The sequence below is a fragment of the Ranitomeya imitator genome, chromosome 3 (assembly GCF_032444005.1).
Source record: "Ranitomeya imitator isolate aRanImi1 chromosome 3, aRanImi1.pri, whole genome shotgun sequence".
Taxonomy (NCBI): domain Eukaryota; kingdom Metazoa; phylum Chordata; class Amphibia; order Anura; family Dendrobatidae; genus Ranitomeya; species Ranitomeya imitator.
The window spans coordinates 268,390,357-268,498,397 of NC_091284.1; the positions used below are offsets into that span (position 1 = coordinate 268,390,357).

Sequence of the window (108,041 nt, forward strand, 5' to 3'; positions counted from 1 at the left end):
CTTTACACCACCATCATTTAAAAAAAAAAGTTTGTTAGTAAGTTAGAAATTTATTAAAAACTAGCTGAAGAGCCCGGCATTGCCTTGGCATAGTAAATATCTGTGGTTAGTTATAGCACCTCACTTCTCTTATTTTCCCATCACGCCTCTCATTCCCCCCCCCCCCCCACATCTCTCATTTTCTCCCTGACACCTCTCATTTTCCCCCTCACTCCTCTTCTTTTCCCCCTCACTCCTCTCATTCTCCCCTAACACTTGTCATTTCGACCTCACATCTGTCATTTTCCGATCACTCCACTATTTTCCCTCACTCCTCTCCTTTTGCACTCACACCTTTTCATTTTCACCTCACACCTCTCATTTTTCCCCTCAGTATATACATGTTTGTCATCTCCCTTATATATAGTATACACCTGTATGTCATCTCCTGTATATAGTATATACCTTGTAGCGTGGCTAAAGGTTGTATAGTCGACGGGAGGTATGTATCACAGAGAAGGCTTGTCGCTGTGATGTAACCCGGAGTGTTTCTTTAATACACATAAAGCAATAAGGAATTGTTTTGTATATTTGGGTTCGGGTTACGGGTAGCTATGAGAGATGGGAGGGTCTGGCTACCCATATACCTCACCCCTGGGTAAGGGGGATAACCATGCCTATCTATGTTTGGTTCAGGACCTGTGGTGATGTCACAACCACATGTCTAATCATGTGATGGGTTCCTGGGTGTGGTTACACCTATGTAAAGAGGTGTGTGTGGCACGTGGTGTGAGAGTGTTTGGAAGTCTGTCAGGGTGGACAAACTTCCATGTGTCCTGGCTGGACACTGCAGAGTGGCCTGTGTGTTGGACGGTTCCACGTGGGGACAGGCGTCCTGAACAACACACAGAGACCATCTTTAGGCTGGAGAGCCTACGTGCTGGACATGGCACAGCCTGAATGCTTACAGGTCTGAGAGAGATCGGAGCTCTACTATGGACACTAAGGACTTTTCCGTCTGATGTAAGACTGTTTACCTGTTGTTCCCGTTGCTATGTGGTTTATGGAGCAATAAACCTACATAAACGCTGAATAGAATGTGCCTTGTTATGAATTCTGTGGCCAAGCTCCCTCCTGTGGTCGTGAGTGGTACTTCGGCTGGTTCTGTCTATGAGCTTCCTTTGGTGGATGAGAGTGGTACTGCGGCTTCTGAGTTTCCTTCCTCAGGTGATGAGGTTAAGTCGTTAGGTGCTGCTCTATTTAACTCCACCTAGTGCTTTGATCCTGGCCTCCAGTCAATGTTCTAGTATTGGTCTTGCTTTCTCCTGGATCGTTCCTGTGGCCTGCCTATCCTGCATAAGCTAAGTTTTGCTTGTGGTATTTTTGTTTGCTATTTTTTCTGTCCAGCTTGCTATATTGGTTTTTCTTGCTTGCTGGAAGCTCTGGTACGCAGAGGGAGCACCTCCGTACCGTTAGTCGGTGCGGAGGGTCTTTTTGCCCCCTCTGCGTGGTTGTTTGTAGGGTTTTGTGTTGACCGCAAAGCAATCTTTCCTATCTTCGGTCTGTTCAGTAAGTTGGGCCTCACTTTGCTAAATCTATTTCATCTCTGCGTTTGTATTTTCATCTCAACTCACAGTCATTATATGTGGGGGGCTGCCTTTTCCTTTGGGGTGTTTCTCTGAGGCAAGCTAGGCTTATTTTTCTTTCTTAGGGCTAGCTAGTTTCTCAGGCTGTGCTCGAGGCGCATAGGACTGGTCAGGAGCGCTCCACGGCTACCTCTAGTGTGGTTGGATAGGATTAGGGATTGCGGTCAGCAGAGTTCCCACGTCTCAGAGCTCGTCCTATGTTTTTGGTAATTGTCAGGTCACTTTGTGTGCTCTGAACTTCAAGGTCCATTGTGGTTCTGAATTACCTGTTCATAACAGTACTGGAGGCCCAAAGTACTAATGCTTCTCAATAGAGGGAAAAGAGAAGTTCTGAGACCATTTTTTTTTTCTTTGCACTGTGTTCTGTCTTTCTTTTCCCCTTTACATCAGGGTGGTTCAGAACACAGGTGTGGACATGGACATTCAGGGTCTGTCCTCTTTGATGGATAATCTCACTATAAGTTTACAGAACATTCAAGATTTAGTGGTTCAGAATCCTATGTTAGAACCTAAAATTCCTATTCCTGAGTTATTTTCTGGAGATAGAGCTAAGTTTTTGAATTTTAAAAATAATTGTAAACTATTTCTGGCTTTGAAACCCCGCTCCTCTGGTGACCCAGTTCAACAAGTTAAGATCATTATTTCTTTATTACGTGGCGACCCTCAAGACTGGGCATTTTCCCTTGCGCCAGGAGATCCTGCATTATGTGATGCGTTTTTTCTGGCGCTCGGATTGCTGTACGATTAACCTAATTCAGTGGATCAGGCAGAGAAAAATTTGCTGGCTCTGTGTCAGGGTCAGGATGAGATAGAGATTTATTGTCAGAAGTTTAGAAAGTGGTCCGTGCTCACTCTATGGAATGAATGTGCGCTGGCAGCTATTTTCAGAAAGGGTCTCTCTGAAGCCCTTAAGGATGTCATGGTGGGATTTCCTATGCCTGCTGGTCTGAATGAGTCTATGTCTTTGGCCATTCAGATCGGTCGACGCTTGCGTGAGCGTAAATCTGTGCACCATTTGGCGGTATTATCTGAGCATAAACCTGAGCCTATGCAGTGCGATAGGACTTTGACCAGAGCTGAAAGGCAAGAACACAGACGTCAGAATGGGCTGTGTTTCTACTGTGCACTAAGCGGTTCGCTAGGTCTGCCACCATTGGTACGGTACAGTCGAAATTTCTTTTGTCCGTTACTTTGATCTGCTCTTTGTCTTCCTATTCTGTCATGGCATTTGTGGATTCAGGCGCTGCCCTGAATTTAATGGACTTGGAGTATGCTAGGCGCTGTGGGTTTGTCTTGGAGCCCTTGCAGTGTCCTATTCCATTGAGAGGAATTGATGCTACGCCTTTGGCCAAGAATAAGCCTCAGTATTGGACCCAGCTGACCATGTGCATGGCTCCTGCGCATCAGGAGGATATTCGCTTTCTGGTGTTGCATAATCTGCATGATATGGTCGTGTTGGGGTTGCCATGGCTACAAGTCCATAACCCAGTATTAGATTGCAAATCAATGTCTGTGTCCAGCTGGGGTTGTCAGGGGGTACATGGTGATGTTCCATTTCTGTCTATCTCATCATCCACCCCTTCTGAGGTCCCAGAGTTCTTGTCTGATTACCGGGATGTATTCGATGAGCCCAAGTCCAATGCCCTACCTCCGCATAGGGATTGTGATTGTGCTATGGATTTGATTCCTGGTAGTAAGTTTCCTAAGGGTCGACTGTTTAATGTATCTGTACCTGAGCACGCCGCTATGCGGAGTTACGTGAAGGAGTCCTTGGAGAAGGGTCATATTCGCCCGTCATCGTCGCCATTGGGAGCGGGGCTCTTTTTTGTGGCCAAGAAGGATGGTTTGCTGAGACCTTGTATTGATTACCGCCTTCTAAATAAAATTACGGTCAAATTTCAGTACCCCTTGCCGCTGCTGTCTGATTTGTTTGCTCGGATTAAGGGGGCTAGTTGGTTCACCAAGATAGATCTTCGTGGTGCATATAATCTTGTGCGTATTAAACGGGGCGATGAATGGAAAACAGCATTTAATACGCCCGAAGGCCATTTTGAGTACCTGGTTATGCCATTCGGGCTTTCTAATGCTCCATCAGTGTTTCAGTCCTTTATGCATGACATCTTCCGAGAGTACCTGGATAAATTCCTGATTGTATACTTGGATGATATTTTGGTCTTCTCGGATGATTGGGAGTCTCATGTGAAGCAGGTCAGAATGGTGTTCCAGGTCCTGCGTGCGAATTCTTTGTTTGTGAAGGGGTCAAAGTGTCTCTTTGGTGTTCAGAAGGTTTCATTTTTGGGGTTCATTTTTTCTCCTTCTACTATCGAGATGGACCCTGTTAAAGTTCAGGCCATTTATGATTGGACTCAGCCAACATCTCTGAAGAGTCTGCAGAAGTTCCTGGGCTTTGCTAATTTTTATCGTCACTTCATCAATAATTTTTCTAGTATTGCTAAACCGTTGACTGATTTAACCAAGAAGGGTGCTGATGTGGTCAATTGGTCTTCTGCTGCTGTGGAAGCTTTTCAGGAGTTGAAGCGTCGTTTTTCTTCTGCCCCTGTGTTGTGCCAACCAGATGTTTCACTTCCGTTCCAGGTCGAGGTTGATGCTTCTGAAATTGGAGCAGGGGCTGTTTTGTCGCAGAGAAGTTCTGATTGCTCGGTGATGAAACCATGCGCCTTCTTTTCCAGGAAATTTTCGCCTGCTGAGCGAAATTATGATGTTGGCAATCGAGAGTTGCTAGCCATGAAGTGGGCATTCGAGGAGTGGCGTCATTGGCTTGAAGGAGCTAAGCATCGCGTGGTGGTCTTGACTGATCACAAGAACTTGACTTATCTCGAGTCTGCCAAACGGTTGAATCCTAGACAGGCTCGTTGGTCGCTGTTTTTCTCCCGTTTTGACTTTTTGGTTTCGTACCTTCCGGGCTCTAAAAATGTGAAGGCGGATGCCCTGTCTAGGAGTTTTGTGCCCGATTCTCCAGGTTTGCCTGAGCCGGTGGGTATTCTCAAAGAGGGGGTAATTTTGTCTGCCATCTCCCCTGATTTGCGACGGGTGCTGCAAAAATTTTGGTGGCCGTCTCTGTCGCGGGATGTGCGTTCTTTTGTGCAGTCCTGTGGGATTTGTGCTCGGGCTAAGCCCTGCTGTTCTCGTGCCAGTGGGTTGCTTTTGCCCTTGCCGGTCCCAAAGAGGCCTTGGACACATATCTCTATGGATTTTATTTCGGATCTCCCCGTCTCTCAAAGAATGTCGGTCATTTGGGTGGTTTGTGATCGCTTCTCTAAGATGGTCCATTTGGTGCCCTTGTCTAAATTGCCTTCCTCCTCTGATTTGGTGCCATTGTTTTTCCAGCATGTGGTTCGTTTACATGGCATTCCAGAGAACATCGTTTCTGACAGAGGTTCACAGTTTGTTTCGAGGTTTTGGCGAGCCTTTTGTGCTAGGATGGGCATTGATTTGTCTTTTTCCTCGGCTTTCCATCCTCAGACTAATGGCCAGACTGAACGAACCAATCAGACCTTGGAAACATATCTGAAATGTTTTGTTTCTGCTGATCAGGATGATTGGGTGTCCTTTTTGCCTTTGGCTGAGTTCGCCCTTAATAATCGGGCCAGCTCGGCTACTTTGGTTTCGCCGTTTTTCTGCAATTCTGGATTCCACCCTCGTTTCTCTTCAGGGCAGGTTGAGTCTTCGGACTGTCCTGGTGTGGATACTGTGGTGGATAGGTTGCAGCAGATTTGGACTCATGTAGTGGACAATTTGACTTTGTCCCAGGAGAAGGCTCAACGTTTCGCTAACCGCAGGCGCTGTGTGGGTCCCCGACTTCGTGTTGGGGATTTGGTTTGGTTGTCATCTCGTTATATTCCTATGAAGGTTTCCTCTCCTAAGTTTAAGCCTTGTTTCATTGGTCCGTATAAGATTTCTGAGCTTCTTAATCCTGTGTCTTTTCGTTTGACTCTTCCAGCTTCTTTTTCCATTCATAACGTGTTCCATAGGTCATTGTTGCGGAGATACGTGGCACCTGTGGTTCCATCTGTTGATCCTCCTGCTCCGGTTTTGGTTGAAGGGGAGTTGGAGTATATAGTGGAGAAGATTTTGGATTCTCGTGTTTCGAGACGGAAACTCCAGTATCTGGTTAAGTGGAAAGGTTATGGTCAGGAAGATAATTCCTGGGTCTTTGCCTCTGATGTCCATGCTGCCGATCTGGTTCATGCCTTTCATGTGGCTCATCCTGGTCGGCCTGGGGGCTCTGGTGAGGGTTCGGTGACCGCTCCTCAAGGGGGGGTACTGTTGTGAATTCTGTGGCCAAGCTCCCTCCTGTGGTCGTGAGTGGTACTTCGGCTGGTTCTGTCTATGAGCTTCCTTTGGTGGATGAGAGTGGTACTGCGGCTTCTGAGTTTCCTTCCTCAGGTGATGAGGTTAAGTCGTTAGGTGCTGCTCTATTTAACTCCACCTAGTGCTTTGATCCTGGCCTCCAGTCAATGTTCTAGTATTGGTCTTGCTTTCTCCTGGATCGTTCCTGTGGCCTGCCTATCCTGCATAAGCTAAGTTTTGCTTGTGGTATTTTTGTTTGCTATTTTTTCTGTCCAGCTTGCTATATTGGCTTTTCTTGCTTGCTGGAAGCTCTGGGACGCAGAGGGAGCACCTCCGTACCGTTAGTCGGTGCGGAGGGTCTTTTTGCCCCCTCTGCGTGGTTGTTTGTAGGGTTTTGTGTTGACCGCAAAGCAATCTTTCCTATCTTCGGTCTGTTCAGTAAGTTGGGCCTCACTTTGCTAAATCTATTTCATCTCTGCGTTTGTATTTTCATCTCAACTCACAGTCATTATATGTAGGGGGCTGCCTTTTCCTTTGGGGTATTTCTCTGAGGCAAGCTAGGCTTATTTTTCTTTCTTAGGGCTAGCTAGTTTCTCAGGCTGTGCTCGAGGCGCATAGGACTGGTCAGGAGCGCTCCACGGCTACCTCTAGTGTGGTTGGATAGGATTAGGGATTGTGGTCAGCAGAGTTCCCACGTCTCAGAGCTCGTCCTATGTTTTTGGTAATTGTCAGGTCACTTTGTGTGCTCTGAACTTCAAGGCCCATTGTGGTTCTGAATTACCTGTTCATAACAGTGCCTCCTGTTTCCTCCTATGCATCTGAGCGAGTACAACCCCTACAACCTGTATGTCATCTTCCCTGTAAATAGTATATACCTGCTGTATGTCATCTCCTCCTGTATATTGCATATAACTATGTATCATCTCCTCCTGCATATAGTATATACCTGTATGTCATCTCTTCTGTATATACTATATACCTGTATGTCATATCCTGTATATAGTATATACCTGTATGTCATCTCCCCTGTATATAGTATATACCTGCTGTATGTCATCTTCTCCTCTATAAACCTATGTGTCATCTCATCTTTTATATAGTATATACCTGTGTGTAATCTGCTCCTGTATATAGTATATACCTGTGTGTCATCTTCTCCTGTATATAGTATATACAGTGGGGCAAAAAAGTATTTAGTCAGTCAGCAATAGTGCAAGTTCCACCACTTAAAAAGATGAGAGGCGTCTGTAATTTACATCATAGGTAGACCTCAACTATGGGAGCCAAACTGAGAAAAAAAATCCAGAAAATCACATTGTCTGTTTTTTTTATCATTTTATTTGCATATTATGGTGGAAAACAAGTATTTGGTCAGAAACAAACAATCAAGATTTCTGGCTCTCACAGACCTGTAACTTCTTCTTTAAGAGTCTCCTCTTTCCTCCACTCATTACCTGTAGTAATGGCACCTGTTTAAACTTGTTATCAGTATAAAAAGACACCTGTGCACACCCTCAAACAGTCTGACTCCAAACTCCACTATGGTGAAGAACACAGAGCTGTCAAAGGACACCAGAAACAAAATTGTAGCCCTGCACCAGGCTGGGAAGACTGAATCTGCAATAGCCAACCAGCTTGGAGTGAAAAAATCAACAGTGGGAGCAATAATTAGAAAATGGAAGACATACAAGACCACTGATAATCTCCCTCGATCTGGGGCTCCACGCAAAATCCCACCCCGTGGGGTCAGAATGATCACAAGAACGGTGAGCAAAAATCCCAGAACCACGCGGGGGGACCTAGTGAATGAACTGCAGAGAGCTGGGACCAATGTAACAAGGCCTACCATAAGTAACACACTACGCCACCATGGACTCAGATCCCGCAGTGCCAGACGTGTCCCACTGCTTAAGCCAGTACATGTCCGGGCCTGTCTGAAGTTTGCTAGAGAGCATTTGGATAATCCAGAGGAGGTTTGGGAGAATGTCCTATGGTCTGATGAAACCAAACTGGAACTGTTTGGTAGAAACACAACTTGTCGTGTTTGGAGGAAAAAGAATACTGAGCTGCATCCATCAAACACCATACCTACTGTAAAGCATGGTGGTGGAAACATCATGCTTTGGGGCTGTTTCTCTGCAAAGGGGCCAGGACGACTGATCCGGGTACATGAAAGAATGAATGGGGCCATGTATCGTGAGATTTTGAGTGCAAACCTCCTTCCATCAGCAAGGGCATTGAAGATGAAACGTGGCTGGGTCTTTCAACATGACAATGATCCAAAGCACACCGCATGGGCAACGAAGGAGTGGCTTCGTAAGAAGCATTTCAAGGTCCTGGAGTGGCCTAGCCAGTCTCCAGATCTCAACACTATAGAAAACCTTTGAAGGGAGTTGAAAGTCCGTTTTGCCAAGCGAAAAGCCAAAAACATCACTGCTCTAGAGGAGATCTGCATGGAGGAATGGGCCAACATACCAACAACAGTGTGTGGCAACCTTGTGAAGACTTACAGAAAACGTTTGACCTCTGTCATTGCCAACAAAGGATATATTACAAAGTATTGAGATGAAATTTTGTTTCTGACCAAATACTTATTTTCCACCATAATATGCAAATAAAATGATAAAAAAACAGACAATGTGATTTTCTGGATTTTTTTTTCCTCAGTTTGGCTCCCATAGTTGAGGTCTACCTATGATGTAAATTACAGACGCCTCTCATCTTTTTAAGTGGTGGAACTTGCACTATTGCTGACTGACTAAATACTTTTTTGCCCCACTGTACCTGTGTGTCATCTGCTCCTGTATATAGTATACTAGATGGTGACCCGATTCTAACGCATCGGGTATTCTAGAATATGCATGTCCACGTAGTATATTGCCCAGCCATGTAGTATATTGCCCAGCCATGTAGTATATTGCCCTGCCACGTAGTATGTTGCCCAGCCACGTAGTATATTGCCCAGCGACATAGTATATTGCCCAGCCACGTAGTATATTGCCCAATGACTTAGTATATTGCCCAGCCACGTAGTATATTGCCCAGCTACATAGTATATTGTACAGCCACGTAGTGTTGTGAATTCTGTGGCTGAATTCACTCCTGTGGTCACAAGTGGTACTGCAGCTTCTGGGCTTCCTCCCTCAGGTGTTCTGGTGAGCTCGTTGGCTGCCTTGTTATTTAACTCCACCTGATTCTGTCTTCCTTGCTCCTTGTCAATGTTCCAGTGTTGGATCTGAGCTTCTGGATCTTTCCTGTGGCCTGCTGCTCTGCTTAGATAAGTGCTTCTTTGCTTTTGTTGCTGTTTTTTCTGTCCAGCTTGTCTATTCGTTTTTGCTGGAAGCTCTGAGACGCAAAGGGGGTACCGCCGTGCCGTTAGTTCGGCACGGTGGGTCTTTTTGCCCCCTTTGCGTGGTTTTTTGCTTTAGGGTTTTTTGTAGACTGCAAAGTTCTCTTTGCTATCCTCGCTCTATCTAGAATATCGGGCCTCACTTTGCTGAATCTATTTCATCCCTACGTTTTGTCTTTTCATCTTGCTAACAGTCATTATATGTGGGGGGCTGCCTTTTCCTTTGGGGTATTTCTCTGAGGCAAGTCAGGCTTGTATTTCTATCTTCAGGCTAGTCAGTTCCTCAGGCTGTGCCGAGTTGCATAGGTAGTGTCAGGCGCAATCCACAGCTGCCTTTAGTTGTGTTTAGGATAGGTTCAGGTATTGCGGTCTACAGAGATTCCACGTCTCAGAGCTCGTTCTATTGTTTTTGGGTTATTGTCAGATCACTGTATGTGCTCTGATTACTGCACACTGTGTTACTGGATTGCCTTCATAACACGTAGTATATTGCCCAGCCATGTAGTACATTGCCCAGCCACGTAGTATATTGCCAAGCGACATAGTATATTGCCCAGCCACGTAGTATATTGCCCAGTGACGTAGTATAGAGCACAGAGCCACGTAGTATATTGCCCAGCCACATAGTATATTGCCGAGTGACGTAGTATATTGCCCAGTGACGTAGTATACAGCACAGAGCCACGTAGTATATTGCACAGTGATGTAGTATATTGCACAGCGATGTAGTATATTGCCCAGCTACATAGTATATTGCCCAGTCACGTAGTATATTGCCCAGCCACGTAGTATATTGCCCAGCCACGTAGTATATTGCCCAGCCACGTATGTCACAGGTTAAAAAATAAACATACTCACCTTCGGATCCGAGGGCCCCTTGTAGCGCGCGGCTGCCGCCATCTTCCGTTCCCAGGATGCACTGCGAAATTACCCAGATGACTTAGCGGTCTCGCGAGGCCGCTAAGTCTTCTGGGTAATTTCGCAATGCATTGCCGGGAACAGAAGATGGCGGCCGGCTCTGCGGACAACGGAGGGTGAGTATAGCAGGTTTTTTGTTTTTTTATTATTTTTAACATTACATTTTTTACTATTGATGCCGCATAGGCAGCATCAATAATAAAAAGTTGGGGACACACAGGGTTAAAAGCGGCGGTAACGGAGTGCGTTACCCGCGGCATAATGCGGTCCGTTACCGCCGGCATTAATCTTGTGTTAGCGGTGGCTGGAGGGGAGTATGCGGGCGCCGGGCAGTGACTGCGGGGAGTAAGGAGCGGCCATTTTCTTCCGGACTGTGCCCGTCGCTGATTGGTCGTGGCTGTTTTGCCGCGACCAATCAGCGACTTGGATTTCCTTGACAGACAGAGGCCGCGACCAATGAATATCCGTGACAGAAAGAAGGAAAGACAGAAAGACGGAAGTGACCCTTAGACAATTATATAGTAGATATTTGTGTGTCATCTCCTCCTGTTTATAGTATATACTTGTGTCATCTCCCCTTTATATAGCATATACCTGTGTCATCTCCTCCTGTATATAGTATATACCTGTGTGTCATCTCCTCCTGTATATAGTATATATCTGTGAGTCATCTCCTCCTGTATATAGTATATATCTGTGAGTCATCTCCTCCTGTATATAGTATGTACCTGTGTGTCATCTCCCCTGTATATAGTATATATGTGTCATCTCCTCCTGTATATAGTATATACCTGTGTGTCATCTCCTCCTGTATATAGTATATACCTGTGTGTCATCTCCCCTGTATATAGTATATATGTGTGTGTCATCTCCTCCTGTATATAGTATATACCCGTGTGTCATCTCCTCCTGTATATAATATATACCTGTGCGTCATCTCCTCCTGTATATAGTATATACCTGTGTGTCATCTCCCCTGTATATAGTATATACCTGTGTGTCATCTCCCCTGTATATAGTATATACCTGTGTGCCATCTCCCCTGTGTATAGCATGTACCTGTATGTCATCTCCCCTGTATATAGTATATACCTGTGTGTCATCTCTCCTGTATATAGTATATATCTCTGTGTCATCTCCCCTGTATATAGTATATATCTGTATGTCATCTCCTCCTGTATTAGACCGCGTTCACACGTTATTTGGTCAGAATTTTTACCTCAGTATTTGTAAGCTAAATTGGCAGCCTGATAAATCCCCAGCCAACAGGAAGCCCTCCCCCTGGCAGTATATATTAGCTCACACATACACATAATAGACAGGTCATGTGACTGACAGCTGCCGTATTTCCTATATGGTACATTTGTTGCTCTTGTAGTTTGTCTGCTTATTAATCAGATTTTTATTTTTGAAGGATAATACCAGACTTGTGTGTGTTTTAGGGTGAGTTTCATGTGTCAAGTTGTGTGTGTTGAGTTGCATGTGGCGACATGCATGTAGCGACTTTTGTGAGATGAGTTTTGTGTGGTGACATGCGTGTAGCAACTTTTTGTGTCGAGTTAGTGTAGCAAGTTGTGTGCAGCAAGTTTTGCGCATGGCGAGTTTTGCGCGTGGTGAGTTTTATGTATGGTGCGTTTTGAGTATGTGCAAGTTTTATGTGAGGCAACCTTTGCATGTGTTGCAACTTTTGTGCATGTGGCAATTTTTCCGCGTGTGCAAGTTTTGCGTGTGGCGAGTTTTCCATGAGGTGAGTTTTGCACGTGTGGCGAGTTTTGCGTGAGCCTAGTTTTGCATGTGGCGAGTTTTGCGCACGGCGAGATTTGAGCGGCGACTTTTGTGTTTCGACTTTTATGTAGCGAGGTTGGTGTATGTGTGGTGAAATGTGTGCTGAGGGTGGTATATGTGTTCACGCACATGGTAGTGTGTGGCGCATTTTGTGTGTGTGTTCATATCCCCGTGTGTGGGGAGTATCCCATGTCGGGGCCCCACCTTATCAACTGTACGGTATATACTCTTTGGCGTCATCGCTCTCATTCTCTAAGTCCCCCTTGTTCACATCTGGCAGCTGTCAATTTGCCTCCAACACTTTTCCTTTCACTTTTCCCCATTATGTAGATAAGGGCAAAATAGTTTGGTGAATTGGCACGCGCGGGGTTAAAATTTCACCACACAACATAGCCTCTCGGGGTCCAGACGTGTGACTGTGCAAAATTTTCGCCGGACATACACACATACACACACACACATTCAGCTTTATACATTAGAATTTCTCATTTTTCCAACAAAACTTACAAAACTTTTTTTAGGGACCACATCATGTTTGAAGTGACTTTAAGGGACCTACATGACAGAAAATACACAAAAGTTATAACATTTTAAAAGCTTCCACCCCTCAAAATCACATTCAATAAGTTTATTAACCCTTTAGGTGCTTCACATGAATTAAAGCTATATGGAAGGGAAAAAAATGAATATTTTAATTTTTCCCACAACAAAATGGATGAATGGCTAGTAGGATGATTATTAGAGATGAGCGAGTACTAAAATGCTCAGATGATTGTTACTCGAACCAAGCAATTCCTATTTATAATTGCTTGCATACAGTATAATGCAACCCATAATCCTCCATACAGTATAATGCGGCCCGTAGTCCATACAGTATAATGCACCCTATAGTCCATATTTTAATGCATTCTATAGTCATCTGTATAGTATAATGCACCCCATAGTCCATAGAATATAATGCACCCAATAGTCCATATAGTATAATGCACCAAATAGTCCATACAGTATAATGCATTCCATACTCTTTTGCATAGTATAATGTACCCCATAGTCCATACAGTATAACACACCCCATCCATACAGTATGATGCATCCCATATTCCATACAGTATAATGTACCCCATAGTCCTCTGTATAGTATAAAGCACTCCATAGTACTCTGTACAGTATTCTAGCCACCACAATGTTCTAAAAAAAAAAACCTTTCCACTTTTCCCCACTGCTCCGGTCTCTGTAGTGCCTGCTCTGAATCTCAGCCTAGCGGGCTCCATGTAGTGAAGTCATCGAGTTGATGAAGAATGATGGGGAGGAAGGGTCAGCTGATGCTCCCTCCTTCATCGTTTTCAACTGTAGCGGCATTTAGAATGCGAATACAGTTAAAGTTGTGATGACTAGTGGGGGGGCCCCAGTGTTGGGTCTGGAAACGGGTTCTCGCCTCGGCTCACGGGCCCCATAGCGGCAGTGCAGGGAGATTGCGTCTCCCTGCTCTGATGGAGATTTTAAAGGGAACCTGTCACCTCCCCTTCCCCCCCAGGCGTTTTTAACAAAAAGAGTTCTGGATGCTGTAATTGCCGAAATAATCAGTTTTGCAATTTGTCCTAAATACTTTTTCTTCAGTCAAGGAGGCAGGCCCTTCCCCCCTGCTGCAGACGCCACACAGCCGTCACTCAAATTGGCGCCGGGCGCTGCCTCCTCACTGCTGTTTTGAAATGAGCCGGTGCCAGCGCTCTTTTCTCCTGCCTTGGGCAGGCGCAGTGAGCGCTGCCCGTCTGTCCTCATATGCAGTCCAGCTGACTGCGCCTTTGCGGACGCCCTGCCTGTGAATCCCAGCCCCGTAGTATGAATAAATAAGAAGACCCTGCGGGAATGGGATTCACAGGCAGGGCGTCCACACAGGCGCAGTCAGCTGGACTGCATATGAGGACACACGGGCAGCGCTCACTGCGCCTGCCCAAGGCAGGAGAAAAGAGCGCAGGCGCCGGCTCACTTCAGAACAGCGGTGAGGAGGCGGCGCCCGGCGCCAAGATTTGAGTGACGGCTGTGTGGCGTCTGCAGCAGGGGGGAAAGGCCTGCCTCCTTGACTGAAGAAAAGGTATTTAAGACAAATTACAAAACTGATTATTTTGGCAGTTACAGCACCCAGAACTAAAAGAGCCACCTTGTCAGAATGCAGCATTACTGCTGCACAAGGTGGCTCTTTTAGTTAAAAACGCCTGGGGGGATGACAGGTTCCCTTTAACTGTGTTCACGCACTGCCCACGCCGATACAGTTGAGCTGCCATCACACTAGCAGTATTTGGTCAGTATTTTACATCAGTATTTGTAAGCCAAAACCAGGAGTGGAACAAATAGAGGAAAAGTATAACAGAAACATAAGCACCACTTCTGCATTTATCACCCACTCCTGGTTTTGGCTTACAAATACTGATGTAAAATACTGACCAAATACTGCTAGTGTGACGGCAGCCTTAAAAGTAGCTTAGCTCTGGGTTGGCCTCTCAGAGCGCGAGGCCTGAGGTGTCTGCACCCTCCGTCCCCCTGCTAGCTACGCTACTGTAACATGGACTTACAAGCACACACACAAAAAGACATGTCATATAGTGAAGCTACATAAAGATGAGAAAATTCTGGCTGCTATGACTGAATGAATTAACAAAAAATAAATCTCAACTAGAGATGAGCAGGATGCGCAGATGACATAGTGCCAGCCCTGGGTGACCAAAAGCCGCGCCAAGGATGCCATCCAGCCGACAGGTAGCACTGATCTAGACGCTGGACCGGAGTCCCATGTATTGATCAACTCATCTCTAGTTCCAACTGTCCTGGATACAGCGGACAGTCTTGGATTTGGGTCTACGCCCTACAGTCTCAAGCATTTGCTGAATTTCTCTCTGCCAGGTAAAACATAACGGTAAATGGGTGTGGATTACGGTGTGGCCAGGCGCCTGACCAAAATTTGCCAAGGCACACTCATTTGTCCCTCTTTCTGTTCTTCAAAATTTGGGAAGTACAATATATATACCATGTGACTTAGTTCTGTAGCCAAGGTCAGGGTCATATCAGTTCATTATCTGTATCATCTCATAACAGTAAATCCAAGGTGGCAAACATGAAAACCCCAATATAAAACCTTTTATTAAAAAAAATCCCACAAAGTTGAGGATGAAAATATATGATAAGAGTCCAACAGAAGAAAATAGAAGCAGACAGTAGGTGCATATAGACAATCATATACAACAAGGCCCCCAAAGGGAAAGGTAAAAAGAGAGAAGACATAACAGGGGGTGCACTTTCTTCTTTACATATGTAATATTCTACCTCCCCCTCTTCCTTCTGATTCCCTCTTTCTTTCCATTCCAGTCTTTGGGGTCTTGACCAGACAAAAGTATTCCTTATAGGGTTACCTGGATACATTCAGGGAGCTAAACCCATATGCTGGGAGCTAATTATTCCCATATGCGGGCGCCATTATACAGCATGAGAGCTAATGCGGGGGTCATTATACGGCTTGAGAAGTAATGCGGGGGCCATTAAACAGCTTGAGAACTAATGCGAGTGTCATACAGCATGAGAGCTAATGTGGGGGCCATTATACAATGTGGGAGCTAATGTTGGGGCCATTGTACGGCATGGGAGCTAATGCGGGGCCATTATTGATAGCTATTGCCAGGGCCATTATACAGCATAGGTGCTACTGCGAGGGCCATTATACAGCATGAGAGCTATTGAGGAGGCCATTATACAGTTTGAATGCTCCTGTGGAGACCATCATACAGTGTAGGAGCCTATATATAATGTGGGAGCCTTTATACAGTGTGGCAACTACTGTGGGTACCATTAAAGCATGTGTGGGCACAAAGGAAACACAAAATAGGCATTATTACTATGTAAGGTGATCATTACTATGTGAGTCAGTAAGAGGAAACATTGTTATACCACACATCAGGTGCAGTAATAGGGATCATATGGCAGCAGTGGCTAAGCAATGGGGTATCCACAGGATGAGGAAAAAGTGCAGGTTGGGGATAGATGGGGACGGTGCTGGAAATGTGAGAAGTCAGATGTGTCTTTGTTGTAATCTCTCCAGCCGAATCCTGGCTCGAGAAGTTGTCATGTCGGTCTGGGCCAGAAGGAAAAGACGGGAAAAGTGAACGACTCCACCAGAAAGAACGTCAGCTGTAAGTCACTATCAATAACTATACTGTAATTACTTGTATGTTCTGCAAGACTGGTACCTACCACTTATATGGTCACCATATGGCGGTAATATCAGAGGTGGTCTTTGTGGAGGTTTTTTCAGTTATAGAAGTCATCTGCTGAGGTTCCCCTATACACATGATTAAAGCGTGCCACTGTAGTTGTAATCTTGGCTTAGGGGCCGACTCAGTTTCGTCCCCAGAGCTGAACCTCTAGCTATTCCTCTGTGATTGGCCATATCTGGATGACACAAAAAACATGCACCAAGCGTAATGAACATCAGCACACACATCACCAAGGCAACGAGCCAACACATCATGTTACCCAATAAGGGCCAGACAGTGCATGGATGAAGTGCGTCTACGCTGAACCTAATAGACAAGGGCACAATTAACATGATTGTGGCCAAATAGTTCAGAAAATCTAGCCACACAGATATAACTTTTTACAATGACTAATGCTAAAGCCAGTTAGTGAAACTATACATATAACCATAGCTCCCAACCGTCCCTCATACTGCGGGACTGTCCCGATTTTGAGGCTGTGCCCCGGAGTCCCCCACGGGACTCTGCATCTCCAGCAGAAGTAGCCGACACGACCCCTTGTATTAGGCTATCTTCTTCTGCTGCGGTGGTTCAGAGAGGACATTCTGAGGTACTTGTGTGTGTTTGTGCCAGTGTGTGTGTGTGTCAGTGTGTGTGTTACACACATACATGCAGCTGGCCCTGCTCTGCTGTGCTTACAGTACAAGGCATTATAACCAGAAGTGGCAGCAGTTAGAGCAATCCAGTGCAGCCTGTAAGTCATAGGCACAGTATATATATATATTATGAAGCAGTGACCCCTGTTACAGCTAGGGGGCGCTGTTTGTGCTCCCCAGGTTGTGCATGCAGATGGATGAAGTCCATAGGTGTGCATGTGAGTCATGAATTTCCGATATGGGTTTTCCATGTGGCTGAAAACCACAGGTTTGTGTTAAAAGCCCTGCAGTAAGAGGTATGGGTGTGTCAGGTGTGTAAGGTGCAACCTCCGTGTCAGTCTGGTGTGTGCTGGTGTGCAGAGCAGAGGCCTGCAGAGCGCTGGCTGAGTGCATGGAGGCACAGGCCAGCGGAGCCAGCACCCAGGGCAGCTGAATAGCCTGGCACTCGCAGCGTATACAGTGATGCAAGTCGTCCATGCTACTGGTCTCGGATGTGGACAGTCCTGTGCCCGGAAGTGGAAGTCCTGTGCTCGAAGGAATCGGATGTGGACAGTCCTGTGCCCGGAGGTGGATGTCCTGTGCCCAAAGGAGTCGGATGTGGACAGTCCTGTACTGGAGATGGATGTCCTGTGCCCGAAAGAGGACTAGCATGTGTAACGATTGCAAACAGATGGATATGGTGCCCGGCTGCTATCCGGACGATATACTGGGCTGTGTACGGCTGTGTGAGTAAAAAGACTGTGATACAGCAATGCAGGACACCCACGAGAACTAGTCAGAGGAAGGCTGGCATCTATAGTGTCTGCAACATATGAGTCTGTGTGTATGGAGACTGTAATATGGCATGCGGTCGCCCAGGGAAACTGGACAAGGGAAGTCTGGCCTGTTTAGGGAATGCAAATCTAAAGCCATATGATATGCTATGAACTGGTGTGAACTGAACACTGATAATATACACTGAAGTTATATGCATTTGTTTGAATTGTACATTAATGCTGTAAGGAAACACATTAAAGAGACCTTTGTGTTGGAACTTTGTGGGTCACTGCCTCTTCACTGCTCTTATACTTACTATATATGGATCCTTTATATACTACAGTAGTTATGGAGTGGAGACAGTGGTGTTGTCTGAGTACATGCAGAGTTCGCAGAGCTGAGCTACATTGCAATGTGCAGGATCTGCGAGGCAGCAGTGTGGACAGCGACAGGTGGTGAAATCTTTACCTGCATTGTAAGCAAAGCTGCTGGGACACATCTACAGCCCCGACTGTACACTGGCGTCATTATGTGGGGCCATTATACTGTACGCAGCATCATGTGGGGCCTTTATACAGTATGGAGCATCATGTGTGTCCATTATACAGTATAAAGCACTGTGTCGCCATTATACAGTATTGAACATCCTGTGTGGCCATTATACAGTATGGAGCATCATGTGTGGCCATTATACTGTACGCAGCATCATGTGTGGCCATTATGCAGTATGGAGCATTGTGTGGCCATTATACAGTATGGAGCACTGTGTGTGGCCATTATATAGTATTGAGCATCATGTGAGGCCATTATACAGTATTGAGCATCATGTGGGGCCATCATACAGTATTGAGCATCATGTGTGACCATTATACAGTATGGAGCATCATGTGGGGTCATTATCCAGTATGGAGCATCATGTGCGGTCATTATACAGTATGGAGCATTGTGTGGAGCCATTATACAGTATTGAGCAACATGTGTGGCCATTATACAGTATGGAGCACTGTGTGGCCATTATACAGTATTGAGCATTATGTGTGGCCATTATATAGTATTGAGCATCATGTGAGGCCATTATACAGTATTGAGCATCATGTGGGGCCATCATACAGTATTGAGCATCATGTGTGACCATTATACAGTATGGAGCATCATGTGGGGTCATTATCCAGTATGGAGCATCATGTGGGGCCAATATACAGTATGGAGCATCATGTGTGGCCATTATACAGTATACAGCATCATGTGAGACCATTATACAGTATGGAGCATTGTGTGTGGCCATTATACAGTATGGAGCATCATGTGGGGCCATTATACAGTATGGAGCATCATGTGGGGCCATTATACAGTATTGAGCATCATGTGTGGCCATTATACAGTATTGAGCATCATGTGAGGCCATTACACAGAATTGAGCATCATGTGGGGCCATTATACAGTATGGAGCATCATGTGGGGCCATTATACAGTATGGAGCATCATGTGGGGCCATTATATAGTATGGAGCATCATGTGAGGCTATTATACTGTATTGAGCATCATGTGGGGCCATTCTATAGTATGGAGCATCATGTGGGGCCATTATACAGTAAGAAGCATCATGTGAGGCCATTATACAGTATGGAGCATTGTGTGTGGCCATTATACAGTGTGGAGCATCATGTGGGGCCATTATACAGTATGGAGCATCAGGTGTGGCCATTATACAGCATGGAGTATCATGTGAGGCCATTATACAGTATGGAGCATTGTGTGCAGCCATTATACAGTATTGAACATCATGTGAGGCCATTATACAGTATGGAGCCTCATGTGGGGCCATTATACAGTATGGAGCCTCATGTGGGGCCATTATACGGTATGCACTATGCAGCCTCATATGTGGCCATTATACAGTATGAAGCATTGTGTGGCCATTATACAGTATGGAGCATTGTGTGTGGCCGTTATACAGTATGAAGCATCATGTGCGGTCATTATACAGTATGGAGCATTGTGTGGAGCCATTATACAGTATGGAGCATCATGTGGGCCATTATTCAGTATGGAGCATTGTGTGTGGCCATTATACAGTATTGAGCATCATGTGAGGCCATTATACAGTATGGAGCCTCATGTGGGGCCATTATACAATATGGAGCACTGTATGGCCATTTTTTTCTGTTTATAATTATTGTTTATGAAAGTGTGATCAGCAGTGCTAACTGGATGTGGTTGGGGCATGGCTATGGGTGTGACTAGTTGTGAAATGGCTGTCAGGGTTGTGGCCTAAAATTCGCCACTGCGCGCTATGCACGCCACTACCTAAAGGCCCCTTCACATTAAGCGACGCTGCAGCGATACCGACGATTCGGATCGCTGCAGCGTCGCTGTTTGGTCGCTGGAGAGCTGTCACACAGACCGCTCTCCAGCGACCAACGATGCCCGTAACCAGGGTAAACATCGGGTAACTAAGCGCAGGGCCGCGCTTAGTAACCCGATGTTTACCCTGGTTACCATGCTAAAAGTAAAAAAAAAACAAACACTAGATACTTACCTACCGCTGTCTGTCCTCCAGCGCTGCGCTCTGCTTCTCTGCTCTCCTCCTGTACTGTCTGTGAGCCGGAAAGCAGAGCGGTGACGTCACCGCTCTGCTTTCCGGCTCACAGCCAGTGCAGGAGGAGAGCAGAGCACAGCGCTGGAGGACAGACGGCTGTAGGTAAGTATGTAGTGTTTGTTTTTTTTTTACTTTTAGCATGGTAACCAGGGTAAACATCGGGTTACTAAGCGCGGCCCTGCGCTTAGTTACCCGATGTTTACCCTGGTTACCAGTGAAGACATCGCTGGATCGGTGTCACACACGCCGATCCAGCGATGTCTCCAGGGAGTCCAGCGACGAAATAAAGTTCTGGACTTTGTTCAGCGACCAACGATCTCCCAGCAGGGGCCTGATCGTTGGTCGCTGTCACACAGAACGATTTCATTAACGATATCGTTGCTACGTCACAAATAGCAACGATATCGTTAACAATATCGTTATGTGTGAAGGTACCTTTAGTCCCTCTTTGCCTTCTTCAAAAATTGGGCGGTATGTATAACTGTAGGATAAACCATACCTGCCTGCTTAGGCTACGTTCACATTTGCGTTCTGCCGGGCGCAGCCGCGGCGACACATGCGCCCCTATATTTAACATGGGGGCGCATGGACATGCGTTTGCATGCGTTTTGCGATGCATGCTTCTTTTTTGCTGCAAGCGTTAGGGCGCAGAGGACGCAGCAAGATGCATTTTTTTTGCGTCCAAAATTCGGCAAAAAAGGAAGCAAAACTATGCGTTTTAGTGTGTTTTTGTTTGCTGTGTGCGTTGCGTCGCCGACGCAACATCGCACAACGCAAATGTGAACGTAGCATTTGCCGATGCTGCCCTGGTACAGGTGAGAATACTATTTTCCATACGGTTTCCATATAGAATAGAGATGACACCAGTTTGGACACAGTATAGTCGATTTGCCCATAAACATGTATAAAAATAATATATCAGTAACCCATGGAATGGCAGCGAGTCCTCACACATCGCCCCAGGTAAGTGGCAATCACACTGGGCACGGAGCAATTCTCTATAGTCAGCCGTTCTCCGCCTCCTTCGCGCTCTCAGCGCATTCTGTTTCCCGCCACACAGCAGCGTTACGTCACTGCTCAGGCCCCGCCCTTAGGCCTCTAGAACCACTGCGCTCAGGCACATGCGCGGGTTTTCATTGTGTGTCGTCATACCTCAAGCACGAGCTTTTGGGAGCGAGCGGAGGAAAATGGCGGCGGCCACAGGAGAGGAAAGCTGAGGTGAGAGCACAGAAAATGACTGTTGTTTCATTGCCCTCGGCTCGCACAGTAGCTGGGTGCTGTGGACACCTTGTCTTCTGGTCACATCAATGTTCCAGGCGCTTGTGCTGGGGCAAGGATAGAGCTGAGGTGCTGAATAATAATGTGCAGTAATCTCCACTGTGGCTGCACAATAGGGTAGGCGTGTGTGCAGGCCAGGGGTTACATGTTAGGTGCAGGCCTGTGTACAGTTACATGGGGCTGCCACCACACAGTGGGTGACATCCCTTGTAGTGAGTGTTATCAGGGCATTGGCATACTGTACCACGGGGATGCCACAGTACGACTGCTGGAATGGCTATCCTCCAGGGTGCCCCCCAATCCGACCAACAAATGCTGGCAAGTGGGAATTCTGCAGAGACTGGTTTATAGGAGTTGTCACAAATGATTAAAGTAGATAATGTGCATTTAACTTGTTGTTAAAAAAAATGCTCTGTTCTCTAGAACAAAGATTTTTAACTTTGTTTACTGCCCGTTGCCAATGTTCCAGGGTTACCATCTGCTCTGAGGCGCTGTAGGTTGCTGGATCGGGCAAGCTTTAGTGCCCATCTACAGTCCTCCGATGCTGCGGAGATCACGCTGCCTCTGTTGGCAACACTACTCTGGACCTCCGGAGGCAGGGGAGCAGTGCACTCCTGTAGGCAGCACTTGGGACAAATCCAAGCGAGGTCCATATGGACCTATCATGGCTTCCACTTTAAGTGGAAGTCCTGATGCTGTAAATTGAACCTTACTTTGTTCCCTTTGATTAATTTGAGGTGTGATATTACTAAGGGGATAAATTAAAAAATTTTCTCTGCTCTTGTCAGTGCTCCATAAAACTTGTCCCCTCCATATACACTAATAAAAAAATAAAACGATGAGGATACCCAGACAGACTGTATAATTAAAGGAAGTCTTGTCAGCACAGGAGGCCTGTTCTAACCCCAAGTACAGGCACACTATGCATCCTGGTGGGACCAAACCGTCTATTGCACCTTCACACTTGCTTGGTTTCCATCTATCTCCAAGACTGAACTGTCAAAGCATGGAGGGTAGAGGTAGAAAACCAGCAGGTGGGAAGGTATTTAAATGATTAGCCCCTCCATATAGCACAGAGTGCCTGTAATTTGTTGTGTAATTTGTTGAACAGTCATTCTGTGCTGACAATGTCTCTTTACCGTTGCTTTCACACATCAATTTTTTTTTTACGTCAGTCATAATCTGGCAAATTTTTTAAAAAGCGGATCTGTCGCAAATTGTGAAAAACTGATGCAACGGATCTGTTTTTTCACCGGATCAGAGTATGTGGATCTCCCGGTGACCCCAGAATGGAAAATACTTGATTTATGTAAGGAAAAAAAAAATGGAATCCGTCTCCAGATTACATCATTTGACCTCACATTTCATCTGTTTTTCGCTGGATCCGTCTTTTTTGGCGGACAGAAAAAACGTTCTTATGTCCGTGTTTTTTTTTTGTTTTTGTTTTTTTTTTCAGCTGCTGGAAAATGAATTTTAGACTGATGCGGCAAAAAACAGATGAAACGTGAGGCCATCCGGCGCTAATGCAAGTCTACGAGAAAAAAAAAAACAGCTCTGACGGTAACTTTTGCCAGATCTGTTTTTTTAAAATTTGCCTGACCGTCCCTGACGGCAAAAAACTGATGTGTGAAAGCGACCTAATAGGACTCTGTCAGCACAGAATCACTGTTCAAACCAAATACAGATGCTCGTGCTCCATGGCCGGGCCAATCATTTACATACACTTTCCCATCTGCTTGTTTTCCCTTTATCGCCTCCTTTCTCTGGCTCTATAAAGCCAGAGCTGTCAATCAGCTGTCAAGTGTGTTTAAATGACTGGCCCCAATGTGAAGCACTAAGCAGCAGTACTTAGTTGGAACAGTTAGGCTGCGGGTCCACGTTCAGGATGGCCGGCGGTATCGTCAGAGCGGCAAACCCGCTCTGCGGTAAGCCCTGCCCCCTTTCTGGGACGCGATGATGCCGGATGTGTTCATAGCACACATCCGGGATCATCGCTCCCCACCATAGGGCCCTGTGCTATATTATTATTATTATTTATTTATATAGCACCATTGATTCCATGGTGCTGTACATGAGAAGGGGTTACATACAAGTTACAAATATCACATACAGTAAACAAACTAACAGTGACGGACTGATACAGAGGGGCGAGGACCCTGCCCTTGCGGGCTTACATTCTACAGGATTATGGGGAAGGAGACAGTAGGTTGAGGGTTGCAGGAGCTCCGGTGTTGGTGAGGCGGTAGCTTCGATAGTGATGAGGCAGCAGCGGTGTCAGTGCAGGCTGTAGGCTTTCCTGAACAGATGAGTTTTCAGGTTCCGTCTGAAGGATCCGACTGTGGTTGATAGTCGGACGTGTTGGGGCAGAGAGTTCCAGAGGATGGGGGCTATATACGGACATGCTGCGATCTGAAAAGACGTGCAGCATATCCGGAGTCGCAGGGCCGCCGCGTGCGTGTTGCCACGCATGGTGGAGATGGGATTTCATTAAATCCCCTCCAATATGCTGTAACATCTGGACGCTGCGTCCCTATGCAGCGTCAAACACGCAGCGTTTACTGCACGTGGACACATACCCTTATTCTGTGTGGACAGTCCCTTCATGACCGCATCTTGGTATACAATGGTGTGTAAGTGTTTACCCACTTCCTGATTTCCTATTCTTTTGCATGTTTGTCACACTTACATGTTTCAGATCACTAAACCAATTAAAATATTATACAAGGATAACACAAAATGCAGATTTAAAATGAAGGCCTTTATTAAATGGAAAGGAAATCCTAATCTACAGGGCCCTGTGTGAAGGTGATAGCCCTCTTAAAACATAAATTTACTGGTTTGTCACATCTTTGGGAAGCCGAGTTCAAATACCCATTCCACACGTAGGCCTGATTACTTCCACACCTTTTCTCAATCAAGAAATCACTTAATAGGACCTGCCTGACAAAATGAAGTGGACCAGAAGTACTTAAAATCTAGACATGGTGCTGTAATCCAAAGACCTTCTGGAGCAAGTGAGAAACAAAGTAATTGAAATCAGAGTCTGGAAAAAGTTATAAAGCTATTTCTAAAGCTTTGGGGTTCCACCAAATCACAGTTGGAGCTATTATTAAACAAATGGCGAAAACATGGAACAGTGATGAACCATTTGACTAAAATTACACAAAGAGCACAGCGACTATTCATCATGTGGGGGTTGCCTGGATGCTAGGGAATCCCCATATGTACTTATGCTGGCTAACAGATATAAATCATTCAGCTGCTGCAAGAAAAACTAAATCTCCGAGTACTAAAAAATACTCGGAGGACCCCCGAGCGTGCTTGAGAAATCTCGAGTAACATATTCGCTCATCACTATTCATGACCTCAAGCTGAAGTGCAATTGGGTTATGCAGCAGGACAAAGATCCAAAACGCACCAGCAAATCCATCTCTGAACAGCTTAAAGGTACCTTTACACATAACGACTTCGTTAACGATATCGTTGCAACGATCCCGCTAACGATCTCGTTATGTGTGACAGCGACCAACGATCACGCCCCTGCTGGGAGATCGTTGGTCGTGGGGAATGATCAGGACCTTTTTTTGGTCGCTGATCACCCGCTGTCATTGCTGGATCGGCGTGTGACGCCGATCCAGCGATGTGTTCACTTGTAACCAGGGTAAATATCTATCCTGGCTACCATTGTAAAAATAAAAAAACACTACATACTCACATTCTGATGTCTGTCACGTCCCCTGCCGGCGTCCACAGGGTTAAAACTGCTTTCGGCAGGAGCGCTGCTAATGCACGCGCTCCGGCTGTCAGCTTCCCTGCACTGACTGTCAGCGCCGGCCATAAAGCAGAGCACAGCGGTGGCGTCACCGCTGTGCTCTGCTTTACGGCCGGCGCTGACAGTCAGTGCAGGGAAGCTGACAGCGGGGGACGTGACAGACATCAAAATATAAGTATGTAGTGTGTTTTTTTTTTTTTTTTTTTTTACTTTTACAATGGTAACCAGGGTAAATATCGGGTTACTAAGCGCGGCCCTGTACCCTGGTTACCTGTGAACACATTTCTGGATCAGTGTCACACATGCCGATCCAGCGATGACAGCGGGTGATCAGTGACCAAAAAAAGGTCCTGATCATTCCCCACGACCAACGATCTCCCAGCAGGCGCCTGATAGTTAGTCGCTGTCACACATAACGATTTTGTTAACAAAGCGTGACGTTGCAACGATATCGTTAATTAAATCGTTATGTGTGAAGGTACCTTTTAATCTGATTGAGATGCTGTGGCATGACCTTAAAAAGGCGGTTCCTGGTCAGAAACCCTCCAGCATGGTAGAATTACAACAGTTCTTCAAAGATGAGTGGGCAAAAATTCCTCCTAAGCATAGTAAAAAGATTAATTGCCAGTTATCGCAAACGCTTGATTGCAGTTGTTTCTGCTAAAAGTGGCCAAACCAGTTAAGTTTAGGGGACAATCACTTTTTCACACAGGGCCCTGTAAATTTGGATTTCCTCTTCCCTTAATAATAAATATCTTCATTAAAAAACTGCATTTTGATACTTGTGTTATCCTTTGTCTAATATTTAAATTTGTTTGCTCTAAAACATTAAGTGTGACAACCATGCAAAAGAATAGGAAATCGGAAAGGGATAAACACTTTTTCACACCATTGTACAGGGCCCCATCACCATTCTGGTATATATGGCCCACCATTATGCTTGACACATTAACCTCTTCACGACATGCGCCATACTAGTACGGCACATGTCGTGTCTCCCCCTTTGATGTGGGCTCCGGCACTGAGCCCACATCTTTCCGGCACATGTCAGCTGTTTTGAACAGCTGACATGCCTGGAACAGCCGCTGATGTAATCGTGATCCACCCACTGCAATTAACTCGTTAAATGCCACTGTCAAACTCTGACAGCGGCATTTATCATGTGCTTTCAGCAATCGTTTGAAATCCGCCCATCGGTGACCCCCGTCACGTGATCGTGGCTCACTAATGGGTTGCCATGAAAACCAGAGTTCTCCTGCAGGCCTCTATGGTTGTCAGTACTGGATTGCTGAGTACCGCCTGGTTGTCGGCACTCATAGCAAGCTAGTACTGTATATACTCAAGTATAAGCTGATATTTTCAGCCCACTTTTTTGGGCTGAAAGTAACACTCTCGGCTTATACTCGAGTCATACCCACGGGTCGGCAGGGGAGGGGGAGCGGAGCCGTGTAATAATACTCACCTGCTCCTGGCGTGGTCCCGGCACGATTCAATATGGATATTCAAAAACACTTAACCTACTGATGTCTCAATTAATTTTACTTTTATTGGTATCTATTTTTATTTTTGAAATTTACTAGTAGCTGCTGCATTTTCCACCCTAGGCTTATACTCGAGTCATTAAGTTCTCCCAGTTTTTTTGTGGCAAAATTAGGGGGGTAGGCTTATACTCGAGTATATATGGTAATTCTGCGACATACAGGCGATCTGATCATCGCCTGTATGTAGCAGAGCCGATCGGGTTATGATAGCTTCTAGTCTCCCATGGAGACTGCTGAAGCATGGCAAGAGTAGAAAAAAATAAGTAAATATTTTTTAAAAGTTTAAATCGCCCCATTCAAAATAAAACCATTTAAAAAAAAATCAAACATACACATTTGGTATCACCGCGTTTAGAATTGCCCGATATAAAAAAAAAAAAAAAAAATTGGCCCAATAGCAAAATGACGTAACAGAGAAAGTCAAAATGCCAGAATTACTTTTTTTTTTTTTTTGTCGCCGCGACATTGCCTTAAAATCTGATAACGGGTTGTCAAGAGATCAGATCTACACCAAAATGGTATCATGACAAAAGTTAGCTCTCACCCAACCCGAGATCACAAAAAAATGGAGATGCTACGGGTCTCAGAAAATTACAATTTTTTTTTTTTTAAAAGAAATGTTGGATTTTTTTCATACATATATGCTAGCCACCTTAGGGAGAGACCCAAGTTGGGCTAAATGTAGCGGGACGAAAGAGACCGAAAAGCCCTCTACTTAAAGGAAATACATAGTGGATGCTTTCCTGAAACGGAAAGTACTTGCAAGCAGCATAATACAAAGAATAGCAGGTTTACCCAGAATCCTTTGCAGTAGGCGGAGCTATGCAAATCACCTCTTTCCACCCCAGTCTAATCCACAGCGCTTGGAACCGCCAAGCGTATTTAGAAACTAATCCGCAGCATTGCACGCTTGGCGGTTCCAAGCGCTGTGGATTAGACTGGGGTGGAAAGAGATGATTTGCATAGCTCCGCCTACTGCAAAGGATTCTGGGTAAACCTGCTATTCTTTGTATTATGCTGCTTGCAAGTACTTTCCGTTTCAGGAAAGCCTCCACTATGGATTTTTTTCACCACTTAAATAAAAAAAAAAAAAGAACCTATACATGTTTGGTGTTTATGAACTCGTAATGACCTGGAGAATCATAATCGCTGGTCAGTTTTAGTATTTGTTCAATTTAAAAAATAAATAAATAAAAAAATGGATTTGAACTTTTTTTGCAATTTCACCGCCCTTGGATTTTGTTTTCCTGATTTTGAGTACACGATATGGTAAATCCAATGGGGTCGTTTAAAAGTACAACTTGTTCTGCAAAAAACAAGCCCTAACATAACCTTATTGACAGAAAAATAAAAAAAATGTATGGCTCTGGGAAGAAGGGGAGGGAATAAACAAGAGCTGCGGCTTGATGGAGTTGAAAAAAAATAAATAAATAAAAAATACATACATGCATACATAGATTTTTCTGTATTTTCATGACTATGAAAGCTGTAAATTCACACTGAAGGCAACAAAACTATGAATTAACACATGTGGAATTATATACTTAACAAAAAAGTGTGAAACAACTGAAAATATGTCTTATATTCTAGGTTCTTCAAAGTAGCCACCTTTTGCTTTGATGACTGCTTTGCACACTCTTGGCATTCTCTTGGCATTCTCTTGATGAGCTTCAAGAGGTAGTCACCGGGAATGGTCTTCCAACAATCTTGAAGGAGTTCCCAGAGATGCTTAGCACTTGTTGGCCTTTTTTACTTCACTCTGCGGTCCAGCTCACCCCAAACCATCTCGATTGGGTTCAGGTCTGGTGACTGTGGAGGCAGGTTCTGGCGTAGCACCCCATCACTCTCCTTCTTGGTCAAATAGCCCTTACACAGCCTGGAGGTGTGTTTGGGGTCTTTGTCCTGTTGAAAAATAAATGATGGTCCAACTAAACGCAAACCGGATGGAATAGCATGTCTCTGCAAGATGCTGTGGTAGCCAAGCTGGTTCAGTATGCCTTCAACTTTGAATAAATCCCCAACAGTGTCACCAGCAAAGTACCCCCACACCATCACACCACCTCCTCCATGCTTCACGGTGGGAACCAGGCATGTAGAGTCCATCCGTTCACCTTTTCTGCGTCGCACAAAGACACGGTGGTTGGAACCAAAGATCTCAAATTTGGACTCATTAGACCAGTGGAAATCTGTGCTTTGGGCTGATGTACATTCCTTGTATTCTTTAGCCCAAACAAGTCTCTTCTGCTTGTTGCCTGTCCTTGGCAGTGGTTTCCTAGCAGCTATTTTAACATGAAGGCCTGCTGCACAAAGTCTCCTCTCAAGACCGGAGTCACACTACAGCGAGATACGGCCGAGTCTCGCAGGTTAAAAACAAGCTCTGGCATCGGCACTCCGGAGCGGAGCGTGCGGCTCCAAGTATTGCTTTGTGGCCACACGCTCCACTCTGGAGTGCTGGTGCCAGAGCTTGGTTTTAGCCTGCGAGACTTGGCTGTATCTCGCTGGGTGTGATTCCGGCCTAACAGTTGTTGTAGAGATGTGTCTGCTGCTAGAACTCTGTGTGGCATTGACCTGGTCTCTAATCTAAGCTGCTATTAGCCTGCAATTTCTGAGGCTAGTGGCTCGGATAAACTTATCCTCAGAAGCAAAGGTGACACTTGGTCTTATATCCTGGGGCGGTCCTCATGTGAGCCAGTTTCTTTATAGCACTTGATGGTTTTTGTCACTGCACTTGGGGACACTTTCAAAGCTTTCCTAATTTTTTGGACTGACTGACCTTCATCTCTTAACCCCTTACCAGCATCGGACGTACTATACCGTCCGATGCCGGCTCCCCTGCTTTGATGCAGGGCTCCGCGGTGAGCCCGCACCAAAGCCGGGACATGTCAGCTGTTTTGAACAGCTGACATGTGCCCGTAATAGGCGCGGGCAGAATCGCGATCTGCCCGCACCTATTAACTAGTTAAATGCCGCTGTCAAACGCAGACAGCGGCATTTAACTACCGCTTCCGGCCGGACGGCCGGAAATGACGTCATCGCCGACCCCCGTCACATGATCGGGGGTCGGCGATGCTTGTGAATGGTAACCATAGTTACTGATTGCCCGTCGCTGTGAGCGCCATCCTGTGGTCGGCGCTCACAGCACACGTGCAATTCTGCTACATAGCAGCGATCAGCAGATCGCTGCTATGTAGCAGAGCCGATCGTGCTATGCCTGCTTCTAGCCTCTCATGGAGGCTATTGAAGCATGGCAAAAGTTAAAAAAAAAAGTTTAAAAAAATGTGAAAAAAAATAAAAAAAACATAAAAGTTTAAATCACCCCCCTTTCGCCCCAATCAAAATAAATCGATAAAAAAAAAATCAAATCTACGCATATTTGGTATCGCCGCGCTCAGAATCGCCTGATCTATCAATTAAAAAAAAGTATTAACCTGATCGCTAAACAGCATAGCGGGAAAAAAATTCGAAACGCCAGAATTACGTTTTTTTGGTCGCCGCGACATTGCATTAAAATGCAATAACGGGCGATCAAAAGAACGTATCTGCACCGAAATGCTATCATTAAAAACGTCATCTCGGCACGCAAAAAATAAACCCTCAACCGACCCCAGATGATGAAAAATGGAGACGCTACGAGTATCGGAAAATGGCGCTTTTTTTTTTTTTTTTTTTTTTTTTTTTTTTTTTTAGCAAAGTTTGGAATTTTTTTCACCACTTAGATAAAAAATAACCTAGTCATGTTAGGTGTCTATGAACTCGTACTGACCTGGAGAATCATAATGGCAGGTCAGTTTTAGCATTTAGTGAACCTAGCAAAAAAGCCAAACAAAAAACCAATGTGGGATTGCACTTTTTTTGCAATTTCACCGCACTTGGAATTTTTTTCCCGTTTTCTAGTACACGACATGCTGAAACCAATGATGTTGTTCAAAAGTACAACTCGTCCCGCAAAATGGCCAAATTGACAGAAAAATAAAAAAGTTATGGCTCTGGGAAGGAGGGGAGCGAAAAACGAACACGGAAAAACGAAAAAACCCCTGGTCATGAAGGGGTTAAAGTAATGATGGCCACTCGTTTTTCTTTACTTGGCTGCTTTTTTCTTGCCATCATACAAATTCTAACATTCTATTCAGTAGGACTATCAGCTGTGTATCCACCAGACTTCTGCACAACACAACTGATGGTCCCAACCCCATTTATGGGGCACACCTGTGAAGTGAAAACCATTTCCGGTGACTACCTCTTGAAGCTCATCAAGAGAATGCCAAGAGTGTGCAAAGCAGTCATCAAAGCAAAAGGTGGCTACTTTGAAGAACCTAGAATATAAGACATATTTTCAGTTGTTTCACACTTTTTTGTTAAGTATATAATTCCCCATGTGTTAATTCATAGTTTTGATGCCTTCAGTGTGAATGTACAATTTTCAGTCATGAAAATACAGAAAAATCTTTAAATGAGGTGTGTCCAAACTTTTGGTCTGTACTGTATATATTTATCCCATACTATAAATCATGTAAGAGAAATACCCGAATCGCTGGCTCTTACTCATCCTGCCTCACAAAGATTAAATAAATAGTGATAAAGTAGTATGTACCAAAAATGGTACAAAAATTGGTTTATGCCACAAAAATAAGCTCACATAAAAATTGGACAATGGAAAAATGTGTTGGGGTATGTTTACACGGTCAAGAATGGCTCAGTATTTGCTCAGGGTTTAACGCAAGTAAAATCTGCACTAAATCTGCTTCTAAGGTACCGTATATACTCTAGTATAAGCCGACCTGAGTATAAGCCAAACCCCCGCCCCAATTTTGCCACAAAAAAGTGGGAAAACTTAATGACTCGAGTATAAGCCTAGGGTGGGAAATGCAGCAGCTACTGGTAAATTTCAAATATAAAAAGATACCAATAAAAGTAAAATTGAGACATCAGTAGGTTAAGTGTTTTTGAATATCCATATTTAATCAGACGCCCCATATAATGCTCCATACAGTTCATGATGGGCCCCATAAGATGCTCCATATTAAAATACGCCTCATATAGTGCTCCATATACAAATGTGCCACATATAATGCTCCATGTAGTTCATTATGGCCCCCATAGATGCTCCATATACAAATATGCCCCATATAATGCTCCATGCAGTTCATTATGGCCTCATAAACGCTCCATATAACAATGTGCCACATATAATGCTGCTGCAATAAAAAAAATGACATACTCTCCTCTCGTCGCTGCTCCTCAGCGTACCGTCTCTGCGCACTGACTGTTCAGGCAGAGGGCGGCGCGCACACTAATACGTCATCGCGCCCTCTGACCTGAACAGTCACTGCAGAAGACGGAGCGGCGCCGACGCTGGAGCAAGGGACAGGTGAATATCAAATACTCGCCTACTCCCAGCGCGGTCCCTGGCAGCTTCTCCCGGCAGCTGGTCTCCGGTGCCTGCAGCTTCCTCTGTTCAGCGGTCACTGGTACCGTTCATTACAGTAATGAATATGCGGCTCCATATTCATTACTTTAATGAACGGTACCACGGGCCCTCTGAACAGAGGAAGAAGGTGCCGGAGACCATGGGACATGCAGGGACCGCGCCTGGAGCAGGTGAGTATGTGACCGTTGTCGCTCCCCCTCACCCAAAGACACCCCCCCCACCCCCCAATCCTGCCTACCATGACTAGAGTATAAGCAGAGTGGGGCACTTTCAGCCCATTTTTTTTGGTTGAAAATCTCGGCTTCTACTCGAGTATGTACGGTAATTGAAAGTTGGCTTCTGGGAAGGAAAACAAGTTATTTCCTGTTTGTAGATATATTGAATATGTTCCCACGGTCTGTAAACGCTGCAGGTTGGACGTTGCGTACATTCACAATGTCCAAACCTGCAGCGTCCAGCTGTTACATCATAGTGCATGGTATTTCAAGAAAACCCATGTCCACTATGCGTGCACCGATGCTGGCGGCTCACCCGCAGAGATGGACATCTGGAGCATCTTTCCAGACCCCAGCATGTCAGTTTAGTGGAGACACTCCGGTGCGTAAATTACCCATGCACTTTCATGCGGTAAAACTGCATTATCTTCCTAGTCACATGCGTATTAAGTGCGGAATGCAGCTTACTACACGTGTACTGATTTACATAACGGTGAATCTTGTGACACAGCCGGACATACATGACACAGGTAGTGGAGGAAAGCACAGAGAGAAGTCCCCTCTTTTTAATTTAAAAAAAAAAAAAAAAAAACCAGCGTGGGGTTTCCCTCTTTTTGTTAACCAGGAAAAAGCAGACAGCTGCAGCCTGGTATTCTCAGGCTGGCGACGCCCATGGATTTTGGCCCTCACCAGCCTAAAAATAGCAGCCTGCAGCTTAGATACAAGGCCTAGCAGACAGTATCACACAGGGTAGGATTAGATATGACTGCTGCACCACCACCCCCTCCCATCCTGTCTCCTCCTAGAACTGCGCTGCTCCTGCGATTATAGGGAGAAAGTGGAGCTCACAGTATACTCTGTGGGCTCAAGAAAAATGGCACCTATCTCCTCCCTCTGCTGTGATCTGGACAGCCCAGGGGGCATGCCCAGATCACAGCAGGGAGCAGCTCAATGCAAGGTATAGGGTCGGCAGGCAACTGCTATCTCCTATGCCCAGGGCAGCCATATTTACAGAGTGTAAGTATCTTACACTCCTGCAAAGCAAAACGGCAGCCCCCAGTTGCTGCAAAAATAATTAATAAAAAAAATATTAACCCCTTCACCCCAAAGCCTGTTTTCACCTAAGTGACAGGGCCAATTTTTACAATTCTGACCACTGTCACTTTATGAGGTCATAACTCTGAAACGCTTCAACGGATCCTGGTGATTCTGACACAGTTTTCTCGTGACATATTGTACTTCATGATAGTGGTAAAACTTCTTCGATATGACTTGCATTTATTTGTGTAAAAAAACAAAAATTTGTTGGAAATTATGAAAATTTAGCAATTTTCAAACTCTTAGTTTTTATGCCCTTAAATTAGAGAGTTACCGTATATACTCGAGTATAAGCCGAGATTTTCAGCCCAAATTTTTGGGCTGAAAGTGCCCCTCTCGGCTTATACTCGAGTCAATGTGGGTGGCAGGGTCGGCGGGTGAGGGGGTGAGGGCGCTGAGGTATACTTACCTAGTCCCAGCGATCCTCGCGCTGTCCCTGCCATCCCACGGCCTTCTGTGCTGCAGCTTCTTCCCCTCTTCAGCGGTCACGTGGGACCGCTCATTAGAGATATGAATAAGCGGCTCCACCTCCCATAGGGGCGGAGCCGCCTATTCATTCCTCTAATCAGCGGTGCCGGTGACCGCTGACAGGAAGAGCTGCGGCACCGAAGACCAGGCAGAGGGACAGCGCGAGGATCGCCAGGTCTAGGTAAGTATAGCATATTCACCTGTCCTCGTTCCAGCCGCCGGGCGCCGCTCCATCTTCCCGGCCGGCGCCTCCATCTTCCCGGCGTCTGCGCTCTGACTGTTCAGGCAGAGGGCGCGATGACGCATACAGTGTGCGCGGCGCCCTCTGCCTGATCAGTCAGAGCAGAGACGCCGGGAAGATGGAGGCGCCGGAACGAGACGCCGGGAGCTGCAATCAAGGGAGGTGAGTATGTGTTTTTTTTTTTTTTTTAATTGCAGCAGCGGCGGCAGAGATTTCTATGGGGCACAATGAACGGTGCAGAGCACCGTATATGGCACAGCAATGGGGCACAGTGAACGGTGCAAAGCACCGTATATGGCACAGCAATGGGGCACAATGAACGGTGCAGAGCACCGTATATGGGCACAGATATGGGGCACAATGAACGGTGCAGAGCACCGTATATGGCACAGCAATGGGGCACAATGAACGGAGCAGAGCACCGTATATGGGCACAGATATGGGGCACAATGAACGGTGCAGAGCACTGTATATGGCACAGCAATGGGGCACAATGAACGGTGCAGAGCACCGTATATGGCACAGCAATGGGGCACAATGAACGGTGTAGAGCACTATATGGCACAGCTATGGGGAAATGATGATCTATTTTTATTTTTGAAATTCACCGGTAAATGCTGCATTTCCACCCTAGGCTTATACTCGAGTCAATAAGTTTTCCCAGTTTTTTGTGGCAAAATTAGGGGGGTCGGCTTATACTCGGGTCGGCTTATACTCGAGTATATACGGTATATCACATAATATAGTTAATAAACAATATTTCCCACATGTCTGCTTTACATCAGCACAATTTTGGAAACATAATTTTTTTTTGTTAGGACGTTATAAGGGTTAAAAGTTGACCAGCGATTTCTCATTTTTGCAACAAAATTTGCAAAACCATTTTTTTACGGACCACCTCACACTTGAAGTGACTTTGAGGGGTCTATATGACAGAAAATGCCCAAAAGTGACACCATTCTAAAAACTGCACCCCTCAAGGTACTCAAAACCACATTCAAAAAGTTTATTAACCCTTCAGGTGCTTCACAGGAATTTTTTGAATGTTTAAAAAAATTGAACATTTAACTTTTTTTTCACAAAATTTTTACTTCAGGTCCAATTTGTTTCATTTTACCAAGGGTAACAGGAGAAATTGGACCACAAAAGTCGTTGTACAATTTGTCCTGAGTACGCCGATACCCCATATGTGGGGGTAAACCACTGTTTGGGCACATGGCAGAGCTCGGAAGGGAAGGAGTGCCATTTGACGTTTCAATGCAAGATTTGCTGGAATTGAGATCGGAGCCCATGTCACGATTGGAGAGCCCCTGATGTGCCTAAACAGTGGAAACCCCCACAAGTGACACCATTTTGGAAAGTAGACCCCCTAAGGAACTAATCTAGATGTGTGGTGAGCACTTTGAACCTCCAAGTGCTTCACAGAAGTTTATAATGTAGAACCGTAAAAAAAAATTTTTAATTAATTTTCACAAAAAATGATCTTTTTGCCCCAAATTTTTTATTTTTCCAAGGGTAAAAGGATAAATTGGACCCCAAAAGTTGTTGTGCAATTTGTCCTGAGTACGTCGATACTTCATATATGGGGATAAACCACTGTTTGAGCGCATGGCAGAGCTCGGAAGGGAAGGAGTGCCATTTGACTTTTCAATGCAAAATTGGCAGGAATTGAGATCGGACGCCATGTCGCATTTGGAGAGCCCCTGACGTGCCTTAACAGTGGAAACCCCCCACAAGTGACCCCATTTAGGAAAGAAGACCCCCTAAGGAACTTATCTAGATGTGTGGTGAGCACTTTTAACCCCCAATTGTTTCACTAAAGTTTAGAATGTAGCATTGTGAAAATTAAAAAATCATTTTTTCTTTCCACAAAATGATGTTTTAGCCCGCAATTTTTTTTTCCCAAGGGTAACAAGGAGAAATTGGACCACAAATGTTATTGTCCAATTTGTCCTGAGTACGGTGATACCCCACATGTGGGGGGGAACCACCGTTTGAGTGCATGGCAGAGCTCGGAAGGGAAGGAGCACCGTTTGAAATGCAGACTTAGATGGAATGGACTGCAGGTGTCATGTTGCATTTGCAGAGCCCCTGATGTACCTAAACAGTAGAAACCCACTACAAGTGACCCCATATTGGAAACTAGACCCCCCAAGGAACTTATCTAGATGTGTTGTGAGAGCTTTGAACCAACAAGTGTTTCACTACAGTTTATAACGCAGAGCCGTGAAAATAAAAAATATTTTTTTTTCCACGAAAATGATATTTTATCCCCTATGTTTTTATTTTCCCAAGGGTAACAGGACAAATTGGACCCCAAAAGTTGTTGTCCAACTTGTCCTGAGAACGCTGATACCCCATATGTTGGGGGGAACCACTGTTTGGGCACACAGGAGAACTCGGAAGGGAAGGAGCACTGTTTTACTTTTTCAAAGCAGAATTGGCTGGAATTGAGATCGGACGCCCCCTGATGTGCCTAAACAGTGGAAACCCCCAATTATAACGGAAACCCTAGCCCTAACCCTAGCTTTAATGGGAAAATGGAAATAAATACATTTTTTTACATTTTATTATTTTTCCCTAACTAAGGGGGTGATGAAGGGGGGTTTGATTTACTTTTATAGCGTTTTTTTGGCGGATTTTTATGATTGGCAGCTGTCACACACTAAAAGACGCTTTTTATTGCAAAAAATAGTTTTTGCATCACCACATTTTGAGAGCTATAATTTATCCATATTTTGGCCCACAGAGTCATATGAGGTCTTGTTTTTTGCGGGACGAGTTGACGTTTTTATTGGTAACATTTTCGGGCAGATGACATTTTTTTGATCGCTTTTTATTCCGATTTTTGGGAGGCGGAATGAACAAAAACCAGCAGTTCCTGAATTTCTTTTAGGGGGGGGCGTTTATACCGTTCCACGTGTGGTAAAATGGATAAAGCAGTATTATTCTTTGGGTTAGTACGATTACAGCGATGCCTCATTTATGTAATTTTTTTATGTTTTGGCGCTTTTACACAATAAAAACTATTTTATATAAAAAAATAATTGTTTTTGCATCGCATTATTCTGAGAGCTATAACTTTTTTATTTTTCTGCTGATGATGCTGTATGGCGGCTTTTTTTTTGCGGGACAAGATGACGTTTTCAGCGGTACCATGGTTATTTATATCCGTCGTTTTGATCGCGTGTTATTCCACTTTTTGTTCGCCTGTATGATAATAAAGCGTCGTTTTTTGCCTTGTTTTTTTTTTTTGCGGTGTTCACTGAAGGGGTTAACTAGTGGGATAGTTTTATAGAGCGGGTCGTTACGGACGCGGCGATACCAAATATGTGTACATTTATTTTTTTTTTTTTTTTTTTTTTATTTGGGGATTTTTTTTTTTTTTTTTTTTTTACACATTCTATTTTTTTTTTTTTTTACTTTCTAACATTGTCCCAGGGTGGGACATCTCTGTATTAGATCAGATCGTTGATCTGACACTGTGCATAGCACACTGTCAGATCAACGATCTGACAGGCAGCTTAGCTGGCTCTCCAGCGCCTGCTCTCAGCAGGCGCCGGCTAGCCAGATCACTTCATGACCCGGAAGGAGTCCGGCGGCCATCTTGGATCCGGGGACTCCTTCCGGGTCACCGGAGCAACGCGATCTCATTGCGTTGCTCCGGTGGGAGAGCGCAGGGAGCCCCCGTCCCTGCGCGATCCCCCTCTATGCCGCTGTCACTACTGACAGCGGCATCAGAGGGGTTAAATGCCCGCGATCGGCGATAGCGCCGATCGTGGGCATTGCTGCGGGGTGTCAGCTGTCGTATACAGCTGACACCCGCACCCGATCACCACGGCGCTTAGCGCGAGACCGCGGTGATCGGTGCGCCGTACTAGTACTGCTGCTGGCACTAATGCAGTGCCGGCAGCGCAGTACTAGTACGGCGCATGTCGCGAAGGGGTTAAAGATAAAAAATTTAATAAACAATAATTTCCAGTTCACCACCTGACAGCACCATTGGAGGACGTCCTTCTTACCCTCAGTGGGACAGCAACAACAGGTTAAAAGGACCCTCCCCACTCCACCCAACAGTGTTTTTCCTGTCCCACTGTGGATAGGAACGGCAAGCTTTTCCTCTGATGGTGCTGTGCAGATGGTGGAGATTGGGGGCCCCAGCCTTTCCCTTCCCTGCCGCAAGACATCTGCGGCTGATACCTGCTATGGTGGGTCCCTCAGCCTCCCCAGTGCAGCGCTGCTCCTGGGGTCGGGTCCGTCTCTGCCGCTCAGGGGGCTCTTGGTCCGGGCGCCTTCTGCTGGGGGGTGAGTGTGGCGGCCGGTTCCAGTATGCGGCCGCAGCTTTCTCCAGAGACTGTTTCCAAGCGGCCAATTCCGGGTCTAGCGGCTGCGTCACTTCCGGTCGCGGCCAGGGTGGGAACCTGGCGCCGGCAGCAGCGCTGGCCTCGGGGAGGCACTACAGCACGGTCAACCGCAGCGGCGGTAAGGAGGGCAGGATCAACTAGGTAAATCTTATATAAATGTCTTAAGGGGGTCTTTATGCTGCCGGACATCATGACAGGGAGCACTCTGCTATACGGCTAGAACTGTCCTCGCTATGGAGGAAGCAGCCAGACCTGAGGGAACTGACCAGCTTTAGGGGCACGTGAGTGGGCTATACTAAGCCATACCACGATGCCCACCCCTCCCCCTACTTCCCTATCTATGGAGTAGATCTATGTATCTTTATCTATCCTAGGCAGAGCCTCCCATCCCCGCACCCGAAAGGAAAAAAATCAGGGAAAAGTAAATACCCGATATGTGCTGCTAAATTTCCGGAAAATTGGCGGAAGCACTATGCAAGTTGTGCACATCTAAGATTGTGGGTGATGAACAGACTGCATTATTAGCCAGTATGAGGACAATGATTTGTCAGGAGGTTCAGACATCCATCTCGAGCTTGAATCTTCCCCAGACAAGTCAGTCGGAACTGCAAACATCACGGAAAAGGCCAAGAGAGTCTACTCCCTCTTCCAAAGGAGAGATTATGGAAGATTCAGACCAGGAAGAAAGAGACGGATCATTGGGCAGAGGGAAGAGATCTCTTCTCTGCGGCAGATACAGATGAGCTTCTTCATGCAGTTCGTAACACCATGCAGTTACAGGGCACGCCAGAGGAGACCTTGATCCAGGATGAAATATTTAGCGGGTTACATACCCAAGTCACAAAGGTTTTTCCAGTCAACAACCACATCTGTTCCATGATTCTAGAAGAATGGCAGGAAGCATAGAAGAGACTAGTAGTACCTAGAGACTTCAGACTCCGTCTGCCTTATAATCCAGAGGACATTAAAGTGTGGGATGAAATTCCCAAGATCGATGTTCCATTGGCAAAGGTGGCGAAGAAGACCTCAATTCCATTTGAGGATTCCTCCGCTTTAAAGGATCCAATGGATCGCAAAGCAGATGGGCTGCTCAGGAGAACTTGGGAATCCTCGGCAGCAATAATACAGGCCAATATAGCTGCAACATCGGTAGCCCGGTCAATGCATCTATGGATAGATGATTTGGAGGAACATCTCTGGAAGTTTTAGCTTTGAGATGTTCTTCTCAAATCTCTACCGTTACTTAAACTCGCAACAGGCTTTATGGCAGACTCTTCAGCAGAATCCGTGCGCTTCACCGCGAGAAGCGAGTCCTTGTCCAATGCCACCAGAAGAGCTATCTGGCTAAAGACTTGGTCAGGGGATATCCAATCAAAAAATAAACTGTGCGGAATCCCATTCTCAGGGAATAGTAATAAAGTATTTGGGCCTATTCTAGATGATATTTTAGAAAAAGCCTCAGATAAGAAAGGATTCCCTGAGGAGAATACTAAAAAATTCCAGCCCTTTCGTAGATCACGACCTGGTCAGAAGACAGACTTCAGGGGGAAAGGGAAGACTGGGAGGTGGTCTTATCCCAAGGGTGGAAAGGGTAGAGACTCAATCTTCCCAAGTGCAAGTGCAGGAAAGCTGAATAAATGAAATCAAGGTGAGTGGTCGGTTACAAAAATTTCTAGGGGGTTGGCAGAAAATATCCTAAAATCCTTGGATTCTGCAGGTAATTGCTCAGGGGTACAAGCTAGAGTTCTCCAACAGTCCCCCAGAAAGATTTGTTGTAACCCGACCCTGTCCGCTCTCAGACTCCTCTGTGGACAAACATCCAGGAGTTGATAGTTAGATGCAATCATCCCAGTACCCATCTCAGGAAGAGACAAGGGCCATTACTCACTTGTTTTCAATATAAAAAAAAACCTTCGGGAGACTCCCGAACGATCAGAAACTTAAAACCCTTAAACAGGTGGGTTCGGTACAAAAGATTCAGGATGGAATCTATAAAGTCCACAACGCCTCTCAGACAAAGACATGGTGATGTGCACATTAGATCTAAGCAATGCATACTACCATGTCCCAATACACACTGCCAAATGTTTGAGATTCGCCCTATTGAACAAAGGAATAATGTATCACTTCCAGATCAGATGTCTCCCCTTCGGGCTTGCTTCGGCATCCAGAATATTCACCAAACTAATGTCGGAAGTTGTAGCCTATCTAAGGAACCAGAATGTTGCCATAGTGCCATATCTGGACGACTGTCTGATAATGATGAGATACACTGCAGCTTCACACTCTCCATTCTAGAAGACTTGGGGTGGATTGTGAATTAAAAGAAATCATGCCTGGTCCCAAATTCCAGAATTAAATTTTTGGGGGTCATATTAGACTCAACGTCAGAACATCTTTTTTACCGGAAGACAGACAGACAGGCTTTGATCAGGCACATACACTAATTCAGAAGGAGTACCCCCTCCATAAGAGAGGCAATGAGGATTCTTGGCTTTTTGACGGCATACATACCCTGTGTGAAATGGAGCCAATTCCACTCGCGGGGTTTGCAGAGAGGTTTTGAAATCTTGGAACACGAAACAGAGCTCCCTGGACAGGAAGATGATTTTCTCCGTCAGTAAAGAAATCCCTAACCTGGTGGACCACACCGAAGAACCTAAAAGAGGGAGTTCCATGGATCCTCGATCCGTGTTACGGTTACCACAGACGCCAGTCAATGCGGATGGGGCAAACCTATAGAAAAGACATATTACCAGGGAAAATGGACTCTTCAGATTTCTGCAAGGTCGTCAAACTTCAGGGAGCTGTATACGATCTGGAAGGTGTTATGCCAGGCCCAGTCACAGGTCAGGGGCAGACACGTAAGGATACTGTCCGACAATGTCACAGCAGTGGCATTTCTAAGACACCAAGGAGGTCCGAAACATTCACCGCTGCAACACCTAGCAGACCAGATTTTCAGATGGGCAGAGAAATCTGTCAAATCCATCTCGGAAGTTCACCTGGAAGGCGCCAAGAATCAAGTAGCAGACTTCTTGAGCAGAACATCTGTACATCCCAGAGAATAGGAACTGAACCCAGAAATATTCAGCAGTCTGTGCCAGAAGTGGGGAAACGCCTCAGGTGGATCTTTTTACCACCAGGTCGAATGCAAAGACCAGAGCATTTTTTTCTTTCTCAATCCTCTAGATGGTGCCACAGGAGTAGACGCCTTGTCTCAGTATTGGGGAGAAGGTCTCCTGTACGCATTTCCGCCTCTTCCTCGGATACCGAAGACACTCGGGAAGATACGAGATGAGAGAGCAACCGTAATCCTGGTGGTTACTTTTTGGACAAAAAGGAGCTGGTTCTCTCTACTATCCAGAATGTCAACAGAAAGGCTAATCTTGCTACCGAACAGGCAGGACCTTCTACAGGGGCCGGTGTTCCACAAAGACCCAGACTCTACACCTATCTGCTTGGATCCTGAACGGCGAACCCTAAAGGTTCCGTCACACTGGACGATATCGCTAGCGATCAGTGACGTTGCAGCGTCCTGGCTAGCGATATCGTCCAGTGTGACACGCAGCAGCGATCAGGCCCCTGCTGTGATATCGCTGGTCGGGGCAGAAAGGCCAGGACTTTATTTCGTCGCTGGCTCTCCCGCTGACATCGCTGAATCGGCGTGTGTGACGCCGATTCAGCGATGTCTTCGCTGGTAACCAGGGTAAACATCGGGTTACTAAGCGCAGGGCCGCGCTTAGTAACCCGATGTTTACCCTGGTTACCATCGTTAAAGTAAAAAAAAACAACCACTACATACTTGCCTACCGCTGTCTGTCCCCAGAGCTCTGCTACTCTGCTCTGGCTGTGAGCGCCGGTCAGCCGGAAAGCAGAGTGGTGACGTCACCGCTCTGCTTTCCGGCCGCTGTGCTTACAGTCAGTGCAGGAAGCAGAGCGCCGGGGACAGACAGCGGTAGGTAAGTATGTAGTGGTTGTTTTTTTTACTTTAACGATGGTAACCAGGGTAAACATCGGGTTACTAAGCGCGGCCCTGCGCTTAGTAACCCGATGTTTACCCTGGTTACCGGCATCGTTGGTCGCTGGAGAGCTGTCTGTGTGACAGCTCTCCAGCGACGCTGCAGCGATCCGGATCGTTGTCGGTATCGCTGCAGCGTTGCTTAGTGTGACGGTACCTTAAGATTCAGAGGCCTGTCAGAAGAGGTCATTACCACACTCCAGACGAGCAGAAAACCGGTGACTTCAGCGATTTATAACAAAATCTGGGAGAGGTTCCTGTGGATACTTCAAAACCTGACATTCACAGAATCCTTGACTCCCTGCAACTCTGGTTTGAGAAGGGCCTCCGGCCTAGTACTTTAAAAGTACAGATTGCAGTGCTTAGTGTCTTTTTTGCTACGTCACTAGCCTCCCATTGGATAGCAAGATTTTCCAGGGCCACGCAGAGAATGAGACCACTTGTGAGAAAATCAACTCCTCCTTGGGACCTAAACCTGGTCCTTAATGCCCTGTGTAAAACTTCGTACTTATCAGAAGATATGGGCATAGCCAATCTCTCCTTTAAAACTGCCTTCCTGATTGCCATCACGTCAGCTAAAAGATTGGGGGAGATGCAGGCTCTTTCCACTCAGGACCCATATCTTCAGATCTTTGACGACAGGATAGTCTTAAGACTTAGGCTAGGTTCAGATTGCGTTAGTGCAATCCGTTTAGCGCCTAGCGCTAGCGGATTGCGCTAACGCAATGTGTTTAAAAGGGGTTGCGTTAAACGTCCCCGCTCTCGCAGATCGGAGATCTGCGAGAGCAGGGAACAGACCTCGGGCGCGCCGCCGGCACATCGCTAGCGCGTGCCGAACATGGCGCGCGCTAGTGATGCGCGTTCCCATTGCCGTGAATGGGCGCGCTAACGGACGCGTTGCACTGCGTTAATTTTGCTGTGCAACGCTGTCCGTTAGCGCAGTCTCATTAACGCAATGGGAACCTAGCCTTAACCCAGCCTTCCTCCCCAAAGTAGTGTCCTCAACAAATAAAAATCAGGAGATAATCCTTCCCTCATTCTGCCAACATACTAGAAACACAAAGGAAGTGGTCTACCATAACCTTGATGTTAGGGAGACTGTTCTAAAATAACTGGGGGCGACGGAAGGTTGGAGACGGGACACTAACTTGTTCATACAGTACGGGGGTCCAAATAGAGGTTGTAAGGCGGCAAAATCAACCATTGCTAGGTGGATCAAAACCATGATAAACCTAGCATATACAGACCAAGGGAAAGATCCCCCAGATATTCTTAGAGCCCATTCAACTCGAGCTATCTCTACATCATGGGCGGAGAAGGGGGGAACCTCAGCAGAGCAAATTTGTAGGGCGGCGACTTGGACCAGTCTTTCTACCTTTGCTAGACACTATAAATTAGATGTGTCATCAGATCAGTTAGCTTTTGGTAGAAAAGTATTACATGCAGTAGTCCCACCCTAGTTAACCATCCTTTGGTATTCCTCCAATGGTGCTGTCAGGTGGTGAACTGGAAAACGGTAATTAGACCTACCGGTAATTGTATTTCCAGGAATCCATTCTGACAGCACTACTAGTTCCCTCCCACTGCAAGTTTATACTATTGACTAATGTGATGTAACATTGGTATGACTGTTAAACTCTTTTGCATCCATCCAGATGTGGTACTTAGAAAATCACTGGTGGGTGGAGTGGGGAGGGTCCTTTTAACCGCTTGTTCCTGTACCACTGAGGGTAAGAAGGACATCCTCCAATGGTGCTGTCAGGATGGATTCCTGGAAATACTATTACCGGTAGGTCTAATTACCGTTTTTTAATACAAAACAATGCGGCACCTTCCCTTTAACTATTTTCACTGGAAATGTGTTCATCTATAAATAGTTGATAATACATTCCTGGAAAAACTGTCCTTTGCCTGGTGTCACTGAACGTTTATGGCCACAATGAATGACTAATGAGCAGTATGAACTAGAATGTGTATGACTGTGTCAACATTACATGCAGAAAAGACTCTAGCTCTCCAAAATCAAAGGATCTTGAACTTTATTACAATCCAGAAAATCCAACGCTATGCATATGCTGTAATTGTGATGTTTCGGTCAACTAGACCTTTCTCAAACCTGCACTGTGCAAAAAAGAATGACAAGCTGTCAAATAGGCATGAATAGATACATATCAAGTGAAACAATGTATAAAATAACATCATAAAATCCAAGATGAAAATATAAAGCTATATAGAGCGAAATCCATCCTGAGGAGTAATACTCTTGTATCATTTAGTTCTATGTAGTTTTGTTTTTCATTATATATTTTACAACGTCCTTGTATACATGTCCAGATCCCAGAATTCCAAGTGGCGGAAGTTCACCAACCTTCATATTGGGACACCCAAGTGATGGGTGTCTCAATATGGAAACTGCTGGTGGGTAACAGCCTCTTGCGTGGTACCACCAGCAGAACACCGTCGCCACACACACACACGCACGCGCACACACCCCCTACACACCTCGCACGGTACCACCAGCGGAACACAGTCGCGAACACGCTGCCAGGATCAGCCGACTGATTCACTGACCGCTGCTATCTGTCTGCATAAAGATGGCGGCAATCTTATTTACTGCGCCTGTGTGAATTCTGCGCAGTGAATCATTCGGCTTATCCTGGCAGCAGATGCACGACGTGTCTACAAGCAGAGGAAGTCGGTCACATTAAAGGGGTTTTTCCCACGAACGACAATTCATTTAAAAAAATTGTTTGTCTAACCGTGTACGGATCATTCCACATCTGCTGGGCAGGGGAGGAAGCAAAAGACAATACTGACATTACAGCAGGAGATCACAGAGGATTTCTTTTTTTCAGGTAAAATATTTCACTGTTTTTTAAACCATATTTTACCTCACGAAATGTATCCTCTACAATCTCCTGCTGTAATTTCAGTATTGTCTTTTGCTTCCTCCTCTGCCCAGGAGCTGTGGTATGTTCTGTACACGGTCAGACATGGACAATTTTTAAAATGTTCCTTCATGGGAAAACCCCTTTAAAAAGAAAATATCAACGCCAACATGGCTCTTCCTAAAAAGTACGCACATGTCAATGAAAGGAAAGCAGCAAAGGCAATGTCGAAGACCACGGGCAAATGAGACTCTTGAAGAGCAGCAGCATAGCTGGGACAAAAACAGTGCATATAAGTGTAGGCGTCAAGCACATGAGTCCCCTGATGCAAAAGTCATTAGATTAGGAGAGATTCTCAACACTGCAAAGCCTGCCCCATCGTGACATTACCGCCCTCCTGATGCGATAGCATAGGGCCTCCATTTAGTACTAAATAAAATTCAAGACTTTCTTTGATATTTAGAGTGCTAGATTCTTTCCTGCATATATTAAGAGGTTGGACCCTATCTGAGAACATGCTGGATTCTGGAATGCAATACTACAGGTCCTTCTCAAAAAATTAGCATATAGTGTTACATTTCATTATTTACCATAATGTAATGATTACAATTAAACTTTCATATATTATAGATTCATTATCCACCAACTGAAATTTGTCAGGTCTTTTATTGTTTTAATACTGATGATTTTGGCATACAACTCCTGATAACCCAAAAAACCTGTCTCAATAAATTAGCATATTTCACCCATCCAATCAAATAAGTGTTTTTTTAATAACAAACAAAAAAACCATCAAATAATAATGTTCAGTTATGCACTCAATACTTGGTCGGGAATCCTTTGGCAGAAATGACTGCTTCAATGCGGCGTGGCATGGAGGCAATCAGCCTGTGACACTGCTGAGATGTTATGGAGGCCCAGGATGCTTCAATAGCGGCCTTAAGCTCATCCAGAGTGTTGGGTCTTGCGTCTCTCAACTTTCTCTTCACAATATCCCACAGATTCTCTATGGGGTTCAGGTCAGGAGAGTTGGCAGGCCAATTGAGCACAGTAATACCATGGTCAGTAAACCATTTACCAGTGGTTTTGGCACTGTGAGCAGGTGCCAGGTCGTGCTGAAAAATGAAATCTTCATCTCCATAAAGCATTTCAGCCGATGGAAGCATGAAGTGCTCCAAAATCTCCTGATAGCTAGCTGCATTGACCCTGCCCTTGATGAAACACAGTGGACCAACACCAGCAGCTGACATGGCACCCCACACCATCACTGACTGTGGGTACTTGACACTGGACTTCAGGCATTTTGGCATTTCCTTCTCCCCAGTCTTCCTCCAGACTCTGGCACCTTGATTTCCGAATGACATGCAAAATTTGCTTTCATCAGAAAAAAGTACTTGGGACCACTTAGCAACAGTCCAGTGCTGCTTCTCTGTAGCTCAAAAGTGGCTTTACCTGGGGAATGCGGCACCTGTAGCCCATTTCCTGCACACGCCTGTGCACGGTGGCTCTGGATGTTTCCACACCAGACTCAGTCCACTGCTTCCTCAGGTTCCCCAAGGTCTGGAATCGGTCCTTCTCCACAATCTTCCTCAGGGTCCGGTCTCCTCTTCTCGTTGTACAGCGTTTTCTGCCACATTGTTTCCTTCCAACAGACTTACCATTGAGGTGCCTTGATACAGCACTCTGGGAACAGCCTATTTGTTGAGAAATTTCTTTCTGGGTCTTACCCTGTTGCTTGAGAGTGTCAATGATGGCCTTCTTGACATCTGTCAGGTCGCTAGTCTTACCCATGATGGGGGTTTTGAGTAATGAACCAGGCAGGGAGTTTATAAAAGCCTCAGGTATCTTTTGCATGTGTTTAGAGTTAATTAGTTGATTCAGAAGATTGGGGTAATAGGTCGTTTAGAGAACCTTTTCTTGATATGCTAATTTATTGAGACAGGTTTTTTGGGTTATCAGGAGTTGTATGCCAAAATCATCAGTATTAAAACAATAAAAGACCTGACAAATTTCAGTTGGTGGATAATGAATCTATAATATATGAAAGTTTAATTGTAATCATTACATTATGGTAAATAATGAAATTTAACACTATATGCTAATTTTTTGAGAAGGACCTGTACTCTGTACTTTACATTGTGACAACATTACAATCATTCAACCAGCAGCATAATATTACCTACTGTGTATGGTCGCCTTAAACCTGTTGAGAGGTTGGTTCCTTTTTAAATCTGCCAGTAAAAGTAAAATTGTAAATGCCTACAGCCAATACTATTTTCAACATATTTGGTAGTCTGTGTATATGACCAAAAATAATGCACGTCAGTGCACGTTAACGGTCTGCACCATTATGGCCCCATTGGCACATACGCCGGAATCCCGTTTTACCGGGGTGGGGAGGTTGACGTAATCCCTGACAGGACCAATGAACGTGTGACAGAACAATGTGAAAGCACCATAAACATAAATGACTGCAGATGTGCTGCCAGGCTCTGATTCAGCTACCAGTGCTTCAGGTAGCACAAATCTCCTTCTATAGTGGAATGGCTTCATTTATAAGGTTTTCTCATTCATGTTTTTGTTTAATCTTTATCTTTCAGGTGTTACTGGGCAGCAGCTTTTTACAATTTTTCTCCGCAATGCAAACTGCAATTTGGCGCAGTGGTATGATACTGAAAATTCATGATGACAATGTCTATGATCTGAAAGCTTACTCAAGCGAAAGCATGAAGAAAGGTATGGTTTCTATGCGTCTCCCATCCTTTTTTTTTCCCTAGCTATTGTTTTGTCTTTTTTTTGGTGGGGGGGGGGATGTTTTTTATTTTACTGCAGTAAATTGCATTGCAAAACAATCAAATGTTGAAGTGAACCTGTCAGCAGTTTCGGCCAATATAAGATACAGCCATCACTCTTCAGGGTTCATACACAGCACTCTATAATCTACTATATAATTGTTCAAGGGCCACTTCCGTCTGTCTGTCACGGAAATACCGCGTTGCTGATTGGTCTCGGCCAATCAGTGACAGGGCACAGCCCGGCTGCGAATTGGCCCCTCCCTCCTCCCCTGCAGTCAGTGCCCCCTCCCTACTTCTCCCCCCACCCAGACAGTGCCCACATAGCGTTAATCGGACTGCCTTACACCGCGACATAACGCGGTGTAAGGCAGTCCGTTAACGCTGCCATTAACCCTCTGTGTGACCAACTTTTTCCTATTGATGCTGCCTAATGCAGCATCAATAGTAAAACATATAATGTTAATAATAAAAAAAAAAAAAAAAATCATTATATACTCACCCTCAGACGGTCCCCGGATCCAGCCCAGGCCTTTTCCGCTCCTCGCGCGCCGCTCCGATCCCCAGAATGCATTGCATCAATGACCGGAGATGACATGGCGAGACCGCTACATCACGTGTTATTGCCGCTTGGGACCAGAGTGGCGCGCGAGGAGCGAGAAAGGCCTGGGCTGGGGCCGTCGGAGGGCGAGTTTATAATTTTTTTTATTTTTTTTTAATTCTTTTTTTTTTTTTGTTTAACAGGGATATGGTGCCCACATTGCTGTATACTGCGTGGGCAGTGTTGTATACTGCGTGGCCGGCCGCGAATAATAAGCGACATGCTCACTCCGGCCGCTAATTGGCTGCACCCGGCCAGCCGAATTCTGTGTATTCATTGTATTCTAAAATCTTAATAAACTACATATATATATTCTAGAAATACCCGATGCATTAGAATCGGGCCACCATCTAGTGCTGTATATAAGCCCCCAACCAAACCTGGAAAAACTGAAAAATATGTTTTATTATACTCGCATGCAGGGCGGTCCGGTCCAATGAATGCCACTGGTCTTGGTCCGGCGCCTCCTATCTTCTTATGATTGCTGCCCTCCTGCTTGCTTCTTGTGGATGATGCGACTCTGCATCATCCACAGAGACTCCACGGCATCACACTCCTGCCCGGCTGTACTTCTCTGCCCTGTTGAGGGCAGAGCAAAGTACTGCAGTGCGCAGGGGCAGGAAAAAGTCAAAGAACCACGATAAAATAAGATGAGACCATGCTTTGCTCTTCTTTCTCCCTACTTTATTTATTTTTTTGTAACGCAGCACCTTGTTGCCTAGAACTAAAACCAGGGTCCACGAGCATATAAAAAAAATCATCCAAGTTTCTTCTATAAAAAAACAAACAAACTAATTTTCATTGCATTTGTTTTGTTACATTCGTCAGCCATGTATTTTCATCCCTCTACATTAAAAAAATGTACATGATCAAGTACCCTTTTACTAGCATACATCCAAATTATACGCTCATCTGCGCCAGTCCTAGAGATCAGTTGTTGTTCAAGCAGTCTGTCCCTTTTCAATAAAGGAACCTGGAGATTCCAGCAGTTAGTCCCTGCCCTCCCCACCTGTCACACTATTTTGCATGTCACATTAACTTGCTATAAAAGTTTTTAGGTGGTAAACCTCTTTAAAGTTCTACTTTAACCGTAATTTGCAGAAATTCTCATTAATGCCATTTTTACTTTTTTCAGTGAACCTGAAGATGGTCACCAGTCAGCCCAAATATGACCTTATAAAGGAAGTTGGTCGAGGCAGCTATGGCGTGGTATATGAAGCATTAGTTCGCAGAACTTGTCAACGTGTAGCCGTTAAGAAAATTCGCTGTCGGGCACCAGAAAATGTTGAATTAGCATTGCGTGAATTTTGGGCATTGAGCAGCATCCAGGGTCAACACCCTAATGTAATTCACCTGGAGGAGTGTGTCCTACAGAGAGATGGCACAGTACAACGCATGCTACATGGATCCAGCTCTGGGCTTTATCTTCCGGTAAGAAGGCGACAGCATTTTTTGGTGTGGTTAACTCAAAGTATGGTAAAATGTAATTTACGTTGACAATATGTTACTGCAAGCCTGAATATTAAATTGCACTGTACACTGCATGCACTGTTAAATAGATCTTTTAAACCTGAGTCTAGTGTAATTTGAAAATCCATGTCAGCTTGACTGTACAATCCTGATATTATAAAGAAAACAGTGTCCCAACTGTAATCTATGTCCAGCCACGCTGATGGTGACTGCTTGCGCTAAGCCGTGTGAGGTCTTGGCAGCAACAGTGAAGAGGTACGTTGTAGAGCTGTGAGTCAGGTTAGGTAGATGACGCTTGAGATTGGCTGCGTAATTCTTTCAGTTTTTCTTTGGTCGATTTTCAAAGTCAGTTTACCAGCCTTATCAGATCCAAAATCTATTTAAAAAAAAAAAAAGTATGCATCTTCTGTACTGAAATCTGATGAAGGTCTCACTTTGGTAATTTCAGCAAAAATAAATTTTTGCTTAACAGGTAAACTGTTACACTATTATTTATTTTATTTTTTTCTAAAAAAAAAAAGGTACAAATGGTTATTGCTTTTGACTAGATTCTGAAGTGAGTGCTCAGTTATCATATGCTTCACCATTATCTACACTAAATTTTCCAAGCTCAGTATTTTGGTTGAATGGACTAATTTATGTTCTAAAGTGTTTATATGAAACCGACTATTACCGTAAGTGTCCAAACTTGATTGCACGAAGCCTCTAATATTTAAATGCAAAATACAGCTGGTATGATATTTAAAGTGACCCTTCAATTCCCACCTTACTAAAGCTCTTTCCCTTCAATATGTGTGGCAGTTCCGTGATAACTATCGTTCCCTGGTGATTAACGCCTCTTTCACACTTCCGTTTTTTTACAATCTGCACATGATCCGTTGAAATGACGGATTCTGTGCAGATTGTAAAAAAAAAAAAAAAAGGGTGCACTGGGCCCGTTTTTCTGACGGACCCATCGAGGCTTTGTGCACCTGTTGTGTATGCGTCTAACGCATAAACAACACAACCCAAGTTTAAAAATAATTTTTTTAAAAATCGCAATATTCTTAACTTCCGGCGTCTTGTGCAGCGTTACGATGCTCGTGGCAGTTAGCGTTCCCAGTAATGCCTTGCGTGCAATGACCTCTGACGTAGTGGTCACAGCATCATTAGTAACAAGAGAATTTCCCTCACGGGAAATTGTTCCACGCATGCTCAGATTCAAAAGACTGAACCTGTCGCTGGATTCCTGCTTTTCAGCCGGCGATGGATCTTGCACCCATAGGCTTGAAGAAAAAGAAAAACAAAAGTTCCTCTGAACGTTTTCTCTGCCCGACGGACAGCAGTTCTCCGACGGATCCAGTGCACAATGGATGGCCATCTGTCACAATCTGTCACTAATACAAGTCTATGGGGAAAAAACAGGATGCAGCAGAAAAATTTGCTGGATCCTGTTTTTTCAAAAATCGACGGATTGTGACGGGAGCTCAAGGACGGAAGTGTGAAAGAGGCCTAAGAAACCTTTACTGTAAATCCATTTACCATATATACTCGAGTATATGCTGATCCTCCCCCGCCCCCCCCCCCCCCCCCCTTAATTTTGCCACAAAAAAACCTGGGAAAACTTAATGACTCGAGTATAAGCCTAGGGTGAGAAATGCAGCAGCTACCGGTAAATGTCAAAAGTAAAAATAGTTACCAATAAAAGTAAAATTAATTGAGACATCAGTAGGTTAAGTGTTTTTGAATATCCATATTGAATCAGAAGCCCCATATAATGCTCCATAAAGTTCATGATGGCCCCATAAGATGCTCCATATTAAAATATGCCCCATATAATCCTGCATAATGGTTAATAATGGCCCCATAAGATGCTCCATAAAGACACTTGCCCCATATAGTGCTGTACAAACGTTGATTATGGCCCCAGAAGATGCTCCATACAGACACTTGCCCCATTTGCTGTTGCTGCGATAAAAAAAAAAAATCACATACTCACCTCTCCGTTGCTTAGGCCCCCGGCACTTTCAATATTCACCTGACTTTGTTCCGGCGCCGATCAGCACTGACGTTCAGGCAGAGGCGTGCACTAACCACGTCACCGCGCCCTCTAACCTGAGCATTACTGCAGAAGACTTATGGGAGGTGGAGCCGCATATTCATTACTGTAATGAGCGGCACCATGTGACCGCTCAGTACAGGAAGAAGCTGCCGGGGGAAAAGACGTGCAGGGACCGTGCCAGGAGCAGGTGAGTATAATTAGACGGCCCCCCGCTCCTCCTCCCCTGCCGACCCCTGGGTATGACTCGAGTATAAGCCGAGAGGGGGACTTTAAGCCCCAAAAATGGGCTGAAATTCTCGGCTTATACTCGAGTATATGCGGTAATTGAGACATCAGTAGGTTAAGTGTTTTTGAATATCCTTATTGAATTAGGAGCCCCATAAGATGCTCCATATTAAAATATGCCCCATATAATGCTGCACAAATGCGGATTATGGCCCGATAAGATGCTCCATAAAGATATTTGCCCCATATAAAGCTGCACAAACACTGATTATGCTCCATGTAGATATTTGCCCCATATGCTGTTGCTGCGATAAAAAAAAGAAATCAAATCACATACTCGCCATAAAAAAAAAAATCACATACTCTCCTCATCGGTCACGCCCCCGGCACTTGCTGTACTCACCTGCTCCCCGTTCCACCGCCACCAGCCGCTGCCGCGTCTTCCCCGTATTCATTACTGTAATGAGCGGTACCATGTGACCGCTCACTACAGGAAGAAGCTGCCGGGGAACCAGGGACCGCGCCAGGAGCAGGTGAGTATGATTACACAGCTACTGACCCACCTCCCCTGCAGACCCCTGGGTATGACTCGAGTATAAGCAGAGAGGGGCAATTTCAGCCTAAAGAAATGGGCTGAAATTCTCGGCTTATACTCCAGTATATACGGTACTTCAATTAACAATGTAATAGATCTGTGTATATGTGCATTAGCCAGCCTGAGGAGGCAGATCCTTAAGGCTATGTGCACACGTAGGAAATGTGGTGCAGAATTTTCTGCACTAAATCTGCATCTCCTGGCAGAATCCGCAGGTGCGTTTTTGATGCGTATTTTTTTTGTGCGGAATTGATGCTGATTTTGTGCAGATTTTACCACTGCAGATTTCTATTAATGGAAGGGTGCAGAAACGCTGCAGAACTGCACATAAGTGACATGCACTTCTTTGAAATCTACAGCATTTCTGCGCAGATTTTTCTGCACCATGCGCACAGCTTTTTTTTGTCACATTGATTTACATTGTACTGTAATCACTGCAGTTCTGCAGCGTTTCTGCTGCAGAAAAAAACGCTGCAGAACTGCACTAAACCTGCATCGTGTGCACATCTATAATAGAACGCTGGGAGCGTCACTCTGTCCGAAGCCTTTGACTGCGCAAGCGCCGGCGCAGTCTGGACCCCACAGTGACGCAGCCCAGGAGATCGCGGTATGCGTAAGCACTGAACGCACACCGCGATCTCCAACGGAGAAGCAGGGACGTGCCAGGAGGGTGAGTATAGCCCCTGACACTTGCTATATTCATTTGTCCCGTTCCAGCACTGCGTGCCGCTCCATCTTCCGGGTCCTCTGCCTGTGACGTTCAGTTCAGAGGGCGCGATTACGCGCTTAATGCGCGCCGCCCTCTGACTGAACAGTCACAGCCAGAGAACCTGGAAAATGGAGCGGCACGCAGCGCTGGAACGGGACAAATGAATATAGCAAGTGTCGGGGGGCCTGAGCTAGCGGCGACTCCGGCACCTGACCCCCACAGCGCGCCGGTGTCCCCGCCTGCTCAGGCCCCCCAGCACTCGGCTCCCAGCGACAATAAGTGAGTATGTTATTTTTGTTTTATATATCGCAGCAGCATACGGGGCATATAATACTATGGAGCATCTTATGGGGCCCATTACCATAATGGAGCAGCATATGGGGCATATACTATGGAGCATCTTATGGGGGCCATCAACCATAATGGAGCAGCATATGAGGCATATACTATGGAGCATCTTATGGGGGCCATCAACCTTTATGGAGCAGCGTATGGGGCATATGGATGGGAGCAGCAAATTACAGAACGGTGGCGCCGGATGGGAGCAGCACATGACAGGATGGGGGCGCAGGATGGGGGCGCAAGATGGTAGCAGCACATGACAATATTAGGGTGCAGGATGGAAGCAACACATACCAGGATGGAGACCATATACCAATATAAATGCTCGCCATCCGGGCATAGAACGGGTTCAATAGCTAGTACCCTAATAAATAGACAAGAGATGTGTATCAGACTACTCCCTGTAGTAACTTTGTAGATAAACTGTTGTCATACATTACAGCTGTGCCTCAATGGTGGTAAGCTAAAAAGTGTAAATATTCACTGTAAACACACACATTTTAGAGCTTGGAAAACTGTTGCTCTTTGTTTCTTTGTTTTTCCTTTCTTATTATAATAACTTTTTTCTGAATTTTGATTTTCTTTTCTTAGTTGGTAGAAACTTCTTTGAAAGGTGAAATTGCATTTGACCCACGCAGCACTTACTGCCTTTGGTTTGTAATGGACTTCTGTGATGGAGGGGATATGAATGAATACATCTTAACTCGAAGGCCAAGTCGTCGCACAAACACCAGCTTCATGCTTCAACTAAGTAGTGCACTTGCATTCCTACACAAGAATCAGATCATACATCGCGATCTAAAACCTGACAACATTCTTGTCTGCAAAGCCCGGGATGGTATTGACGAGCCTACTTTGAAGGTAGCTGATTTTGGATTAAGCAAAGTATGCTCCAGTTCAGGGCTGAATCCAGAAGAACCAGCAAGTGTCAACAAGAGCTTTTTATCCACAGCTTGTGGTACTGATTTTTACATGGCTCCTGAGGTATGGGAGGGTCATTATACCGCAAAAGCAGACATTTTTGCACTTGGAATAATTCTTTGGGCCATGCTAGAGCGTATAACTATTTTGGATACTCACACCAAAAAAAGGCTTCTTGGTGGCTATGTGCAGAGAGGTGCCCAAGTTGTTCCTGTTGGGGAGGCATTGCTGGAAAACCCTAAAATGGAACTCACTATTCCCTTGAAGAAAAAGTCAATGAATCGACGTATGAAACAGCTGCTTGAGCAGATGCTGTCCGCTAACCCTCAGGAGCGCCCAGATGCCTTTCAGCTTGAACTTCGCCTCATTCAGATTGCTTTCAGAGACTATACATGGGAAACGTGACTTTTAGAGCTTGCAGAGCATTTTGAAATGTAAATTTCTAGGTATGTTTAATTGCATTGCAGGCGTACTGACCCTTATACATTACTTATACCCATAGACCGATAAAAGCTGTAATGTTGTTTGATTCACTCTTGTTTTACCTCTTTTCAATATATTATTTCCTGCCTTAATGAGCACATACAATTTTTTTTGATTTTTGCAAACATTGAAAGACCTTATCAAGAAGCCTTGTAATATACACTTTTTAAATCAAAGGAAAACCTTTTTCTGTTTTTCCTTAAGAGGGAGATTCCAGAGATCTGGTGAGAAGGCAATTTAAAGAGTTTATGTATTACAAGGCAATAAGAAAAGGTTTTTTTTTTTTATCTCATTAAGGGGATTGTCCACTACTCCTGAGTAAAATAAGAAGAAGCTAATACTCGCCTCCCTCATAGGCACTGTTCCAGTAATGTCAGCACTTGTTCTGGCACTCTTGTGGCATAACAATCAGTGCCCACTAATGGGAGGGCTTCACTTTTCACACTTTAATCAGATGTCCGGTGGAAGTGTGAGTTAAAGCAGTCCATTAGCGGCTTCTGATTAACTTATCATTCATGTGGTGTAGCAAAGTCATATAATGTTGCTGATGCGCGAGGCGAGTATCTGGTTTTTTTTTTTTTTTTTTTATTTTTAGACTAGGGAGTACAGCACTTGGGAAGGAGTTGTCCACTTCTTGGACAACCTCTTCAATTCTTGTAGTCGGTGGGGTGCACTAAAGAAGCTGAGGTGGCCCGATACTGCTTCTAAAGTCCTTCTCTGCAATTTTTTTGTATACACAATGGCTGCTGCATTTTGAATTTGTGATAGGTTGTGGCTGTTTGCAGACTGGTAACCCTGAATACAAGGGTGCTGGAAATAAGACAAAATAACCGGTTACTTCCCTTCTTTGCGTGTTGCGACATTACGGAATCTGTCCTAAATATTTTGCTTTTATTGCTAGGTAGCTCAACCATTTTCTTAGTTTAGGAGTTCTTGAAAAATATTGGATATTGGACAACTATGAGGAAAGAGGGAATTTTAACATTACCATTGCACATTCCATTGGGATTACTAAACCTCCCAAAGAATGTATTTGCTACCTGCTGCTGTGTGAGTGGAGTGCCAGATTGCATGAATCACTCTGAATGTGTATTTATTGATACAGAAGATACTTGTTGTTTGGTGTCACATGCGATTGTTGCCGGCAGTTTTTTAATTATGGCTTACTTTGATTGACCACCTAACCTTGTGAGCAACTGATAATTTATGATCCTTATTTGTGATAGAATTATGGAATTGATGTGTAGGGGCCCTGTGTTATGGCAAAGACAGGTTTTTTTCTTATATTTAGGTTACACAATGTAATTATGAAACCTTTTCATACTAAATTAATGTTTTGGAGGCTGCTTCAGACAGATGATTGAACCCTTTGATACACTTTAGCACTCATCCTCATCCCTGCTTTGAGCAGTAATTGTTGCACCGCTGGCCTTCAAAGCTCATTTCCCAAATAATAATGGTTTGCATGGAAAGAAATGACATCCTACCTCCCAGATTATGATTATTCTCACATAGTGGGTTTGAGCAGTTTTAAACTATTAATCAACGTATTTTCTGTGACTAATTTTTTTTTTTTTTTTGTTATTATTGTTTAAACTTTCAAATTTATTTTAAAACTTTGAAGGAAAACAATTTTATTGTGAATTTTTTTTCTGTTAATAAATGGTAAAACAAATCAAGTTGTGATTCTGTATGGCTACAAAGACTAGAGAAAAGATACATCTTAAAATGACTGAGTTGAGTGTAGCTTTATCTTTTTAAAGGAAAAAAAAAAGTACGAAAAATGACAGTTTCAAAAATTGGCGGGATAACGCCGTTTTAGTTCTTACTCAAGCATGATTATGCAGACTTTGTACTGAGATAAGCTGAAGTTGTTTTTCACCATACAGCAAATAGAACTTATATCTCTTGACAACCTAGTTCATTATTTCCTGCTTTGCACTGGGAACCTGTTGATGATTCTGCTCAACAGCTTGTGTTAGGGTATGTTTCCACGTTCAGGGAACGCTGCGTAGAGCCGCAGCATCCAGATGTTACAGCATAGTGGAGGGGATTTCATGAAATCCCTTCTCCACTATGCGGTACAACACGGAGGCGGCAGACTGGCGTAAATGGACATGCGGCGCGTCTTTTCAGAACACAGCATGTTTGTTTACAAAGCGGCAAAGCTCTGTCGCCACGCTGTATATTTACCATAGATTATAATTAGATGCGATAAAATTGCATCTAATGATTAGTCACATACGTAGAAACTGAGTACAAGCAGCTTACTACGCATGTCTGCCGGCTCACCTGTCCCGCCGCCGGAAGTCCCTCGTCCACTGCAGTTCTCACGATAACTTATGTTATCGAGAGAACTGCCGTGCACGTGACCGGGACTTATCTCCGCTCACTAGTCTGGTTCTCTCAAACAGCTGATATGCAACATGCGATGACATGCGGCACCATGCGACGACATTCAAGGACATGCACCATACAACATACACCATACAACACATACATACAGTACATACATACAACACACATAGACATACAGTACATTAAACAGAGTACATACTCACCATCACTTGTCACTTTGTTCCCCGAAGCCATTGTCACCTGTAAAAAATATTAAAATAATAAACCATATACTCCCTGATCCGCAGAAATCCAATTAAAACGAGTGTCCCACGACAGTCTCCCATGGAGAGCATCAGCTGATGCGACCGCTCTCCAGGAATACAATGATGGAGGGTATCCTTCCACAATGTATTCCTACTCCCCTGTGAGAAAATAGTCCCTAGTCTCACTTTTGGCATTGCGGTGTGAAAGTTCCCACGCAGCAATTGCCATAAAGTGAGACCAGTGAACTAGAGTAACCTCTCAGTGATACACTGCAGGAGCCATTGTCTCCTGTCAGTGTCACTGGAGGTCCTATAGAGCAGTGACCTCACCCGATGTCACTGTTCAATAGGGGAGATCGTCGTTGGACACGTTACTATTTGGACTACATCAGACAGGGAGTATACGGTTTATTTTATGTTTTTTGCAGGCGATAGAGTATGGTGAAACTAAGAATACTAAAATACTTTTTTCTGGCCGTCTTTCTTTTTTTTAACACTTTCACTACTCTAGGATTAATAATGGATAGAGCGTCTTACTGGCGCCTCTCCATTATTAACCTGGCTTAATGTCACCTTACAATAGCAAGGTGACATTAACCCCTTATTACCCCATATCCCACCGCTACACGGGAGTGGGAAGAGAGGGGCACCTCACAGATGCGCCACTACTGGGGCGGCTGTGGGCTGGTATTTGTAGCTGGGGGGGGACAATATCCATGGCCCCTCTCTAGGCTATGAATATCAACCCACAGCTGTCTGTGTAGCCTTTCTGGCTATAAATTATAGGGCGACCCCACATCTATTTTTTTTTTTTTTTTTTTTTCCTTCTGGGGGGGGGGGGGGGGGAGCTACACTGACAGCTACGAGCTGATATTCCTAGCCTGGGAGGGACCATAGGTATTACCCCATTCCCATGCTACAAATATTGGCCCCCGGCCGTCTGCTTTCTCCCGCTAGCGCAGAAAATTGCGCTGGAGCCCACGCCATTTTTTTCCCCCCTTTTTTTTTTTTTTTTTTTTTTTTTTTTTTTTTTTAAAACGTTCATTCATAAACATCGGCCTTGCTATTATATCTACTAGATGGTGGCCCAATTCTAACGCATCGGGTATTCTAGAATATGTATGCACTTTATTTACGAAGTGGTGTTTAAATCCCGCTGCAATATCGCTGATTGGTCACGGCCGGGCGTGAGCAATTAGCGAAACGTGGTTTAAATCCCTCACCAATTCACGGCCTGACTGCACCTGTCGCTAATTGGTCGCTGGCGCAACCATTCAGCGACGTGGGATTTCCGTTACAGACAAACAGACCCTTGGACGATTATATACTAGATGGTGGCTCGATTCTAACGCATTGGGTATTCTAGAATATGGTTGTATGTATGTCGCGCTGTGAGTGGGGGGTTAAATTCCGCACCAATATCACTGATTGGTCGTGGCCGGCCACGTAGTATATAGCACAGCCCATGCAATATATAGCAATGTGGACACCATATCCCTGTTTAAAAAGTAAAAATTAAATACCATCTCCTGAGCAGAAGTAAACAGTCCGGGGGACGAGCCTCCCAGATTTCTTGCTCTACAGCTATGCTTCCCTTGGAACTTGCGTTCTAGACTTGTTCCATCACGGGTTGAGTAAGAGGTGGGTTGACCTGGAGATGAGGCTCTCGGGACTTGGCAACACACCTTTTGGAGGGAGAGCTCTGGCAAGGTTCAGAGAGATGATCTGCCCTTTGTTACCAGACACCTAATTCAGTTTGTTAAATATGGCATTCAAAAATTAAATTTCTCCTCCATACCAGGTTCCCTGACTCCAATTTTCGATAATCCAGATTTTCCAGCAAGCCAGGACAGTATCACTTTCCTACATAAACATAGAGATAGCTGTCCAGTGGTCCATGACTGTGGATCAAATCTCAGTAAAGCCCTTAGGGACTATCTTCCCCGAAACAGGACCGCCACTGGGTTCGTGGTTTTTTTTTACGAACAAATAAAGAGCTATCTCGTGGAATTGTCTAGACAGGCTGACATCTTTAGACAGCTTACCCCCTTTGAGTCCGCGTGCCTGGGTGGGGGCCCTTTAACTCACACTATATCACTGCTATATAAAATATTCCAGGGACACCAAACGATCTCACTTGGTCTTCCTACGTTTTTCTTAAAATGGGAGAACGAACTGAACAAACAATTAACTCTGGAGGACTGCCTCAGATGCCTCCTATTCACTTTCAGATCTTCACTTTGTTCAGACTACCAGGAAAGAAGCTACAAACTTCTGACTAGGTGGTACAGGTGTCCATCTCATGTTCCCTACCACCCCCCATACTTCTTGGAGGTGCTGGAGGGACAAGGGTACATACCCTCATATCTGGTGGTCCTGCCCGCCCATACACAATTTCTGGGTGAGCATCTTTGCACTTTACAATAAATTATCTCTTCAAAAAGTCCACCCAACTATGGAACTGGCCCTGTTGTCTACATGTGATCTCTCCATCGCAAAATACAAGAAAAGCCTGCTACGACACTTTCTAACAGCAGCGCGTAACCTGATCCCCCGCCTCTGGAAGCAATCGATATCCCCCTCACGTGTTGATTTTGTCATGGAACTAAATCACATATACAGAATGGAACAGTTGATTGGCCAGGATACTGGAACTTCAGACAAAGTGTTTAACACCTGGTCTCCTTGGATCGCTTTCAGAGAGACTGAGGATCTGAATACCTGGCTACATTAATTGACCCAATTAGATCACTTGGGGTCCTACCACTCCCATAGAGAGTGAACACCAATATAACATACGCACCTTTAGTATAAAGAACCACAGATTCAAATCAGTCAAGGCAGAAGACCGGATTCTCCCCCCCCCCCACACTTTTTCTTTTCTCTCTCTCGCTTTCCCCACCTCTCTTTTCCTCTACTCTCTGCATTGTCTAAGCCTTTTTGGACTCTCCACCTATCATTAAGAGTTATGGCAAGCTTGGACACTCTTACCCTCAACTGACATCTCGGCTCTACTCCAAGCCATTTGTCGGTTGGGTAGTGGGAGCTTCTGACACACATTATACAAACGAATATTATCAAAATTAATAGACCTGACTTAGTCAGAGGCAATTTGCTTTCAAAGATGCAATTATTCAGACTTGTTGGTTAATGCAAGAATTATAAAGTGTTTTATTATAAGAATTCTTCCGTATATTGTACTATTCCTACATTCTTGTATGTGCTTAAATTGTATATGAATATCTGATTTTAACTGTTCTCCTTTGCAACTTCATAAAAATTGATTTACACAAAAAAATAAAATAAAAAATAGTTCTATACTCACCCTCCGTTGGCCCCCGTATTCAGGTGGTGTTTACCGATGCTCCTCACGACGCTGCGGTCCCAACAGTGCATTGCAGTCTCGTGAGATGATGACGTAGCCGTCTCACGAGACCGATACATCATCATCTCGCGAGACCGCAATGCATGGACCGGTTACCGGAGCGTCGCGACGAGCGGGAAAGGCCTCAACTGGATCCAGGGGCTGACGAATGATTTTTTAAAATTATTTTTAACATTAGATCTTTTTACTATTGATGCTGCGCTAGGCAGCATCAATAGTAAAAAAGTTGGTCACACAGGGTTAATAGCAGCGTTAACGGAGTGCGTTACGCCGCGGTATAGTGCGGTCCGTTAACGCTGCCATTAACCCTGTGTGAGCGCTGACTGGAGGGGGCACTGACTGCAGGGGAGTAGGGAGCGACCATTTCACCGCCGGACTGTGCCCGTCGCTGATTAGTCGTGGCCGTTTTGCAGCGATCAATCAGCGACTTGGGATTTCTGTGAAAGACAGAATAAAGATTCATAAATATACTAAACATCGGGCTTGGTATTATCTATAATCTATCTATTGATATATCTATCTAGCTATCTATAGATAGTATTAGTTACTCACCGGTTAACAGTGTTTTTCGGAATCCATGACAGCACTGCAGAGAGTGGATCTGCCCTTCAGGAACAGGAAACCTACAGATACATAACGGCGGCACCTCTCCCACGCATCAGTTGGTTTACAGAGCACAAGAGGACCACCAAGGTTAATAGCATAAAATAACTATTCACTACCCGTGAATTATATAAACAAAGGAAGAGGTGTACACCCAGAACTCAAGACGGGAGGTATGTACAGGTGCTGTCATGGACTCCGAAAAACACCGTTAACTGGTGAGTAACTAAGACTTTATGGGGCAGCACGGTGGCTCAGTGGATAGCACAGCAGCCTTGCAGCGCTGGAGTCCTGGGTTCTAATCCCACCCAGAACAACATCTGCAAAGAGTTTGTATGTTCTCTCCGTGTTTGCGTGGGTTTCCTCCGGGTACTCCGGTTTCCTCCCACATTCCAAAGACATACTGATAGGGATTCTAGATTGTGAGCCCCATCGGGGACAGTGATGATAATGTGTGCAAACTGTAAAGTGCTGCGGAATATGTTAGCGCTATATAAAAATAAAGATTATTATTATTATCGGTCGTCCATGACAGCACTACAGAGAGAATTACAGAGAGTAACTAACTAGGGAGGGACTACAGCTTGCAGCACCCTTACACCAAAAGAGAGGTCAGAAGAGGCACCCAGGTTCAATCTATAGTGGTTATAGAATGTGTTTGGAGAAGACCAAGTAGCAGCCTTACAAATTTGGTCGATCGACACTTCCAATCTTTCCGCCCACGAAGCCGCCATAGCTCTAGTGGAATGCGCTTTTAGACCTTCAGGCGCCGGCTTGCCCTTTGAGATGTATGCCAGCGAGAGAGCCTCCCTGATCCATCTAGCTAAAGTAGATTTTGATGCTCTATGACCTTTCCTACTACCCTGATAGGACACGAATAGGGCGTTATCTATCTTCCAGGGATCGGTTACTGCTAGATATTCCAGGATACATCTTTTTACATCTAAAGTGTGTAGCTTCCATTCCTTATCGTTAGTAGGATTGGGGAGAAAAGATGGAAGAACTATTTCCTGTGTTCTGTGGAATCTGGACACTACTTTAGGAAGATCAGGGGACAATATTACTCGATCATCCCTAAGCTGCATGTAAGGGGGAACCCTGGATAATGCTTGGATGTCGCCTATCCTACGTGCCGATGTTGGGGCCACCAGGAAGGCTACTTTAAGAGAGATTTTTAATAGAGGCTGAAGAAATTGGCTCAAATGGGGCCTCTGTCATGGCTGAGGGGGACTAGGTTCAGGTCCCATGGCATGACCCTATTCTTTACCATTGGCCTAGACCGTTTTGTCGCCCTGATGAATCTGCTGACCCAGTAATTCTCAGCAATGTTGCAGCCAAAGAGGGCCCCTAAGGCTGATACCTGCACTTTAAGAGTGTTTGGGGATAACCCCATATCTAACCCCTTCTGCAAGAATTCCAAAATCTGGTCTATCGGTATTGACTGACCAGCTATTACCCCCGAGTTCTGAAGAAATCTCTTCCAGATCCTGACATAAATTTTTGTGGTGATTAACACTCTGCTGAAGAGCAGAAAAATAATGAGGCCCAGAGAGAACCCCCTATCTTTTAACAGCGCCCGCTCAAAATCCACGCCGTCAGATGAAGGCCATCCGCCCGAGGATGGTAGACGGCCCTGGGATAGGAGATCCGGGATGTCTGGTAAGACCCATGGGTCGGATATTGACATGGCCCTTAGGCATGGAAACCACGTCCTTCTGGGCCAGAAGGGGGCAATTACTATCACTGTGGCCTTGTCCTTCCTGATTTTCCTCACCACCAGAGGAAGTAGAGACGGGAGGAAAGGCGTAAGCTAGCCTGAAGTTCCAGTCTATGAGGAGGGCGTCTACTGACAGAGGATTTTCTCTGGGGTTAAGAAAGCAGAATTGTCACTTTTCTATTTTCTTTTGTGGCAAACAGGTCTACCTCCGGTTGACCCCACTTTTCCATGATGAGGTCGAAGATGGAGCCGTTCAGGGACCACTCTCCCTGCCTCCACGTGTTGCGGCTTAAGAAATCCGCCATAGTGTTTTCTACTCCTCTTATGTGAAGAGCCGTCAATGAGAGAAGATGTTGCTCTGCTAGCTGGAACAGACGATCTGCTACGCACATTAGGGATTTGGAACGGGTCCCGCCTTGGTGGTTTATATATGCCACGGTGACCCGATTGTCCGAGAATACCCGCACGTGGTGGCCCTGTAGATAGAAAAGGAGTGTTTTAACTGCCTGTTCCACTGCCGTTAACTCCTTCAGGTTGGAGGACATTTCCATCTGACACTGATCCCAAAACCCCTGGAACAATATATCCCCCATGTGAGCCCCCCACCCAGAAGGGCTAGCGTCTGAAGTGACTATATGAGTTACATTATATTTCCAGGGGACCCTCGTGGACAGGTTCTCTCGGTCTAGCCACCATTTGAGAGATACAATAGCGTCTTGGGATAGGGTCAGCAGGCTCTCCAGACATCCCCCCCTAACCTTTTTTGTTGTAACAGCACCTCGCCGTGAAGTATCCTCGTATGAAACTGGGCCCATCGGACCGCTGGAATACAGGATGAGAGCGAGCCTAACAGAGACATGGCTCTTCTAAGGCAGGGGTCCCCAACTCCAATCCTCAAGGCCCACCAACATGTCATGTTTTCAGGATTTCCTTAGTCTTGCCCAGGTAATAATTGCATCACCTGTGCAATGCAAAGGAAATCCTGAAAACATGACCTGTTGGTGGGCCTTGAGGACTGGAGTTGGGGACCCCTGTTCTAAGGGACATGGTGGGGTTTTTAGAGGCGTTTAGCAACTGAAGGTGAAGGCGATCAATTTTCTCGTGAGGCAAACAGCATTCCTGAACCTGGGAATCCAGGGTCAGGCCTAAAAATCGCTGCACCGTCATGGGCTGTAACCATGATTTTTTAACATTTAGCAACCACCCCAGACGCTCCAGGGCAGACATTACTTTATGTAACTGTTCCAGACAGTGATCCGCTGTTTTACCTACGATAAGGAGATCGTCCAGGTAGGGGATTATTAGAATGTCAGACTCATGTAAGTGTTCCATAACTTCAGCCATTAACTTGGTAAACACCCGAGGGGCGACCGATATACCAAAGGGGAGGGCCCTATACTGGAAGTGTCTGACTACCCCATCCAACCGTACCGCCACCCTCAGGAATTGTTGGTGTCCTGCACAAATGGGGATATGGTAATAGGCGTCCTTTAAATCCAATACTACCATAAAGCAGTTTTTAAACAGTAGCTTTATTGCGGTGTTAATAGTCTTCATTTTAAATGATTGTACGGTCAGGAAATTGTTAAGCGCCCTAAGGTTAATTGTTCTGAAGGAGCCGTCAGGTTTACGTATCAGGAATAGAGAAGAGTAGAATCCTCTACCCTGTTCTCCTTCCGGAACCTCTGATAGGACATTCTTATTGAGCAGGTCGTGAACTTCCGTTTCCAGGGCCGCCTGTAATTTATCCGGTGCTACTGCTATACAGTGTTCCCATCAATCTATTCCCTACCGTCTGCCACACACACGACTGACAAAGTCTTTTAGGGTAGGTGTCTGGCAAAGGGCAAGCACATAGTGCGCACTCCTTGTTTTTTACCTTACCAGCGCATTTTTTCCCCATCAGGGTACGTTCACGAAGATCTCTTACCCAGGCAGTAGCTGTAGGTACCGGATTACTGGTCCAGATCCTTCTGTTTAGATCTGCGACTGGGCTGATCACTGCGTCCGCGGATCTTCGGCTGGGGGTTCGCATGGGACCTCTCCGAGGCTCTGTCCTGCTCCTACTCCAGCAGACCGACGGTAGCTTCCGGCTCCTCCATAGCTGCAGATGGGCTCAGAAGCAGCCCTGCAGCGCTCTGTACGGCTATAAATAGCCCTTCCCCCGGATCCGGAACATGTGCAGGTGCGTGGCCAATCCACCCCCCCCCCCCCCCCCACGTGCAGATCCCTGCTCCACCCCCCTCCGTCTCCAATCGCTCCACCCGAAGCCCCCGCCGCATGCAGGACAGCGGCGTTCTCAGCAAAAAGTCAGCCGGCGTTTGATTTCCTGTCCCGGTCCCGCCCCCTGCGCGTCACTTCCGGTATCGGGCAGTGCGCTCAGGGACACGCTCGGAAGCCGGGGACGGCGCCGCCGGACCCCCCCAGCTGCCCGTCGCCATACCACCGCCACCTGAGGCCGCAGCACAGCGGCGATCGCGGCAGAAGCCGGCGTCCGACCCCCGGCTCCGGTCCCGCCCCCCCCCCCCCTCGAACCGAAAGGAGCGCAGAGGGCGCTGCACCGCACCGACGACGACCAGAGGCGGGGAAGACCGAGGCCCAGGAAGGTGAACGGACCCCGCCCTGCACCGCTCACTGTCGTGGAGTCCTACCCGGACCCACCGTGGCGCTTCCAGGGACCCGCACTGCCCGAGGTAGGAGACTCCCTCGCTACCTGGGTTGGACAGCCGGCCTGGGTGTTGATAGGTGAAATGAAGTCGTATCTGAAGGGAATCCTGTCCTCCAGGAACAGGAAACCAACTGATGCGTGGGAGAGGTGCCTCCCTTATGTATGTAGGTTTCCTGTTCCTGAAGGGCAGATCCCCTCTCTGTAGTGCTGTCATAGACGACCGATAAATATCTATCATATCTATTATAGAAATTCAAAAAAAGAGGCAGCACTCCATTATTCCAATTTAAAAGCGTGCAGGGTTTAATTTACCCACATGTTCAGGCAACGTTTCAGCTCACAATGAACCTTTCTCATAATGGAGTGCTGCCTCTTTTTTTTTTAATTTCTATGAAACTTGGATGATCGGTGGACTGGTTGTCTGGGGGCTCTGCACCCGAAGATGAGTATTTCTGTGCTGTTCCCTTTATTTCTTGTTATCGTATCTATTATCTATCTGTTATCTATCATCTGTCTGTGTGTATAAACATTATTCTTCAATGAAGTATGTAAATGAAGAGGTTGGACAAGAAATGACATCACCCTATTTTTTTTTGGGGGGGGTATATATTGAACTTACAAAAACACACACAAATGCGCAACACGTCAAAAACGCATGAAAAATGCAGGTGACCTGCCAGTGACCTCAGGTGCAGATTTGGTGCAGATTTTACCTGCGTCAAATCCTGATCAAATCCTGATGCAATCCTGAACGTGGACACACCCTTATAGAAATAGGAAGCACACCAACACTGTCATTCAGAGAAATGCCATTTGGGAATTTTCATGTATTATTTGTGTTCTCTATTACTTATTCAAGGGGTGGAACAAGGGTGAATTGACCATTGAAGCCCTATGTACTCTGTTCTGAAGGTTCTTTAGATCCCCTTATAAAGGAACTGAAATGGCGGTACAAATAACTTTGGGTCTGACATTAGTCTCAATGATTCAATGACCCCGCAATTTATTTTTTATCAGATTTAGAAAATCTCCTGAAATTCGAAGGTTCTCCTAAACTTGAACGATTTGTAAATATCGCCAAAAATATATACCGTAATTCCCGGAGCCATTTCTGATATTGCTGAAGATTGCGGCATCCACAGATTGGGCTAAGCATATCAGTCGATTTGCCATATTTCCTTGCAGCTATCAACTAACATGGTCCCACACAGCCAATCAGTATAGGGGATTATCATAGAGACTATAAAAGTAGAGAGCAGGAAATGTGGCCATTTTAGGATCTTACAGCCTATGGGTAGGAGTGCACAGCTCATTACACATGGAGAGGAAAAAAAAAAAGCTTTAATCTGATTGAAATTTGAATAGGTCTTGGTAGTAACAACTGTAATCCCTCTAATTATCCTGGAATAACGCCAGAATGCAGGAGGGGATGGCAGAATAATGCAACCTACATCCATTTTTTTCACAACACTTTTTGGCATGAGTGACCAGGAGACCCCTGTCAGATCTCCTGCTTGTGCTATCAATAGGGCTACAATTAGCAGACAGCAGTAACACTACAATATATTTGACATAATGGCACAGATGTTTTAGGTGCCATAGCGCCAAGCTGACACCCTTCAATAAAGAGATGCTTCGGCTGAACAGCCAGGTTAAATTGTACCTAGATTTTGTTCCTTCTTACGGCTAATACTTTGATCCCTAATTCATTGGACTTCCACATCAGTAGATCATGCCAGTGGCAACAGTTGGCCCAGTTTGCTATGGGAGTTCTGTCATGTCCGGCCTCCAGTGTATTGCAAAATGGTATTCAGGGCGCCTTAGTAGCTTGGGCACATCAAAGTGGACCACTTAGGCTAAGTGCACACGCTGCGGATTCCATTGCGGAATTTTCCTCAACGGATTTGCAAAATCCGCAGTGAAAAACTGCTGCGGTTTTTACTGTGGATTTACCGCGGTTTCTTTTGCGGTTTTCACCTGCAGATTTCGATTGGAGCAGGGGCAAATCCGCAGTGGAATCCGCAGAAAGAATTGACATGCTGCGGAAAATAAACCGCTGCATTTCCGCGCGTTTTTTCCCGCAGCATGTGCACTGCGGATTCCAATTCCCATTGCTTTACATCAGGGGTCCCCAACTCCAGGCCTCGAGGGCCGCCAACAATGCCGGTTTTCAGGATTTCTTTAGTATTGCATCGGTGGTAATGTGATCATCTGCACAGGTGATGATTCCAACCCCTGTGCAATACTAAGGAAATCCTGAAAACCTGCACTGTTGGCGGCCCTCGAGGCCTGGAATTGGGGACCACTGCTTTACATGGTACTGTAAATGCATGGGAAACTGCTACGGATCCGCAGCCAATTCCGCAATCCCCTTTTCCTCATAGTTTGTAAGCTTGCGAGCAGGGCCCTCATTCCTCCTGGTATCTGTTTTGAACTGTATTTCTGTTATGCTGTAATGTCTATTGTCTGTACAAGTCCCCTCTATAATTTGTAAAGCGCTGCGGAATATGTTGGCGCTATATAAATAAAAATTATTATTATATATTATTATCCGCAGCGTGTGCACATACCCTTAATCTTCCTCAAGCATGGAAAACATTTGTCAAAATGCTGTAGTACTGCTGCTAAGGTAGCTGTTGCTAGCGAAACACTGTCAAACCTCTCCTTACCTGTCCCATCGTGGTTTTTCTACCCTCTTTACATATTATCAACGTGACTAGGCACGCTGGCTGGCTGCCTGCCCACTGTATTTAAGGCCTCCTTTACACATCCTTTTTTTTTTTTTTCTTCAAGGACTGCAAATACGGACACGCCCATCCATTTTATTCAGTAGTGGGGGCCACATCAGGTTTTTTTCATGGTCGGTGTGGAAAAACCTGCATACATGTCCGTGTTTTTTTTGTTTTTTTTTTATCCGCAGCACAGGCCACAAAACATCATGCACACACGTGGATGACAAATATACAAGAAAAACAGCCGCACTCAAGTCTTAATTTCAATGCAGAAGGAAATTTTTTGCTTTTATTCAAGTGTATATGCACCACCAGATAATTTTTGAGGAAAAGTAGTAAATGATAGCGGACAACGAGGTGACGTTTCGACCAGGTACGGTCTTTCTCAAAACCTCACTGTAAAGATAAATGCGATACATAAGTGTGCTGTACAAATATACATGTAAAAAGAAGAAAACTACTATACATACAGATAAAAACCAATACCCTGTACAAAACTGTAAAACATACAAGATTATAAAGCTACAAAAATCTACATATACATATATACAAAATTACATGCATATATGCGTATATACACATACACGCTAATAAGTATACAGCTAGCAGTACATAGACTACCGACTCAATTATGTCCCAGGGCCAGAAATTGTAGCGTATAAAGGGCTAGGTAGCAGTCCTCTGGGAATGTGTTACATGAAAGGACTATTCAAGAACATAGCATCAAAAGAACATTGCTGTATTGAAATATACCCACAGAGATGTAGTTAGCATTGTACAAGACGCCATATAAACTAACCTTAAGTAGGAGGAGTGGTTTAGGAAGAAACAGAATGAGAGTCCCCAAGGACTAAAAAGAAGCAGAAAGGACATGGTTAAATATGGTGAACTGAAGACCAGGATGAAGCAAAAGAGATTCCAGCATAATGTAAGCACAGTATTTACCAGCTCCAGGTAGAGTTCAAGAGTAAGATGTCCGTCACATTGGTGGTGCAGTGGCTCGTGTGAGCGCTGTTGGCGCTATAAGTACACCGCAGTAGCGGTTACATCCGGTATCTGCTTGTATGAGAACGAGGTCTGGCCCGCAGAGACCGGCGCCTGCGCAGTAGAGGACGGGTCTAGAGCCAAGTATCGCAGCTGTGGACAAAGTGTGGAAGCGCCGGAGCGTGCGATGCCCTCTTTAAGTCACACTCGAAATGTTGGCTCCGGTACATAGATGATGTTTTTTGTCTATGGGACGGACCAGCGGACACCTTTGTCCTCTTCGTATCACAGATCAATGGGGTCAGACCCGAATTACAGTTTACACCCAACTGTGATATAAAAACGATTCCGTTCTTGGACACCTTGGTCATCAAGAATAGCCAGGGGGGCCTGGATACCGACATTTACACAAAACCTACTGATTCTAACAACCTGCTCCTGTTTTCAAGTTGCCATCCTAAATCTACACGTGAGAGCCTTCCATATTCCCAATTTCGCAGGGTTACTAACATTGTGTCAAACACTAACCTAACGGAGTCACGATTAGACGACATGGTACAAAAATTCAGGGATAGGAATTACCCTGATAAGATCCTCCAAAAAGAAAGAACTAGGGCCCTTGAGTATCTCCCCTCTAGACCCCGATCCCCTAAACAGGAACGAATTCCGTTTATACATACCCACCAACCCACGATGCCGCTGATTTATAAGACCATTAATAAGCACTGGCCGCTACTCAACGAGGCCTACCCACAGGTAGTTGCCTTCCAAGCCCCAGCACTGATGTGCAAACGCAGACCCAAGAACTTTAGGGACAGCTTGGTCAAGGCCGACATCGGTAGCCTTGCTAAACAACCAAGACAACAATTCCTTGGAACCCAAAGGACGGGTACATTCCCCTGTCTAGGTTGCGCTTGTTGCGCCAATGTAATCAAATCAAGTGAATTTACACATCCACACACGGGTAAGAGGTTTAACATCAAAGGATTTTACACCTGTGAAACTAACTTTGTTGTATACCTAATCAAGTGTCCCTGTGGTCTTGTGTATGTGGGAGAAACCGTACAGCATGTGCGTGACAGAATTTCAAGCCACAAGTCTACCATTAGACTCAAGAAAACCTGGCTTCCACTCCCCCATCACTTTGTCTCAGCCAACCATTCCGTGTCGCAACTCCGGTATCAGGTAATTGAAAAAGTGGAACGACCGAGACGGGGCGGTGACCACATAAAACTCCTCAAGGAACGAGAATCGTTCTGGATCTACACATTACAGACTTTGGCCCCGAAAGGCCTCAATAGGGAATTGGACTTCACCCTTTAGAATAAAGTTATATGGTCAGAGTGTATAGTGATTATTGTATACTGTACTCCTTACATGTCACTGTATCAAGACCGCCTTCCTAACCACTCTTTGCCTCTTCCTTCCTCTTTTTCTAGACTTCTTAGGTAGGAAGCACAGAAAATCCCTTTATTTTTTCGCTACAGTCTGCCACTCGTGGTAAGTTTACCATTATTTTGCTGGTTCTTTTTCTTTTCCTTTTTTTCTTTTTTCTTTTACCTTTTTTCCTTTCCCCCCCCCCCCCCCCCCTTTTTTTGTTTTCCCTTTTTTTATTTTTATATACATATTTTTCAAATGTTACTCTTGTTCCTGTATTTTTTCATTTTAGTTTTTTCAATTTTTCCCTAAAAATTCTTTCTTCCCCCCTTTTTTTCTCCTTCCTTTTTTTATTTTTTTAAAATAAAATTTTTTCATTTTTTTCATTTCTTTCATTTCTTTCATTTTTTCCATTTTTTTGTTTTATTATTATTATTTTTTGTTTTATCTTTTATTTTTCCATTTGTTTCATTTTTTTATTTTTATTTTTATTTCTCTCCAGACCTCTGCACAGTATACATTCGTATGTTATATACTTTATGCCATTGTCTTAACAATTTTTCCTACAGGGATATACCTTTGGTCCCAGACTGTGGTACAGTTTCTTGTATACCTGTGGCTTTATTTCCTGGGGCGTTTTAATATTATTTTCCCTCTTCCTGTGCTCCTGCCTGCTCTGCTTTTACTTATATCCTCTGTTTTATCCTGCTCAGCGCTTGGCACTCTAGCCTCCTTATTGACGCTATTTTTATTCAGGGGGGATCCCTCTTACACATAGAGTTTACTCTGTGCTCAGCGCACAGCTCCACAACTTCCTCATCACCACTAACAGAGTTCCCCCAGCGCAGGCGCGGTTCGCTTTAAGCACTACTCATCTGCGATACTTGGCTCTAGACCCGTCCTCTACTGCGCAGGCGCCGGTCTGGCTCGCACATCGCTCTGCGGGCCAGACCTCGTTCCCCCTGCGCAGGCGCGATTCGGTTGTAGCAAACTGCGCACGCTCCGGCGCTTCCACACTTTGTCCACAGCTGCGATACTTGGCTCTAGACCCGTCCTCTACTGCGCAGGCGCCGGTCTCTGCGGGCCAGACCTCGTTCTCATACAAGCAGATACCGGATGTAACCGCTACTGCGGTGTACTTATAGCGCCGACAGCGCTCACACGAGCCACTGCACCACCAATGTGACTGACATCTTACTCTTGAACTCTACCTGGAGCTGGTAAATACTGTGCTTACATTATGCTGGAATCTCTTTTGCTTCATCCTGGTCTTCAGTTCACCATATTTAACCATGTCCTTTCTGCTTCTTTTTAGTCCTTGGGGACTCTCATTCTGTTTCTTCCTAAACCACTCCTCCTACTTAAGGTTAGTTTATATGGCGTCTTGTACAATGCTAACTACATCTCTGTGGGTATATTTCAATACAGCAATGTTCTTTTGATGCTATGTTCTTGAATAGTCCTTTCATGTAACACATTCCCAGAGGACTGCTACCTAGCCCTTTATACGCTACAATTTCTGGCCCTGGGACATAATTGAGTGCGTAGTCTATGTACTGCTAGCTGTATACTTATTAGCGTGTATGTGTATATATGCATATATGCATGTAATTTTGTATATATGTTTATGTAGATTTTTGTAGCTTTATAATCTTGTATGTTTTACAGTTTTGTACAGGGTATTGGTTTTTATCTGTATGTATTGTAGTTTTCTTCTTCTTTTTACATGTATATTTGTACAGCACACTTATGTATCTCATTTATCTTTACAGTGAGGTTTTGAGAAAGACTGCACCTGGTCGAAACGTCACCTCGTTGTCCGCTATCATTTACTACTTTTCCTCAAAAATTATCTGGTGGTGCATATACACTTGAATAAAAGCAAAAAATTTCCTTCTGCATTGAAATTAAGACTTGAGTGCGGCTGTTTTTCTTGTATATTTGACGTTGGATGTCCAGCCAGCACCTCCCTCATTGGATTCTACAGTGTGCCCATCTTTCTTCTGGATACTACACACGTGGATGACATCCGTATGTCATCAGCATGACACATCGGCGCCGGGGAAAAAGCGGTACATTTATTCGAACTCCCATGACAGCACCATGAGAGACAGAAAGGGGATCCGCCCATTAGGAACAGGAAACCTACAGATACAAAATGGCAGCACCTCTCCCACGTATCAGTTGGGTTCCTGTTCCTAAAGGGACTGGATCCTACAGAATTTTTTCAAGGATCCCAGGCCGGCCGATTCAGGTAGCGGGGGGGGTCTCCTACCTCGGCCGGTGCGGAGATCCTGGAAGACGTCACGGTGGTCCTGGCAGGACTGTACGGCGGTGACGTTACAGCAGGGAGCAGTCACCGGTGGTGTTCTGTGTCCAGGATCCAGCGCGGGTAAGTATTCACCTGGGGTCCCTCCTTTCGGGCAGGCTTGTGTGCGGGCTGGGATCTGTGCGGCGGCATTGTGGTGGCGCCACCCGGGGTATCGCTGGTCGGCCGGGCGTCCCATGCTGCTCTCAGCGCTAACAGGAAGAGCTGCGGGCCGGGATGATGTCCGGGGGCTACGGGTGCCAGCCCCTCAGGGTGGGGGCCCCACATGGGTGACATTGTGGTTCAGGGACAGTGGGAACCACACACGTCTTCATCCAACCAGAGGGAATTAATGGCGATTGAGTTAGCAGATAAAAAACTCCTCCTATATCTGCAGGGACAGCACATCAGGATCCTTTTGGACAACCAGGTGGCAGTGGCCTATATAAATCATCAAGGTGGAACACGTTCCGAGGCTCTGATGCAGGTCACAGATCGCCTATTCCAAACGGCTGAGACAAATTTTCAATCTTTGACTGCTCTTCACATCAAGGGGAAAGAAAACGTAAAAGCAGACTTTCTCAGCCGCAATATACTAAGACAAGGGGAATCGTCTCAAAATGGAGACGTCTTCAGATTGTCCGCCGATGGGGTCAACCAGTGGTGGACCTATTTGCCACAAGAGACAACAAAAAAGTAAAAATATTTTGTTCTTTGAATCCCAGGGAGAATCCTCTGGTGGTGGATGCATTCCTAATAACATGGGATTTTCCTTTGGCTTACGCCTTCCCACCATTGAACCTGTTACCTCTAGTGATAAGGAAAATCAGGGAAGGTCATTCTGATTGCTACTCTCTGGCCCAGGAGAACCTGGTTCACATGGCTCAGGACAATGTCGGTAGGCGATCCCTGGGTATTATCAGATATCCCAAATTTGATTTTCCATGGACCGATATGCCATCCACAAGTGAAGGGACTCAATTTAACGGCTTGGAGTTTGAGCGGTCATTTTTAAAAGACAAAGGCTTCTCCCCAAATTTGGTAGATACCCCTTCTAAAAAGTAGAAAACTGATAACAAAAATCTACTCTAGAACCTGGAGAAAGTTCTTGGCCTTCTCAGATTTTAACATCAAAGAAGGGGTACCGATACGCCAAATATTAGAATTTCTGCAGAGGGGGTTAGAATTAAATCTTTCTGCAAGTACACTGAGAGTGCAGGTATCAGCCCTTCGTGCCCTATTCTCTTGTAATATTGCCAATAATTATTGGGTGTCGAGGTTCATTAAGGCAGTCGGTAGAGCTACGCCTTTGCATAAAACAAGGCGGTACCGTGGGACCTTAATCTAGTCATTTCATCTCTAATGAAAGACCCCTTTGAGCCCTTACATGAAGCTTCTGTCAAAATGTTGTCCCTTAAAACTGCTTTTCTGGTAGCTATAACATCGGCTCGCAGAATAGGAGACATCCAGGGACTTTTTTTAGACTTCCCCCGTATACAGAATTCTTACAGGGTAGGGTGATTCTCAGGCCGGACCCAGTTTACTTACCAAAAGTAGCATCCCAATTTCACAGATCACAGGAGATAGTTCTACCATCCTTTATCCCTAATCCTTCTAACCCTAAAGAAAAAGAATTCCATACATTAAATGTTAGGAGATGCCTTCTACAATATATCTCAGTCACTAATGACTGAAAGAAAGATGGTCATCCCCTTCCACCTTTTTCAAACACTATCGGTTGGACTTGGGGTTCTCAGATCTCACCTTCAGGTTAACGGTACTGCAGGCTTTAGTCCCTCCGTAAGGTGGCTTACATCTCTGTAAATCTCTCGTGGTGCTGTCATGGGAGTCCGAATAAAGCATTAAGCTACTTACCGGTAGCGGCATTTTTCGGAGGCCCATGACAGCACCCTTAGTTCCCTACCTATTCACGTGGGGGTTGCACTTCCTTAAAATGTAAAAAAAAAAAATATTTTCTCACGTGTGATATCTGGATTGTTACTTTATTAAATATATTGTATTTGATTGTATATATTATTTGTGAATGCTTGTCATTAACCGTGGTAGTCCTCTCAGGCTCTGTAATACAACTGATACGTGGGAGAGGTGCCGCCCTTTTGTATGTAGGTTTCCTGTTCCTAATGGGCGGATCCCCTCTCTCTCTCGTGGTGCTGTCATGGGCCTCTGAAAAATGCCGCTACCGGTAAGTAGCTTAATACTTTTACACTGTTCCAAAGTGCCAGGTGCTGGAGACAGCTCTATTCATTATTGCCTGGTCTCCCTGAGCTCAGCGCTGCTAGTTGACAATGATAGGAGTTTGTATTCAGCATCGACTGTATACATTGTGTGTAAAATTAAGAAATTTAAAAAAAAAATTGGCTTGGGCTCCTGCGTAATTTTGATTGCCAGCAGAGGGAAAGCCCACTTCTGGGAGCTGATGTTGCTAATCTTGGAAAGGGGACAATATCCCAAAAGGTTCCCAGACTATTAATAGCTCACAGCTGTTTGCTTTCCCTTGACTGGTTAGTTTAGGGACCCCAGAAAAAGACATGGGGTCCCTTTGTTAATTCTAACCAGCAAAGGTTAAACTGAGAGCTGTGGGCTAATATTAATAGCCAGGGTAGGGGCTGTGGATATTGGCCCTCCTCCCAGGCTACCAATGTCATCCCTCAACCACAAATCTGCTGCTTTTCCTCGCTCTTCCCACTTGCCCTGATGCAGTGGCAAGTGGGGTAATAGGGTTGGGTTGATGCCAGCATTGTATTGTCTAAAAGAAGCAAATGAGTTGTTCTCTGCTGTGAAAGAATGGAGGATGCCAATCCAATAGTAAGTGGTTTATTAGTCAACGCGTTTCAAAGCATACAGCTTATTCCACAAGACAATCAAAAATGTTTCACACCAGGGAACTACACTGGTATATCTTGAGGAATGAGATTTCCCTGGGAGGGCATCTAGAGGGTCATATGACACTAACTTCATAGACTGCACATTCTGTTTGTGGCTAAAAGTAGAGAAGCTAGTCAGTGGAGTACCTTGGGTAAATAGGATTACTTGTGTTGGGACTACAGATGCAAGCCCCAGGGTTGGGGGCTCATCTAAATGATATTCTAGTCAAAGAGGTTTGGACAAGAGACCATATAGTAGTAGTTTTATTGACCTTGAAGAGTTAATCGCAGTAGAATAATAATAATAATAATTTTATTTATATAGCGCCAACATATTCCGCAGCGCTTTACAAATTATAGAGGGGACTTGTACAGACAATAGACATTACAGCATAACAGAAATCACAATTCTAAATAGATACCAAGAGGAATGAGGGCCCTGCTCGCAAGCTTACAAACTATGAGGAAAAGGGGAGACACGAGAGGTGGATGGTAACAATTGCTTTAGTTATTCGGACTCAAGTAGTGGTAGCTTATCTAAATCAGGGGGGAACCCGGTACAGGCCCATGATGGAAATAGCAGGGAGCATTTTTCAGGTAGCGGAGGACCATCTCCTTTCACTGACCGCACTCCACATAAAAGGAAAAGAAATTACAGTACAGATTTTCTCAGCTGAAACCAGTTAAGGCAGGGAGAAATGGGTGTTGAAGTAGCCCGGTTACCAATCATTGAATAGAATTGTGAAACTTTTGTTCTCTAGACCCTCAGGAGGAGTCCTCGGGTTCTGAATGCCTTCTTGATTATTTGGGATCACAGTCTGGCCTATGAATTTCCAACTTTGATTTTGATTTCAGCTGCCATGAGGAAGATAAGCGAAGACATAGCAAGGATTATTTGAATTGCCCCCTTTTGGCTAAGAAGGACGTGGTTCTCCTGGTTGAAGATAATGTCGGTCACTGACCATTGGGTGATTCTGGACTTTCCAGACATTTTCTCCCAGGGGCTGGTGCACCATCCCCAGGTAGCTAATCTGCATTTGACACCTTGAAATTTGAGAGGGCACTATTGAGGGACACAAGATTTTCTCCTAATTTAATTTCTATCCTACTTTAGAGTAGGAAGGCTGTCGCCACTAAAGGTTACAGTAATACCTGGAAAAATGTTTCTTTCCACCTCAAGTGCAAAGGCGCAGAAAGGGGTACCAATTACTGGCATCCTAGAGTTTCTACAGAGGGGTATAGGCCAAGGCCTTTCTACCAGTACTCTTAAAGTCGAAGTTTCTGTGCATGGAGCTCTTTATAACTATAAACTGGCAGGTATTAGCTGGGTCTCCTGGTTTATTAGGGCCTAGATCTAGACCAGTTTTCAGGCAAAAATTTCCCTATTGGGACTACAATTTGGTTCTGACATATCTGGCTAACTTTCCATTTGGACCTCTAGAATCAACATTACTTAAGATCCTCTCATTTTAGACTGCTTTACCAGTGGCTTTAGCATCAGCTTGCGGGGTTAGTGACATTCAGGCATTCAGGCCCTGTCTTCAGGCCCTCCCTTCACACAGATCATGGATGATAGGCCAGGTCTGGTTTAAGAATGACTATCTGCTTAAGGTAGCTTCCCATTGTCTTAGGTCTCAGGAGGTAGTCGTTCCTTCATTTTGTACCAACCCAAAAAATTCTAAGATGGGTAAACTTCATACCTTGGATGTAAAGAGATGTCTGGTTGAGTACCTTGTCAGTCATGCAGACTTGAAGAAAGGACAGGTCTCTAGTTGTATGTCTTCAGGGACCTAGGAAGGGGCTTAGGGCCTCAATGTATAATGGCTAGATGGATTAGGGAGGCCATCAGTTTAGCCTACTCGACAAGTGGGAATGTTCCAGAAGGATGAAAAGCTCATTCTACAAGAACAGTAGCAACCTCCTGGGCAGAAAAGTCGGATGTTTCCATAGAGCAAATTTTGTAATGCAGCAACATGATCTTCCTCAACGTTCTATAAGCACTATAAGTTAGATCTGTCTTCTTCCTCTAATCTCATATTTGGGAGAAGGATTCTACAGGCTGTGGTCCATCCCTGAATTCTAATTCTCTTTAGTTCTGTCATAATGTCACGAGTGAGAGACTTAATTACTTACTGGAAATGGGATTTTTCAGAACCCATGACAGCACACTTACATTCCCTCCTATTTGTGTTTTTGTGCAAGTTACAGAGTGTTGAAAGCAGTTTGATATTGATGATTGAATTGTTGTAATAACTATTGGAGGTCCTCTCGTGCTCTGTAATCCAACTGATGCGAGCATGAGGTACCGCCCTTTTATTCTATAGGTTTCCTGTCCTGGAAGGGTGGATCGCCTCTCTGTGGTGCTGTCATGGATTCTCAAAAATCCCATTATCAGTAAATAATCACATCTTTTTTTGCAAACATTTTGCATCCTTATACCAGAACAAACGCCATTTTACAGAATTTGTTACAAATATCAGTGAATATCACGATAAAATAAGGATTGTAAGAAAAATGCAAGTGATTGATGTTGTCCTTTGTATTGTATTTCACTTTAACTACTTGATGATGTAGTTATTCTTCCCCCTCACCATGACAGCCCCACCAGAGAGAGAGAGCCTCGCTCACAGGGAAATGAAATCTGGAAATTAAGCGCATCCTACCTAGCTTCAGTGGTTTCCTGTCCCCATGGGCACCAAGAAGTGCACGTAATGTTGGACCTCCCCTACTCCAGAGGCCTGATCTTTAGGTAGAATTTAAAGGGACACTCTATATTGTTTGTACAATTCTAAGGTCTCTGTGTGCAATTCAAGCAGGAGCTTCTGCCACTACATGCACTTGTATAATCGGTAAAAAGGAAGTTAAAAAAAAAAAAAACTAATTTAAATGCCTCACTAAAAAAATGGATTGAGCTAGTTCCTATTCTTCCTTACGAGATTCTGACTTGGGCAATGTTTTGCTATAGTACAACCTGGAATTTCAGGTTTTTGTTTTTTTTCAGGGTTTGCATCAGTTCATGTAAAGAACATGCCTACAACTGTGCACATTTGGTTTTCTTATTTATTGTGAAGCAAGCGACACACAAGATAACTGAAACCTTCTGTGTGCATAACTATTCACCTCCCTAAAGTCAGTACTTTGTACATCCTCCTTTTGTAGCAATTACAGCTGCAAGTCACTTTGGATAAGTCTCTGAGCTTTCCACATCTTGCCATTGTGGTTTTAGCCCATTCCTCAAAGCTAAACTGCTCTAGCATCTTCAAGTTAGATGGTTTTCTCTGGTGAACAGCAATCTTCAAGGTTGACCACAGATTCTCAATTGGATTAAGGTTCAAAACAATTACATCTCTCCCCTTAAACCACTTGAGTGTTGCTTTAGCAGTATGTGTTAGGTCATTTTCTTGATGGAAGGTGACCCTCCATGCCAGTCTCAAATCACTGACATACTTAAACAGGTTTTGCTTGAGAATCTGTATTTCTCCCCATCCATCTTCCCCTGAACTTGGACTATTATCCTTGTCCCTGCGGCTGAAAAACATCCCAACAGCCTAATGATGCCACAACCATGTGGGGATGGTGTTCTTGGGGTGATGAGCTGTTTTGGTTTGCCACTGGAAATAGTATTTGCCTTGATGGCCAAAAAGTTAAATTTTGGTCTCTTCTGACCACAGCACATTTGTCCATACATTTGGGGGGTTTCCCACATGTCTTTTGGTAAATTCCAAAATAGCCTTACACTTTTTGTAAGTAAGGCTGTGTGCACACGTTGCAATTTTTTTGCGGTTTTTCCCGATAAAAACGCTATAAAACTGCAAAAAAAAAACAGCATACAATAAGCATCCCATCATTTAGAATGAATTCCGCATGTTTTGTGCACATGATGCGTTTTTTTCCGCGAAAAAAATGCATCCCGGTAAAAACCGCAGCGTGTTCATTAATTTTGCGGGTTTTTTTGCGGATTTCCCACTACAAAATGCATTGGGAAGTGTCCAGAAAAAAACGCGGCAAAAATGCATGCGGTTTTCTTGCGGATTTCTTGCAGAAAATGTCCGGTTTTTCTCAGGAATTTTCTGCAAGAAATCCTGAACGTGTGCACATAGCCTAAAGGTTTTTTTCTGCCCTACTCTTTCCTTAATGGCCACCTCTATGGAGTGTACTGCTTACTGTGGTCTTATGGACAGATACTCCAGTCTCTGCTTGGGAACTCTGTAGCTCTTTCACAGTTACCTTTGGTCTCTGTGCTGCCTTTCTGATTCATGCCCTCCTTGCCCAGGCTGAGAGTCTTGGTGGGCCACCCTCTCTTGGCAGTTTTGTTGTGGAACCATGTTCTTTCCATTTGAAAATGGATTTGATGGTGCTCAGGGGGATCAACACATCCCTGACTACTTTGTCCCTGACTAGTTTGGAGATCTCCATGGTCTTCATGGTGTTCTTTGGTTAGTGGTGCCTCTTGTTTTAACCCCTTCAAGTCGCGGCCCTTTTTCATTTTTGCGTTTTCGTTTTTCACTTCCCTCCTTCCCTGAGCCATAACTTTTTTATTTTTCCGTCAATATGGTCATGTGAGGGCTTATTTTTTGCGGGACAAGTTGTACTTTTGAACGACACCATTGGTTTTACCATGTCTTTTACTAGAAAACGGGAAAAAAATTCAAAGTGCGGTGAAATTGCAAAAAAAGTGCAATCCCACACTTGTTTTTTGTTTGGCTTTTTTGCTAGGTTCACTAAATGCTAAAACTGACCTGCTATTATGATTCTCTAGGTCATTACGAGTTCATAGACACCTAACATGACTAGGTTATTTTTTATCTAAGTGGTGAAAAAAAATTCCAAACTTTGCTAAAAAAAAAAAAAAAGTGCCATTTTCCGATACCCGTAGCGTCTCCATTTTTCGTGATCTGGGGTTGGGTGAGGGCTTATTTTTTGCGTGCCGAGCTGATGTTTTTAATGATACCATTTTTGCGCAGATACGTTCTTTTGATCGCCCGTTATTGCATTTTAATGCAATGTCGCAGCGATCAAAAAAACGTAATTCTGGCGTTTTGTATTTTTTTCTCGCTACGCCGTTTAGCGATCAGGTTAATGCTTTTTTTTAATTGATAGATCGGGCGATTCTGAACACGGCGATACCAAATGTGTAGGTTTGATTTTTTTTTTTATTGTTTTATTTAGGATGGGGCGAAAGGGGGGTGATTTAAACTTTTATATTTTTTATATTTTTTTCATATTTTTAAAAACATTTTTTTTTTACTTGTGCCATGCTTCAATAGCCTCCATGGGAGGCTAGAAGCTGGCATAGCATGATCGGCTCTGCTACATAGCAGCGATCATCAGATCTCTGCTATGTAGCAGAAATGCAGGTGTGCTGTGAGTGCCGACCACAGGGGGGCGCTCACAGCAGACCTGCATCAGTAACCATAGAGGTCTCAAGGACCTCTATGGTTACCTTCCTGATGCATCGCCGACCCCCGATCATGTGACGGGGGTCGGCGATGACGTCATATCCGGCCGCCCGGCCGGATGCGGTGGTTAAATGCCGCTGTCTGTGTTTGACAGCGGCATTTAACAGGTTAATAGCGGCGGGTGAATAGCGATTTCACCCGCCGCTATTGCGCACACATGTCAGCTGTACAAAACAGCTGACATGTCGCGACTTTGATGTGGGCTCACCGCCGGAGCCCACATCAAAGGGGGATTCACGGCATGCGCAGTACTAGTAGGGCGCATGTCGTGAAGGGGTTAATAGTGTTGCAGCTTCTGGGGCCTTTCAGAAAAGGTGTGTATATACTAACAGACCATGTAACACTTAGATTGCAGACAGATGGACTTTTATTCACTAAGCATATCATTTATAAAGGTAATTGCTTGTACCAGATTTTTTTAAGTGCAAAAGTGGTGAATACATATGCAGATGCCAAGTTTTAGTTACCTGATCCCGTACATTCATGCCTATATTTTTCTCACTACACCAAATTAGACTATTTAGTGCTGATGCATCACACACAAATCGGATTACAAAAAAATTTAAACACAGGTTGCATTGTAACAAAATAGGTAAAAAGTTGAGGGATTGAATACTTTCATAAGCCACTGTGTGTATTCAGGCCATACCATGGGTGTAATTGTATTCCTGTTCTTTGTTACTTCAGATCCTGAGGGAATGGTACAGTAGTATTTAGAGTCTGGATTCAGAGATTTTCCTTTTATCCAAGGTCTTTCAACCTGGGTGAATTTTCACAATGTGCAGGTAGGTCTCCTGGAGGGAGTAGATGCACAATTACTTGTTATGGTGACAATCCCTAGAGTGCTGAAAAAAATTGATAGCCCCATCCTCGCATTGCCAGGTTTGGATCTCCTTGCTGAAGATCGCTGTCAATATAAGATCCCTGAGTGGTTCCAAAACTGCCAAATTAACTACATCAGTGTCCAGTTCTTCACCCATAGGTGAAAAATCTGCATATACAGTGACTTGCTACAGTATTCATTCCCCACCCACCAACAATCTGGAATTTCACGTTTGTTTGTTTTTTAGGGTTTGCATCAGTCCATGTAAAGAACATGCCTGCAACTCTGAACATTTGCTTTTCTTTATATTGTGAAGCAAACCACAAGACAAAACTGCATCAACTCCTTCATGTTAGATGGTTTCATCTGGTGAACAACAATCTTCAAGTCTGACCACAGCTTCTCAATTGGATTCATGGCTAGGCTTTGAGTAGGCCACTTCAAAACATTAACACATTTCCCCTTGAAACACTCCAGTGCTGCTTTAGCAGTATTCTTTGGGTCATTGTCTTGTTGAAAGGTAAACCTCCATCCCAGTCTCAAATCACTGACAGGCTGAAGCAGGTTTTGCTCAAGAATATCTCCCTGTATTTTGCACCGTCCAGCTTCCCCTCGACTCGAACCATTTTCCCTGTACCTGCTGCTGAAAAACATGATGTTCTTGGGGTGATGAGCTTTGTTTACCTTGGTGGCAAAACTGTTACATTTTTGTTTCATCTGACCACATTTTGGGAGTCTCCCACATGTCTTTTGCCAAACTCAAAACAAGCCTTACAATTTTTGTGTAAGTAAAGTCTTATTTCTCCTCACTCGTCCATAAAGGCCACCTCTGTGTAGTGTAAAACTTATTGTGGTCGAATGGACAGATTCTCCTGCCTCTGCTTGGGAGCTCTGTAGCTCCTTCAGGTTTACCTTTTGTCTCTGTGCTGCCTCTCTGTTTCATGCCCTCCTTGCTCAGGCTGAGGCTGCCGTCACACATTCAGTATTTGGTCAGTATTTTACATCAGTATTTGAAAGCCAAAACCAGGAGTGGGTGATAAATCCAGAAGTGGTGCATATGTTTCTATTATACTTTTCCTCTATTTGTTCCACTCCTGGTTTTGGCTACAAATACTAATGTAAAATACTGACCAAATACTGATAGTGTGACGGCAGCCTGAGAGTTTTGGTGTGCGTCCCTCTCTTGCAGCCTCTGTGGCCTTTCAGAAAAAGTGTGTATATGCTGTGGACTTCTTTCAACTAAGCATGTGACTTATGGAGGTAATTGATTGCAACGGAAATTTTAGGTGCTTCACTGCATACATATGCACATGTTAATTCTTAGTTATTTGATCCCATACATTGAGTAGCTAGTTTTAAACCTTTCCCCAGTCCTGCCTGAAAAAAGTTTAAGCTATCAGTATAGGTTGACATCTACCACTGAAGAGTCAGAAAACCTGAGGTTCAGGTTTCAGCTCTATATACAGTGAGTACGGAAAGTATTCAGACCCCTTTACATTTTTCACTCTTTCATTGCAGCCACTTGGTAAATTCAAAAAAAGTTTTTTTTTTCTCATTAATGTACACTCTGCACCCCATCTTGACTGAAAATAAAAATGAAATGTAGACATTTTTGCAAATTTATAAAAAAAAAAAAAAAACTGAAATATCACATGGTCATAAGTATTCAGACCCTTTGCTCAGCATTGAGTAGAAGCATCCTTTTGAGCTAGTACAGCCATGAGTCTTCTTGGGAATGATAGAAGTTTTTCAGACTTGGATTTGGGGATCCTCTGCCATTTATCCTTGCAGATCCTCTCCAGTTCCGTCAGGTTGGATGGTGAACTTAGGTGCACAGCTATTTTCAGGTCTCTCCAGAGATGCTCAATTGGGTTTAGGTCAGGGCTCTGGCTGGGCCAGTAAAGAATGGTCACAGAGTTTGTCTGAAGCCACTCCTTTGTTATTTTAGCTGTGTGCTTAGGGTCATTGTCTTTTTGGAAGGTGAACCTTCAGCCAAGTCTGAGGTCCAGAGCACTCTGGAAGAGGTTTTCACCCAGGATATCTCTGTACTTGGCCGCATTTACATTTCCTTCAATGGCAACCAGTTACATAGTTATTATGGTTGAAGGAAGACTATAAGTCCATCTAGTTGTTCTGTCCCTGCAGATGAAAAACACCCATATAGCATGATGCTGCCACCACCATGTTTCTCTGTTGGAATTGTATTGGGCAGGCGATGAGCAGTGCCTGCTTTTCTCCACACATACCGCTTAGAATTATCACCAAAAAGGTTTATCTTCGTCTCATCAGACCAGAGAATCTTATTTCTCATAGTCTGGGAGTCCTTCATGTGTTTTTTAACAAACTCTATGTGGACTTTCATATGTCTTGTACTGAGGAGAGGCTTCCATCGGGCAAATCTGCCATAAAGGCCCAACTGGTGAAGGGCTGCAGTGATAGTTGACTTTGTGGAACTTTCTCCAATCTCCCTACTGCATCTTTGGAGCTCAGCCACAGTGATCTTGGGGTTCTTGTTTACCTCTCTCACCAAGGCTCTTCTCCCATGATTGCTCAGTTTGGCTAGACGGCCAGGTCTAGGAAGACTTCTGGTGGTCCCAAACTTCGTCCATTTAAGGATTATGGAGGCCACTGTGCTCTTAGGAACCTTGAATACTGCAGAAATTCTTTCGTAACCTTGGCCAGATCTGTGCCTTGCCACAGTTCAGTCTCTGAGCTCCTTGGCCAGTTCCTTTGACCTCATGATTCTCATTTGGTCTGACATGCACTGTGAGCTGTGAGGTCTTATATAGATAGGTGAGTGCCTTTCCAAATCAAGTCCGATCAGTTTAATTAAGCACAGCTGAACTCCAATGAAGGAGTAGAACCATCTCAAGGAGGATCACAAGGAAATGAACAGCATGTGACTTAAATATGAGTGTCTGAGCAAAGGGTCTGAATACTTAAGACCATGAGATATTTGTTCATCTCTTTTTTAATAAATATGCAAAAACTTCTAGATTTCAGTTTTTTTTCAGTCAAGATGGGGTGCAAAGTGTACATTAATGAGAAAAAAATGAACTTTTTTGAATTTACCAAATGGCTGCAATGAAACAAAGAGTGAAACATTTAAAGGGGTATGAATACTTTCTGTACCCACTGTACCTTTTAAGATACTTAACATGCATGTCATCCCTTGGTAATAAGATTTATTAAAGCAGAAAATAGAATCTGCTCTGATAGAATATGTGCAGCTCCTCCCTGGGATTTATTTTTGGTTCTAAGTGTTCTTACCAAATACCCATTTGAGCCTAGTAGGTTAATCTCTATTAGACACTTAACCCTGAAAACAGTTTTTATACAGCACTTCTCTACTTGCATTTCCTGCAAAGTTATTTTCTTTGGTGAAGCCCACTTCCACAATGAAACAATGATCGTCAAGTGAACAAAAGATGAGTAATACCATGAGTCCTGTGTAATGCCATCAGTAAAGAATTTTGAGACCATTCATGTGTGGGTTGTTTTTCAGTCACAATTTTGCCTAAGAACACTGCCATGTATAAAGAATGGTATCTAAACCGCCTCCAAGAGCAACTTCTCTCAATGAACCAGGGAAAATGATGAACAACAATTATGAAAAATGTCTTTTTAAGCCTGATGAAGCACCATTTCACAAGGCAAAAGTGATAACTAAGTGGCTTGGTAAAGAAAACATTCACTGTGGGTCCATGGTCAAAAAACTCCCCAGATCTGAATTACATTGAGAACCTGTGGTCAGCTTTCACCACACAATCGTGATAAACTCCAAGCAATTATTAGGCAAGAGTGGGTTGTCATCAGTCAGAATTTGTTCCGGAAGCTGATATGCAACATGCTAGGGAGAATCGTAGAAGTCTTCAAAAATAAGGGTCACACTGTAAGGGTATGTGCACACGATGCAGATTTAGTGCAGAACTGCAGCAGATTTTTCTGCAGCAGAAACTCTTCAGAACTGCACTGTGATTTACAGTACAATGTAAATCAATGTGAAAAAAAAAAAGCTGTGCACATGGTGCAGAAAAATCTGTGCAGAAACGCTGCAGATTTCAAAGAAGTGCATGTCACTTCTTTTGTGCAGTTCTGCAGCGTTTCTGCACCCCTCCATAATAGAAATCCGCAGGTGCGTTTTTTATGCGTTTTTTGTGCAGATTTGTGCACAAAAAACGCATAAAAAACGCACCAAAAACGCACCTGCGGATTCTACCAGGAGATGCAGATTTAGTGCAGATTTTATGCAGAAAATTCTGCACCAAATCTGCATCGTGTGCACACAGCCTAAGGGTATGTGCACACGTATTTTGGAGCTCTGCGGATTTTTCCACAGCGGATTTTGGAAATCCGCAGGTAAAAAGCACTGTGTTTTACCCGCGGATTTACAGCGGTTTTTATGCAGATTTTGTGCTGATTCCACCTGCACTTTACACCTGCGGATTCCTGTTGTGGAGCCGGTGTAAACCGCAGCGGAATCCGCACAATGAATTGACATGCTGAGAAATGTAGCCCGCAGCGTTTCCGCGCGTTTTTTTCCGCAACATGGACATAGCGGATTGTGGTTTCTATAGGTTTACATTGTACTGTAAGCGCATGGAAAGCTGCTGCGTACCCGCAGCTGCAGATCTGATGCGGATCCGCAACAAAATCCGCAACGTGTGCACATAGCTTAAAGGGAACCTGTCACCTGAATTTGGCGGGACTGGTTTTGGGTCATATGGGCGGAGTTATTGGGTGTTTGATTCACCCTTTCCTTACCCGCTGGCTGCATGCTGGTCGCAATATTGGATTGAAGTTCATTCTCTGTCCTCCGTAGTACATGCCTGCGCAAGCATGCAGCCAGCGGGTAAGGAAAGGGTGAATCAAACACCCAATAACTCCGCCCATATGACCCAAAACCAGTCCCGCCAAATTCAGGTGACAGGTTCCCTTTAAATATTGAGTTTTTGCATAAACATGATATACTTGTCAATTACTGTTTAAAAATGTATAAAATGCTTGTGATTGTATTTCGGTAACCATAGAAACATCTAACTAAAAGATCTAAACACACTGAAGGAGCAAAGGTTGTTAAAACTAAAATTTGTGTGAGTCTCAAAACGTTTTGTCATGACTGTGAGTGTAGAGCCGATACCTTTGTGTATGGGGCTTCCATTTTGAGCTCCCTCTATAAAAATCTTGTACACAAATGACATAAGAGGTAATGTTGCTGTGCTTTGGCCCCTAAAGCCGTTACAAAGCTTGTTTTTCTCCAAACATTGTTTAGGAAACCGATTTTGATAACAAACTTCCTCTAGCAGAGAGCATCTGTTAAAAGTCCACCAAAGAAAAAAAGAGCTAGCGGGGTGCTATGGTATGTAATCAGGAATCCTATATTATTCCTACCATTGAACTAACCGATTATAAACATGCATAATGTATATAGACAGACCGTTCCCAACTTCAGGTCCACCCTCACAACTGCTAAAAATGAGTACTTGGGCTGCACGATGGCTCTAGGATCTTGGGTTAACATCTCATCAAGACAACATCTTCCAAAGGTTTGTGCATGTGCATAGGTTTCCTTCAGGTACTCTAGTTTCCTCTCATAGTCCAAAAACATACTGATAGGACATTTAGATTGTGGGGACAGTGATGATGATGTCTGTTAAGTGCTGTGGAATCCACTGATATTTTCTCTGTCACATAATCAGAAATCAACACTTTTAACTGCCCCAGTCCTTTCTCCCACCTCTCTTATCTCACCTGAGGAATTCTTCAGATTTAGCACTTCAAACAAAAAATCAATATCTTGAGCACGCCTGATCCAATAGTCCCTGCTACCCATTTACTTAAGTGTCCAGTCCCCCTCTCTATAACCTTTTCCATCATTAAAGATGTTGAGCTATCCACCCTACACTCCAAATATAATCTCACTATATGTCCACTTGAACTTATCCCTTCCCATCTCAACCATAACCTTACTACAGTGTTTATCCCAACCAAAACACACCTCTTTAACCTGTTACTAACCACTGCCATCTTCCCATGTTCACACACACCATCAGACTGATCAAAAAAAATCCCTCCATCAGTCCTCTGTCTAGCTAACGCCCTAAGTGGACTGTAAAACCCATGAAACCACTGGGGGACACACAAAAAAGGGCCCCTGTGCAAGAACAATATATGGGCCCTTTCCTGCCCAATATCTCCTAAAAATACCAAATTGCACCTGCTTCGGAGGTATAAATAGGTCCCTTCACCTCTTGGGCCTCTCCCAACTGCACAGGTTGCACCAATGATTTGTCCGCCCCTGCATGAAAAGCATTTTCACCTTGCAGTAGCTTCCCTTGTAACCTTTCATGCAACTCTGGCAGGCTTCCAAACCCAACATTCTACTGAATCCAACACAATCAAAGTCACTAATGATCTATTAAAGCCAAAATACACTATTCTATGACTCCTCCTTGACAAGTTCTATGTACTCAACACAGTCAATCTCCCTCTACTCTTACAAATGCTCTCATCTCTTGGCATCACAGATTTGGCCCTTTCCTGGATTAAATAAGCTTGGAGTCTCTTCATTTTGCTTTTCCTGGATTACTTCATACATACCTTAACTGTAGATATAGGCCCCAATTCATCAAGTCCTGTATTGTTCACACCGATCTTGATGAGGCAGGAATTTGGAGTCAGATTTTTGTGATTCATTAGGAGGCACTCCTCTTTAATGTATCTGGTGTGTCTAAAATGTTGTGAGTACTTCTTTGCACTGGAGTAAGATTTTGGGCATAAGGAACGTCACAGCTCATCATGAACTAGCTGAGCTGTCATGCTCCTGCTCTGCTCCTTTTGCTCCCTAGCTTCGCCCATTTTTCTAGAGCTGGGTGAAAGTGGCATGAAAATGCAAAGTTTTTAAAGTCAGATTTCTGGCAAAAATCTGAATGAAACTGATGGTGTTTCCTACTACCACCTCACTTAGTCCTCTCTAACTTGGTGTCCCTCAAAACTCTGTCCTGGGACCTCTACTCTACTTGATCTACATCTTTAGCCTGTACAGCTCATCAATTCCATTGACTTTGAGCACTACTTACAGTGGGTACGGAAAGTATTCAGACCCCTTTACATTTTTCACTGTTTGTTTCATTGCAGGAATTTGGTAAATTCAAAAAAGTTCATTTTTTTTCTCATTAATGTGCACTCTGCACCCCATCTTAACTGGAAAAAAAACAGAAATGTAGAAATTTTTGCAAATTTATTAAAAAAAGAAAAAATGAGATCACATGGTCTTAAGTATTCAGACCCTTTTCTCAGTATTGCGTAGAAGCACCCCTTTGAGCTAGTACAGCCATGAGTCTTCTTGGGAATGATACAAGTTTTTCACACCTGGATTTGGGGGTCCTCTGCCATTCTTCCTTGCAGATCCTCTCCAGTTCCGTCAGGTTGGATGGTGAACGTTGGTGGACAGCCATTTTCAGGTCTCTCCAGAGATGCTCAATTGGGTTTAGGTAAGGGCTCTTGCTGGGCCAGTCGAGAATGGTCACAGAGATGTTCTGAAGCCACTCCTTTGTTATTTTAGTTGTGTGCTTAGTCATTGTCTTTTTGGAAGGTGAACCTTCGGCCAAGTCTGAAGTCCAGAGCACTCTGGAAGAGGTTTTCACCCAGGATATCTCTGTACTTGGCCGCATTCATGTTTCCTTCAATGGCAACTAGTCGTCCGGTCCCTGCAGCTGTGAAACACTCCCATAGCACGATGCTGCCACCACCATGTTTCACTGTTGGGATTGTATTGGGCAGGTGATGAGCAGTGCCTGGTTTTCTCCACACATAATGCTTAGAATTATCACCAAAAAGGTCTATCTTCATCTCATCAGACCAGAGAATCATATTTCTCATAGTCTGGGAGTCCTTCATCTGATTTTAGCAAACTCTATGCAGGCTTTCACATGTCTTGCACTGAGGAGAGACTTCCGTCAGGCCACTCTGCCATAAAGGCCTGACTGGTGGAGGGCTGCAGTGATAGTTGACTTTGTGGAACTTTCTCCAATCTCCCTACTGCATCTTTGGAGCTCAGCCACAGTGATCTTGGGGTTCTTGTTTACCTCTCTCACCAAGGCTCTTCTCCCATGATTGCTCAGTTTGGCTAGACGGCCAGGTCTAGGAAGACTTCTGGTGGTCCCAAACTTCGTCCATTTAAGGATTATGGAGGCCACTGTGCTCTTAGGAACCTTGAATACTGCAGAAATTCTTTCGTAACCTTGGCCAGATCTGTGCCTTGCCACAGTTCAGTCTCTGAGCTCCTTGCCCAGTTCTTTTGACCTTATGATTCTCATTTGGTCTGACATGCACTGTGAGCTGTGAGGTCTTATATATACAAGTGTGTGCCTTTCCAAATCAAGTCTTATCAGTTTAATTTAACACAGCTGGACTCCAATGATGGAGTAGAACCATCTCAAGGAGGATCACAAGGAAATGGACATCATGTGACTTAAATATGAGTGTCTGAGCAAAAGGTCTGAATACTTATGATCATGTGAAATTTCGTTTTTTCTTTAATAAATTTGCAAAAATGACCACATTTCTGTTTTTTTTTCAGTCAAGATGGGGTGCAGAGTGTACATTAATGAGAAAAGAATTAACTTGTTTGAATTTACCAAATGGCTGCAATGAAACAGATTGAAAATTTGAATTTGGTCTGAATACTTTAAGTATTTAGTGTATATGCTAATCACAAAATTTACCTGTCTAGCCAAGATGACACCTCTTTACTGTCCAGAATTCCAGAGTGGAATGGACGGGTGTTATGGACCTGGTGGTTAGGAGCACCCAAAAAGACCTGATGGTTAAACTAACAAAGGACAAGCTCTGGGAAGTGGAAGCTCTGCTGACCGCAACCCCTAATCCTATCACACACACTAGAAATAGCCGTGGAGCGTTCCTGCTCTCCCTAGACGCCTCTTCACAGCCTAAGAGCTAACTAGCCCTAGAGATAGAAAATAAAGCCTACCTTGCCTCAGAGAAATTCCCCAAAGGAAAAGGAAGCCCCCCACATACAGTGGGGCAAAAAAGTATTTAGTCAGTCAGCAATAGTGCAAGTTCCACCACTTAAAAAGATGAGAGGCGTCTGTAATTTACATCATAGGTAGACCTCAACTATGGGAGACAAACTGAGAAAAAAAAATCCAGAAAATCACATTGTCTGTTTTTTTAACATTTTATTTGCATATTATGGTGGAAAATAAGTATTTGGTCAGAAACAAAATTTCATCTCAATACTTTGTAATATATCCTTTGTTGGCAATGACAGAGGTCAAACGTTTTCTGTAAGTCTTCACAAGGTTGCCACACACTGTTGTTGGTATGTTGGCCCATTCCTCCATGCAGATCTCCTCTAGAGCAGTGATGTTTTTGGCTTTTCGCTTGGCAACACGGACTTTCAACTCCCTCCAAAGGTTTTCTATAGGGTTGAGATCTGGAAACTGGCTAGGCCACTCCAGGACTTTGAAATGCTTCTTACGAAGCCACTCCTTCGTTGCCCTGGCGGTGTGCATTGGATCACTGTCATGTTGAAAGACCCAGCCACGTTTCATCTTCAATGCCCTTGCTGATGGAAGGAGGTTTGCACTCAAAATCTCACGATACATGGCCCCATTCATTCTTTCATGTACCTGGATCAGTCGTCCTGGCCCCTTTGCAGAGAAACAGCCCCAAAGCATGATGTTTCCACCACCATGCTTTACAGTAGGTATGGTGTTTGATGGATGCAACTCAGTATTCTTTTTCCTCCAAACACGAAAAGTTGTGTTTCTACCAAACAGTTCCAGTTTGGTTTCACCAGACCATAGGACATTCTCCCAAAACTCCTCTGGATCATCCAAATGCTCTCTAGCAAACTTCAGACGGGCCCGGACATGTACTGGCTTAAGCAGTGGGACACGTCTGGCACTGCAGGATCTGAGTCCATGGTGGCGTAGTGTGTTACTTATGGTAGGCCTTGTTACATTGGTCCCAGCTCTCTGCAGTTCATTCACTAGGTCCCCCCGCGTGGTTCTGGGATTTTTGCTCACCGTTCTGGTTATCATTCTGACCCCACGGGGTGGGATTTTGCGTGGAGCCCCAAATCGAGGGAGATTATCAGTTGTCTTGTATGTCTTCCATTTTCTAATTATTGCTCCCACTGTTGATTTCTTCACTCCAAGCTGGTTGGCTATTGCAGATTCAGTCTTCCCAGCCTGGTGCAGGGCTACAATTTTGTTTCTGGTGTCCTTTGACAGCTCTTTGGTCTTCACCATAGTGGAGTTTGGAGTCAGACTGTTTGAGGGTGTGCACAGGTGTCTTTTTATACTGATAACAAGTTTAAACAGGTGCCATTACTACAGGTAATGAGTGGAGGAAAGAGGAGACTCTTAAAGAAGAAGTTACAGGTCTGTGAGAGCCAGAAATCTTGATTGTTTGTTTCTGACCAAATACTTATTTTCCACCATAAAATGCAAAAAAAATGATAAAAAACCAGATAATGTGATTTTCTGTTTTTTTTTTTCTCAGTTTGTCTCCCATAGTTGAGGTCTACCTATGATGTAAATTACAGACGCCTCTCATCTTTTTAAGTGGTGGAACTTGCACTATTGCTGACTGACTAAATACTTTTTTGCCCCACTGTATATTGACTGTGAGTTAAGATGAAAGTCACAAACACAGAAATGAAACAGGTTTCAGCAAAGGGAGGCCAGACTTACTAAACAGACTGAGGATAGGAAAGGTATCTTTGCGGTCAGCACAAAAAACTACAAAAGACCACGCAGAGTATGCAAAAAGACCTCCGCACCGACTCACGGTGCGGAGGTGCCACTCTGCATCCCAGAGCTTCCAGCTAGCACGGCAAAATCATGATAGCAAGCTGGACAAGAAAACAATGAACAAATAATAAACTAGCAGGGACTTAGCTTCTGCTGGAGTAGACAGGTCACCAGAAAGATCCAAGACCGAACTGAACCAGAACAAGAACATTGACAGCTGGCATGGAGTAACCATATGAGTGGAGTTAAATAGAGCAGCCAGCCAAAGAATAAACTGAGACACCTGTGGAAGGAACCTCAGAAGCAGCAGCTCCACTCACAGCCACTAGAGGGAGTCCATGGACAGAACTCGCCAAAGTACCACTCATGACCACAGGAGGGAGTTCGATAACAGAATTCACAACAGTACCCCCCCCTTGAGGAGGGGTCACCGAACCCTCACCAGAGCCCCGAGGTCGATTAGGACGAGCCAAATGAAAGGCACGAACTAGATTGGCAGCATGAACATCAGAGGCAAAAACCCAGGAATTTTCTTCCTGACCATAACCCTTCCACTTGACCAGGTACTGGAGTTTCCGTCTCGAAATACGAGAATCCAAAATCTTCTCCACCACATACTCCAACTCCCCCTCGACCAACACCGGGGCAGGAGGATCAACGGAGGGAACCATAGGCGCCACGTATCTCCGCAACAACGACCTATGGAACACATTATGGATGGCAAAAGAAGCTGGAAGGGCCAAACGAAATGACACAGGATTGAGAACTTCAGAAATCTTATACGGACCAATGAAACGAGGCTTAAACTTAGGAGAGGAAACCTTCATAGGAACATAATGAGACGACAACCAAACCAAATCCCCAACACAAAGTCGGGGACCAACACAGCGCCGGCGGTTAGCGAAACGTTGAGCCTTCTCCTGGGACAATGTCAAATTGTCCACCACGAGTCCAAATCTGCTGCAACCTGTCCACCACAGTATCCACACCAGGACAGTCCGAAGGCTCAACCTGCCCTGAAGAGAAACAAGGATGAAAACCAGAATTACAGAAAAACGGCGAAACCAAAGTAGCCGAGCTGGCCCGATTATTAAGGGTGAACTCGGCCAAAGGCAAGAAGGACACCCAATCATCCTGATCAGCAAAAACAAAGCATCTCAGATATGTTTCCAAAGTCTGATTAGTTCGTTCGGTTTGGCCATTTGTCTGAGGATGGAAAGCCGAAGAAAAAGACAAATCAATGCCCATCTTAGCACAAAAGGACCGCCAAAAACTCGAAACAAACTGGGAACCTCTGTCCGAGACGATGTTCTCCGGAATGCCATGCAAACGAACCACATACTGAAAAAACAATGGCACCAAATCAGAGGAAGAAGGCAATTTAGACAAGGGTACCAAATGGACCATCTTAGAGAAGCGATCACAAACCACCCAAATAACCGACATCCTCTAAGAGACAGGGAGATCTGAAATAAAATCCATGGAAATATGTGTCCAGGGCCTCTTCGGGACTGGCAAGGGCAAAAGCAACCCACTGGCACGAGAACAGCAGGGCTTAGCCCGAGCACAAGTCCCACAGGACTGCACAAAAGAACGCACATCCCGTGACAAAGAAGGCCGCCAAAAGGATCTAGCCACCAAATCTCTGGTACCAAAGATTCCAGGATGACCAGCCAACACCGAACAATGAACCTCAGAGATAACTTTACTAGTCCATCTATCAGGGACAAACAGTTTCTCCGCTGGACAACAGTCAGGTCTATCAGCCTGAAACTTCTGCAGCACCCGCCGCAAATCAGGGGAGATGGCAGACAAAATTACCCCCTCTTTGAGAATACCCGCCGGCTCAGGAACACCCGGAGAGTCAGGCACAAAACTCCTTGACAGGGCATCAGCCTTCACATTCTTAGAGCCCGGAAGGTACAAAACCACAAGATCAAAACGGGAGAAAAACAGCGACCATCGAGCCTGTCTAGGATTCAACCGTTTGGCAGACTCGAGATAAGTCAAATTCTTGTGATCCGTCAAAACCACCACGCGATGCTTGGCTCCTTCAAGCCAATGTCGCCACTCCTCGAATGCCCACTTCATGGCCAACAACTCTCGATTTCCAACATCATAATTGCGCTCAGCAGGCGAGAACTTTCTAGAAAAGAAGGCACATGGTTTCATCACCGAGCCATCAGAACTTCTTTGCGACAAAACAGCCCCTGCTCCAATCTCAGAAGCATCAACCTCAACCTGAAACGGAAGCGAAACATCTGGCTGACACAACACAGGGGCAGAAGAAAAACGACGCTTCAACTCCTGAAAAGCCTCTACAGCCGCAGAGGACCAATTGACCACATCAGCACCTTTCTTGGTCAAATCAATCAACGGTTTAGCAACTCTAGAAAAATTAGCGATGAAGCGACGGTAAAAATTAGCAAAGCCCAGGAACTTCTGCAGGCTCTTCACAGATGTCGGCTGAGTCCAATCATAAATGGCCTGAACTTTAACAGGGTCCATCTCGATAGTAGAAGGGGAAAAAATGAAACCCAAAAATGAAACCTTCTGAACTCCAAAGAGACACTTTGACCCCTTCACAAACAAGGAATTCGCACGAAGGACCTGGAACACCATTCTGACCTGCTTTACATGAGACTCCCAATCATCCGAAAAGACCAAAATATCATCCAAATATACAATCATGAATCTATCCAGGTACTCTCGGAAGATGTCATGCATAAAGGACTGAAATACAGATGGAGCATTAGAAAGCCCGAATGGCATAACCAGGTACTCAAAATGGCCCTCGGGCGTATTAAATGCTGTTTTCCATTCATCGCCCTGTTTAATACGCACAAGATTATACGCCCCTCGAAGATCACTCTTGGTGAACCAACTAGCCCCCTTAATCCGAGTTAACAAATCAGACAGCAGCGGCAAAGGGTACTGAAATTTGACTGATCTTATTAAGAAGTCGGTAATCAATACAAGGTCTCAAAGAACCATCCTTCTTGGCCACAAAAAAGAACCCTGCTCCCAACGGTGATGACGACGGGCGAATATGACCTTTCTCCAAGGATTCCTTTATATAACTCCGCATAGCGGCGTGCTCTGGCACAGATAAATTGAACAGTCGGCCCTTAGGAAACTTACTACCAGGAATCAAATTAATAGCACAATCGCAATCCCTATGGGGAGGTAGGGCACTGGATTTGGGCTCATCAAATACATCCCGGTAATCCAGCAAAAATTCAGGGACTTCAGAAGGAGCGGAAGGCGAAATTGACAACAATGGAACATCACCATGTACCCCTTGACAACCCCAGCTGGACACAGACATAGATTTCCAAGCCAAAACTGGATTATGGACCTGTAGCCATGGCAACCCCAAAACGACCACATCATGCAGATTATGCAACACCAAAAAGCGAATATCCTCCTGATGTGCAGGAGCCATGCACATGGTCAATTGAGTCCAGTACTGAGGCTTATTCTTGGCCAAAGGCGTAGCATCAATTCCTCTCAATGGAATAGGATACTGCAAGGGCTTCAAGAAAAAACCACAGCGCCTGGCAAACTCCAAGTCCATCAAATTCAGGCAGCGCCTGAATCCACAAATGCCATAACAGAATAGGACGACAAAGAGCAAATCAGAGTAACGGACAAAAGAAATTTAGACTGTGCCGTACCAATGGTGGCAGACCTAGCTAACCGCTTAGTGCGCTTAGGACAATCGGAGATAGCATGAGTGGAATCACCACAGTAAAAACACAGCCCATTCCGACATCTGTGTTCTTGCCGTTCAGCTCTGGTCAAAGTCCTATCACACTGCATAGGCTCAGGCCTATGCTCAGAGAATACCGCCAAATGGTGCACAGCTTTGCGCTCCCGAAAGCGCCGATCGATCTGAATGGCCAAGGACATAGACTCATTCAGACCAGCAGGCGTGGGAAATCCCACCATGACATCCTTAAGGGTTTCAGAAAGACCCTTTCTGAAAATTGCCGCCAGGGCACACTCATTCCACTGAGTAAGCACAGACCACTTTCTAAACTTCTGACAATATACCTCCGCCTCATCCTGACCCTGACGGAAAGCCAGCAAGATTTTCTCTGCCTGATCCACTGAATTTGGTTCATCATAAAGCAATCCAAGCGCCAGAAAAAACGCATCTACATCACGCAATGCAGGATCTCCTGGCGCAAGGGAAAATGCCCAGTCTTGAGGGTCACCACGCAACATGTTGAACGGGGTCACCAGAGGAGCGGGCTTTCAAAGCAAGAAACAGTTTACAATTATTTTTGAAATTCAGGAACCTAGATCTATCCCCAGAAAACAAATCAGGAATAGGAATTCTAGGCTCTAACATCGGATTCTGAACCACAAAATCTTGAATGTTTTGTACCCTTGCAGTGAGATGATCCACACAAGAGGACAGACCTTGAATGTCCATATCTACACCTGTGTCCTGAACCACCCAGAGGTTAAGGGGAAAAGAAAGACAAAACACGCTGCAGAGAAAAAAAAATGGTCTCAGAACTTCTCTTATCCCTCTATTGAGATGCATTAATACTTTGTGCCAGCTGTACTGTTATGGACCTGGTGGTTAGGAGCACCCGAAAAGACCTGATGGTTAAACTAACAAAGGACAAGCTCTGGGAAGTGGGAGCTCTGCTGACCGCAACCCCTAATCCTATCACACACACTAGAAATAGCCGTGGAGCGTTCCTGACTCTCCCTAGATGCCTCTTCACAGCCTAAGAGCTAACTAGCCCTAGAGATAGAAAATAAAGCCTACCTTGCCTCAGAGAAATTCCCCAAAGGAAAAGGAAGCCCCCCACATATATTGACTGTGAGTTAAGATGAAAGTCACAAACACAGAAATGAAACAGGTTTCAGCAAAGGGAGGCCAGACTTACTAAACAGACTGAGGATAGGAAAGGTATCTTTGTGGTCAGCACAAAAAACTACAAAAGACCACGCAGAGTATGCAAAACGACCTCCGCACCGACTCACGGTGCGGAGGTGCCACTCTGCATCCCAGAGCTTCCAGCTAGCACGGCAAAATCATGATAGCAAGCTGGACAAGAAAACAATGAACAAATAATAAACTAGCAGGGACTTAGCTTCTGCTGGAGTAGACAGGTCACCAGAAAGATCCAAGACCGAACTGAACCAGTACAAGAACATTGACAGCTGTCATGGAGTAACGATCTGAGTGGAGTTAAATAGAGCAGCCAGCCAAAGAATAAACTGAGACACCTGTGGAAGGAACCTCAGAAGCAGCAGCTCCACTCACAACCCCCAGAGGGAGTCCATGGACAGAACTCGCCGAAGTACCACTCATGACCACAGGAGGGAGTTCGATAACAGAATTCACAACAGACGGGATAGTACGTCATCGCGATCAGCCACACACACGGTGGGGTGTGCTGCCGATCACGGCCGGGAGTCAGCTGATTCTCACAGCTCACACCCGGCACTAGGTTCCAGGAGTGGTGACAGACCGCTCCTGACAATTTAACCCCCGAAATACTGCGATCGAACACTATCGCAGCATTTCTGAAGCCGGTTCAGGGGCTGACAGCCCCTCTGCGACAGCCCCTCTGCCTTTGGATCGGAGACCCCACGGCGTGACGCGGGGGTCCCAATCGCTGCCATGGTAACCCGATGTCGTCATGACGACATCCAGGTTACCAGAGCTTAGAAACTTCCTGGTCATGCGCAGTACATGATCAGGAAGTCTCTGTCAGTGCATTAAGTTCAGCGCTGACCGCTTCTGTAGCATGGAGATGCTGCTTCATATTTGGTATCGCCGCGTCCGTAATGACCCGGCCTATAAAACTGTCCCGCTAGTTAACCCCTTTGGTGAACACCATAAAAGAAGGCAAAATACAATGCTTTATCATACTGCCAAACAAAACATGGAGTAACACGTGATCAAAAAGACGGATATAAATAATCATGGTACCACCGAAAACGTCATCTTGTCCCGCAAAAAACAAGTCCTCATAAAGCTCCATCAGCGGAAAAATAAAAAAGTTATAGCTCTTAGAATAAAGGAATGCAAAAATAATTATTTTTTAGATGAAATAGTTTTTATTGTATAAAAGCGCCAAAACATAAAAAATATATATAAACGAGGTATTGCTGTAATCGTACTAACCCGAAGAATAAAACTGCCTAATCAATTTTACCACACATGGAACGGTATAAATGCCTACCCCCAAAAGAAATTCATGAATTGCTGGTTTTTGTTAATTCTGCCACCCAAAAATCAAAATAGAATGCGATCAAAAAATGTCATGTGGCCGAAAATGGTACCAATAAAAAAAAGTCAACTCGTCCCTCAAAAAATGAGCCCTCACATGACTCTGTCGGATGAAATATGAAAAAATTATAGCTATCAAAATATGGTGATGCAAAAAGTATTCGTGTGTGACAGCAGCGAAACATAAAAACCCGCTATAACGTCTCTGATATTTCCGGTACCGGAGATGTCAGTGTCCGTGTGTGTAATGCTTGAAGCGTTACAGTAAGCGCTGTTCCCCGCAACGGGTGCAGAGCACAACTCTCATCATTCTCCCTTGCTCTGCCGGCGATCAGCGCGACCAGGGCAGAATGATGAGAGTTACATTTAAGTTATAAAAGAGACAGCAGGCGATGGCTGATGGGACTATTACTCCCATTAGCCTACCTCTGCTGCTGCTAATAACAGTGACAGCAGGAGTGGCGGATGGGAGTATTCATCTTCCGCTCCTGCGCTGTAAATAACTATGGTAATTAAAAAAAAAAACTAGGGTTCCCCCCTAGTTTTGATAATCGGCGAGACAAAACTCACAGCTCGGGGCTGCAACCCTCAGCTGTCAGCTTCAGAAAGGTTGGATTTCAGGAATAAATGAAACAAATAAAAAAGCAAACAACAACCACAAGACGGATTTCATCAACTAAGGCATCTTTTTATTCAGTATCACGGCGCCGACCTGACACTGTGTGTAGGTTACTGTACAAAATCCTGCTGACAGGTTCCCTTTAACCCCTTCCCGACCTTTGACGCATACGCTGCGTCATGAAAGTCGGTGCCATTCCGACCCATGACGCAGCATATGCGCCATGGAAAGATCGCGTCCCTGCAGATCGGGTGAAAGTGTTAACTCCCATTTCACCCGGCCTGCAGGGACAGGGGGAGTGGTAGTTTAGCCCAGGGGGGGTGGCTTCACCCCCTCGTGGCTACGATCGCTCTGATTGGCTGTTGAAAGTGAAACTGCCAATCAGAGCGATTTGTAATATTTCACCTAAAAAAATGGTGAAATATTACAATCCAGCCATGGCCGATGCTGCAATATCATCGGCCATGGCTGGACACACTAATATGCACCCACTCCATTCCTCCGATCGCCCCCCCAGCCCCCCGATCTGCGGTCTGCTCCCCTCGGTCCTGTGCTCCGCTCCCCCGTCCTCCTGCCCGCTCCCCCCGTGCTCCAATCACACCCCCCGTGCTCCAATCAAACCCCCCGCACTCCGATCCCCCCCCCCCGCACAGCGATCCCCCCCCCCCGCACAGCGATTCCCCCCCCGTGCTCCGATCCACCCGCCCGCACAGCGACCCCCCACTCCGTGCTCCAATCCACCCCCCGTGTTCCGGTCCACCCCCCCGTGCCCTGATCTCCCCCCCTTATACTTACCTGGCCTCCCGGGGACCGTCCGTCTTCTTTCCTGGGCGCCGCCATCTTCCAAAATGGCGGGCGCATGTGCAGTGCGCCCGCCGAATCTGCCAGATTCTTTCCAGAGTGAATTTTGATCACTGAGATAGGTTATATCTCAGTGATCAAAAAAAAAAAAAAAAAAGTAAATGACCCCCCCCCCCCTTTGTCACCCCCATAGGTAGGGACAATTAAAAAAATATATATATTTTTTTTTCCACTAAGGTTGGGGTAAGAACTAGGGTTAGGGGTAGGGTTAGGGTTAGGGGTAGGGTTAGGGGTAGGGTTAGGGGTAGGGTTAGGGGTAGGGTTAGGGTTTCGGTATGTGCACACGTATTCTGTTCCTCTGCGGATTCTTCCGCTGCGGATTTCATAAATCCGCAGTGCTAAACCGCTACGGATTTATGGCGGATTTACCATGTTTTTTCTGCGCATTTCAATGCGGTTTTACAACAGCGATTTTCTATTTGAGCAGTTGTAAAACCGCTGCGGAATCCGCAGAAAGAAATGACATGCTGCGGAATGTAAACCGCTGTGTTTCCGTGCAGTTTTTCCGCAGCATGTGTACAGCGATTTTTGTTTCCCATAGGTTTGCATTGAACTGTAAACTCATGGGAAACTGCTGCGGATCCGCAGCGTTTTCCGCAGCGTGTGCACATACCTTTAGAATTAGGCTATGTGCACACGGTGCGGATTGGCCGCTGCGGATCCGCAGCAGAGTTCCATCAGGTTTACAGTACCATGTAAACATATGGAAAGCCAAATCCGCTGTGCCCATGGTGCGGAAAATACCGCGCGGGAACGCTGCGTTGTATTTTCCGCAGCATGTCAATTCTTTGTGCGGATTCCGCAGCGTTTTACACCTGTTCCTCAATAGGAATCCGCAGGTGAAATCCGGACAAAAAACACTGGAAATCCGCGGTAAATCCGCAGGTAAAACGCAGTGCCTTTTACCCACGGATTTTTCAAAAATGGTGCTGAAAAATCTCATACGAATCCGCAACGTTGGCACATAGCCTTAGGGCTAGGGTTGGGTTGGAATTAGGGTTGTGGTTAGGGTTAGGGGTGTGTTGGGGTTACGGGTGTGTTGGGGTTAGGGTTGTGATTAGGGTTACGGCTACAGTTGGGATAAGGGTTAGGGGTGTGTTGGAGTTAGAATTGAGGGGTTTCCACTGTTTAGGCACATCAGGGGGTCTCCAAACGCAACATGGCGCCACCATTAATTCCAGCCAATCTTGTATTCAAAAAGTCAAATGGTGCTCCCTCACTTCCGAGCCCCGACGTGCACCCAAACAGTGGTTTACCCCAACATATGGGGTACCAGCATACTCAGGACAAACTGCGCAACAATTACTGGGGTCCAATTTCTCCTGTTACCCTTGTGAAAATAAAGAAATGCTTGCTAAAACATCATTTTTGAGGAAAGAAAAATGATTTTTTATTTTCACGGCTCTGCGTTGTGAACGTCTGTGAAGCACTTGGGGGTTCAAAGTGCTCACCACATATCTAGATAAGTTCCTTGGGGGGTCTAGTTTCTAAAATGGGGTCACTTGTGGGGGGTTTCTACTGTTTAGGCACATCAGGGGCTCTGCAAACGCAACGTGACGCCCGCAGAGCATTCCATCAAAGTCTGCATTTCAAAACGTTACTACTTCAATTCCGAGCCCCGGCATGTGCCCAAACAGTAGTTTACCCCCACATATGGGGTATCACCGTACTCAGGAGAAACTGGACAACAAATATTGGGGTCAAATTTCTCCTGTTACCCTTGGGAAAATTAAAAAATTCTGGGCTAAATTATTATTTTTGAGGAAAGAAAACGTATTTATTATTTTCACGGCTCTGCATTATAAACTTCTATGAAGCACTTGGGGGTTCAAAGTGCTCACCACACATCTAGATAAGTTCCTTTCGGGGTCTAGTTTCCAAAATGGGGTCACTTGTGGGGGGTTTCTACTGTTAAGCCACATCAGGGGCTCTGCAAACGCAACGTGACGCCCACAGAGCATTCCATCAAAGTCTGCATTTCAAAATGTCACTACTTCACTTCCGAGCCCCGGCATGTGCCCAAACAGTGGTTTACCCCCACATATGGGGTATCAGCGTACTCAGGAGAAACTGGACAACAACTTTTGGGGTCAAATTTCTCCTGTTACCCTTTGTAAAATAAAAAATTGCAGGCTAAAAGATCATTTTTGAGAAAATAATTTTTTATTTTATTTTCATGGCTCTGCGTTATAAACTTCTGTGAAGCACTTGGGGGTTCAAAGTCCTCACCACACATCTAGATTAGTTCCTTTGGGGGTCTAGTTTCCAAAATGGGGTCATTTCTGGGGGATCTCCAATGTTTAGGCACACAGGGGCTCTCCAAACGTGACATGGTGTCCGCTAATGATTGGAGCTAATTTTCCATTTAAAAAGCCAAATGGCGTGCCATCCCTTCCGAGCCCTGCCGTGCGCCCAAACAGTGGTTTACCCCCACATATGGGGTATCAGCGTACTCAGGACAAACTGGACAACAATATTTGGGGTCCAATTTCTCCTATTATCCTTGGCAAAATAGGAAATTCCAGGCTAAAAAATCATTTTTGAGGAAAGAAAAATTATTTTTTATTTTCATGGCTCTGCGTTATAAACTTCTGTGAAGCACCTGGGGGTTTAAAGTGCTCAATATGCATCTAGATAAGTTCCTTGGGGGGTCTAGTTTCCAAAATGGGGTCACTTGTGGGGGAGCTCCAATGCATAGGCACACAGGGGCTCTCCAAATGCGACATGGTGTCCGCTAACAATTGGAGCTAATTTTCCATTCAAAAAGTCAAATGGCGCGCCTTCCCTTCCGAGCCCTGCCGTGTGCCCAAACAGTGGTTTACCCCCACATATGAGGTATCGGCGTACTCGGGAGAAATTGCCCAACAAATTTTATGATCCATTTTATCCTACTGCCCATGTGAAAATGAAAAAATTGAGGCGAAAAGAATTTTTTTGTGAAAAAAAAGTACTTTTTCATATTTACAGATCAATTTGTGAAGCACCTGAGGGTTTACAGTGCTCACTAGGCATCTAAATAAGTTCCTTGGGGGGTCTAGTTTCCAAAATGGGGTCACTTGTGGGGGAGCGCCAATGTTTAGGCACACAGGAGCTCTCCAAACGTGACATGGTGTCCGCTAACGATGGAAATAATTTTTCATTCAAAAAGTCAAATGGCGCTCCTTCCCTTCCGAGCCTTACCATGTGCCCAAACAGTGGTTTACCCCCACATATGAGGTATCGGCGTACTCAGGAGAAATTGCCCAACACATTTTAGGATCCATTTTATCCTGTTGCCCATGTGAAAATGAAAAAATTGAGGCTAAAAGAATTTTTTTGTGAAAAAAAAGTACTTTTTCATTTTTACGGATCAATTTGTGAAGCACCTGGGGGTTCAAAGTGCTCACTATGCATCTAGATAAGTTCCTTGGGGCGTCTAGTTTCCAAAATGGGGTCACTTGTGGGGGAGCGCCAATGTTTAGGCACACGGGGGCTCTCCAAACGTGACATGGTGTCCGCTAAAGAGTGGAGCCAATTTTTGATTCAAAAAGTCAAATGGCGCTCCTTCCCTTCCAAGCCCTGCCGTGCGCCCAAACAGTGGTTTACCCCCACATATGAGGTATCAGCGTACTCAGGACAAATTGCACAAAAACTTTCGTGGTTCAGTTTCTCCTTTTACCATTGGGAAAATAAAAAAATTGTTGCTAAAAGATAATTTTTGTGACTAAAAAGTTAAATGTTCATTTTTTCCTTCCATGTTGCTTCTGCTGCTGTGAAGCACCTGAAGGGTTAATAAAATTCTTGAATGTGGTTTTGAGTACCTTGAGGGGTGCAGTTTTTAGAATGGTGTCACTTTTGGGTATTTTCAGCCATATAGACCCCTCAAACTGACTTCAAATGTGAGGTGGTCCCTAAAAAAAATGGTTTTGTAAATTTCGTTGTAAAAATGACAAATCGCTGGTCAAATTTTAACCCTTATAACTTCCTAACAAAAAAAATTTTGTTTCCAAAATTGTGCTGATGTAAAGTAAACATGTGGGAAATGTTATTTATTAACTATTTTGTGTCACATATCTCTCTGGTTTAACAGAATAAAAATTCAAAATGTGAAAATTGCGAAATTTTCAAAATTTTCGCCAAATTTCCGTTTTTATCACAAATAAACGCAGAATTTATTGACCTAAATTTACCACTAACATGAAGCCCAATATGTCACGAAAAAACAATCTCAGAACCGCTAGGATCCGTTGAAGCGTTCCTGAGTTATTACCTCATAAAGGGACACTGGTCAGAATTGCAAAAAACGGCAAGGTCTTTAAGGTCAAAATAGGCTGGGTCATGAAGGGGTTAAACAGTGTTTTCTTGTCTTCTATATAGGCATATGGCCAGTTGGACATTATATGTTGCATCTTTCAGTGAATTTTGATACCTACTATTGAAAGGGGTGGTCTGGCACCTAAAATGTATTTTTTTCATATTTATCATTACACCCTAACAACTTTTGTAGTTTGACTTATTGTACAATACTCAACACTTTTCCCTATCTGTCACCCGCTGAACAAATTTAACCTATTACTATGGGCATACAGGTAAAAGAATGGTTAAACCAGTCTTATCTGTATGCCTCACAGCTGCGGTCTAGATGTTGAAAATCAGTTTTATTGTTATACACTGCTGAAAAAATATAAAGCTAACACTTAAACAACAGAAGATATTTCCAAGTAAATCAAACTTCTGTGAAATCAAACTGTCCACTTAGGAAGCAACACTGTTTTACAATCAATTTCACATGCTGTTATGCAAATGGAATAGACAACACATGGAAATTATTGGCAATTATCAAGACACACTCAATAAAGGAGTGGTTCTGCAGGTGGGGACCACAGACCTCATCTCAGTACCAATGGTTTCTGGCTGATGTTTTGGTCACTTTTGAATGTTGGTTGTGCTTTCACACTCGTGGTAGCAGGAGACAGACTCTACAACCCACACAAGTGGCTCAGGTAGTGCAGCTCATCCAGGATGGCACATCAATGTGAGCTGTGACAAGGTTTGCTGTGTCTGTCAGCGTAGTGTTCAGAGGCTGAATGCGCTACCAGAAGACAGGCCAGTACACCAGGAGACAGGCCAGTACACCAGGAGACGTGGAGGGGACCGTAGGAGGGAAACAACCCAGCAGCAGGACCAGTACCTCAGCCTTTGTGCAAGGAGGAGCAGGAGGAGCACTGCCAGAGACCTGCAAAATGACCTCCAGCAGGCCTCAAATATGCATGTGTCTGCACAAACGGTTAGAAACCGACTTCATGAGGATGGTCTGAGTGCCTGACATCCACAGATGAGGGTTCTGCTTACAGCCCAACACCGTGCAGGATGCTTGGCATTTGCCACAGAACACCAGGATAGGCAAATTCACCACTGGCACCCTGTGCTCTTCACAGATGAAAGCAGGTTCACACTGCGCACATGTGACAGACGTGACAGAGTCTGGAGACGCCGTGGAGAGCGACTTGCTGCCTGCAACATCCTTCAGCATGATCAGTTTGGCAGTGGGTCAGTAATGGTGTGGGGTGGCATTTCTTTGGAGGGCCACACAGCCCTCCATGTGCTTGCCAAAGGTAGCCAGGATTCGCAAATTCGCCACTGGCACCGTGTGCTCTTCACAGATGAAAGCAGGTTCACACTGAGCACAAGCAACAGACGTGACAGAGTCTGGAGAGGCAGACAATGGACAATGCCAGACCTCGTGTCAGCAGTTCCTGCAAGATGAAGGCATTGAAGCTGTGGACTGGCCCACCCGTTCCCCAGACTTGCATCCGATTGAACACATCTGGGACATCATGTGTCGCACCATCCACCAACGTCACATTGTACCACAGACAGTCCAGGAGTTGGCGGATGCTTTAGTCCAGGTCTAGGAGGAGATCACTCAGAAGACCATCCGCCGCCTCAATCGGACCAGGCCCAGTCATTGTAGGGAGGTCATACAGGCACGTGGAGGCCACACACTACTGAGCATCATTTCCTTGTCTTGAGGCATTTCCACTGAAGTTGGATCAGCCTGTAACTTCATTTTCCACTTTGATTTTGAGCGTCATTCCGACTCCAGACCTCCGTGGGATATTAGTTGTGATTTACGTTGATCATTTTTAGGTTTTATTGTTCACAACACATTCCACTATGTAATGAATAAGGATTTGCAACTGGAATATTTCATTCAGTGATATCTAGGATGTGGGATTTTAGTCTTCCCTTTATTTTTTTGAGC

At 44.8% G+C, this 108,041-nt stretch overlaps 1 protein-coding gene and 2 long non-coding RNA genes across 3 annotated transcripts; 2 read left to right on the forward strand and 1 right to left on the reverse strand.

The window, feature by feature from the left end:
• The first annotated feature begins 21,391 nt into the window (after positions 1-21,391).
• On the forward strand, positions 21,392-57,400 carry PDIK1L (PDLIM1 interacting kinase 1 like). The gene is made up of 4 exons (XM_069756458.1): positions 21,392-21,458; positions 48,155-48,290; positions 50,083-50,378; positions 54,921-57,400. The coding sequence occupies exons 2-4, from the start codon at positions 48,194-48,196 to the stop codon at positions 55,653-55,655; spliced, it is 1,128 nt and encodes a 375-aa protein (XP_069612559.1). The 5' UTR covers positions 21,392-21,458; positions 48,155-48,193; the 3' UTR covers positions 55,656-57,400.
• Positions 57,401-69,698: 12,298 nt separating this feature from the next.
• LOC138672044 (uncharacterized) lies at positions 69,699-70,506 on the reverse strand. The gene is made up of 3 exons (XR_011319546.1): positions 70,387-70,506; positions 70,241-70,291; positions 69,699-69,837 (listed from the first exon to the last, which is right to left on the reverse strand). It is a non-coding gene; the product is annotated as an uncharacterized lncRNA (long non-coding RNA).
• A 1,304-nt stretch (positions 70,507-71,810) lies between these two features.
• On the forward strand, positions 71,811-73,713 carry LOC138672045 (uncharacterized). The gene is made up of 3 exons (XR_011319547.1): positions 71,811-71,925; positions 73,118-73,168; positions 73,575-73,713. It is a non-coding gene; the product is annotated as an uncharacterized lncRNA (long non-coding RNA).
• The last annotated feature ends 34,328 nt before the right edge of the window (positions 73,714-108,041 follow it).

Excerpts from the sequence above, each read along its gene's own strand:
- PDIK1L (XM_069756458.1), top strand. The coding sequence starts at position 48,194 with ATGCAAACTGCAATTTGGCGCAGTGGTATGATACTGAAAATTCATGAT. Across the intron at positions 48,291-50,082 it reads AAGCGAAAGCATGAAGAAAG|TGAACCTGAAGATGGTCACC; the intron begins GTATGGTTTCTA and ends TACTTTTTTCAG. Across the intron at positions 50,379-54,920 it reads GCTCTGGGCTTTATCTTCCG|TTGGTAGAAACTTCTTTGAA; the intron begins GTAAGAAGGCGA and ends TTCTTTTCTTAG.